Here is a 125143-nt window from a genome sequence, read left to right as displayed (position 1 = left end):
TGCCCTGGGAAGTTTCTCCAGGGGTCCATACACACCTGGGCATCTCAGAGAAGCCGGGACCATCCCCTTCCCTCCCTGAGTTTCTGGAAGGTGCCAGTGTGGGTCAGCACCCAAGCTTAGCATCCAGCACAAGCCCCAGCTTCCGGAGGCCAGAGCCCCAGCCCCGGCTGCCCCAGCTCTGGTTGACCCTGGTGCTGCCTTGGATGCTCCAAGCGCCCTGGGGTGGGGAAGCCTCCGCGCCACCCGCCCGCCCCGCCCAGGAGGCCCCAACTCCCCTGTCTCTGGCACAGGTTTGAGGGGGAGAAGGCGCACCATATTGGTTGATGGCTCTTTGGCACACGTGCATGTGCACTTTTACTTTTCTTTGTTGACATTCTGTGGAGAGCTGGGCACCAGTGGCGCATGCCTGTAGTCCAAGCTACTCAGGAGGTTGAGATCTAAGGCTCACAGTTCAAAGCCAGGCCCACACAGGAGAGTCCATGAGATTCTTATCTCCAATTAATCAGCAAAAAGCCAGAAGTGGAGCTGTGGCTCAAGTGGTAGAGTGCTAGCCTTGAGTGAAGAAAGCTCAGGGACAGCAGCCAGGCCCTGAGTTCAAGTCCCAGGACTGGCGCACACACACATGCACACACACACACACACACACACACACACAATTCTGTGGGCAGACAACTGGGTGAGTCCCCCGGGTGATGACGAAATGTCACTGACACTGCTGCCCATCCAGCGCCAGCAAGGACGGCTGAGGATGCAGGAGACACTTCAAAACCACACAGGCACAACCTGGCTAGTAGAAAGAGGAAGGGAAGGAACATTCCAGAAATGCAAATTCATGTACCAGGCCCAGGCTGCAGTCTGCAAGAAACTGCATCTGTCACACCCAGGCTGCACATCCCGGTTCCTGGCACGCGTTTTCATGCTGATGAAGGTGTTTTCGTACTGACACAAGGAACAGAGACCAATGTTCTGAGTCCTCCAATCTGGAACAAACTAAGCGACTGTCAGCCACCGCTACCCTCACGAGGGGCACCAAGGGAGAACAGCAGTTTTTAATTCTTGAACCCAACACGACATAGAAATCCACACCTCCACTAGACTCGAACTCGGATCCGTCACTGTGGCTTTAGTGCAGTGGGATTTGATCAGCACTTAGTCTAGTCTTCGGAACCCAGAAAGGAATCCTGCTACTGTTCCTAAAACCTGCAGACCCACGAACAACTTCCTCCTTCACGTCCTGCAATGGTAAAAGAACACACGCACACGCGCGCACACGCCCACACCCCCACACACCAAACTTTCTATGAGAGATTGATGAACTTTGTTTAAAATTTTAAAAAGAATACATTCTGTAAAGGAGTCACTAAATACAGAATTGTATAATAATCCTGGTGTCTGGCCCTTTGTCTTACCGTGCAACATCGTGGGCCCCTGCGACTCTTAGGGGACCCTAAGCTCTGCTTTTTGTTTCTGTTTGTTTGTTTTTGATTAGTACCAGGGTTTGAACTCAGAACCTTGTCCTTCAGCTCAGCTTGCTGATTTATGGCTGGAGCTCTACTACTTGAGCCATGAATCCAGCCCTGCTTTTTACTGGTTCACTGGGAATGTAGTGGCTTAGGTTCTTCTGTGCAGGCTGGCTTTGAACTGCCGTCTTCCAGATCTCAGCTTCCTGAGTAGCTAGGGTTATAGATGTGAGCAACCAATACCCAGCTATAAGACTGATTTTCTTTATTTGGATTTTTCCCTCTACTCTGGCTGCTAAGATCAGGAGGGTAGCCAGGGCAAAAAGCTCTGCAGACCTCATCTCAAGCAATGGCTGGATGCGGTGGTGCGCACCTGTGCTTGAAGCTACACAGGAGATGCAGATAGGAGTCACAGTCCAGGTCTGTCTGAGCACAAGTTTAAGACCTTACTGGAAAAATAACTAAAGCAAGGAGGGTTTTGGTTTTTTGCTAGTCCTGGGGCTTGAACTAAGGGCCTAGGCACTGTCCCTAAGCCTCTTTGTGCTCAAGACTAGAGCTCTGCCACTTGAGCCACAGCACCACTTCCGGCTTTTTCTGAGTACTTTATTGGAGATAAGAGTCTCAGACTTTCCTGCTCAGGCTGGCTTTGAACCGCAACTCTCAGAACTCAGACTCGTGAGTAGCTAGGATTCCAGGCAAGAGCCACCAGTGCCCTGCTCTTATCTCCAATTAACCACCAAAAAGCAGGAAGTGGCACTGTAGCTCAATTGGTAGAGCACTAGCTTTGAGTGGAAAAAAGCTAAGAGACTGGGGCTGGGGATATGGCCTAGTGGCAAGAGTGCTTGCCTCCCATACATGAAGCCCCAGGTTTGATTCCCCAGCACCACGTATACAGAAAACGCCAGAAGGGGTGCTGTGGCTCAAGTGGCAGAGTGCTAGCCTTGAGCAAAAAGAAAGCCAGGGACAGTGCTCAGGCCCTGAGTCCAAGCCCCAGGACTGGAGAAAAGAAAAAAAAAAAAAAAAAGCTAAGAGACTGCACCTGCCCTGAGTGCAAGCCCCGGGACCAATGCAAAGTCACCAATAACAACTGCTCGTGAAGAGACAAACGTCTGGCCATACTGGTGGCCTCCCAGGCCACGGCTGCCTCCACGGCAGGCTTCTGTGGCATGGCGCACCAGATGCCAAGAGCAGCTCGGAGCCCGCCTGCCTCTTATGGCAGCAGGGAAAGGGGGCTGGCTGGACTCTGTGCCCGCCCACCTCGGTGGCCCTGGGCCACGTGGCGCTCACCTCGGCGGTGTGAGTTGGCTTCCTCACACAAAGCGCTGCCACTCCCAATGTACCCTGAGGCCCTCGGTCCTCACCTATGAAGTGGGGGCTCACGGGAGCAGCCCCGAGACCGATTCTCAGAGGTGTGTGGCCCTGGGTTGTCGCCGGGAGCAGGAGGGTTCCCGTTGCTGACTGGGTCCCGCTGCGGCAGGCGCTCATCTCATGGTGACTGGTGTTGTCCCCTTACCCCTAGAGTGATCCTCAGCGTGACCCATGAGCCACAGCCCCGTGGTGCCCCAGACACACCACCACGGGCCTCACACCTTCCTACCACCCCGTGACTGCCCCACAGCACCCGTGATTCACTCTCTCCGCTGCAGCTGGGACTGTAGCTCTGCTTCCCCAGCAGCATGGCCTCTCTGGACACCCAGCCCTCGGTAGGAACTGGGGATACCTTGGATGAAAGCCAAGATCCCCACCTCCCAGGAGCATGTCACCCACAAAGGGTGACACTTCAGGAGAGGCCAGGCTTCCCTCTAACTCAGGGCATGAGAGTCTGGTTCTAGCCCCGGCTTCACTGGAGAGCTGTGTGGCGCTGGGCAAACCCTAAACTTCTCTGTGAGTCAGGTGGGCACCAGCTGCACCCTGTCATCCAGATACTCAGGAGGCTGAGGCCGGGGCTCGTGAGCCCTGGAGTCTGAGCCCAGCTCCAGAAACAGCTCCCAGAAGGGGCATGGTGCTGGCAAGCGTCCTGAAGCCACCCAGGTGACAGCCTGGAGGCGGTGGAGCCAAGTGTTCCATCTAGATGGACGCTGACCATAGCTGTGGGCCCCCCTCAAGCTGCCTCCTGCTGCCTCCCCATTCGGTGCCCTGTACCCAGTGCTGATGGTGGCCACGGATACCTGCTTGAGAGCCGCTTCCCCACCTTCAGTCACGGAGGGAAGCCCCCCCCTTTCTCTGACCACAGAAGTTTCCATGCCTTCAATACAAGGTCTTACACTTCCCTCATCCTAAAGCCACATCCTCCTGAATGTGCTGATTTTTCCAGGCCACCATGGAGACCTGAGGCCCACACCCCAGGCCCACAATAGGAAGGCTTCGGGCCTAGTCTACCATGGGTGACCCTCTTGTGGCCGGGCCCTTCCATTCTGTAGATCCCATTGACCCAGCAAGTCTGAGAACAGAGCACAGGCCCACGGTGCCCACTGCAGACATCACTAACCGATGCAGCAAGTCTGAGAACAGAGTGCAGGCCCACAGTGCCCAAAGCAGACATCACTAATTGATGCAGGCTCGTTCCTCTCAACTCACATGGGGCCACACGATCCAGAAGAGCCACTCATGCTCCAGGGTGGCTCCAGTCCAGGGTCTTGACTTTGGGATCCTCCTGCCTTAGCCTCACGGCACTGGGATTACAAGGTCACAGGAATGGCCACCATACCAGCTAAGACCCAGGCTCCACCTCTGCATTGGTACTCTGTCTTGTAGGTGAACACAAGTGTCCTCCTCAGCCTCTGGTGTCCCACCCCTGTGGACAAGTCCCCTTCTCCCCTCCAAGAGCACTGCCACCGGGCTCAGCTGTACACCCCTGCCCTGACAGGGCAGCTGTGATCCACTCTGCGCCTCCTTCTCCCCATAAGTGGTAAATACATGCCCCTGCCAGCCACCTCCCTGGACCTGCTCTGGACACTCCAAGCCGATCAATCTGGACTTTAAGTTTTAGCAAGGATTAATTTTAGTATAACGGGGCTAAAGAAGGGAGACGTAGAGGGAGAGAAGTGTTCACTGCTCCTCACTTAGGAAATGGGGGTGAAAGGCACAACGAGTTTTGCTGGAGGAAAGAACACAAACACCCATTCAGCAAAGAACATTTATTGTGGCCCTCGTCCCTCCCCCGCGGCATCTCTCCCATCCCCAACCTGTGCTTTGGAGGAGGGGAGCACCTCACCCCTACTCAGGGAACCAGGGCCACTGTACCTTTACAGCCAGAAATCCTGCCCCAGGCGGGGGTCTGCACCTCACCCCACATAGTGGGCTCAGCTAGAACCCCTAAACCTGAGCCTGCGTACAAGAGCAACTGCCACCCACTTGGCAGGACAGGGAGAGGGGAGGGGAGCGTACCATGCCCAGCGGAGAGCGGGGCTGGACAGGTGCAAAGCCCAGCAGCAGGTGACTTTATCCTGCTAGCTGTCCCCTTCCCACCTACCAACAGAGGCAAAAGTAGTGAAAACACCAGGCTTCACAGCCAGAAGAAAAACAAAATACGTACATATTTTAAAATAAAATGCCTCCAGCCCCCTGAACCAGCAGGGAGCCGGCCACTGTGGGGCCCCCAGCCCCTGAGTCTACCAGGCAGGAGAGCCTAGCATTCTGCCACCAGCAAGGACAGTCTGGGGAAGCAGAGGCTGGGAAAAAGGTGTCCTCTGTGCCCAGTGTGAGCACGGAGACTGTAAACACAACCAAGGGGGCAAGTCGGCACCTGACATTCTTCCTGGATGAAGGGCACTGTGGTGAGAGGTGGGGGGCCAGGCCCCCAGGGGCACTGGAGGCGGTGACAGGCACCAGGCAGGCCAGGGAGGCCACAGCTGCTCGTTTTTTTTGCCACCGTCCAGGACCTGGACCATCTCCCCTCCCTAGAGGCATCTGCTGGGTCGGCTGGGGCAGCCTGGGCTGGGGGCCAGGTGGCGGTTGGAAGGCTGCCCAGGGCAGAAGTGGGGAACTGTGCCTGCAGGACGCAGTCAGGAGCTGGGGAGACAGGGAGAGGGAGGCCCGCCTGGTGCGGGACAGGCCCTGGGCCAAGTTCTACCCCAGCTGGGGACCCCCCGGACTCCCACCTGTGTTGCCTCTCCTCTCCGCCCCTGAACTTGAACGTGGGGAGGCAGCTGGGGAACAGGTGTGGCTGTCAGGCCAGGTGTGGTCCCGGGGCGGTTCCCTACAACACCAAGACCCAGTACCAGCACCAGGGGCCCTGGGCATGCGGCCAACTGGAGTCCCGGGCTGGGCCTAGGCAGGGCTGGGCCCCTGCAGCCTAGGCCCCCAGTCACGCGGTCCAAAGGCCTCCGGGAGCCTCCCGTGCTAGTGGGGGCCCAGAGGGGCCCTGAGCCCCCAGGCCCGGCCGAGGGGCACTCAGGGCTGCGCGCGGCTGCGCCACTGCGTGCGCAGCGCCAACACCTCCTGCCCATACCACTCGTGCAGCCGCGCGAAGGGCGCCGAGGCGGGGGGCTCGGGGGTGGCCGAGGCCCGACGGCGGGGCGGCAGCGGCGGGCGATCGCGGCGATCCGGGACCACCGGGGCCTCGGTGCTCCAGGCTGCGCGGCCTTCCGCCTTGCCGACCGGGGCCGGGCGATCAAAGGGCCGCCGGGGCGGGGCTCGGGGCGGGGCCTGTTGAGGGGGCGGGACCGGAAGGGGCGCGGCCTGCAGGGCCTTGAACGGAGGGGCCGCGGGCGGGGCCTGCAGGGCCGGGGGCGGGTCCTGCAGGGCTGGGGGCGGGGCGGAGCCGGCGCGCGCGGCCGCCAGCTGCTGCTCCAGCTCCCGCACCACCAGGCGCAGGTAGGCGAAGCTAGCGCGCGACAGCGCCTTCACCCAGCCCTCGAGCGCCCCCTGGCTGTCGGCCGCGAGCACGTAGGAGCGCGCGCGCGCGCCCGCGAAGCGCACGGCGAAGGCGAAGGCGAAGTGCGCGGCCTCGGCCAGCTCCACCGTGCAGCCCTCCAGCACGATGACGCCCAGCGGCTCGGGGGCCACCGCCGCCGCCTCGGCCGCCGCCTCGAAGTAGAAGAGCATGTTCCCGCGCAGCACGAACCAGCGCCGCTGGAAGGCCGCGTGCCGCCCGCCGCGCTTGTGCAGGAAGCCCGCCTTGTCCACCGGCGCGTCGCAGGTCGCGTAGCGGGCCAGGCTGCGCTCGTTCAGCTTCATGCTGCGCCGGGCCGGGGCAGCGGGGGGCCTGCACCCCAGAACCGCCGAGAGCTCAGTGGGGGGCCCCGGCCCCCTCGCCCCGGACCTGCGTGAGGAAACGGAGGCTTAGAGAGGACGCGGCCACCCCCGAACCGGCCCCAGGCCTCCTCCCAGGTAGGGGGCTGGGGCTGCTGCACACCAGGCGGCCCCTCGGGACGCAGACCCCGGCCTCCCGTCTGACAGATGAGGAAACAGAGGCACAGAGAGGTCAGTCACGGACCCACGGTCACACAGCTCCCGGGGCAGAGCTGAAATGCCACCATCCCGGAAAAGACCCGCTGGGACTTGGTCCCCGCGCAGGACTCCGTCCTGGCTTGTTGGTCCATGAATGGGGATACACAGAACTACATCACAGGTGCTCCCCAAGTATTATCCACCGACTGTGCGGCAGGAACTGGGGACAGGCCCTGCCCTCTAGGTGCTGAGTGCTGCTGGGGTTGAAAAGAGGGAAGTAGAAAAATGACCCGCAGACATGTCCACCAGGGCTTATTTCCAAGGAGGGGGGTTGGGGCGTTGGGGACCAGAAGAGCATTTGGCTTTCATAGAGAGCCAGCCTGGGAAGGTAGAAGGTGAGGTGGGGCCCAGCATGGGGGTTGGAGGTCAGGACAGGCAGAAGAACATGTGCAGAGGCCCCATGGTGAGAACTAATGGAGAGCCTGGGACAGCCAAGTTCATCCACTTCTGTCAAGGGCTACCAGGCCGGGCTGAGGGTGGCCCACAGGCCCAGGGTGGCCAGGCCAATGGAGGACAGTCCCTGGACTCCCACTTCTCAGCCTCTCCCTGGGTAGGGAGGTAGCTACATTTTTAAAGAGCCTGGTATGCACTAGGCACCTAATTAATACTCATTTCCTTGCCTGGGTGGTGTCCTAAGGCCCAGAGGAATGAGGCCTGGCATGCTAGCCTTCCTTCCTTACCACCTCCAGCCACTCACTGAGGCAATCAGAGGGGCATCCTGCGGTGGGAGGGACGCTGAGACCACCTTGTTCTGAGTCCCCAGTGCTAGGTGTTTGGTTCCCACCTGGCTGCACTGAGCTGTGATGCTGCACACAAGCTGCCCCTCTCTGAGCCCCTGGTTCTCTCCTTACATAAGGAGGTTCACACATCCCCTCCCCACAAACCCAATCCCATGTGGACCCTGCCCCCAGCTTGCCCATTTCCCTCGGTCCCTCCTACCTCAGCCTCTGCCCACCTCCTGGTCCGGCTCACACGTCAGCTGTGTCCTGTGCAGGCTGTGAGGCCTGGGGCACACTGTCAGCCTCTCCAGGCCTCTGTTTGTCCATCTGTAAAATGGGACCACAAACTAAGCCAGAGTTGTGAGGGCACAGTACTGGCACTGTGGTGCCAGGCTGTATAGTTAAGCTCATAATGCATTTTTTGTTTATCTTTTGTACCTGTCCTAGGGCTTGAACTCAGGGCCTGGGCACTGTCCCTGAGCTTTTGCTCAAAGCTAGTACTCTACTGTTTGAACCAAAGCTCCATTTCTGGCTTTTCAGTGGTGAATTGGAGGTAGTCTCACAGAGGTTACTGCCTGAGCTGGCTTTGAACTGCAGTCCTGAAATCTGGGTCTCCTGAGTAGCTAGGATGATGGGGTGAGCCACCAACGCCCAGCTCTTGCTTTTACTTTGTGTGCAGGGCCAGGGATCCAGTGTGGGGCCTTGTGCATGTTAGGCAAGCACTGTATCACTGTACTACGTCCCAGCCCAATTTCCTGACCTTTGAAATAGGTCTCACTATGCAGCCCAGAATTGCCTGGGCCTTGAGATCCTCCTGCCCCCTCCCCTCCCCTCCCCTCTGCCCCCTCCCTATGCTGGGATTACAGGCAGTGCCCACCACACCCAGCACTGCTGGCATTCATGTGTCCTATCTCAGCAAGAGGCCTGTGATGTCCCTGTGGCCTCACCAAGGCCCAGCTGTCTCCAGTGGTCTCATCTGTTGGCAAGACCTCTCCCCCCAACCCCCAGTCCCCATCTACACTGCCTGGGATGCTTTCTGTGGCCTTCTGCACTCTGCATCAGCCCCAATGACCTCCTGGCTGTCTTAAGCCCACCCACTGCTCTCATCACAGGGCCTTTGCGCCTACCCTCCCTCTCCTCACTAGCTTTAAGTCTGTGCTCACCTGTCATGTGAGGCTGGCTTCCTCAACCACTCTGTGAAAACCACCTGCTGTTCTTGTTCTGTCTCCTGGCCTCACCCCTGCCTTTGCCCAGCCTCTGCCTGTCCCGCGCAGCTCAGAGTAAGATCTAAATCTCCCAAGGGCAGTGAAACCCTGCCCCACAGAGGGACCTGGTTAAAAACCAGAACTCCGCCTCTGCTTTCAACTCTTAGGGCTCCCCACTTATCTCAGAATAAAATTCCATCCTCCCCCTTGGCCTCCGGCTTGCCTTTCTCCTCCTCTGTCCCACTCACCCCCTGTTCATCAAGTGTATCAGCATTTGCCTGCCTCAGGGACTTTGCACAACTGTTCTCTGCCCCTCCTGCCTTTCTCATACTTCCCATGACCTCTCCTCATCCTTCAGCCTCAGCATGACCACCCCCTATCCTCAAGGGGGTGTTCCCTAAGCACAAACGACCCCCTAGCTACTATCTTGTACCCCCAGCCTGAAATTATCTGGGTAATTTCTGCCTGCTTGGAGCTTTCTGTCTAAATCACAGTGCCTGGCGAGCAAAAGTAGGGGGAATTCAGCAGTTACCTCTGATAACCTCAGCCCTGCAGTACAGACCCACCCCAATATATCCAGAGAAATGGAAACTGAGGCACAGAGGGATGAGTAGCCTGCCCAAAGATCAGGGCTGGGGACTGAACTTGGGGTCTCCCTGCCCCATGGAGCAAAGGAAGAGCAAAGTCCCTCCTGTACTACTGCCTGGTGGGGCCTACAGGCCCATCCCGCCCCTCCCCCCCCCCACCAGCCAACAACAGGAACAGCCCTATCCATGGCCCTGGAGGAAGGGGTGTGCTGGGAGCCCAGGGGGACAGGCAGCAGCTAGCCTGGAGGCAGCACCTTGTCCCAGCTGCTCCCAGCAGGTTCAGAGTCCACTAGGGGCAGCGGCCAGGCAGGAAGCCAGAGGCCCACTCAGCTGGCAGGACCAGGGCCCTGGCCCTGCCCCTGCCCCTGCCCATCCAGGTGGAGGACCTGGCCCAGCTCAGCTTCCTCAGCTTCCTTTTCCTCAAGTGGCAAATGGGCTGCCAAGAGAGTTCCATTAGCTCAAATACTCTAACAGGCAGGGTAGTGCACACCAGTAGGTTCAGCACTTAGGGAGGTGGAGGAAGGAGGATCTGGAGTTTGAGGCCAGGGTGGGCTCCACAGGGAGATCTTGCAAGAAAGGAACGGGAAGGGAAGGGAAAGGATGGGGGAGAAGGAAGGGAGAGAAAGAAGAGAGGGAGAGGAGGGGAGGAGAGAAGAACGACATTATCTGTTCCTGGGATGGCTGGTGTTGTAAGGGTCACGTCGTCAACCTTCCCTCTGGGAAAGGCCGAGCCGCAGCACTTTGTGTGGGTGGCGGGTAATTAGCCCGAGGACTCTAGGGACACAGCTGGCTTCATAACTGAGACCTGGGGAAACTGAGGGCACGCGTCGTTTACTTCACCATCCCCTGGTCCTGGGGCTGAGTCCAGTGGCCCTGAGTGTGCGAGCTCGGGGCAGTGGGTGTGGCGGACACGGGCTGGGAACACCCGGGAACCGGCAGGCTCTGCCCGCGCCGCCCGGCCCCGGCCCAAGCGCCCGAAGCCGGGCCCAGGGCCCGAACACCAGGAGCGCGATCGCGCGGAGTCGGAGCACCAGAGCCAAGCGGGGACCGCGAGCACCCGGTCCCGGCCCGGAGCCCGCTCCCCGGTTTGGGCCCTCGGCCCCTTTGTGCGCCGCAGGCAGCAGCTCCTTCAGGACATCGCGCCGGACGGAGGGCAGCGCGGGGCGGCCTCACCCAGCTCCCGGGCCCCAGGCATCGGGGGGCGCGGCCCCCCAGCAGCGCGCCCCGCGGGCAGCCGGGCCCTTCGGGGCCCGCTACTCCCGGATCCCCCGCCGAGGCAGCCTTACCTTGCGGCGCAGGCCCCACAGGGCCGGGCCCGCGGTGGCGGCGGCGCTGGCGCTTTGTCCCCGGCGGCCGCAGGCCAGCGCGGCCCGGCGGAAGGAGGCGGGGCGGCCGGACCAGGCGGCTGACGACCGCGCCCCTTTAACCCTGCCCGGGACGCCGCTGGGCCCGCCCCACACCCTCTGATTGGCCCTCCACACGCGGACACGCCTCCGTGGTAGCCACGCCCCCGTGGGCACGCGCTGGAAACCTCTCTTAAAGAGACCGCGCCGGGATCTGGAATCCCCATGGTCTCGTCCCAGAAAACCTGTGAATCCTTCGGAGCTCCGTGTAGTCTGAAAAGTAAGGCCACAGACTCGCCTGGAAAAAAAACAACGGGGGCCGTGGGCCCATGGGAAAATCCCTGAAGTCTCCCAGCTTGCCAGGCTTGCCAGATTCAGCAAATTGAACTGCCAGACCTGTTTCAAAAATAAGCCGGCCTGGGAATGTAGCCTAGAAGGTAGAATGCTCGACTCACATACACAAAGCCCTGAGTTCGATTCCTCAGCACCACACATATAGAAAAAGCCAGAAGTAGCGCTGTGGCACAAGTGGTAGCGTGCCAGCCTCGAGCAAAAAAGAAGCCCGGGACAGCACTCAGGCCCTGAGTTCAAGGCCCAGGACTGGCAAAAAAACAAACAAAAAATTCTAATTCTAGAAAATGTACGATTTATTGGAAAACAAGCAAAAACAAAGCTGAGTATAGGATATTCCAAGCAGAAGTCAGTGTGGGTGTCTTCTAAACCAAGCAGATCCCTCAGGAGCCAGCCCATAACTCCAGGTGAGGAGGGAAAGTTCAAGTGAACAGAGTTGGCGTCCCACTAAGCCACGGAATCTCTTGAGTGACCTCAAAGCAACTGCTTCACTTCTCTGGGCTTCCATGTCTTCTGTAAAACAGAGATAAGCATAGCAGAGGAAAGAGATAAGCACAGCTGCTCAGTACATGGAGTGCGTGAGTCAGAAGCAGGCGCCTTCTGTAAGCAGGAATTGCTCCTCTTCAGCTTTTGTGGTTTTGTTGTGTTTTTTTCCCCTTCTTTTTGCACTGCCCCAAAATAACTCAGTTTCCATCACTGAATCCCTTACTTCCTGTTCTCATGGGCCTCCTCCTCACTTCCCAAAACCCCTCCCTAGCCAGTCCTAGCCTGAGGACTGGAGAGAACCAGATTAGCCAGGATCCCGGGTTCATTCCACAAGGGAAAAGACTGTCCCAACTTCCCAAGGGACAGAGGAAGGTTCCTATTCCGGGCTGGGGTGGATTTCCACTGGGGAGCTTCCCACACCCCTCCTCTGTTCCCCCACCATGTGGTCACAGCCCTTTCCCAGCCTGCCCCTCATAGGTGGCTGTTGGCAGGGAGCCCTCCAGGAGCCTCCCACCCCCCGGCCTGAGGAATAGACTCAGCGTGTGATGCTGAGGAGACAAGGTCTTGTTGACTGTGGAAGAATAGATGCTTTGAGACCTGGGCACACCATGTGGGCAGGTTTCATAAAGGGCACCCAGACCATCTCACAGCTTGGTCGACTGGTCCATCCACCTGGCCATCGTGATTGGTTCAAGAATAGACATGTGATCGAGATTGAGCCAATAAGGTTCAGCCCTGAGACTGATAAGTGGACCTTGATGGAGGTAGAGCCAGCCTGAGGGTGAAACAGCCAGAGTAAATAAAGGTGGAGAGAGAGACACAGCCAGCCAGCCAGCCATCCAGTTACTACCCCAGGGAAGCCCTGGAAGAACTGAAGCTGACACTGGCATAAGTCCCTGGGCAGAGAGGGCACAGGGGAGGGGATTTTCCTAATCTAGACACTCACCAGGAGAGGGAAACACCAGATGTGCAAGCTGGAGCTCAGCTTGCATATGGGGTGATGGAGGCAAATCAGAGTGAAATCAGGGCACCTGACCTCCCCTGCCTTCCTGCCCAAAGGAGACTCATGACAAAAGGAATAATTTCAAGGAGGACATTCATCCATAGCAGTGCAATCAACTGTTATAAAGACCTCCAGCGTGGGCAGGTACTGGTGGCTCACGCTTGTCATCCTAGCTACTCAGGAAGCTGAGATCTGAGGATCACAGTTCAAAGCTAGCCTGGGCAGGAAAGTCTGTGAGACTCTTATCTCCAATTAGCCATCAGAAAACCAGAAGTGGAGCTGTGGCTCAAGTGGCAGTGCCTTAGCCTGAAGCAGAAAAGCTCAGGGACAGCACCCAGGCCCTAAGTTCAAACCCTACAACCAGGGGGAAAAAACAAACAAACAGAAAACCCTCCACCTCTGTCTGGTTGCCAATGATTTTGTTCATTTTTGAGAAATTATCTGACTGTGTTACGCAGACTGGCCTGGAAGCGAAGGGCATCCTGCCTCTGCCCCCCGAGTGCTGTGCCACCACTCCTGGCTCCAGACCATCTTGTCACTTCAGAAGGAGACCCGTCTCTCCACATTCCCCTTACCCGAGCCCCTGGTGACTGAGCATATGCCATCTGTCTCGGTTGTTGCCTATTCTGGACATTTCAGATGGTTCTGGGATCACACAAGAAGTGGCCCAACCCTCTACGCATGCACGGCGTGCGCCTGTTTACTTGCATATTCAGTGTCTCCAGCTTTGAGCTACTGTGACCAGCTAGGCAACTTGTGGCTGAGGTCCAAAGAGGAGCTGTGAGTCAGAAGGGCTGGAAAGGGAAATTCATTCAGGAACCAGAACTGGGCTGTGGTTACTGTCACCAAGTCCCCATGGATTTACCTCCAAACCTCGTCTCCAGCCTGCCACTTCTCCACCTCGGCTGCCACTTCCCCCTCCCAGTGCCACTGTCATCTCTGGCCAGGCCAGCAGCAATACCATCCCTTTTGGGTCCCTCTTCTACCACGTGCCCTGAGGCCCTGAATGCCCTCCACCCTGGCCTGGCCAGTCCTCTCAGAGCTGACACCTGATCAAATCCTGGCACTCTCCTGCTCAGAGCCTTTCCCTGGATCCCCGTGGCCTCGGGAGCCAGTTGGAAGGAGTCTCAGAGGCTCCCATCGCCTCTTTCCACTGCCCCAGCTCTGGTCACCTGTTTGCTCCCCATTCCCACAATGCACCATGCTCCAGGCCTCTGGGATGAAGTTGGAAGATGGCGGGGGTGGGGGGGGCGTTTGACTTAGGAGTCCCACGTGAAGGACAGGGGAGGAGAGAGGCCTCAGGGAGGCCTGTGAGGGTGGGGAGAGAGGAGAACCACAACATGCGGAGAGGAAAAGCCCAGTGTGGGCTCCCGCCACAACCAGCACACCGGGCAGGGGCGGGGCTACTCACTTGGGGCGCCTCAGCAAAGCGGCCGGCGGCCACGCCCTGTTGGGCCACGCCCACACGCGTGGAGCCACGCCCCTCCCGGGAGCCCTTGTGCCGCTGGCTTGCAGTGAGTCCTCCAGGTGTCCAGCTAGCTTTCGGTGGTTCAAGGTCAGGACCCGACTTGAAGGACGGCGGGGCGGGCGGCGGGGTCCCCGGGCCACACCCTGGAGGCCGCAGGCCGGGAGCGGGAGCCGGGTCGCCGCTGGTCTGCGCGGTTTGGGCTGGGCCAGCCATGTGCTCGGTCCTTGCGAAGCTGGTTCCCAGTCCGGAGACTGTGTGGCCTTCAGGTAGTCACTTCACCTCTCTGCACCCCGGCTTTCCTGGATCCGGGCCGACAAGACGAGCCTCCACTTGCTAAGCTCCGACAGCTGAAGCTGGCTGGGAATTTGCTGGGGTTTTCTACTCACAACCAGATTAGGAAAGATTGTCTTCCCATCCCAATTTACAGAGTAAGAAATTTAAGGGCTGGGCGCCAGCGGCTCACACCTGTCACCCTAGCTACTCAGGAGGCCGAGATCTGAGGATCGTGGTTCAAAGCCAGCCCTGGCGGGGAACTCCATGAGACTTATCTCCAATGAACCACCAGGAAACTGGAAGTGGAGCTGTGGCTCCAAAGTGGTAGAGCATTAAGGGAAAAAGCTCAAGGACAGTGTCCAGGCCTCGAGTTCAAATACGAAAAAGAAGAAAAAGAAACAGAAATGTTTCAGGGGGCTGGGGATATGGCCTAGTGGCAAGAGTGCTTGACTTGTATACATGAGGCCCTGGGTTCAATTCCCCAGCACCACATATACAGAAAATGGCCAGAAGTGGCGCTGTGGCCCAAGTGGCAGAGTGCTAGCCTTGAGCAAAAAGAAGCCAGGAACAGTGCTCAGGCCCTGAGTCCAAGCCCCAGGACTGGCAAAAAAAAACCAAAAAGAAGTGTTTCAGGGTTCGAGGGAGGAGATTCCACGTCCCTCCAAGAGTCCACCACTCAGAGACAGTCTCAAGCAAAAAGATGGATTTATTGGGGAAGCACAAAGCAAACTGACCGGCCAGGGACGCAGCACAGACTCAGGAGCTGAAATTGGGACAGTGAAAAGTGGCATGACTGGCCAGGGACACAGTGGAGACTCGGGAGCTGCTACTGTCACCCTAAGCATTCCTCAAATTAGGGTTTATAAAGGTAAAAGCATAGCACAGATGTAGGGGGTTGGTGCAGGGGGCAGAGCAAGCAACAAACAAGCAAGCCATTTACAGAAGCAGAATTCTGGGGTCAGGTTGACCTAATAATCAAGATATCAAGATGGAGTCAGCTGTACTCCCTACAACAAGAACAGCTGGGTATGGAAGTACACGCTTGTGATCCCAGCACTTGGGAGGCAGAGGCAAGAGGATGGAGAATTTGAGGTCAGCCTCAGCTGTAGAGTGAGACACTCTGAAAAAATAATAAAAACTTTAATTTTTTTTCTAAAAGCTGAGTTTTCATGTTGGGTCTAGGTTAAAATCTTGGCTCAGAATCTGAGTACCTGTGTGACCTGGGGCTTTGCAGAACCTGTTTCCTCATCTGGAAAATGGAGGTGACAAGAGTTGCTGGAAAATGTCAAAGGTGGATTCTTCATAACTCATGTTTCTGGAAGGATTTCCTTACCTACGCTAGTCTCCATACAGTCTCCCACCCAGTTCCTCACCAGGGCCTGCAACCAACAAGTCTCAGCCCGAGAGCAGCAGTCCTCCACCCCTCAGGACCTAGCTCCTCTGCACTTATCTCCTGGTGTCCCTCGAGCATCCAGCCAGTCCAGGATACTTACATGACACTTAGTCTCCAGTCACCAATATGAGAGGCCCACGGGAGACTACCTGAGAATTGTGGGAAAATTCATTGATGTTTTTCAGCATTGACCAAGGGGTTAAAAGCCCCACACAAAGCAGGGAGCTGGTGGATCACACCTGTCATCCTAGCTACTCAGGAGGCTGAGATCTGAGGATCGCGGTTCAAAGCCAGCCTAGGCAGTGAAGTCCATGAGACTCTTATCTCCAATAAACTACTCAGAAAAAGCTGAAAATGGCACTGTGGCTCAAGTGGTATAGTGTTAGCCTTGAGCACAGAGAGGCTCAGGGACAGAGCCCAGGCTTTGAGTTCAAGACCAAGGGCTGGCCAAAAAAAAAAAAAAAAAAAAAGCCCCACACAAGCAGGCTTCAGCCAGAGAGAGAAATACCAGAGAAGTCCCAGAGTATGAGGATGAGATGGATTTCAGGTATGTCTGGATCTGGGTGCACCACCACTGTCGTCAGGATTTGGTTTCTCTATCGCTAGGGTTCACGCTGCTCTGGGCTCATTGTCAAGCAAGCTGTCTTCCGGAAGTTCCAAGCTTCTTTTTTTTTAATTTTTAAATTTTTTATTTTTATTTTTTTGGCCAGTTCTGGGGCTTGGACTTAGGGCCTGAGCACTGCCCCTGGCTTCTTTGTGGTCAAGGTTAGCACTCTGCCACTTGAGCCACAGCGCCACTTCCTATATGTGTGGTGCTGAGGAATCGAACCCAGGGCTTCATGTATGCAAGGCAAGCACTCTTGCCACTAGGCCATATTCCCAGCCCCATGGGGGTTCCAAGCTTCTAAGCATTGGACTGAGATCCTATCATCACCTCATTGGGCCTCATTGGCTTTGTGGTCATCTGGAATCCATCACTAGGTGGGGTGGAAGGCTTAGCCCCAGAGGCCATCTTGAACTGTGACTAGGAAGAGGTATGGCCCCCAGAATGTGGGGACATAGCTGGGGGGGGGGGACTGCACACATACACACCTCACAGGAAGCCATTACCTGGGGAGCTGTCCTAGCTTGGAGAAAATGGAAGGAATGACCCAGCTGTGCTCCCACCCTATCCCTGCCTTCCACGTCCTCTTCTGAGAGCTCTGCCAAATACTCAGTACCTCCAGCGCTGATTTGGAGCCCTAAATTCTCAACTCAGGATTTTGTGCTCCTGCGGGACTCAGGCTAGGAGGGGAGAAATCAGATCAGCCAGGTACCTGCCTTGCCCAGCAGAAGCCCAGCTTTCGGGGCACAGACCGAGGAGGGATGTGCCAGCTCTCTGTCCCTAGCAGAGTTCCCCGGGAACTAGGGCGTTTTTAAGCAGAGGTCACATCGCTGGAAGTTTTGAAGGACGCATAGGAGTCTACCGAGTAGAGGAAAGAAAGGGGAATGCCAGACATGAGGAAACAGGGTGGGAGGGTTTGGCAGTTAAGGGGAGAGAGGCATCTGAGCCTGCCATGGCAGGAGGTGGAGTTAAAAAGGAATGGAGAACAGGAGAGGTTAGGAGTGGGAGAAGGCATGGCCTCTCAGCAGCCCTGGGCCTTGGGAAGGAGAGGTTTACCAAGCATTTACTGTGCAGCCCACTTCTGATGCTATGAGAAAATAGGCTCTGAGGGCCCAAGTCACCGACGGAAGAAGGTATCACCACCTCGGTGTCCACGCAAAGGTGTGTTGGCATCTAGCCAGGAACCTGGCAGGATCCGGGGTGGGGGGGGGTACGGAGCAGGGCCCCCCCCCCACCCCGGGGGTGCAGGATCCGAGCGGCAGGCGCGGGGTGCAGGAGCGGCGGTCCCAGGTCAGGCCACGAGGGGGCGCGCGAGTGCCGCGCCCGACCGGCGACAGGCCCCGCTCCCCTCCGCCCCAGACCCCGCCCCGGAAGTCCGCGGCGGAGCCCGGAGAGGGGAAAAAAAAAAAACAAACAAACCCGGGCGGGCTGGGAGTGGGGGGGCGGCTCCCTGATTCCCTGGCTCCGCGGCGGAACCTGGGGCCTTGGGCGCAAGTTCCTGCCGGTTTCCTGCTCTGTCCACTTTGTCTTCCCACGGGTGGGGATGAAGCAGATCGTCTTCCCGACCGCGCCGCGCCGGGGGCCGCCACCGTCCGTCTGTCCTGGCCGTCGGGACTCATTCCTGTGGCGTCCGGAGCCGGGAACCCACGCTGCGCCCAGAGCGGGAAGCGGTCCTGGGGACCAAACCTAGGGCCTGGGCCCTTTCCCGGAGCTTTTTGCCTCGGTTCTCTACCACTTGAGGAAAGCTCCATTTCTGGCATTTTGATGATTAGAGGTAGAGCTCGGACTCTCCTGCTGGGCTGGCTTTGAACCTTGATCCTCAGATCTCAGCCTCCTGAGGAGTTGCCATTCCAGGCAGGAGCATTGGGTGCCCGCCTCACTCTTAGCTTTTTTGTTTGTGCCTGTACTGGGGCTTGAACTCAGAGCTTTTTACTCAGGGCTAGTGCTCCAATTCTGCTTTTGGGTGATTAATAGGAGTCTGCTTTGTCTGCCCAGACTGGCTTCAGTCTCCCGTCTCAGTCTTCCTACAGGTACCGGCCATACAATCCGGCTAATGACTCCTATCTTTTTTTCTATTTTTACTGTTTTAGTTTTTGGTATTAACTCTGCTTTCTTTCCCTGATGGCACTTTACCACTGGAGCCACGCCTTTAGTCTGGCTTTTTGCTGCTTATTAGGGAGACAATCTGTGGGCTTTTTTACTCTGGCTGGCTTTGAACTTCCATCCTTCAAGCCCTCAGCCTTCTAGGTAGACAGGATTATAGGTACCAGCCAAAAACATGGCTTTTTTTCCCCCCTCCAGATAGTCTCACCAGACAGTCCAGGCCGGCCTGGGAACTTGTGGTCCTTTTTTCCTCAGCCTCCGCAGGGTCGGGATTACAGACAGGCATCACCACCACCACCTTCTTGGGCTAGGATTTGTTGAGAGTTTTGGGAAGGAAAAGGGAACCCCTGGCTGGGAGTGTGGCTTGGTTGTAGAGTGTTTGCCTAACATGCATGAAGTCCTAGGTTTGAGTCCTCAGCACTACAGAAACAGAAAAAGGAAGAAGTGGCACTGTGGTTCAAATGGTAGAGTGCTAGCCTTGAATAAAATCTCAGGGACAGTACCCTGAGTTCAACCCCAACACTGGCAAAATAAAAGGGGGGGGGGAATCCCTGCCCCAGGGGGAAGCAGGCTGTGTGGCTTTAGATCCTGGATTTAGCAGAGCTCAGCACATTACACTCCAAGCCCAAGAAAGTGGTCTAAGCATTAGACCACTGTGGCTAAAAGGGGAAGGATCCCCTTTTGAAATTCCCTTCTAGCCTGGGGCAGACCAAAGAAGCCTAGGCCATAATCTTAGGCTGAGATCTGAGCACTGAGGTAGCAAGCCAGTCCCAGGCAGAAAAAGTCCTTGAACCTCTTATCTCCACTTAATCTACAAAAGTCTGGAAGTGGAGCTGTGGTTCCTGTGGTGGAGCACTAGCCTTGAGCAAAAGAGCCCAGAGACAGTGAGTGCCCAGGCCCTGAGTTAAAGCCCTAGGCTAGAATAAACAAATATAATGATTATGATTAGATGATTAACAGTTGTGCTATTTGTCTTCACTATTAATCCTACAATGGCTAAGAGTAACTATTCATTAATTGTACCTATTGACTTTTTTTTGTCAGTCATGGGGTTTGAACTCAGGGCCTAGGCACTGTCTCTTAAGCTTTTTTGCCCAAGGCTGGCACTCTACCTGTTTGAACCATAGCTCTACTTCCAGCTTTCTGATGGTTAATTGGAAATATGAGTGTCAGGGACTTTCCTGTCCTGGGCTGGCTTCAAATCACAACTCTCAGATCTCAGCCTCCCAAGTAGCTAGGATTATAAGTTCGAGCCACCGGTCCCCCATGTATGTTAACATTTTTTTTTTTTTTTGGCCAGTCCTGGGGCTTGGACTCAGGGTCTGAGCACTGTCCCTGGCTTCTTTTTGCTCAAGGCTAGCACTCTGCCACTTGAGCCACAGTGCCACTTCTGGCCATTTTCTGCATATGTGGTGCTGGGGAATCGAACCCAGGGCCTCATGTATACGAGGCAAGCACTCTTGCCACTAGGCCATATCCCCAGCCCGTATGTTAACAATTTTAAGTTATTTGTGCTTGTATTAATTAATCCTGTGCCAGTTAACCTTAATTATTATTGTTAATATGAACATAAATAGCCAGGTGCTGGTGGCTCACACTGTATCATAGCAGCTCAAGAGGTTGAGATCTGAGAATCATGGTTCAAAGCCAGCCCAGGCAGGAAAGTCAATGAGACTATTACCTCCAGTTAACCATCAGAAAACTAGAAGTGGCCCTTTAGTTCTGAGTGGTAGAACTCAAGCCTTGAACAAAAATGCTCAAGGACAGTGCCCTGACCCTGAGTTCAAAACCCACAACAACAATAAAGCTCAAGAACAGAGCCCAGGCTGATTTCAAGCCCCAGGCCAGGCACACACACAAAATATTAACATAATGACAGATGACTTATTAATAACTCATTTTACTATTATTAACATAATTATCCATGGCATTGCTGCATTAATAGTGTTTGTTCTTCACAGCAACTGTCCACTTGAGTATCAGTGGTGGTCACAATGGGGCCCTGGGTACAATGAAGGGCTAGGCTGACTTGTTGATCTGTGTTGTTCAGTGCCCCTCAGTCAGTGGCATCGACCTTGGCTGACCTCTGGCTGCAGTTTGTGCCCTGGGCCTGCTGTGTTTCCCAGGCTTGGGCAGGAGAGCTGCCTGCCTTCTGCATTTTCTCTGCAGGAAGGAAGGGCGGTTGGGCCTGGCCCCCAGGACCGCCTCCTGCTTCCGGGAGCCCCAAGAGGCCCAGCCGTGGGAATCCATTCAACCTTCCTCTCTAGGCCTGGGGGCCTGGGACCTAGCCTAGTGGGGTGGGAGGAGACTCTGGGAAGTGGGGTGGGGGGGTCATCTGTCACCTCCCCCATCACCAGTGGGGGCTCTGCAGCCTGGGCCAGAATGAAGATGGCTTGGAAACTCTTTGCTAAGGAAACTCTTTTCTAAGGAAAAACCGAATGAAAGGGGGAGGGCACTCCAGGAACTGCACACCGGAGGTTTGGGGGGGGGGGGAGGGGGCTGGCACAAGCAGACCAGCAAGGAAGGAAACTGGTTTGAGCCTCTAGGAGAAATCTGGTGGCCCCAACCTTGCACTGTGATTAAAAAAAAAAAAAAAAGAACCACAAGTCCCCATTTAAGTCAGCAGAGATGCCGGAGGGAAAGTGCTTGTGGCTGGCAGATTTCAGAAGCCCCTTGGCAAAGACTTGGTACGTGCCTGTCGCCTGGCTTAGCCATTCGGCAGCTGGCAGCTGTGCCACTGTTGACAACTAGCTGCTCTTCCCTGGCCTCAGTCTCCCCAACTGTGATAAAGACTTGAGAGACGGGCACTGGAGGAGGCAGAGATCAGAGAACCAGAGTTCAAAGCTGCCCTTATCTCCAGTTAAGGACCAAAAGTTGAAAGTGGAGCTGTACCTCAAGCAGTAGAGACCAGCCTGAATGAACAAGACGAGACAAGGCTCAAACCGTGAGTTCAAGCCCCAGTACCCGCGCACACGCACACACAGGATGAGGACAAGGTTTATCCGCTTGGACTTCCTTTGTGCCCCCTTCCCCCCATTTCCTAACCGGGTGTGCCAAATTCCCGGCCAGGAACATTCTGCTCACAACCTTCCAGGGCCGGGAACGAAGGAGTCCATATTTCCCCACCACTGCCCCCAGGCTCGTCAGGACAGAAGCTTATCTCCTCCAATCAGTGTACTTAAGGACGACTCCCCTGGCTTTCTCGCTTTCCCCTCTGGCGGAGCATGGAGCCCCACCTCAGGACCTTTGCACTTGCGGTCTCGTTAGCCAAGAAGGCCCTCCACTCCAAGCTTATCAGGGCCGGATCCCCGAGTCAGAGGAGGGAGTGTCTCAGCTTAAATGTTCCTTCCTGCGGCCCCCAAAGCGCTCCTCCGCAGTTTGTCACCTTCAAAGCTAGAGCCTCTGCTGGGGTCTCCGTCCCCTCCCCGTGGCCGCCTCGGGGGGGCCCCCGGAACCCGGGGCCGGGCACGTCCTGTGGCAAGCGCGTTTCTGGCGGGTCCTGTGTGGCCTTGGGTCTCCAGCGCCCGCGAGGGAGCCCGGAACTCCGTGTGCCGGGGAGCCGGTGCCCGCGGAGCCCGCGGCGCGCAGGGCCGGCCCGGGTGCCCCCGGCGGCGAGGCGGGAGCCCGGGCGCCGGGCCGGGGCGTGGGCGGCGCTTCCTGTCGGAAGGGAGGGCTGGAGGGAGGGGAGCCCGCACTCCTCTCCTCCGCCCGGGGTCGGGCCGGCGGCCGAGGCCACCCTCGCCCCCACGGAGCCTTCGGGGAGAGGTAAGGAGCCGGGGCGCGCAGGGCCGGGCCGCCGGCACCGCCGAGGCCTTCGGGGCGCACGGCGCCCCAGCTGCAGAGAGGGGCCGGGCAGCCAGACGGCTCGACGCCGACGGAACTGGGGGGCAGAGCCCGCACGAGGTGGGGCGGGCCGGCTCCGGGCGTCGCGGAGCACGGGCAGTGGGGGGTCCGCCGGGTGGAGAGGAAAGCCGCGGTCGCGGCGGAACCGCCAGCGGGCGCAGATAGGGCCCCGCTACCGCGAGCCGCGGGGGCGCGCCCCCTCCGGGCCGGGCACGGAACCCTGCCACGCCCCCTCGAGGCCACGCCCTCGTCACGCCGAGCAGCCCCCCTGTGGGTGGGGCCAAGGATGCCGGGCTCCGTCCCTCCGCAATCTTAAACTGCGCGACCAGAGGAAAAGAGACACGCTTGTGGGCGTGGCTTGTGGGGCTCCGCCCTTCCACGCCGGGCTTGCGTCTGGAGTCTCGGAACCTAACCGGACGCCCGGCAGCGGGAGGCTGGGCGTGGCGCGAGCAGGCTCCGCCTCTCCACCCAGTCGCTCGCGGAGAGGGGGCGTGGCCACCAGAGGTCACGCCCCCGCGGGCGCTCCCTCCTCCCCCGCGCTCCGGACCCCGCGCTCTGGGCCGGTTCCTCTTTACATAACGGCGTGGGGCGGCATGGGCTCGGGCCACCGCCTCCGCCTGGCCGCCCGCCCGGACTGTCGCGGCCCGCCGTGGCCTCGGCGGGGCCCGGGGACGCATTCTCCCGCAGCTGTCAAGTGCTCGCGGCGGAAATGATGAGGCGCTGGCCATCTTCCGAGCCCGGGTTTCCTGCCTGAGCCCTGCTCCGGAGCCGCCAGCGCGGGAGACGACGCGCCCGGGCCGAGGGCCCGCCCGTCCCGCGGGGCTTCGTGGGGCCGGCGGCGCGTGACGCCATGGGCTGGTCGGGCCCGGAACCCCAGTGTGAGAGGTGAGCCGCCTCGGCGGCGGGAGGGCAGCGCGGGGCTCCGGCACCCCGAGGGCGCGGGGCGCGGGGCCGCACACGTGCCGCGGTGGCGCGCGCGGCCCGCACCCAGGCCCCTAGCGGGGCGGGGCGGGGAGGCGGCGGGAGGAAGGGCGCCCTCACTCCCCGGCCCGAGCCATGTGTCTGCGAAGGCAGCCGCGAGGGCTGGGGGTCGCCGGGGTAAGGCGTCCGGAGCCCGGGTCTTCCTGGTCGGGGGCTCCCGCGGAGGGTCGGCCCTGCGCCCTCAGCCCCGCAGACTTCCCCTCGGGCCCGGGAGCTTTGGGAGCTCCGCACTGGAGGGAGCGGGCAGGGGTCGCCCGCCCGCCCCGCTGCTTTTGCTTGCGTTTCCTCAATTCGTTTCCCTTCCCCATTCTTGGCCATGAGGTAGGTGAGGGGGTCAGGGCTGGCAGCTGGGGGCCGGCAGAGGGGCCTGGCTGGCGGGAGCGCAGGAAGTGAAATCCCGTCGTGGGTGGGGGCTGTGGACAAAGCACAGGCCTGGCTGTGACCTCTGCAGGCCCAGGCCAGCCTGGGGGACACGAGGGTCTGAGACCTGACCCGGACCCCCGACCCCCGTAGCCTGCTGGGGCCCACTGAGCCATCCAGCCTCCCTCGGCCAGGGTCTCCAGGAATTAGAGTGCAGACCTGGCCGAGGGATCCCCGGGACCGGGGGAAGGGGTGTGTGGGGGCACGACAGGCAGAGGTGGCCTGGGCGGGCTGGGCTGCAAGCACAGACCAGAGCCAACTGGGGAAGTCGGGAGGGGAGGGGTTTTCAGTGCAGGTTTTCTGAGCCTTTCCCACAGCTCCCTCTGGGAGGGAACCCCCTGTGAGCGTATGGGTGAGCATTTCTGGAACTCCTGCCAGCCCCAGCTGGGGAGGGGATGGCCTGAGGTGCCAGTAGCTGGGCCTGGGGCCTTCAAGGTTGCACTGTTGGCAAAGAAGGGGGCAAATTCTAGAAGCTGACCCTCTACCCTCTTGTGCATTTGGGCCCCTTGCCACCTCAGTGAGGCTTTAATAAAGGAGTGGGTGAAGACACCTGCCTGCCTACCTGCCGGGGTGGCTCTCCAGGCCCTTGGTTCAGGGGTGGTTGGGGAGTACCTGTGTTCTAGCAGTGGTATTGTCACTTGCTTCCTCAGCTCCCTGGATCTTCTTGGCTGGAAGGCCTAGCTCAGCCTCAGTTTCCTCTGCTGTCACGTAATGGGACAACCATACCCACGACAGGATTCCAGAAGTTTGAGGGTGGCTGTTGTAGTGGGATTGTTACTGCCTTGTTGAGGTTGATGGCTTGTTTTCCACCCTTGGCCTTGGTATTTCTGCAAGGGAACAGAACTTTCTTGGGCAGCCCCGCAGCAGTTCGTGGAGCCGCCCAGCTCCGGAGGCAGCCTGGGCCTGCAGCTGCCAATGGCCTGGCTTGCCAGAGGCACCCTTTGAGCCCAGGATGCCTAGTCCTGCTGGCCACCTTGACAGCCTTGCCTGAGTGTTACCCTTCCTCCGTGGTGCAGGGCTGGAGGCCCCAACAAGGACGCCTAGCTGTCCCCAGAGAGGAGACAAGAGTGTTCCCTCGGTGGGAGGGACCTAGTGGGGAAGAGTCCCCTTCCGGGCCCCTCCTCTTGTGGCTGTGAATCCTTGGGTAGGCTCCTTATTCTCTATATATGTGAAGGGGTTTTGACAGCCCTGAGGCCTTAGTGCCTCAGTGAATGCCAGTTTAGTGTGTACTAGCTAGCACTTGGTGAGTACCAGCTGGTGCTCAGTGGTCATTAGGCAACTAAGCAGGACTTCCATGTGTACTTCCACTTCTCCGAGATCCGAGCAGGCCCTGGAGTCAAGTTGAGTCAGGTCCAGGCTCTGCCAGCTTCAGCCAGGAGGCCTTGGGCATGATACATGGCCTTCCTTAGGATGTGGCCAAGAGTCACACCCCCTCTGTGTGATTGTGGGAAGCATGGAACTGGAACTGGAACTGGAACTGTGGGGACTTAATTGCCCAGGCTGTATGACTTCGGGCCTGTCCCTCCCTCTCTGAGCTTAAGTCTTCTCATCTGTAAAGTGGGGGTACTGGTGATTACCGCAAGGAAGCATGCAGTGAGTGCTCAACAAGTGCAGGCCAAGAGAGGCTGGCACTTCCTTCCTGGGATTCCTAGGGCCCCTGTGTGATGAGCATCCCTGATCCCTGGCTGGTTGGGATTAGAAGGTGTGTGTCTGTCTGTGTGTGTGTGTGTCTCTGTGTCTGTGTGTGTGTCTGTCTGTGTCTGTGTGTGTGTGTTCTGAGAGAGGGATGGTGGAAGCTGCTTGGTCCAGCCCAGCCTGCTTCCCAGACACCTGCTCTCCCCAAGGAGACAGGCTGCAAGTTGCCCAGGGAAGTGGCTTGGTAGGGGGTCACTTGCTGGGTCAGGCCTAATTGGACCCAGGAGCCCTGTATCCCACCCTTTGGGGGCTTGACGTCCTTCCAGGAGTGAGTAGGGCCAGGACTTGGCCACAGGTCTTGGGACTCAGTGGGACACAGCTCACTGGGCCTGCTGTCTGAGCAGCCAGCATTCCTTGGCCAGCCCTTGGGGGTCTCTCTGGCTAGCACTGGCTGTGCAGCCCTGAGTTCTCTCACCAATGGGGACACCCCAGGGGAGCAGGTCCTCCTGGCTGCCTGCCCTGCCCCAGCCCAGCCTGGCCGGAAACCCAGCAGCTGAGCAGATGGCTGGAAGATTTTTTCCTCCCACGCCACCCTGTCAGGGGTCGGCAGGGGGGCCAGGCTGTGGGCTTCCTCGTGAGCCAGGCCTGGAGCCCCTGGGGGCCTGCCCGGATGTGGCCCCCTCCCCCTGCGGCAGTGGAGGCCTGGGGGAGGAAGTCTGTGCCCTGCCTGCTAGCAGGGCTGACTCACAGTGCGCCTTGGGGAGTCCCAGACTTGGGGCTAGGGTTCAGAATGTGGCCCGTGGAGGTGGACACAGAAGGCCTTTGGCACCAAGTCTGCACTTGGGGACTGTGTTCAGGGGTCTTCTTGAGGCGGGCCCCGAGGGGGTGACATTGGGGGAGGGGTGCGCAGGATGTGCTGGGCACCAGCCCTGCCGCTGTCCCAAAGCTCGTGGTGCAGGAGGAGGCTGGCAGGCAGCAGGGTGTGTGTGCCCCCTGGTTCTGGGCAGAGAATTGTGCAGGGAAGAAGAAGCTTGGCGTTTTCCCTTCCAAATGTAGTTGGGTTGCTAGACTTGGGGACAGAGGAGGCCAGGGGACATTTCCAGTTGTGGCACACTGCGCTGGCCTGGTCACTGTCTCTAGGCACAAGTGATCCTGGGGGAGAGTTGGGCTCGCTGGCATTTCCCCGGGACCTGGTGGTTTAACCAGGATATGTGTGTCTGACCGCAAAGGCAAGCGAGTGCCTGTTGTCCCCTCACCTTCCTGAGCTCCTAGGGGCAACCTGAGCTGTGATGGGGAACGCAAATGTGCCTGGGGCTGGGAGCCATCCTGGAGGCCGCCTAGGAGGAGGCGCCCCTCACAGGGTATGAGCTCTTTTAACTTCAAACCATAAACCCACACAGAAGCCCAGGTCTGCGCCCCAGTCACAGTGCTATCCAGGTAGTGGCTGGAGAGGCTGTGCTTTGGGGCCTCTGGTCAGAGGCCTCCTGCAGCTGAGGCTTGAGGCACCTGGGCTGGGGAGGGAGGTATTGGGTGGGGAGCACCAGGCCCCTCCCCATGTTGCTGGCCTTGGCAGGCCCTAAACAGCACAGTTGGGGGTTGTGTCACAATTGGGTCCTAGTCTGCAGCCCACCCCCACCCACTGCAGGCCCAGAGCTGTGGAGGGGCACCCTATCCTGCAAGGCAGGCCAGAGGCCTCTGCATAGGGAGGATGGCTCTGGTGGCCTGGGACATGGGTGCCACCTCCCCAGATGCTCTTGTAGTCCACACCCAGGCTGCCAGGGCTCCAGTGATGGTGAATGATTGCTTCCTGCCCAGAGCTCAAGTCTAGGGACCCAGGCTTCATACAGGGCTCCCTTTGCCTGCAGTGGCAGGTCATTAGGCTGCCATAACCCCGTGCCTTCCTGCGGCCAGCTCCCCTCTGCCAGTCCATCTCTCAGGCTCCAGCCTCAGCTGGCATCTCCATATGCCATTCCCCACCTGCCAGGGCCACCCTGAGAAGACTTTTATGGGGCTTCCACGGCCCCCAGCCGGACTTCCCTGGCTGCCACTGCTCTCCAGCAGACAGGCCTGGCACTGCTCTGAGCAGACAGGGCTTACCATGCCTCTTGTCAGCCACAGCTGGGCTTCAAGACTAAGACGACTGACTCACGGCACAAACGGGGACAGGTGTGGCCTGTGCCTGGGAGGCAGCTGGCCCAGGGGCTGGGTCAGTGCTTGAGGCTGGCCGCTGTGCGCAGACATACATCCATGGAGCTCCTGCCTGTGGGAGGAAGGACAGACAGTGGTAGTGGGCCCCATTCTCAGGGGCTCCTTGTTTTGGTGTGGAGTTGGCCACTAAGGAACTCCAGGCTATGCTACCTACTTGGAAGGTGGAGATGAGGAAGATCATGATTGAGCCAAGCCCTATGAAAACCCCATCTCAGCTAGTAGCTGAGTGTGTGGTACCGATTATCGTAGGTAAATGCATATAGGAGGTATAAACGGGAGGATCATGGTCCAGGCTGGCCCCGGATAAAATGTGAGACTACCCCTCCCCTTACTCGAAGAACTAAGGTGAAGGGGATTAAAGACATGGTTCAAATGGTAGAGTGCCTGCCTAACAGCATTGAGCTCTGTGTTCAAACCCCAGCACTGCTCAAAAGAAAAGAAACCTCAGACTGTTGAACAGTGGCATGGGACCCTTGTGTGGAAGGACAGCCGAGGAATGGCTGCTTCTGTGACCTGCCAGAAGCAGATAGGCAGGGCCTCCCCCAGGGTGACTGGGGGTGGGTCACAAGGCCAGCACCTTGTAACATTTGCTTGGCCAGTAGGGAACTCTGTCACAGAGGCCTGGGCAGCCTCAGTCAGTGTGTGTCCCCGCTGATGAAGCCAGCAGAGCCTGCCTGTCATGCCCCAGGACCCACAAACTGCCGGCACAGTGGGGCCTCAGGAGCCTGCTAGGAGCCAGTGAGAATGGATGCCGGTGGCACTCGTGCCTGTGCTTTTCTTTCACACCAGAGCTGCCAGTCCAGCCGTGGGGGAGGAAGGCTCCGGCCCTCCACTCAGCACTGAGGACAGCAGAGGGGGAGGAAGCCCCCCCTGCCTAGAAGGGCTCCCAGATGGCCTGAGCCAGCAAGTGTCTGCCAGGCCTGGGCCTCCCCACCAGGGCAGGAGAGACATCTTTGCATACCTTGAAGAGTCTTATTTGTTTCTTCCTTTTTATATTTAGTGTATGGATGTGGACCCCCTCTTCATCATAACTTAAAAGGTGGACAGCAGCACCCCCAACCTTTTCCAACTCAGTCTTCCTAGCACTCCCCCTCAGATGGCCCACGGAGGCAGAGCACTATGAAGTAAGTCCCTTAACTAGAAACAGGTGGTTCTGGGATTGGACCCAGGCACCAGAATGGCTATTCTGGCGCCAGAAATTGCACTCAGGGCCTTGTGCTTGCTTCTGGCATTCTACCATTTTATTCATGCCTTCAGTCTTGTTTTGTTGGTCATGGCGCTTGAACTCAGAGCCTGGAAGTGCTCCAACACTTTTTTTTTTTTTCTGGTTGGTCCTGGGGCTTGAACTCTGGGCCTGGGCACTGTCCCTGAGTTCTGCTGGCGCTCTACCACTTGAGCCACAGCGCCACTTCCGGCTTTTTTGGTGGCTCATTGGCCTTAAGTCTCAGGAACTTCCCTGCCTGGGCTGGCCTTGAACTGTGATCCTCTGGGCCCAGCCTCCTGAGTGGTTGGGATCCTTGGGTCCCTCCGGTCTGCATCTTGTCCTCACTGCACCCTCTGCCCACTGCCGGCTGTTTAGGGACCCGGGGGCTGTGGGCCGCGGGGGGCGGGTGGTCTTGCTGCCCCCCACGCCCGTGTCCTCCGCCTGTGTCTTTCAGCCTGGCCGCCGCACCTCGCCCCCTGCCATGAGCGGGCCCACCCTGCAGCCCCCGGCCGCCTCCAGCTCAACCCCAGGCGCGCCGGCGGGGCCGTCGCGGGGCTGGGCGGAGTTCTGCGAGCTGCACGCGGCGGCGGCGGCCCGCGCGCTGGCCCGCCAGTACCGGCTTTGGGCGCTCGGGCACCCGCAGCAGGCGCCGCGCGCCGAGCTGGTGTCTCTGCACTTCGCCGACCTCTTCCAGCGCCACTTCCGCCGCGAGGTGCGCGGGGCCCCGCCGGGCCGCGACTACCGCGCCGCGCCCCGCGCGCCCGGCCTGCCCAAGGCGCGCAGCACCGAGGAGCTGGCCGCGCCCGCGCCGCCCGCCGCCGGCTCCCTGCGCCAGCTGCGCCGCGGCCTGCGCCACCTCTTCCGCCGCCGCTCGGCCGGGGAGCTGCCCGCCGGCCCCGACCCGGACACGGACGCCGGCCCCGCCGACACGGACGCCGGCCCCGTCCGGCCCGGCCCCGCGCGGAAGCGGCTGCCCTGGAGCCTGGGTCGCGAGCCGCCACCCGAGGCCCTCAAGGAGGCGGCGCTGCGCTACAGCCTGGCCGACGAGGCGGCCATGGATAGCGGCGCGCGCTGGCAGCGGGGCCGCCTGACACTGCGCCGCGCCCCGGAGCCCGGAGATCCCCGCGGCCGAGTGCTGGAGCTCTTCGACCCGCCCAAGGTAGGCACGGGACGCGCCCCTTCCCACCCCGTCCCTTCCCTCCCTTCTCCGCGGGAGCGCATCCTGGGTCTCCCTCGCTGTCTCTGGCCTCGGAGGGTCCCCTGGGCTCTGATGTCTGAACACTCAGCCCCGGGGTGGCTCCACACGGAGCCTGCGCCCTGCCGAATCCCCCCATCCGCTGGGACAGCCTGGCCGAGGAGCGCCGGGAGCAGGACGCCTCTGCTCTGCGCGCCCCTTCCCCGCAGGGCACAGGCTCGGGGACCCGTACTGCAGTGGATGCTGTGGGCTCCCAGCGCTAGCTGGGGAGCAGCCCTGAGGCGAAGCCTGTGGGTCTCCTGCTGAGCAACCCGTGCTCCCTTGATGCAGATTCTCTTTCATTTGAAACATGGTCTACCTGTGTAGCCCAGGCTGTCCCAGAACTGAGGATCCTCCTGTCTTCACCTTCCCATCTCTTGCTGCTGTTATCTCCTCTTCCTGCCAGAGCTTGAACTCAGGGTCTTTCACTTACTCTGGCTTCCTGCTCACAGCTTGTTACCTGGAGATGGAGCCTCGCCATGTTTTCTGCTTGGGCTGGCTCCAGATCTCAGCTTCCTGCTTAGCTAGGATTCCAGGTGTAAAAACCGCCAGCATCCATCTGGCTTGTAGTTTTCCTTATTGATGGAAGACTTAAAAAAATAGTTTGGACACCTCTACATATGTTTTATTAATTTGAACTTCTTTGTCAGTTATGGGGTATGAGCCAGCAGCACCTGGCTTCTCCTGTATTTCTCACTTCATTTTCCACAACAAAGGGTTTTTTTTTGAGAGAGGATTTTGTTATGTAGCTCGGGCTGGTCTGGAACTTGAGATCCTCCCGCCCCTGAACTTGAGTGTGTCCATTTCTGGCTTGGAGTTAGCATTTTACTGAAATCCAGTGTGTTAAATTGCTTTCCTGTGTGCCGTGTACTGTGTCCTAAGAATCTGGGCTTCCAGGGGCACCGGTGGTTCACACCTGAAATCCCAGCTACTCAAGAAGTTGAGAGCTGAGGATTACAGTTTGAAGGTACCCTGGGCAGAAAAGCCCTCAAGACTCATCTCCAGCAAAACAAAACAGGAGGCATGGTTAAGTACTGGCACAGACTAAAATCTTTGCCTTGGGAGGGGTGTGTGTGTGTGTGTGTGTGTTTTGCTTCTGGGGCTTGACCTTAGGGCTTGGGTGCTGTCTGATCTCTTTTGCTCAAGGCTAGCACTCTATTACTTTAAGCCACAGCACCACTTCTGTTTCTTGGCAATTAATTGGAGATAAATTGGCTTTGAACCATGATCTTCAGACCTCAGCCTTCAGCGTAGTTAGGATTACAGGTGTGAGCCACCAGTGCCTGGCTTTTACAGGAGTCTTGAGTTTTGTTTCTGGAGTGTTCTTGTAGGCCTGAGGGCTGTGTGGACTTGGTTTTGGGTGTGCACACACTGTCTTCCCCTGCTGGGGATCATGCTGTGAATTCCTCTGTCCCTGGGGCCCTGCTTGATGCCCACGTGGTCTGAAGGAAGATTAGCAAACCCAGTGTGGTAGGGGGCTGGAGGACACCGAGAGGCTTCCAAGCCTCCGTCTCCCTGTGCCCACCTAATGGGGCTGTGGCACTGCACAGACTGGGAATAGCCCTGGCTCCTCGGCAGCAGGGGGCCTGCACCTCTGCTCACAGGCTGGGCTCAGCTGGGGGGGGGGGCAGCTAGCCTGCCTGCTGCAGCCCCCAGACAGGCCCCAGGTGGCCATGGTGGGAGGCACCTGTCACTTCAAGTGGGGGGTAACTTTGTTGCAGCCTCAACAGGGGGTTGGGTGAGGCCATCTGAGGCAGCTGTGGTTGAGACAGGTGTAGAGGCCATGGCCTTTGGGTTTCAGTGACACTTGGCAGGCAGACCGGAGCTGGCATGGCCCTTATCCCCAAGCCTGGGCCTTTGGAAGAGTGGGGTGACCCTCCTGGGGTCAGGAAGTGCTAGTCTTAAGATTTAGGAGTGGAGGAATGGCAGGTGCAAAGGCCCTGCAGTGGGCAGGAGCCAAGCCTGTGTGAAGCAGCAGGATTGGGTTGGAGGGAGCAGAATGCAGGATTGGGAAGGTGGGGCCAGATCAGGTGGGGCCTCAGACAAGGTGTTTGCTGTAGGAGCCTCCTGAGTGCCTAGATTCAGAAGGCTCAAGGTCACCTCCCCTCTTACCAAGTTGTGAGTGGAAACAGTAGTAGACCAGAGGAAACTTCTGGAGCCACCTGTGGTCTCCTGCATGAGGCGGACAGTTGGCACGGCCTCCTAGAGAGTTTGTTTGGCTCTAGACACTGGCTGAGCAGGGCCTGAGGGGAGCTGTGCGCTCCAGCTCGCCTCTCCACTACCTGGGTCATGCACTCAGAGCCAGCAGGGGCTCCTGGTCCCCACCAACCAGCTCGCAGCAGTGGGGGAGGGCACAGCCATGCACAGGAGGTCATCATTGCGGGGAGCCAAGTTCCCGGCCTCCCATCTGCCCAGGCCTGCGGTCCCTCCATCGTGGCCTCCCACAGTGACTGGGTGGCAGGAATGCAGAACCCAGCCCGGCTCTCAGGGAGTGTGGATGTGGTTGCTGTGCAACCCAGGAAACCGAGGCAGAGAGGCCAGAGGAGCCACTGGGAAAGAGGAAGTGGGGCGCACTTCCTCCTGTGGCGGCAGGAAGCCAGGCAGAGGACCAGGGACCGCAGGACAGCAGCCCTGGCTCTCCGCAGCCTCCAGGCTGCCGTGATCCTCACTTTGACTTGTTAGTTTCCACATCCCACAAGGCCGGGCTTTGTGCCCATGGCCCCATACTCGGGGCTTGACAGGACCCCTGTGAGGTCAGTGGCTGGAAGAAAAGGGGGTGAGAGCAGGGCTCCTGTGGACCTGGACCTATTTTGGGGTTCTCTCTAAAACTGGTTTTGAAAAAGTGCATTGCTGCATAGAAAGCCCGGCCACAGTGAACGGCAGCCTGCATGGAGCTTGCTGAGCCAGCGCCAGCCCTGTGGGCCCTGGCGTCTTCGCCAGCTTAGGGCCCTGTGCCCACCGCCCCTCCTCGGGCCAGCTTCTCCAAGGCTGGTGGTACATTTAAAGTTGTTTCAGGGGAAGCTGGGTGCTGTTGGCTCACGCCTGTAACCTAACTACTCAGGAGGCTGAGACCTGAGTATCATGGTTCAAAGCCAGCTCAGGCAGGAAAGTCTGTGAGGCTATTTCTAAATGTACCACCAGAAAGCTGGAAGTGGAGCCGTGGCTCAAGTAGTAGAGTACCAGCCTTGAGCAAAAAGCTCAGGGACAGCACCCATGCCCTGAGTTCAAGTCCTAGGAGTGGCAAAAAATGTTTGGGGGGCTGCCGGCATGAGGCTTGATGAAGGTCAGGAAGGGGCACAGGCAGCTGGGCAGGCTGAGCCCCCATCTCAGCTCTCAGCCTCGAAGTGGAGCTGGAGTCAAGACGTTGGCTTCTGAGCCTGTTTCTCTGTGTGGCTGGCTAGCTGCCACGGCACCTGCCGGGCTCAGTGAGGTCCAGACCGTGGGGTCCCGCCCTGAAGGGGCTGGGTGCCCCCTCCCCAGCTAGTTGTCGGCAGGTTGTGGAAATCCCCTGTCCACTCTGAACAGAGAGGAAGAAGAGGAAACGGGGTGCACAGGAAGATCTCACGTGTCCCTGCCGGGTCTGAGGGGGGCTTCCTCTCTGGGGCCCTGCTCTCCACTCTCCTCCCCCCAGGCTGCGGAAGCAGTGTCACCTGCTTGGAGGGCCTGGGCCGGGTAATCTAGGAAATGGGTGGCCTGGCTTCCTGCCTTGTGGGTGTGTGGGGTTGTCTAAACCCTTCTGGGGGCTCCCACTTGCCAGGCTCGGGCCCTGGCTCACGGGCCCCCAGATGCCGTTCTGTGACTCTGGGCACTTAATGGGTTTTGAATCTTTTTCTGTGTTGTTAAATGTTCAAGGACTTATTCTTGGAAGGCGGAAACTGGAGGATCCAACTGGAAGTTGGGCAAAGGCAGAGGGAATTGTGAGACTCCCATCTCTACCAGTGGCCAAGTGTGCCATACCCAGTGGTCCAGCGGAGGTAACCCCAGCACGAAGCCAGACCCTACCTTGGGGATGACCAACCTAGAAAGGGGCTGGAGGCTCCGCTCAAGCAGTAGAGCCCTTGCCAAGCAAGCTTGAGGCTAAGTTCAAAGTTCAGTGCAGTACCACCATCACCGTAAAGGAGAGCCTTAAACACCCTGGCCAGGACCCCAGGGCCCAGAGGGGCTCTGAGTGTGGGGTATGGCTCAATGCCCAAACATGCCTTTGTCATGCAAAGCCCTGAGTTCAAACCCTAGTGCTGCCAAAAATAATGCAGTTGAGAGAGTAGCACAGCCCTCATGAGTTCTCAGGACACCTCCTGGGTACAAGGGCACCCTACTCCCCTCCCCCCACCACCTGCCTGCCCCTACAGTTCACATAATTATGGCATGTGTGGCTTTGGCTTAGCCCAGGCCGTTTGTTCTGTGTGTGCCCAGGGCCCGGGTGCTCAGCCTTATTTGTTTTAAATAGTAACGAACTTGAGATTAGAAACTCATATGCACTTTCCTCACTGAGCTTTGAACTGTGATCTTCAGATCTCAGCCTCTTGAGTAGCTAGGATTACAGGCATGCACCATGAGTGCCTGGCTAGGAATGCCATTTGAGTCTGGCCTGTCATGTGCTTTGTTTCTTCTGATGGTCAAATATTCCACGGCAAGAATTTGTTTTCTTTATTCTGCGTTAGACCGTGTGCTGTGGGGTGCAGTGTGTGGTGCTCACGGGGGTGCCTGTGCTCCTGTGGGGATGGCGCCACCGGAGCGAGACATGCCTTGGAGAAGCTGCCAGATTTTCTTTCCTGCTGGAGACTTGAACTCTGGGCCTGGGCACTGTCCCTGAGCCTCTCTGTGCTCAAGGCTAGCGCTCTACCCCTTGAGCTATTGGAGATGAGTTTCATGGACTTAAATGCTGACTTCATACACAATCCTCAGATCTCAGCCTCCTGAGTAGCTAGGGATCAAAGACGTGAGCCGCTGGTGCCCTGCTTGCCAGATGGTAGCAGTTTTACAGTGCCAGTCTTCCCAAGACGGGGTGGAATACACCCCTCAGATCTGCTCCCTGCCCTCTTCTGGGTGAATTGTAGCTGTGGGTGGGAGCCTCTTGCTGAGCATAGTTGGCTGTTTCTCTTTTTAAAAGCCAAGGATGTGAATGTGCATGCATGTATGTGCAAGTGGGAGCAGATTCCCAGGTTCCTGGCAGTGAGCAGGGGTAGCGGCCTGTGGAATTGGTGTGGTGAGCCCGCTTCTCTTGGCACCCCACTCCTAAAGCTGGCGATAGACCAGCAGTTCTAGCCAGCTGGGGGCACTTGGTTGAGGGCAGACTGTGCCACTTCTTGGTGCCAGGAGTGTCTCAGTGCAGGACAACTGACTGAGATTGGGCTTGGCTTGTGCCCATGTACCTGCCCCTCCAGGAAATGACAGTGAGGGCTCAGTCTAGGCACTTGGCCTCCCCACAACCACCAGCAGTGGTGGCTGTCTGACACTCAGCGCAGGAGCCAGGCAGGCTAGGGAGGGACCTGGGGAACCTGCTGGTCAAGAGGGGCTTTGTGTCCCTCGCTGTGATGTGTGAGGGGGGGCATGCCTAGGGCATGGGAACTCACTCCCACTCAGGTGACTGTATGTGAACTGGGGTGCTGCCTGCTGGAGGGCAAGGATGGCTGCACGTGGGGCACCCCCCATCTGTGGTGGGGGGGCAGTGGGTATTTCCATTCCTACCTGCTCCCCTGGAGAGAAGGTGGCGAGGGGTATTGGCAGCCCATGTCCAGGTCCTAGGTGGTATGCCAGGTTACTGACAGTCTAGGAGTGATGTGGTGCTCTTTAAAGTCCCCATCTCCCTGTAATCCCAGCTGTTCAGGAGGCTGAGATCTGTGGATTAATAAGGTTCAAAGCCAGCCAAGGCAGCAAAGTCTGTGGAGGTAGTTTTTTGTTGTTTTTGCTTTTTGCCAGTCCTGGGGCTTGAACTCAGGGCTTGAGCACTGTCCCTGACTTCTTTTTTGCTCAAGGCTAGCACTTTGCCACTTGAGCCACAGCGCCATTTCTGGCCTTTTCTATATATGTGGTGCTGAGGAATCGAACCCAGGGCTTCATGTATACGAGGCAAGCACTCTTGCCACTAGGCCATATTCCCAACTCAGTCTGTGGAGTTTTTGCCTCCAATTAGCCACCAGAAGCCATTAGTGGAGCTGTGATTAAGTGATGGAGCACCAGTCTAGAGCAGAGCAGCCTGGGGGACAGCCCCAGGACTGGAGCCCATACAAGGGTCTTCCTGGCATGGAGCTGCAGGAGTGGGGCGGCTGGGCACCATGGAGCTTTGACACGTCCCCTTACAAGAGGATAAACTTGGGACAAGGGTTGTTCAGCTGCCTATGCAGACCTGAGGACACAGACCTTCCAGCACAGGCCTGATGTCTGCTGAGCAGATGAGCATCCCCACCCGTCCCACTAGGGATGGGGGTAGTGAGGGGAGAGTGGAGCATAGCCTATTGATCCACCAGCTGCCAGACAGGATACAGAGGGGTCAGGGCACGGTGTAGGTAGCTGTGCGGGCAGTGAGGCCGTGACCTTTCACCATCAGTTTCCTAGCCTGAGCGTTGCTGGCTGCCTGCCTGCTGCAGTGGGCCACGTCCTGTCCACATGGGACTTGCACACTGGGTACTGGGCTCTTTTGGAACCGAGAAGGAGGCCATCTGTTCTGTTTCTCTGGGCCTGTCCTGTCCTGCAGATCTTGCTAAGGGCAGGGGCAGGGAAAGCAGTGCCTGCTGAGGTGCAGGGCATGGGAAGGAGCCCGAGGCCACTCCCCTGTGCTGGGCCATGGGTTTGGTTGCCCCAAGGAAGCATGTTGCGGGTGCCAGGAGGAGGGCACGTTCCAGTGGTCCCAGCCTGCGTGCTGCAGTCCCATGCACCCCGGGCTCCGTGGCCATGTGCCTTGGTGGTGGGGTGGCGAGTGCATAGGCAGCCCTGCTTCCTGGACAGCAGTAGAGGGAGAAGAGCAGGAGCCGAGCCTTGTGTGCCTTCGTCTCCAGAGCTCCAAGCCCAAGCTGCAGGCAGCCTGCTCCAGCATCCGTGAGGTCCGGCGCTGCACCCGCCTAGAGATGCCCGACAACCTGCACACCTTTGTGCTGAAGGTGAGCACTCTCCACCTGAGGGAACCCCCCTCCCAGACAACCTGCACACCTGTGCAAAGTCCCATCTGCATACCTTTCCTGCCGTGCCAGGTGAAAGACCGGACGGATATCATCTTTGAGGTGGCAGATGAACAGCAGCTAAATTCCTGGATGGCAGAACTCCGGGATTGCCCAGGGTGAGCTGCACCCCAGCTTTGGCAGCAACCCTGCCACCCCTTCCCAACTGCCTCGCTCCTCACAGCCAGCTTCTCCTCCACAGGCTGGACAGCGTGGATGCCGAGGCTGCTCCTCCCTCAGCGGGGGAACCCGGCTCCCCCAGATTCCCCCAGGGAAGTGCAGACTCCCTGGACCAAGGTGCGAGTGTGGCTCCATCTCTGGGTGTGCTGGGGCAGCCCAGCTCACCCCTGCTCATGGCTGTCTTCCTTGCCAGGCACATTTCCTGGGACACTGCCCGACCAGGCCTGCCAAAAGACTGACCACTTTCTGTCCTGCTACCCCTGGTTCCACGGCGCCATCTCCAGGGTGCGGGCAGCACAGCTGGTCCAGCTGCAGGGCCCCGATGCCCATGGTGTGTTCCTGGTGCGCCAGAGCGAGTCCCGGCGCGGAGAATATGTGCTCACCTTCAACTTTCAGGGCAGAGCCAAGGTAGGCCAGGGTGGTGGGTGGCCAGGCCCTGAGGCCCTCGGTGGTGGGGTGGTGGCTGGAGGGGGGACAGCAACCCATTGGCACCTGCTCCTCCCCTGCAGCACCTGCGCCTGTCCCTGACGGAGCGGGGCCAGTGCCGCGTGCAGCACCTGCACTTCCCCTCGGTGGTCGACATGCTCTACCACTTCCAGCACTCGCCCATCCCGCTTGAATGCGGGGCCAGCTGTGACGTCCGGCTCTCCAGCTATGTGGTGGTCGTCTCCCAGCCACCAGGTGGGACCCCAAAGCCTGCCCTGGCTGGTGGTGGGGAGCAGGGCTGGGAGCTCTGCGCAACATGGGGGACTCATGGTGTGCTCCTGTCACCTGTTCAGGCTCCTGTAGCACCGTCCTCTTCCCCTTCTCCCTTCCTCGCTGGGACTCGGAGCTGGACCTTCCCCACCTTGGCTCCATGGACTGTCCTCGAGGGCTCGGCACAGAGACCCTTGCTGGCCGAGTGTCCCCCCCAGAGCAGATCTTCCATCTGGTGCCTTCACCCGAGGAGCTGGCACAGAGCTTGCAGCACCTGGAGCCTGGGGCTGGGGACCATGCCCAGGACTTGGACTATGAGATGGACTCCTCCCGGAGCCACTTGCGGGCCGTGGACAACCAGTACACCCCGCTGTGACCAGGGCACAGGAGCTGCGCGGGTGTGAGTGTGTGAATGTAACCTTCCTTCTGGAGCACAGAGGCCGCCCGCGTCCACTGCTCTTGGCAGTTGGGGCTCGCTTTCTACTAGGCCTACACAGGGCCTCCTGAGGCCCATCCAGCACTCGCCTGGCTTTCTTCTGATTGTTTACAGATGTTCTTGTCTGCAGATGCTGCGGTTGGTTCCTCCCCTGGTCCTAGGGACCATCCTGGAGCTTCACAGGAGGAGGGGTGAGGGCGGGGCTGGTGTGAGAATCCTCTCCCTTTTCACTGACACCAGGAAGCCCAAAACACTAACAAGCCAGGGTTCTCCCATGGCTTCCCCTGCGTAGCTTCACTCCTGTGGCAGTTCCATGTGCCACATCTGACCGCCCCAACCCTGCTTCTTCTCTCAGCTTTAGGACAGAAGCGCTGTTCGAGGGCCAATGACTTTAAACATTTTACCTCAGGTTAGCTTTACAAAAGATTCAGGTTTCCAAACTCAACCATAGCTTAATCCACTGCACTGTTCCCACACGGATGGGGCCCTTGTGCAGTCAGAGACAGCCCAGCCCACCCTGTGCAACTCGATCCCGGGGGCAGCCACCATTGCGCATGTCTTCTGCTCATCCTCAGGACAGCTGCCTGCTGCTGCGTCACCTCTGTCCTCCCTGGTGTAGAGAAGTGAGCACATCACTCTTGCAGGGAGGCAGGAGGGTGGGCAAGGAGCAGGTCTACCTGGTGCCTTATGAATAAATAACTGTACTCTGGAGTATGGTGGCTTTCTGGAGGGAGAGGAGCACAAAGGAACTTCGGAGGCTCCTGGGCCTCCAGGTGGCTGCTGCCTTATAAACTTACTCCCGAAATGGGTTTTAGGTCCCTCTCTGAACCAAAGCAGAAGCCAGTACTCTGTAGAGGACTGCCTGCAGCTCCTACTCCGTCTGTTTCAACAGGGCAGTGGTAGCAACCTCCACAAGTGGCACCTTCAGCAGGGGCCGGGCACCAACAGAGACAACAGGCAGCCTATACTCCTAGATGTGGCTGCAGAGGCAGACAGGACCACCCCATCCCAACCAGCAGCACTGCTTGCCCGACCCACTATGCCTACTTCCTACTACTATCGAGTGAAAAAGCAGGTCATATTTTCTATTAGCAGGCTTCTCTACAAAGTCAGTATTACAGCTGGGCACCTGTAGCTCATTCCTGCAATCCTAGCTGCTCAGGAAGCTGACAACCTCAAGGTCTCGGCTCAGAGGCAGTCCAGGCAGGCAGGAAAGTCTTATCTCCAATTAACCAGCAAAGATCTGAAGTGGACCTGTGGCTCAAGTGGCAAAGCACTAACCTTGAGCAAAAAAGCTCAGGGATAGCACCCATGCCCTGAGATCAAGCCCCAGGACCAGTACCCACAAAACCCCTAGAAAGTGTGAACCAAAGATGTTAGCAATATTGTGGATCTTGCTTTTAAGCGAATGTTTAGCAGTCTGTTGAGTCCCTGGTCTGGGCCACCATCTGCTCTGTAAGCTTCACAGGTGGGGCAGTGTCTGCCACGAGGCAGGCCACCCCTTAGCTATGACTGGACTGATGTCAGTCATCCCTGCCCTGTAAAGGTGTCCAAGTCACCGGGACAACACAAATGTTCCCTGGAGGGGGCCTAGCGGATGAAGGGGGCAGTCAGGTCTCTGGCCACATACCTGGGTGGTGTGCACCAGTGGGGGCAGCCACCATGGACACGGCACATTCCAGACCTGCCTTCTTCCAGTCCTCAAGTATCCAATAGCTGCTGGGGCCAAGCCAGCAACTTCCACTAAGAGTGCTGTGCTGCAAGCCAGACGGGCAGTTAAGCGGGACTTGACAGCTGCCAGCACCACTCCACCTGACCACTGGACTTTACAAACTCACCAGCACCAAAGAATTAAGTCGACTAACCTGCCTTGAATTCTAGACCAGCAATCCACATGGCTTTATCTGGGGTACATCTTCTGCCTTGGATCATTTCTGGACCGTGTAGGAGAGAGGAATAACAACCATTACAATCTTGGGCCAGAGAACACTATTTGACATAATCTGTCTAGGCCTTGCTGACCTGAGGGTGGCCTGGGTCCCCTCATGCTCTTCACTCAGGCCTCAGTCCTTAACCAGATATCACATTAGCACTAACATTTTGACAGTATTTATCCACCACCTCTCCACAAGGCCTCATGTGCTGTCCAGTGTGTGGCTGGGCTCATTTATTATGATAGGGCAGAAGGCATTTGGTAAATTTTTATGTATTTTATGTACTGTACCAGTAACTTATTATTGAAAGATGCAAATTTTGCTCTATGTGCAAATTGTTCTATGTGAATTAAAAAGTTTTTAGAATCTTCATCTGTTATTAAGGTGGATCTCAATCCCTCCTTACCCTGTGCGTCCCCCTCCCCATCTCCTTTCCACAAATGAGGCAGCAGCAAATTCTTGGATGAGTTGTGCTCTGTGTCCAAAGTGCCTGTTAGCCCGTGTCTGGACATGAGCTCTGCAGCACATAGGTTCGGAGGGAGGCTAAGAAGGGAGCTTACAGCAGCGGCGCTTGCGGGGAGTGTGGACTCCCAGTGCTGCCCAGGCAGCCAGCCTTCCTCCTGCCAAAGCCAACTGCCTGTTCTCCAAGGAGACCACAGCCTCACCTTTTCCTAGACACCTGAGCCAGTGCTGAAGGTAGAGAAGAACAGTTGTTGGAATCTACCTCTCAGGAGCCTGCAGGGCCCTGCCCTCCTTCTGCACACAAACACACATTAATTGGGTAGCAGTTTTTAAAACTTTTTTTATTTTTTAATTTTTTTTTTAGTTTTTATTTTATATTATCTACAAAGTAAAAGATTTCCCTTAACTTAAAAGTTGAACCACTGTGGACAGTGATTGCCTCATCAAACTTGATTTATAAATAATAAGCCATCAGTTTGATGGTAAGAATTTACTGAGCCTCTGTCAAGTTTAGTAAAAGGGCGTTTTGAGTCTTGATTTGTTTTCTTTTAAAAGCAGTAATAGCAGCAAGAACCACTCTTGTTACTTGTTTTGCTAGCTGATGTGTTCATGACTTTCAAGGGCCATTAAAATAAATAACTTCCAGTTTCGGCAAGCAGAGCTGGGCACTTGTGGGACTTTGGAACAGCATGGAATTATAGAGCAGCCCACAAGTTCCTAAACTCGTCCACATACCTCCCACTGCAGTGAACTGTTAGCATTCCTATTGGATGTTACAAGAAATCAACGTATATTTTTTAAAAACCAAAATAAGTGAGATTCTAGTTTTCCGTGCTTCCGGTGGGAAGAAGCAGTAGAAGGGAGGAGGGGATTTGGCCTTTCGGGTCCTCCAGGGCAGCCTTACAGCTGCTGGTGGTGGGCTTGCACTGTAAGAAAAAAAAGTGCATATTTAAACACCACTGGCGCCTCTGCACACCAGCCTAGTGTCTCTGCAGCCAACTACCAACTATCCTGGAGCTAGCTGAACAAGACCGAGATTCAGTGCACCCCCTCCCATCTGTACCGCGGTGGGGAGAGGGGGTGGGGACGGGGAGAAACGAACCAGTCAGACATGAAACCACTGCAGATATATCTCCCAGAAGACTTGCTGCTCATGGGGCAGAAGAGGAGGCCTTAACGCCCCCTCCCTGAATGCTAGCCAAGCACCAGTGTTTCTGTGACGGCCGCGCAGCCCGACAGTATGAGACACGGCGGTGTCCTCCCACCGGGCGCGGGCTGGGGCCAACCCTGCACTCCACAGTCCACACACAGCACAGGCACACGTGCTCTCCGCCAAGCCACCTACTCATAACCCCCTGCGTGTCAGCCTGTCAGGACTTGGGGGACACACTGCCCTGTCCAGCCTGTCGTAACACGGAGGCCAACTGAGTCCTCGGCCTGCATCAGCTACCGCTGGTGCCTCTCCAGCCAAACCCTGTAGACCGTCAGAACACACACAGACTCGGCTCCCAGCCGGGACCCTGACGCTGACTGGCACCACGCTCCCGCTGCGCGCACTCAGACGGGTCTCGCTACTCTTGGGTGCGGGGCTTGAAGCACACCGGCCCTGCCTGTGATTGAGCTGTGCGAGCAGAATGCTGGGGTGCCCCGGCGGCCCCTGCACACACACGCCTCACCTGAAGGGTGCGTCATATAGGGGAAATGCGCTGTTGTCGAGACTGGAATGGGCTGTAGTGCACTTTGAGCGAGGGCGGCCTGGGGACCGCCAGGTGGCTGTGTCGTCATTAGCATCATTGGCGCATGGGCAGTTGGATGAGAAGGAACCATTCCTGACTGTACATGAGCCTGAAACAGAGAGCTCTTTTACGCATACAGGCAACATCTCCGGCTTCAACAACATGTCACTGTGTTCCTTTCGCTGGGCCAGGCCGGGCTGGCAGGGAAGGGCAGGAGCAGGCCTCAGGGCCCTTGTTTTCTTGGGGCAAGGCCCTGTTTCCCCTTTGGTTGGTCCTGGAGGGTTGAGGAGCAGGCACCGAGGGAGCCCAGGCAAATGGCACGCTGCAGCGTCCTAGTCGCCAGCAGCGAATCTGATCACGTCCTCTCTGCGTGAGACAAGGACATGGACATGACAAAGGGCAGGCCTGGTTCCTCACTATGCAAGAATAAGAGTTTCAGCATGGGCCTTCAAGCAGGCGGGAAGCGCTTTCCAAGAACACCCTACAAGTGGGGAAAGCAGAGGCTGGCCCTTGTGGTGGACAGACTTGGCCTCTCCTCAGCTCCCTCACTGGGGAGCAGGAGGAAGAAGCTGGGGGAATAACTCCAGGGAAATGGAAAGGGATCCTATCTAGGCCATCCCAGTGCCTCGGTACCATTGAGAGCCCATAAGGCTGGGAAGGTAGCTACGGGGTCCTGCCTGCCTCCCAGGCTGCGCCACGCTCTACACACAAGCCTCAAATCCACACATCCGAATGGGCCCTGGCCATGTGTGCACTGCCCAGTGTCAAGCTTCTCGCTCTTCAGGAAAACACAAGTTAGGTTTTCAGGGACCCCACCCTATGTGTAAGGGCCCATGCCGACATGACCACCAGCCTGTGTAGCCTCCACAGGACCCTAGCGCTCAGGAAGCTGATGCCAACCAAGTAAGCAGCTACGCTGACCATCCTGGACAGCCATACTCCCCAGGGGAGAGGCCAGGCCTCCACAGCATCCACTACGGAACCTGGGATCTGCAGGTGCACCGCACCTCTAGGCCACACGGGGCCAAAGTCTCCCTGGTGCACTATTTTCCAGGAGCTGGAATTGGGTAACTCCAAGAAGCCTTTGGGGGTGGGGGGAAGTGGGAGAGCAGCAGGGACCTCTGATAACGCCAGTTCACCTAACAGTGCCAGGGGCCTCCAGGATAGCACAACGCCAGTGCCTGCTCCTCATGCACAGGCCACCCTCACCCTGCACAGCTGACCAGACATCAACCACATCTCTCCACCTGCTAGCTGACCCCTGGGGGGTACTCAAGGCTGCTCTTTAAGAAGACCAACACCTGTGAGCCTCTGGCTAACACTGCACCAAAGTACAAAGCCAAGCCTTCTCGCGGTACCAGACATGGTCGGAGGAAGGAGGGGCACCAAGGCACACAACTGGACACACTTCTCTGAAACTGTGACAGACTCAAGCTGACAAGCCTAGTGTGACTACCTTAGAGCTGAGACTCCCTTTGCAAAAGCCTACCACTCTGCCTTGTGTTTGTGTGTACGTGTGTGCGCGTGCGCACGTGTGTGCACATACATACACAGTAGTGAAGCTTAGACGGAGCAAAGCAGACACAGGAAGGAAGGAAGGACTGGGTGCATTCTGAGCTGGGGAATGTCACAGGACTGGCCAATCACAACTCCACTGATCTCAGTACAAAGCCACGCCACGATCACTGAGGGCCAGGTCACTGCGCTGAGCGGGGAGGGAGACAGGCGGGTGGCACCACACACAGGACTCCTGGCTTGGAGATGACTGGTTCCATGCCACGCATCTGATCACCACTAGCTCCCACTCCGTGTGCACGGAGCGGTGGCTTGCGCTGGTTTACCTGAGGTACGTGGGCCATGTGTGGTGGATTGGTGTATGCCGGCTGGACGTGAGAGGGATGGATGGTGAACACCGTCTGTTGTGCTGTTGGGAAACTGTTCTGTGGCGACTGTGTGTTGGAGGCCGGTGTCATGGCAGGTGGGGTGGGCGCCAGCCCTGCATGGTAAATGGCTGGCTGTTGCTGTGGACTGGCCAGGTGGAGAGCCTGGGCGGCCTGGTGCTGATGATGCTAGAGAGTAAGAGAAAAGAACTAAGGAGAGAAGCGATGGGGCGGCAGGGCACCACCTCGCTCAGGTGAAGGCCGCAGGGAGATCAAGAAGGGAGAAGGTGCTCAGGGAGAGAGGGGGCTGCCCCCATAGACACACTCCTTTCTTGCTGGGTGATACTACATTTCTTTCATTAATAAACACCATGGGGGGACAGGGGAAGGAGGACAGGTACCCATGGCTCACATCTAGAAACCTAACTACTTAGTGGACATCTCAGCCTTCAAGCCAACTTGGGCAGAAAAGTCTGCAAAACTTTGTTTTTTGACCTATCCTGGGGCTTGAAATCAGGGCCTGGGCACTGTCCCTGAGCTTTTTTTTTGCTTACTCTACCACTTGAGCCACAGTTCCACTTTAAGTCTCAGCTAGTGAGCTGTCAGCTCACTAGCTAGTCAGCTAGTGTGAGCTAGTAGCTCACACTTGTAATCCTAGCTATTCAGGAGACTGAGATTTGAGGATCAAGGTTCAAAAAGACAGCCCACCAAGAAAGTTCATGAAACTCTTATCTCCAATAACTAGTCCCCGCCCCCCCAAAGAAAAAGCGGGAAGTGGAGCTGTGGGTCAATTGGAAGAGTGCTACTAGCCTTGAGCCAAAAAGCTCAGGGACAATGCCCAGATTCTTCAAGCCCCAAGACTAGTACAAGAATACAAAAAAAACTTAGCATATAAACTTTAAGAATGAAATAAAGTCCCAAGCAAATAAACAAGGAGCTTTGCATCAATAATTTCCAGTTTGTCCCATCCTGTTGATCTCCCTAGGTCCTTAGGCACTGCCTCTGAGCTCCTCCCTCCTCCCAGGGTTGTGCAGAGACCATGCAGGGTCACATGGGGCGTGCAGGTCCCAATGTGGGGCTGGATGCAGCTGCCCTGCCAGGTTCTCACGGCACTACTGTGTGGAGGAGTCCAGAAAGCCTGAGGCTCTGCTTACCTGAACAGGACTGGGTGCTGGGTGACTTCCGCCATGCTGGCTCTGCTGCTGTCCCGTAGGGGTGGCTGAGGGCTGAGGGTGTGGAGGATGGGGGTGCAGGGTAGCGCTGGGGTGCGCATACTGCTGAGCGAGGGAGCCTGTGGAAACTAGAGAGAGGAAAAAAGCATGCACAATGGCCTCATGGTGGCCAAATCCACCACACAATGCCCATCTCCTGAGCTGCCTGACAGCTGTGTTGCCCAACACATGCTGCTACCGATCTCCATAACCACTTAAACTGTCCGTGCTCCTAAAAATAGGGGTACAGTCTCTCCTGACCATCAGATTAGCATTTGACTCTGTACATTAAGAAATACAATTCAATGTCAATGGCAGCTTTCAAAGGCAACTTAAAGGTGTAGGCAAAACCAACTCCAACTATACTTGTAATCTGTCAGTCACAAGGCCATCATTGGGCAAGCCCCACCATGCTACTGCCTGGAGCTGACAGTGTCTTGTGCTGCACACATGTGCTCGTGTGCACACACATATACACTCACGGATACATGGGAGAGGGGCTGTTTGGCATTAGGGCCAAATGAGCACCATCTGAGCAAATCAGGGGAGCCATTCCAAACACCTCGATTTATTATTAAAATATATGAAACTGCCTAAGGTATATGTAAATCTGTACCCCTTCAAAATACCTCAAGCCCTTCAGAAATAATTTTCCTAGAGTAAGTTCAAAGGAAGTATGATTGCCCTTTAGTTGAAATGTGGTCGCTAAGATAAATTTTCATGCATGTCAGTCTGAGTCATAACTTGGTATAAGACAGGGATATCAGGAATAAAGTCATTTGTTCCTGGTTTCCCAAAACAGCAACTTGAGAACTAAAAGGCCAGGAAGAGGCCCCACAGCTGTCAAGGACTGAGGAGCCTGTGCCTCACCAATGAGCAGAGAGCAGTGGGCTCAAGCCACAGCTCAGGCAATGCCTGCTTGTCCAGGCTTCTCAGAAATGATCACTTTGAGCTGAGCCCACAGCAGAAGGAGAGCAGAACAGTTGTCATGTGCCAGCATATCTAGGGAGGTGCTGGCAGGGAGGGCAGGAGCCAGCACACTTTAGGGGTCAGGTGCAGACAGGCCTGCCCTACATGGATGGGTGCAGGTTAGGCTCAGAAAGCAGGACATTAGGGGCTGGGGATATAGCCTAGTGGCAAGAGTGCCTGCCTCAGATACACGAGGCCCTAGGTTCGATTCCCCAGCACCACATATACAGAAAACGGCCAGAAGCGGCGCTGTGGCTCAAGTGGCAGAGTGCTAGCCTTGAGCGGGAAGAAGCCAGGGACAGTGCTCAGGCCCTGAGTCCAAGGCCCAGGACTGGCCAAAAAAAAAAAAAAAAAAGAAAAGAAAGAAAGCAGGACATTGACCCACCAGGACTCGAACTCCGGCGGGGTCCTGTCCAACTGTGAATGTGCCTTGTTGGAGGGGGAGGAAGGGGAAGGGCAAGGCAAATGTCCACAGCCCATACCAGTGTTCCTTGATGCCTTGTTCAGAGGGCACAGTGTCCCAAACTCAAGGCATCTGAATGCACAGACACCTTACCATCATCGCCAGGACTGATAACTTCTGGGAGCCATGAAAAATGGCCTTCTTGGGAATCATAGCGCCAACCACTGGGATTTCTTGGAAAAATGTTTTTCTTCAAGACTGTTCTTTACCATGCCACCATACTAAACTTATGAGTTTTGTTGCTTTAAGACAAGCTATCACTTTATAGGTCAGGCTGGCTTTGAACCTGAAATCCTCCTGCATCTACTTCCCAATTGCTTGCATTGTAGACAAGTGCAATGTTTATTTTTAGCCTCCCTTCAAATTGTTCAGGCACTGGTCTCAATATCTGACACAGGCTGGGTACAGTTATGCATGACTATAGTCCCCATTTTAAGCAGGAGAAATGGTTTGAGATCAGCATGGACAACACAACAAGATCTCAAAACAAATCAAAGACATTGACATACAATTAAAATTTGACTCTTGGTGGTTCTTGTAAAGATCAGTTTTGGGGCTTGAACTCAAGGCCTGGACACTGTCCCTGAGCTTTGTTGCTCAAGGGTGATGCTCTATCATTTGAGCCACAGCTCTACTTATAGCTTTTGGGTGGTCAATTGGAGATAAGAGTGTCACAGACTTTCCTGCCAGGGCTGGCTCTGAGCATGCTCCTCAGATCTCAGCCTACTGAGTAGCTAGGATTATAGGCATGAGCCACCAGTGACCAGCTAAACTTTTTCAAATTTAATTATTATCATTTTTTGTGATAGTCCAAGGGCTTGAACTCAGGACCTGGGTGTTGTCTCTGAGCTTGTTTTGCTCAAGGCTAGTACTCTACCACTTGAACAACAGCTCCATTTCCAGCTTTTTGGTAGTTTATTGTAGAGATAAAAGTCTCATGGACTTTCTTGCCTGGGCTGACTTTGAACCTTGGTCCTCAGATTTCAACCTCCTGAGTGGCTAGGATTACAGGCACGAACCATCAGCACTGGGCTCAAATTCCATTTTTAATTACTTCTAAGCAAATTAAGAATTTAAAAATAGCAAATGAAAATATAAGGCTGAGTGTGAGGACCTGTGTTCTATCCCTAGCACTGCCAAGAAAGGAAACTAAAGTGAAAGCCCTCTAACCGGGTGCTAGATTGTTAATCAACTGGTTGACTTCTAACGCCAGTACCAAAGCTTGAACCAAAGCCTGGTGGTTCTTGCTTGGCGTTTTCATTCATGGCTGATGCCCTTACCACTTGAGTTACAACTCCTACGTGGCTTTTACTGGGGATCATATCATATTGTTCACTGTAGACAGTACCACTGAGATAGGTTTTCTTCATGAGCTAGCTTTGAACTGGGGTGCTCAGATCTCAGCCTCCTGAGTAGCTAGCATTAGAGGCAGGAGCCACGGTGCCTGGCTGCTAGAACATAGTGACTAGACAATCATTATATCTGTTAATATCATAATTACATTTTTATCAATTGGGACAATGTCAAAATCTTGAAATTACAATTAAAGGTGAAATTGTTTTTGGGTGGTGTTTTAAGACAGGGTCCCACTCTGCGGTCAACAGGTCTGGAACTTGCAAATAGTGTTGGGTTCTTAGTGTTCACCATGTTAAGCATATGCTGTCTGTCACTCACTGGGCTCAGTCATGTTTCTCATTATTATTCCTGCTTTTTAGAGATGAAGTCTCCATGATATGGTCTAGGCTACTCTTGGAATCCTGGAGAAGAGTGTCTGCTTTGCCTCAGCTTTTCAAGTGAGTGGAGTACACGCCAGGTCTGGCTTTCATGGTGCTTTTTTTTTTTTTTTAGGTCGTGGATCTTGAACTTGCAAGCCCGCATGCCTGTCCCTGAAATCTTTTGCTCAAGGATAGCAATCTACCACTTTGAGCCACTGTGCATTTTAAAATTTGGGTAGTGTAAATTTGCCAATATATTATTAGCATAAAATGGAGTACTAGAATCTAGAGCTGACTCCATGTACAGCACAAACACTGCAAGGGACAAGCTGCGTTGTCCACACAGACTCTATCACAAACTCACCAACAAACCCATCTCACTACCTAAAAGCAATACTATTTCTTTTTTTTTTTTTTTTGGCCAGTCCTGGGCCTTGGACTCAGGGCCTGAGCACTGTCCCTGGCTTCTTCCCACTCAAGGCTAGCACTCTGCCACCTGAGCCACAGCGCCCCTTCTGGCCGTTTTCTGTATATGTGATGCTGGGGAATCGAACCGAGAGCTTCATGTGTAGGAGGCAAGCACTCTTGCCACTAGGCCATATTTCCAGCCCAATACTATTTCTTTTTAAAGCAAGGAGATATAATATGTACATCATCAGCTGCCAATAAAATTTTAAGGAAGTGGAATTAAGCGGGGTTTTTTTTGTTCCACTTATAAGATTTAAATGGTAACTAATTGGGAAAACTGTGAAACTTACAGTTTAATTCAACAGTAATACAGTTTAGTTCTTAGAAAGCCCACTGAAAAGTGACCCAAAGGGAGAAGAGAAAAATTAATAAAATAAAAAAGAGCTTGAGTAGTAGAACACTTGGCCCATGAAGCAGGAGGCTGAGTTCAAGCCCCAGAACTGCTAAAGAGAGAAAAAAAAGTTCTGTGAGGAAGAGAAGGAAGGAGATGGGGGAGGGGCGGAGATTGAGAGAGAGAGAGACAGAGAGACAGATAGACACACACAGAGACACACACACACACACACTCACACACAGAGGGAGGGAGCAAGTACAAGTGAAGGAGAACAAGTAAGGGCAGGAAGGGGAATGAACAGGAAAATTAGCAGCATGAGGGGCGGTCCTCCCTGAGCTTATTCAACTGCTAGGTTCTTCCACCAGACCTGTTCATTTGTCCACTGAACTTAAGTGGCCTTCATGCAATCTGAATTTGATCAAGGTGGTTCAGAATCTCCTACCCCTGACATCAGTATTTGAAATTCTAATTACACCACTCATCAGAACATAAACCACATTCTGAGAACAGCTTCCTCAGTCTCTCAAGTCATGATCCTAAGTGAAGCAAACCCAGGCGGTAGGCAGACCTGCTCATGACTAGGTTTTTTCAACCTTGCTTTCACCTTGGAGACATAAGTCAAACTGTTGTCAACAGGCACACATAAAAAAATGAAACAAAACAGAATCTTTCAACTCTTAAATCCTATGTTAAATTCAAAAAAGGGGAAACAATCAAACGGGCAAATTGTAGTAAGGGAGTAAGGGGCAACCTGACCAAATCACAACAATCGATCAAAGATGGCTCAAGACTGGAGGAAAATAAAGCACAAGTTAGTTACAGACTGCCCAATGCAGAGTTCCTTTTACAGACCTTTTGGCAACTTACCCGGAAAATGACTAAGCCCTGAGACAGTCAGATAATAAGTCCATCCGAGCTTAAACTGCTATGTAATAAAGCTAACCATGGACACTATCTTTTTTACACACTGTAATCACAGACACAGTTTCCTTTTAATAGTATACATATATACAGCAAGACTCCTTTTTAAAGAGCATCTATTAAAGGATCAAATTCATGAACACTTCCTAGCACCAAATAAGTAAATAAATCCTAATTTTATGAATTGATTTTTGGATACCAAGTCATGGCACAATTAACAACTTAAGGTCAAAATGTTTTATACTGTTAATTCTGGCATGCAGTAGTGGGACACTGTTACTCGACAATCCCAGTAAGAAGAATCCCAGAGTGACCCAGTGAACAATATGATGCCCAATGGGCCTGCTAGTGCCCCCCCCCTCCAGCCAATAGGAAGCAGCCTGCCCCCACACCAGGCAGGGGAAAGACCATCCCCAAGGGAGAGGCCACCTGTGCAGCCACAGGCACAAAGCCTGAGCGTGTCTGTTCCAGGGGATTTAAATGCAGCTTACACAGATGTTTCTCCCCAGCCATCTATCTCATCAACTCTGGTCAGTGAAACATCCTGAAAGGAATACATTTCTTCCCTATCAGGATACTCAAAACACCGTTGTCTTCATCTTAAACTAAGCTTGGCATAAAATAATAGCTGTTCAGAAAGGTTTTCCTGAACAAGGAAAGGATCAGGCATTTCCCAAATAGTTTTGTGTTAGCTTGGTATGCAAAAATTAATGTCCGAAACAACATAATTTTTCATTAATTCCAGCTTTTTTAAGCTGGGTTATATTTCTTTTTTTCCAAAGTCTGAACTATTTATAGATATACACACTTTTAATGATTTTGTCTAAAACAAGAAAAATGCTTTTCAACAGGTCTGCTCCCTTTAACACGTATTCTTTAAAAAGTGTTTTACTGTGCAATTAATATTAGTATAAAAAACCCAACTCACTGGCAAAGTAGAAAGAAGGGCTTGTCTCCTTGTTGTACGGTAATTTGGGACATGCTAAATTTGGAAATAGAAAGGTAAATTAGCCTTTTGAGGTGTGCATTCTCCTAATTTTCTGGAAAGGTTGACATATTTAGTAATATCTTTGATTTCATGCATAATTCATTTTGACTTTACAAGAGAAGATGAGCATTTTAAATAAAATTTGCAAAGACAGAATGACCAGGAAGACATTTCTTCCTCTGTACTGAGGTATCAAGTTCAACATGCTGATGGCTTAAACAAAAGCAGTAAAATCATTGTCAGATTGAAAAAACCAACATTTCATTGAACAACGTTTATATAATGTACCCAGATTAAATAGTATTTTAGTGAGTTCAAGAGGCACACATAATAGCAATGTTATTACAGGAATCTGGTAGTAGATCCAAAAGCTTAGGAATGTAATAACAAAAGCAGGAGTATGTTATTGTTTCTTATTCAACTGTCTGTAGGAGGGGGGTTGAGGGGGTGGTGATGTTTGTATTGTTAAAAGGGGTCGTCAACAAGCTCATAAAAAGCAGATCAAGGAAAAGCCTGGCACTGATTCTTCTGGTGGCTCGCTCCTTAGTACAGAATAGCAAGAGGACCACCATAAACCAAGACTGGAGGTAGGAGACAAAATGACTTCTTAGGCAGGGATGGGCAATGATGAAAGCCAAACTCAGGTCAGAGATGAGGTTTATAGCTCAAGTCTTTCCTAAGACAGCTAGAAGACTACCAAGCCAATAGTTTTTAGAGAATACATATCCCAGACTGAAATGATCTAAGTGCTACTTGGTAGAAGTATTCTGACACATAGCTTTGTCTGCATCAAAATGTTTTGAATCTATACAGGATGAGGCTTAAAAACAAGCAGAAAGGTGGGGGGCAGGAGGGAAAAAACTGAGAGAAAATGAGGGAAGAGGGATGCTATTCAAAAAATAATACTCATTACACTTGACTTATGTAACTGTAACCCCTTGTTCATCATCTTTACAATTAAAAAAAGAACCAAGCAGAATTCAAAGGAGATTAGCATAACATTAGCATTTCTGTGCAAGTCTTAGTTTAAAAAGAATGTACTATGCTGGGTGGTGGCCCATGCCTGTAATCAGCAGTCAACCAGACAGAGGCAGGAGAATACTGAGTTCCAGGCCAGGAGTCTATCCTGTAAATTGAGATTATCTAAAAAAAACAAGAAACAAAAAGTGCTTGCCTACCAAGTTTCTGGCCGATGGTGCACTCTTCTGCACAAGTAATTTTTGCCTTGCTGAGACACACTAGCAAACAAACAAAACACTTAGTGAAGAATTCGCGTTAGAGGATGAAACTAGGGTTTGTGATGAGGAAGAGTAAAACGATTAATTTCCTAATGTTCTTTTTTTTTGAGTGTGCTGATCCTGCGGATTACCTGCACTTTCCCTGAGCTTTTGGGCTCAAGGCTGGCTCTCTACTTCTGGAGCCACAGCTCTGCTGCCAACTTTTTAATAGTTTGTTGAAAATTCTTATGGAATTTCCTTCACAGGTTGGCTCTGAACCACACAATCCTTAGATCTCAGACTCTTGAGTAGCTAGGATTATAAGCATGAGCCACTGGCACCCAGCCGAATGTTTTTTTCTTTTTCAGTTGTAGGGCTTGAATTTAGGGCCTGGACACTATCCCTGAGCTTTTTTGCTCAAGGCTAGCACTCTACCACTTTGAGCCAGAGTTTCAGGTTTTCTGGTAGTTAACTGAAGATAAGAGTCTCATAGACTTTCCTGCCTGGGCTGGTTTCTAACCGCAATCCTCAGATCTCAGCCTCCTGGGTAGCTACAATTATAGGCAAGAGCCATCAGCACCTGACTCTAGTACTCTTTTTATAATCTGAAGTACCAGCACACAGGAGATGAAGCAGTAAGCTCAGAAACCACTTCCCACCTGGAACTCATGTCCTATAGCAGGAACATGCACCTAGAAGAATAAGGAAGATGTCTGCTCTGCACCCAGAAAAGGCCCAATGGAAGTACAGGACAAAGAGCTACTCTCCAAAAGCAATGGAAACTTTGGCTTTCAAATTTCAGTTCTTATTCCAAGGGGAATATAGCAGAAGATGAGAGAAAATTCACGTTTTCCCACTTGTTTAAACATTAACATTCTGAATGAACTTTCCACCTGAGCCTTTATCACAAAGGAAAACTGAAAATTAGTGCAGTTTACATGGAAGCAAGTGTAAAAAACCCATAGCACAGCAGTGCGCTGGTGGCTCATGCCTGATATCCCAGGTACTGAGAAGGCTGAGATCTGCGGATGAAGGTTTAAAGCCAGCCCAGGCAGGAAAGTTTGAGACTCTTATCTCCAACAAACTACTCAGAAAAAGCCAGAAGTGGCGCTGTGGCTCAAAGTGGCAAAGTGCTAGCCTTGAACATAAAGAGGCTCAGGGACAGAGGCCAGGCTGAGTTCAAGTCCAACAACCAGAAAAAAAACAAAACAACAACAAAAAACAAGAATCCATAGCACCTTCCCACATTCCTACCCTGGTTACAACAAGCAAGAGACTGACCAAAAACAAGCCAAATCACCCAGTCACTAATTTTCAGTTACACTGTTATTTATTTCTTCTGAATTGTTTTACTTTCTTTTTGGAGGCAGTACTGGGATTTTAACTCGAGAGCTCATGCTTGCCAGGCAGGTGCTCTATAGCTTGAACTCATGCCTCCAGCCCTCTTGATTTTCTCAGACAAGGTCTTACTGTATAGTCTTAGCTAGTCTCAAACTGATCCTCCTGCCTCAGTCTCCCATGTACTGAGATCCAGGCATGTACCACCACGCCAAAACAACAAAATGAGCTTCTTGAAATAAATGTATTCCAAAACGTTCCAAAGGCATTCTTTTAAATTAGTTGGTTTATTATTATTATCTTTTTCTTGGATGGTCATAGGGCTTGAACTCAGGGCCTGGGCATTGTCCCTAAGCTTTTTCAGCTCATGGTTAGTATCTACTGCTTTGAGCCACAGATCTACTTCCAGTTTTCTGGTGGAATGAAGATAAAGAGTCACATGGACTTTTTGCCCAGGCTGGCTTCGAACTGTGACCCTCACATCTTAGCCTGTTGAGTAGCTAGGATTACAGATGTGAACGACCAGTGCACAGAAAGTTGTCTAATTATTAACAAAAAGCTTTAATTGATTATGTGTGATCGATTTGTTTGTGGCCTGGTCCTGGGGCTTGAACTCAGGGCCTGGGCGTCTCTGTGCTCAAGGCAAGCACGCTACCACTGGAGCCACAGTGCTACTTCCAGTATTTTCCAGCATTTTCTGCATAGTTTATTGGAGATAAGAGTCTCACAGACTTTCCTGCCTGGGCGGGCTATGAACTGTGATCCTCATATCTCAGCCTCCTGAGTAGCTGTGATCACAGGCGTGAGCCACCAGTCCCAGGTGAGATTTATGATTTATTATTTTTTTTTGCCAGTCCTGGGGCCTGGACTCAGGGTCTGAGCACTAAGCCTGGCTTCTTTTTGCTCAAGACTAGCACTCTACCACTTGAGCCATAGCACCACATCTGGCCTTTTCTATATATAATGGTGCTGGGGAATTGAACCCAGGGCTTCATGTATATGAGGCAAGCACTTTATCACTAGGCCGTATTCCCAGCCCCTGGATTATTTTATAAAAGTAAACATCTTTTTTTGTTGTTGTTGTTTTGTTTTCTTGGCCAGTCCTGGGGCTTGGACTCAGGGCCTGAGCACTGTCCCTGCTTCTTTTTGCTCAAGGCTAGCACTCTGCCACTTGAGCCACAGTGCCACTTCTGGCCATTTTCTATATATGTGGTGCTGGGAAATCGAACCCAGGGCTTCATGTACATGAGGCAAGCACTCTTGCCACTAGGCCATATTCCCAGCCCCAAAAGTAAACATCTTTAATGGACTATAACAGTGAACCCTTGCTTGTGACAGGAGTAACCTGGAAGAGGGCCTTGGTCTATAAATTGGCCTACCTAAATTATACTTATTTCGTGTGTGTGTGTGTGTGTCTGTGTCTGTGTGCGTGTGTGTAGGTGCTTGAATTCAGGGCTTTATTGCTGTCCCTGGGCTTCTTTTGCTCAATAGCACTCTCCCACTTGAGTCATAGCTCCACTTCTGGCTTTTTTGGTAGTTTACTGGTAATAAGACTCATTGCCCAGCTGGCTTCAAACTGTGATACTCAGATCTCAGCCTCCTGAATAACTGGGATTACAGGGGTGAGCCACCACCATCCGGCTACACTTATTTTTTGTTTTGTTTTTTGGCAGTCCTGGGGCTTGAACTCAGGGCCTGAGCTTCTTTTTGGTCAAGGCTAGCACTCTACCACTGAGCCACAGTGCCACTTGCAGCCTTTTCTATATATGTGGTGCTGAGGCAAGCACCCTACCAGTAGGTCATATTCCCAGCTACACTTATTTTTTAAAGGAGGACAGAGAAGGAATGAAGAGAAGTATGTGTCAAGAGCACATTTGAAAACAAATTCGCTTATTCGCATTCATTCAAGATGGCAAAGTTGAAAGTTAAAAAAAACCCTACATTTTCAAACATTTAAAACATTTTAAAGGGCTGGGGATATAGCCTAGTGGCAAGAGTGCCTGCCTCGGATACACGAGGCCCTAGGTTCGATTCCCCAGCACCACATATACAGAAAACGGCCAGAAGCGGCGCTGTGGCTCAAGTGGCAGAGTGCTAGCCTTGAGCGGGAAGAAGCCAGGGACAGTGCTCAGGCCCTGAGTCCAAGGCCCAGGACTGGCCAAAAAAAAAAAAAAAAAAAAAAAAAATTTTTAAAGAGGGTTGAAAAATGAAGTGTCCATGTTGCATGGAATTGTCATTTCATTCTCCTAAGTGGTATACTATTTAACACATTATTTCAGCTGTCTGAAGAAGTTATATAAATCCATATTTTAACTTTGAAACTTAAAATGCCAACAGAAAACTTAAATGACAACACAGGATTTCTCAGAAATATTTAAAATAAAACTGACACCTTAAACAGGAGCTAATTAAAGACGTATTTTGAAAAACTTAAAATGAGGTAATTCATTAATTCCATAAAATATACATAAGTAGAAATTTTACTTGAAATTTTTAACACTGAAAAAGCCATTACTTTAGTGCCTTAGACAGCTGAGTTGACCTACCTAAAAAAGTTCTCTGGCCATAAAACTAAGATAGATGATACAAATTATACCCACATGCTTCCTCCTGATCAATGCCTCCTGAGCAGTTGTAATTCCAGCCACAATAGTGGATACAATTTTTTTTTTTGGGTGGGGGGGGGTGGCGCTAGGCCTGAGCTCTCTGTTCCTGAGCTTTTTTTGCTCAAGGCTAGCATTCTACCACTTGTGCTACAGCTCCACTTCCACCTTTTGGCCATTAACTAGAGATAAGACTCATGGACTTTCTTGCCCAGGCTAGCTTTGAACTGTGATCCTCAGCCTTGATTATATATTTAAAGTGTGAGTAATGAAAGAGGCTAGTACTATAGCTAAGTAGTAGAGTGCTTGCTTAGCATGCCTGAGAAACAGTTCAATTCCCAGCATCACCAAAAATAAAAATGTATGTAATATTGCCCAATTTCATCCACTTACAATAAACCATGGTACAGAAACAATATCATTAGAATACTGATTTTTGAAAAAAATCAATGGAATACCAGCACCACAGAAAGTTGTGAAGGAGTAGGTTTTCTGCTCAAAGGGGCCTTTGGGCTCTTCCTATGATGAGCATGTCCTTGATTAGCACCCCCGGGAGGAAGAAGACACCCCATACACACATGCCCTGCTCTCTCTATTCCTCATCATACTGTAGTTGGGGTAGAAGAAACATGTTAGGATGGAGCAACTGCGGGCACTGAGGTAGAAACTGATATTATTTTTCCTCTATATTTTTGCCCCTAAAGGTCAAGCAAGTCACTGACACTGAGTGACTGATTGTTGGCTGGTTTTTGAGGCAAGCTTTCTATGTGGCCAGCTGGTCTTCAGCTCCTGGACTCAAGGGATCGTATGGTCCCAGCTTCCTGATCAGCTAGGATTCCAACAAAAGCTCAAGCAACCACATTTGAATTCAGATTATTTTTAAACAGGGCAAATTTACAGTTTGAAACCAGTTAAGCAAAATCACACACAGCGAGAAATACAAAGTTCTTCCTACCATACATGGCATGCGTCTGCTCATGAGCCCCGTACTGAGTTGCTGAAGACGACACTAAACCAGGCTGTGCATGTGTTGGTGGTGCCATCATCCTAGCATTACCCTGTAGTACAGGACTATAGACATGAGGGTGCTGCGGTCAAACAGAAAAATAAAGAAAACCATTAAAAGATCAAGAAGAGCAAAGCAGATTTTACATTCTCAACTGCACTTTCCAGAAAAAAAAATGAAAATATGAAAGCCTTTCTTTATAACTTCCTCTGAAATTCTGACACTTTCTCCTATTAAAAAGGCCCAAGTCCTTAGCTCTCTACCTCACTGTAGCATAAAGCAAAAAGTATAAAGAAGATCCCTTGACCACACTAAGTTATCTTACCTGAGACTGGTAATGTGGCACGTGCTGAACAAGGGGCTGATTTGGAAACTGCTGAGGGCTGTAGGCCACATACTGAGTGGAGTAGGCTGGCGGGGTGGCCACGATGGGCGGGCCTGCCGCCGAGGCCGGATGCATCATGGTGCTCTGATGATGCTGGTCCTGTCGTTGTTGGGGCATGTTTGGTACTACAGGGAGGAACGAAAGGGGAAAGACTTCATGGCACATGGAGCAGTTAATCAACACATTGAACCTGCTTCTCAGATAACTGTTGTCTACTTTTTATCCCTACCAGAGTTGGGTTGGGGGAATAATTAAACTTGCCACTTGCTAGGGTAAGGGGACTCAGCTCCACAAAATGAAAACAAAACAAAACAAAAAAAGCATGATAGAAGATCCTCACAAGCATCAACACCCACCAGACTTTCCCTTTGGTTTGAATGCAGTATCTCACAGCACACTGTGCAGCAGAGCTCCAATTCCCAGGCATGATCCCTAGCCTCAGCTTCCTTTGAAAACTTCTTGCACATCCTGCATCATTCCACATGAATTGGCTTTCCCTACAAAAGCCCTGGCTCAACTCAGAACTGGCCTCTCCTCCGTAAAGTCTTACCATCTCCTAAGATCATGTGTGCCTTTTCACTCATCTGCCTAGCATCTGTGGTTATCTGAGTTTTGCTTTGTGTGAGAAGAGGAATTCTGTGACTATGCCTTTCAAGTTTTAGCGCACAAAGAACAATTTGGTATGCTCATTATATCATCAATGATATACTAACGTGTGTGTGTGTGTGTGTGTGTGTAAGCAAACCCTGGAATATAATGGGCACAAAGAACAATTTGGTATGCTCATTATATCATCAATGATATACTAACGTGTGTGTGTGTGTGTGTGTGTGTGTGTAAGCAAAACCTGGAATATAATGGGTATAGGCAAAGGCTGCTGCTATGCACTGACAATCCATGTGCTATTTCTTGCCCCAGGAAAATGAATATAAGTCCCAAATGTCAATGCTACTGTGGCTAAAGAAGTCTGCTGTGTGTTAATTACATTCTTGACTTTGCCATGTTACAGCCTGTCTCACAAGCTACATAGATGTAGCGAAGAAGATAGGAGTGACAGTGCTTGTACGGTGCAACACAATTTCAGAACCAAGCCATTGGGTTCATCCACTGCTGGAAACATTAAAAATAATTTCATCCAACACCTCAAAGCTTTAGAATTTAGTCAAGTATTAGCATAAGGACATAAAATCAATACATGGCAACAGCCTTTATATACAGTTCTTCATAAGTAACTACTTAGAAGACACAGTGGAAGAGGAGAAGGTTTACATTAACAAAAAAAAAAAATTAAATCTTAGGCATACACTGGAAGACATACAAAACTTCAAAAAAGAACCTTTAAATGGCTCCTGAAGATTAACCAACTCTTCTTGGATTTTTAGCGTAAGGATACTATTTTCCTTCTAAGTTAACTTAGAATACCAGTAAACCAAAGCCATTCAATTCAAGTCCAGACCCAGGACCCTGAAAAGTACCCACACGTGCTATTACAGATGCCCCAGGAAAACAAACCAAGTTAAAGAAGCAGGTCACAACTATCAAGAGGATAGCCATTACTGTGAAATAAAACGAAATGGGCAAATCTTTGGAGAAAGCAAGGTAAATTAGTATGCCTGGGCGCATGTAGTAAGGAAGAAGTGCTGAAGAGTATGAGACTTCTTTTCTGAGTGCTAAATAGGCCTCTAAATTAATTTTGGTGATGAAGGCACAAATACAACCACAGAGTTCTGTACTGAGTCTTACTAAAGTTATTTGTAAATAAACTCAGGTTTATTTGCAAGATTCAACTCGGCTGCAGAGAAAAGGTAATTGTAAATGGTCACCTATTGATGATGAAAGGGATGGCCCAACTAGGAGATGTAGGGGAGCTGTGAGGAAAAAAGAGCCAGAAAAGTTCAGGGAGAAGACAGGCTTCACTAAGGGGCATCTTTCCTTTGTTGTCACTTTGAAAGCATATAAATATTTTGCAGATAAAAGGGGATAAGTAAGAAAAACAGGGCTGAGAATGTGGCTTAGTGGTAGAGTGCTTGCCTAACATGCATGAAGCCCTGGGTTCAATTCCTCAGTATCATATACACAGAAAAAGCCAGAAGTGGTGCTGTGGTTCAAGTGGTAGAGCACTAGCCTTAAGCAAAAGAAGCTGAGGACTAGCACCCAGGCCCTGAGCTCAAGCCCCATGACCAAAATAAACACCTAAAAATTTTGGCAAAAGGATTAAGGGGTAGCACACCTCCTTAGCAAGTATGAGGCCCTGAGTTCAAATCCCAGTAGGACCAGAGGGAAAAAAAATTCAACCAGGTTAACTCACACACTGATCAAGCATTAGAAGATAGTATTTTGGAAGCAACAAAGGTAACAATTTCCCACTTTGAAAAACCACACTTCAGAAATATAGCAATAAAGTAAAAAATACTAAACAGAAAAAACTGATTTTTATTATTCTGTATTCTAACAATTAGACAACAAAAACAGAGTAGAGAGGATAATATGCTATGGGAACCTGATGCCAGCAGCAATGAGTGTGGGTCTAACCCTCTAACTCCAGCCTTCCCTGCAGACATAGCAGCCAGCTAACATCCCACCTGCAATGAGGCCCAGAGGCAGAAGCAGACAGCTTCCAAAACTGTGAAATAGGGAGCCAAGCAATGTGATGATTTGTTCTGCAACAGGTAAGTCACTATTTTTAGTAGATAAAATTTTAGGTAAGAAAATAAAAGATGTAAACAAAAGATCACAGTGAAAATCCTACAATGTTAAACCAAATGTCTATTATCAATATGAAGTACTGGATTTTGTCTTCAGTGAAGGTTTTCTAGCTTTGTCCATTGAAAAGATCTAGAAGAAGTAACTTTGAAGAAATATACCCAATGACCTAAATACTATTTTTCAGCAAAATAAATCAGAATTTCTAGGAGAAATATCTGATCAAGATCTAGTCTTAGAAATAGATTTGCTAGGGCTGGGAATATGGCCTAGTGGCAAGAGTGCTTGCCTCGTATACATGAAGCCTCGTATACATCGAGCCCTGAGCTCGATTCCTTAGCATGACATATATAGAAAAGGACAGAAGTGGTGGTGTGGCTCAAGAGGTAGAGTGTTAGCCTTGAGCAAAAAGATGCCAGGGACAGTGCTCAGGCTCTGAGTTCAAGCCCCAGGACTGGAAAAAAAAAAAAAAGATTTGTTAGAGCCATCTACTGTGTTACACAGTAAGGACATTTGAAGGGGTCCCCATTACCAAGGAAGAAACAATGGGGACAAATAAGTACAATGAATGTATTCCATACGCACATACACATAAGATACACATATGTACACAAAATGAATTTGTACACATGTGTATAAACATATCCATGTAGCTGTAGAAACTTTTAACACAAGAAAAACATGCCTACACTACTTAAGCTACATCCTGTTAAGAAAACAAAAACAAAACTTGACTTTCACTGTTAGAAGCAGTAACAGGGTACTGATGTTTCTAAGAAACAATAAGGACTATTTTCATTCTGTCTCTGCTGTACAAAGAGGTCAAGATGATCAAAGAGCCTTCTCTAGTTGCAGAATTGTTTACAGAATGATTGTACCTACTAATAAAGGCAAATGAAATGACAGCATTTCTTTTTTCCCTTTTGGTCGGTTGTGGGGCTTGAAATCTGTGAAAATATTCTACTGACACAGCTGAGGCCATGTGAGTATGTATAGTTACTTACTGTATAAATCAGCCTTGAAGTCAGAGCTTAGTGGAGGAGAGGCAGTTTGAGAAAACTCAAGGCCCTAGGTTCATTACCCAACAACCCTCTCCCAGCACAGAGGAGAGAGAGAAACACAACAGTAGCCTGGCCATCTTGAGAAAAAAAAATTAAGTAGAAAATAAATGGCATGGTATTTGGGATTTGTTTGAAATCTTCATTATGGCTGGGCATAGTAGCTCATGGTTTAAGCCATTCTGGGCAAGAAGTTAGCTGAGATCAAATCTCAACCAATAAGCCAAATGTGATGGCACATACCTGTCATCCCAGCTATGCAGAAGGCAGAGGAAGGAGGATCACACCAGGCAAAAGGAAGAAACCCTATCAGAAAAATAACTGAAAGTAAAAATGGCTAGGGAATGTGGCTCAAGTGGTAGAGTGCCTAGCTAACAAGCACAAGACCATACTCTAAAACCCAGTACCAAAAAAAAAAAAAAAACTTCATCAAAGAAGTTACATATGAAAAACAAAAAGTCAAAAATCTTTCTCAACTACAGAATTCAAATAACAGGTAACAGGAAATACCTACTAATTTCCTATCTCTGAGCATAGCTACTATACCCAGCTTGACATACTTATGGACATGATTTATTAGGAATGCCTCTGTAACATGGTTGAACTAGCTTAAAACACTATATTGATTTCTGCTTATAGAAATGGAAACATGGGAGTCGGGAATATGGCCTAGTGATAGAGTGCTTGCCTCATATACATGAAGCCCTGGGTTCGATTCCTCAGCACCACATATGTAGAGAAGGCCAGAAGTGGTGCTGTGGCTCAAGTTAGCAGAATAAAAGAAGCCAGGGACAGTGCTCAGGCCTGAGTTCAAGCTCCAGGATTGGCCAAAAAAAAAAAAGAAATGGAAATATGTAAACATTTTAGTCAGAATATATGATATGCTTTGTCTATGGCAATCATGTTTTTTGTTTTATTTTTTTGTCTGTGGTGGGGCTTGAACTCAGGGCCTGGGCACTGTCCCTAAACTGTTGTACCCAAGGCTAGTTCTCTACCACTTTGAGCCATAGCTCCACTTCTGGTTTGGATTGGCTAATTGGAAATAAGAATCTCATGGATTTTTCTCAGCCTCCTGACTAGCTAGGATTACAGGTATGAGCCACAAGCACCCGGCTCATCTTTTGTATTTTAACACAGATCCTTCTGTGTCAGTAAAACAGTAACACCAGAAAGAAATAAAGAACAACTTAATAGTGTATTACAATGCCACTATAAAACCCTTTCTTTTCTGGCTTTCACAGTAAGAGCATCATAATTCTTTTTGAAGAAGAAAGTGAACAATCCCAACTGGTGAGCAAATTCCCCATTCTAGTCCATAAAAACTGATTGAAACACCTTAATGTTGGCCCAGGGCAAGCCCCAAGCCACTGTACACAGTCTCTTCACTCAAGCAGCATGCAAGAATACAGGCAAACACAGGCAGGAATATTCTCACCTTTACCTGCTCTATAGGTCTTGGCTTGATTCACTGGCATGGGCGTCATGGGTATTGGGTATAAAGGCTTGAGGGAATTAAAAGAAAATAACATTAAGATCTTTTGATAAGAAAGTATTCTTTCCCTCTCTCTTAGCTTTATCTTGCAATGCAGAGAGGTAGCTCTAAGATACTCTGTGAATCACTCAAAGGACAGTAGATACAGCTTACTGGTAGAATACTTGCCTAGAACACACAGCCCTAGCTCCACACAAAAACAGAAACAAACAACTACAGGGCTGGGAAGGTGGCCTAGCGGTAGAGAGCTCGTCTCGCATACAAGAAGCCCTGGGTTCGATTCCTCAGTACCTCATATACAGAAAACGGCCAGAAGTGGCGCTGGCTCAAGTGGCAGAGTGCTAGCCTTGAGCAAAAAGAAGCCAGGAACAGTGCTCAGGCCCTGAGTCCAAGCCCCAGGACCGGCAAAAAAACAAGCCAACTACAAGCTCTAACTCTGACAAGTCATTAACATCATATCCATTGCTAAGAGGAAAAACTCCAAACATTAAATCTTAAACTTTTTTACCAGCAAATATTACCAGGTTCAAGTACATATACTAACATAACAAATCACTGTATTTAGAAAATATCTCTATTGGTCTAGGAATATGGCCTAGTGGCAAGAGTGCTTGCCTCGTATAGATGAAGCCCTGGGTTCGATTCCCCAGCACCACATATATAGAAAACAGCCAGAAGTGGCGCTGTGGCTCAAGTGGCAGAGTGCTAGCCTTGAGCAAAAAGAAGCCAGGGACAGTGCTCAGGCCCTGAGTTCAAGCCCCAGGACTGGCCAAAAAAGAAAATATCTCTATTTAGAAAATATTTTTATATGCCATCATGCCTCAAGTTATGTCAAATCTTTTAAAGAATACTTGTGCCAAATACAAACAAGGGGGAGGCTTATGTGAACACAAACTCCATTGACTTACTTGCACACCCGGACTCACAGGGACTGGATACATCATGTTTGGTGCAAAACAAACAGGCTGGGTATAAACTGGAGTTGGCTGTTGATGGCCCACCATAGAGGGGCTAGGTTGTGCTTGAGGTCGAGGTGAAGTTGGGGTGGTAGAAGGCTTTGGCTATAAAAAAATGAAAAGTTTTAACTGCTAATGCTATTTGTACACTGATTCTTCCAATGTAGTTTTTACTTGCTTTTAACTAATATCTTTTATTCCAGAGAATAAAACAAAAACAAAACCCAGAGCCTAACACACATGAGCCTTAGGTTTGATCCCTAGTACTAAAAAACAAAAACTAGACTGTGTTGAAGTTCAGTAGCAGCATGTACAAAGCCGTGGGTTCGATTCCCACTACTGCTGTAACAAAACAAAATAAATAAATAAAAACCACAGAAAATAAATGTTTCAAAGAAAAGTAAGAAAGTGCTCAAACAGAAAGCTATGAATAGTGCAAGATAAATTTTTCAGTACCAGTATTGGGACTTGAAGTGAGTGTCGGGATGCTATATTTAGTTTTTTCACTCAAGGCTAGTGAACTAATGTCTGAGCCAGAACACCACTTCTGGCTTTTTGTTGAATAAGAGTCTCATACATTTCTTTGCCACATTTGGCTTTATACTGCGATCCTCAGACCGCTTACAGATATAAGCCACCAGCACCTGGTTTATAAAGCAAGAGTTTGACAATGAAAAAATATTATTAGACTTAAGTGGTAGAATACCTACCTAGAGAAGAATAAGATCCTAAGTTCAAGTCCCAGTACCATAAAAAAAGAATTATCACTATAAATAGTGGCTGACAGTTCTTTTTTTTTGCCAGTCCTGGGCCTTGGACTCAGGGCCTGAGCACTGTCCCTGGCTTCTTTTTGCTCAAGGCTAGCACTCTGCCACTTGAGTCACAGCGCCACTTCTGGCCATTTTCTGTATATGTGGTGCTGGGGAATCAAACCCAGGGCCCTCATGTATATGAAGCAGGCACTCTTGCCACTAGGCCATATCCCCAGCCCCTGACAGTTCATTTTTAAGAACCCAAAGAAGGGCTGGGAATATGGCCTAGTGGCAAGAGTGCTCACCTCATATACATAAAGCCCTGGGTTTGATTCCCCAGCACCACATATATAGGAAACGGACAGAAGTGGTGCTGTGGCTCAAGTGGCAGAGTGCTAGCCTTGAGAAAAAAGAAGTCAGGGATACCAGCACTATGTTGAACAGAACTGGGGAGAGTGGGCATCCTTGTCTTGTTCCTGAGTTTAGGGGGAATGATTTAAGTTTCTCTCCATTTAATATGATATTAGCAGTTGGTCTATTGTATATGGCTTTTATTGTTTTGAGGAATGTTCCATCTATTCCTGTTCTCTCCAAAGCTTTTAATAGGTATGGATGTTGTATTTTGTCAAAGGCTTTTTGGGCATCGACTGAGATAACAATGTAATTCTTAATTTTAGATCTGTTTATGTGGTGAATTACGTTGATTGATTTACGGATGTTGAACCATCCTTGTGACTGAGGGATGAAGCCTACTTGGTCATGATGTATGATTTTCTTGATCAGTTTCTGGATTCTGTTAGCTAATATTTTATTGAGGAGATTTGCGTCTGTGTTCATTAGTGATATTGGTCTGTAGTGCTCTTTTTTTGTTGGATCTTTGCCTGGTTTGGGAATGAGTATGATATTAGCTTTGTAGAATGAGTTTGGGATTTCTCCCTCTGTTTCTATTTCGCGGAAGAGTATGAGGAGTATTGGTATTAGCTCCTCACTAAAGGTTTTGTAGAATTCGTTGGTGAATCCATCTGGGCCTGGGCTTTTCTTAGTAGGGAGGTTTTTGATTACCTCCTGTATCTCACCGTGAGAATGGATCCAAAAAATATGGTACTTATACACAATGGAATACTACATAGCGATTAGGAATGGTGAAATATTGTTATTCGCAGGGAAATGGCCAGAACTCGAACAAATAATGTTGAGTGAGACAAGCCTAGAACACAGAAAACAAAGGGGCATGATCTCCCTGATATATGACTGTTAACAAAGGGAGACGGAGAGACAGCAGAGACCAAGTCTGTGAATACTGTATATGTTCTTGATACATTGTATATTGCATATATGTCTACCTGACCGACAAGAGATAGAAAAACAGGACATAAGATATCACAAGAAATGTACACACTGCCCTACTATGTAACTGCACCCTTTTTGCACAACACCTTGTAAAAAAATTTATGTTCAATAAAAAAAAAAAGAAAAGCAACTATGGCCTCAATAAAAATAGATTTTGTTTATTTTCACTTTAATTAGGTTGAATAAAAGAAAAAAAAGTTAGATGACCAAGTTGCACCATTAGAACCAATTCAATGAGGATCCAAACTAAATATTTATACACTAACCTTATGTGCCAGCTCCTCACTTGCCTGAACCACAGTCAGTCACATTTTCTTTCTGCTCATGGTAGACATATGAGCACAAAGTAATTTCAGGGAATTCATCATTTAAAAATATTGGAATAGCCAAAATTTGTCTTGAATATGTATTGACAAAACAAGCTTTGTTATCTAATTCCTTAAATAGAAAAGTCTAAATTAAAAGGCTTCTCTTCAGAAATTATATGTTATTGTTTATAAAATAAACTATCCATAGCCTACAAAGAAAAAAAAAAAAGAAGTCAGGGATAGTGCTCAGGCCCTGAGTTCAAGCCCCAGGACTGGCAAAAAAAAAAGAACCCAAAGAAGGTAGTCTAAAATATTTTTAAATATCATTTTTAATGAATTTAGGAGAATAACAACAGTGTATCTATGAGCTTGACAGCCTAGTCAATCAGCTTCAAATTCTGAATGAGAAAAAAGTTCAGTTTTGTCCATAATAATATATTCTGAGAAAAGAACCTTTTTATGACTATAAAATATTAATGATCTCTCTCTCACATACACACACTACAACCACCATGAACAAAACAGAGCTGTCTTAACATATGACAACTGAATTTAGAAGGCAGGTATGGAGGAAAAAAACCTAATCTATCATGAATTGTTTTCAGAGATTAGAATCAATTCAAAACAGGTAACAAACTTACCTGAGAAAAGGATCGAGGGTTGAACTCCTTTGCATTGGGATTCAATGTAGATTTCCTAACTTGCCTAAATCAGGGGGAAAACAATTAGAGGCCAGTAAATTCTGCATGGGATTTATGTTTTTCTAAACTATTCTACGTCTGATAAATCTTCCAACGTTTATCATATTTAAACAATTCTCATTAAATCATTGGTCTTCTTCATTAAAGGGCACACGTACCTCATTACCCACTATTTAACCCAATAAAGAAATTGGCCACAGAAACCAAAAACTGCTTCTTCACACTTGAGCAGAAAAGACTGTAGTCGCAAATGAAACAAGCAACACTTAACGAATTTCAATTTAATACTAATACCAATTCAAAGCTTGCAGTACTTCTTCCCCAGGGGTCTCCCTATGTAGCCCACACTAGCTTTGAACTCATGGCCATAATAAATAAATCAGTGGTTAAATTCTGAGGTAGCTCATAGCAATCCATTTAATGGACAAGCACATGCAGATATTTACTGAAACACTGATTCTGATAGAAAATGCTGCTCCTCACCCAGGCCAGGGCATACTCCTTGGAGAATACTGGGATGAAAGTTGACAAGAGTTTAGAGGAAGCACATCCCCCAAATCTAACTTTTCCACTCTTGAACATTTGTAGAAAAAGCTTATTCCTGGTACTTTGTCCTGTGGTACAAAGTTGCAGCCAAGGGAGAAGTAGTGAGGGCTAATAGCCTAACCGGTGACCAATTCACTAGTTCACACCAACTGTTGAAAGGAATGATTTAAAAGCTGTCTAATCCATGGTTTAAAAAGAAATGTACAGGCAGGCGCCAGTGGCTCACACCTGTAATCCTAGTTACTCAGAAGGCTGAGATCTGAGGATTGACAAAGCCAGCCCCAAAGCCAACCAGGGCAGGCAGGAAAGTCCATGAGACTTTTACCTCCAACTAACCACCAGAAAACCAGAAAGGGCACTGTGGCCTAAAAGAAAAGAAGAGAAAAGAAAAGAAAAGAGAAGAAAGAATGAATGGGCTGGGAATGTAGCTTAGTGGTACAGTGCTTGCCTAGCATGCATAAAGCCCTGAGTCGATTCCTTAGTACCACAGAAACAGAAAAGGCCAGAAGTGGCACTGTGGCTCAAGTGGTAGAGTGCTAGCCTTGAGCAAAAGAAGCCAGAGACAGTGCCTAGGCCCTGAGTACAAGGCCTAGGACTGGCAAAGGAAAGAAGGAAGGAAGGAAGGAAAGAAGGAAGGGAAGTGGCACTGTGGCTCAAGTGGTAGAATGCTAGCCTTGAGCAAAAGAAGCTCAGGGACAGTGCCCAGGCCCTGAGTTCAAGCCCTAGGACTGGGGCGGGGGGGGGGGGGGGGGGAAGGAGGGAAGGGAGGGAAGGTGGGATAAATACTCATTACCTGACTCATGTAACTGTGACCCCTCTGTATATCATCTTTACAATAATTTTTCTTTAAAAAGCTCTGTTTAATGGAAGTCTACCAAATGCCAGCTGGAAGGATTTACTCACTCGGCTGCATCTTTCTTCTCGTCCTTATCATCTTTTTCTTGTTTACATGCTGGACTGGAAGTCTGCACCCCTTGGGAGGTAACCTCTGGCCCCCTCCTGTGCTCTGCACTGCTGAGGATAGAAGGGGAGGCGCTGGGGCTGCTAGGCTTGCTGCTGCCGCTGGTACAGTTGCTGCTGCTATTTTCAATGAAAGAGTCCTTACAAATGGGTTCAATTTTGTCTTTGAGCAAATCCCTTGGTTTTTCTCCCTCTCTATTTTTGTTTAGTAGTTGATCCATTGACTCCGATGTGGAACTTGGCTGTAACTAAATAAAGCAAACAGTCAATTTTCCCCATGAGCACAAGTACAGTAATAATTTTCTATGGCATGAAATGTTTTACATAAGCGTGTGTGTGCATATGTGTGTGTGCGTGCACACGCGCGTGCTGGTCCTAGGGCTTAAACACATGGCCAGGGTACTGTCCTTGAATTTTTGGCTCAAGGCTAGCACTCTACCACTTGTGCCACAGCTTCACTTGTAGCTTTTTGGTGGAGTCTCATGGACTTTCCTGCCCCCACTAGCTTTGAACCACAATCCTGAGATCTCAGCCTCCTGAATAGCTAACACTCTATCTTGAGCCACAGCACCACTTTCGGTTTTTTCTGTTTATGTGGTGCTGAGGAATCGAACCCAGGGCTTCATGCATGCAAGGCAAGCACTCTACCGCCAAGCCATTTTCCCAACCCCCAGAAGGCCTTCTTTTTGTGCCCTAAATGTAATGCTTTTAAAATAAGACAGCAATAACAAAATGTCTACACAACACAATGATAGTCATCAAACCATGCAAACATCCTGCCCTCAAAAGTTAATAGTCTATCCCCCAGTGCTAGCAATTGTGCTGCCAAGTGTAGAAAATATGAAGTAGTTCCGATCTTCCTCAATTGGTATCAGAGGAAGATAAGATACTGAAGGGCAAAAAGAAGGAAAAAGGCCACAGGCACCTCCAGAAAGGGAAAGCTTCTCAAGGAACTGTCATCAAGTCGTCATGTGGGAATGATTACTAGAAGTTGTTTGGGATTACTAGTTTTTTGGGAAAGGGGAGCAGCTTATGGAAAATGGGAAGAGGATGACACAATCTACCAGGAAAACACTAGTTTAGAGCACAGCACCAATGAGGCATGGCAGAATTGACAGTGTGTCTAAGCCAGTTAGACCACAAAGGAGCTTAAAGGCTGAAGTCCATGGTTTCTCATTCTCAAGGCCATAGGAAGTAGCTGAGGAATTTTAAGCCAGGTACAGAGTACATTTACAGTTCAAAAAAGAAGAGGATTAAGGCTTTACAGGAAATGATCTGGAGGGAAGGAAGGCAGGCTGCAAAAAAGACCCTTAACAGAGGCTGGAGGTTAGAGCAGATGAATTGAGAGGTTAGTCCAACTAGAATGTCAGTGAATCTTTTAAGCTTGTAAGCAGCTGGATGCTGGAAAGTCACAGACTTTTCTGCCCCAGCTGGCTTTCAATTGTGATTCACAGGATCTTAGCTTTCTGAGTAGCTAGGATTACAACTGTGAGCTACCAGAACCTGGCTGATGTACATACTATTGCTAACCATCTTTAAAACAATCCATGGAAAAAAATCCATGGAAAAATTCTTTTTTCTGGTACTAGGTTTTGAACTCCATGGATCTAGCTTGCCAGGTAGATGCTATATTGCTGAGCCACAGCTCTACCCCACCTTTGTATTCACCACTGTTCTGTTAGGTCTACCTCATTATATACTACTCTACCTAGAAGCAGACCTAAAGCCACCATCTTGTCTATTCCAGGTTTCCCATAGTTGCTGAGACAACAGGCATCCATCCCTCTAATGAGGTAGACATTCATAGACTTCTCTGCCCAGGCTGCCTCGAACTGTTTGTCTGCCTCCCATTCTTAATGTTTCTGAATGTGTATGCCATGCACATGTGTTATTTATCTTTTAAATCCTAATGCATGACTCAATATGACACTTACCCTAAAATCATTCTTAAACTTCTTTAAATCATCAATCTGTTTCCTGTGTTCAGAAACAACTGGTGATATACCTATAACATCAAAAATTATCAATGTCAGTTTATTTCTAACTTAAAATTGTTTTAGTACTGAACATTAGAAATGACAATAAAATCTATCATCAAAAGAATAACAATTTTACATGTTAATTTTCGATTTTGGCATTTAATAAACTGTCCATTTATACATAGACAATATAAGAGAAATTATTAGAACTACAAAAACATACTGATTGATTGAAAGATGAAATGACACACAGTCCTTTCCCTGTTTTAACATTTATGCCTAAAAACTTAAAAAACCTCTAACCTTTATTTTCAGCTTTTGAGAAGCTAGGCGCTGTCTCTACAGCCTTCATGTTTTCTTTATTCCTTGCTGGAGAGTTCTGTCTCTGATCTTGAAGCCTGGAATCTTTAGCTAGGAAGCAATTTAGAAAAAAAAAGTTCAGTGTCAGTCATAAAATGAAGTGAAAAAGAACTCAACTTTTGATTTCCTGTTTTTGGAAAACTAACTTGTATAGAAGCTTTCATTGTTTGCTGATATGAATACCAGAAAGCATATTTATACAGGGCCTTAGTACCCAGGGAAAGCTAATTTTCCTAACACCAGACATTAAAGAATAACATATATATATAAGACTAGTGGGTATTGTGTAAAAAATAGAATTTACATAAAAATTTAAATGTGGGGCTGGGAATGTGGCCTAGTGGTAGAGTGCTCGCCTTGTATACATGAAGCCCTGGGTTCGATTCCCCAGCACCACATATATAGAAAACGGCCAGAAGTGGCGCCATGGCTCAAGTGGTAGAGTGCTAGCTTTGAGCAAAAAGAAGCCAGGGACAGTGCTCAGACCCTGAGTTCAAGGCCCAGGACTGACAAAAATAAAAAAATAAAAAATAAAAATTTAAATGTGTATTCAAAATTGAACTGCTACAGCTAAAAGAACACAACTTGTCAGTTAGCATTAAGGACTAGAAGGCCTGTGTCTCATACCCTCAGCAGATGGGGTCCCAGCTCTATTGGCGGCGGGGCTGGCAGGTGTAGGAGACGCAGCAGGAATGGGCATGGCAACTGCTTCGGCTGGGGTGGTGCCAGCTTGGGGAGAAGTGAGCACAGGCCCACTGGGAGGATTTCCAACACTGTTCTGTCGGGGAGACCTGGGTCTGTGAGTTTTTGGAGATAATCTTGGAACTAGATAGAAGTAAGGGAAAAGTTATTTATAACATTCTTGGCTCATATACTACTTCCTCAAAGAGGCTTTTCTGAAGATCTAGGCAAAGCTGTTCTTGCCAATCTTCACACTTTATCCCAGTATCCCGTTTTATAAAGTCTTAGGAATGATAGTGGTAATTAAGAAAAGTATCTGAACAAATACAGTAACCACTAATACTCAATTGTAACTCACTAATACTCAAAACCACTAATACTCAGCTGTGGGTTCCCTAATTAAGTGGATTAATTTTTGGTGTGAAGTACTGAGTGACTCTGAGCATCAGATTCCTATAACGAGACCAGTACTGCAGGTATTTTGTATCTGTTTATTTTGGGTGGCACTGCTATGATTAGCTCAGGACCTTGCACTTGTTAGAGAGGCACTCCATCAACACCCCAGACCTTGTCACTACTGTTATTTTCCAAGTAGGGTCTTGCTTTTGGCCAGGGAGGGCTGAACTGCAATCTTCTAATTTAAGCTCCTCATACAATTGGGAGGACAGATGTACATCACCACACCCAGCTTTTTTAAATGGGTTGAGATAGGGTCTCAAGGATTTGTTGCCTGAGCTAGCCTCAAACTATGATCCTCTCAATCTTAGCCATAAAACTTATTTCCAGATCATCAATAGTATCGAATAATTAATAAAGCAGCTGACGAATATTTTTATATTGTGAATCTTACGTTCATGAACGTAATGTGAACAATGTTGAATATGAACAAAGAAATAAAAAGTACCAAAGAATATATATAGCCTAAATATATGACTATTACATGGAGCTGAGCAGATAGCTATTATGAATTTAATATTTTTCTCCTGTTATTTCAAAGAATAAATGAGAAAAGCACTCACTGTAGGCTCTAGTTCCCTATTATCATAAGAGTAAAGCAGCAGTAGGATTGGCAAAGTTGTCAGAGCAATATAAGCCTAATTCTAAAATCTTATCAAAATATTATCTTTACTTTGTTGTAGTTGTTATCAGCATATTCTTGAACTACATATAGATATACAGATGCTATAGTTACTCACTGTATTGTCAGCTCAAAGTGCTGGGTGGAATGAATGATTGAACAAAGTTGCTAAAAGGTGAGAAATAGGGTAGGTAGAGTCCTTTTATATAGTACTATGAACTATTTTTGTCTTATATGGTAATAATCTGTAAGTATAAACTATAAATTTACAAACCTCATAGGAATTGAATCAATGCCCATCAAGCATATTAGACAATAATGGATCCACTCATTGAGAAAACTGAAGGTCAGCTGCTGGCATAACTTGTTCTATCTAAGAAAGCAAGCAGATCTACTTACTTCCTGGGTACTTCCTGGGATTTCCTAGATGTCTTATACTTCTTCAGAGCTTTAGCTTTTCCTCACCCAGCAAAATTACAAAGTACTCAGTCACCAGGTGCCAAACCAAAGGATACCTACCCCCACTGACCACTGACGACCACGTTCCCCCAGCTGGACTGGTCCTGGCCACGGGAGGAGCTGCTGCTTCACTGGGTGGGTTGTGGGATACAAATTCTAGGCCGCTGGCTATGGAGGCCCTCCCAGCAGAAACTCTGTGGTTTCGGGGGTGTCGCTGGGCCTTCGGAGACATCCTGGGAGGCCCTAAGAGAGGGATTGAAAACATCATAAGTGCCGCAATGCCCACTGGTACTCTTCTGCTAAAAACTTACACACACTGTCATATTCAAGTTTCTCCTTGGTTAAAAAATGAAAAAAATATACCACACTATACAAACTTTTGGCCATATTAGTTCAAAATTATTTTATGGAATGCAACAAGTTTACAAATACTATTTTCCCTTTCTTTTTAAAGAAAGGGAAGACGAAGTTGGTGCTAAAAAAAAGTAAACAATGTCATAATTCATGTCAAATAATTGAACTGAATATCCATAAAATGGAATAATTCTTACTTTGCCATATACTTTTACTTTTTTACCTCAAATTTAACAAAATTAGGGGGAAATTTTATGTATTTGTTTTTGCAATGCTGGGATCAAACCCTGGCATATATATTAGGCATGTGCCCTACTACTGAGCTATGTATGTCTCCAGAGGGAGGAAAAAAAAAATTTTGTGCCAGTACCAGGGGCTTGAACTCAGGTCCTCCCTTTTGCTAGACTTACTTGCTAGCAGTCAAAGATGCCTCCAGTTTAGTTTTTTTGGTTGTTAGCTGGAGATGAGAATTTCAAAACATTTTTCAGCTGGGGCTGCCTTTGAATCTCAATCTCAGACCCAGAATTCATCTAAGTAGCCAAGATCACAGCTGTGAGCCATGGCTCACATCTTTTGTTTTTGTAAGACAAAAGATTATCAATCCTGAAAGATATGTGCATATCCTTTAAGTTTCTCTAAAGTGCCTATGTCTTCTATATAACCATCAATATAATAAATCATGGCTTAATACAATGTTCCCCTGTAAGTAGTATCTCAGACTTTTAGCTGAAATCCTACAGTTAAAGCGTGACTTCTAAGACCAAGCCACATGGCATTTAGGGTAGAAATCTGTACTAAAGAATTGTCAAATTTCTATAGCATTCATTCTTCCATGCACTATTTCTGTTTCTAAAGCAGTATTCACCAGGTCAAACCTGGACAGTTTTCCTCACTAGAGATACCTGGATGGTGCTAACATTCACAAAAAACATTTCACTGTGAAAGCCAAGGTCCCTATGCATATCCTGGTACCAAGCTCTTTAGAACAGCAGGGATTTAGGGTCTGGGAATGTGGCTTAGTGGTAGAGTACTTGCCTAGAATGTATGAAGCCCTGGGTTCGATTCCTTAGCACTATATAAACAGAAAAGGCCGGAAATGGTGCTGTGGCTCAAGTGGTAGCCTTGAGCTAGCCTTGAGCAAAAGGAAGCCAGGGACAGTGCTCAAGCCCCAAGTGCAAGCCCCAGGACAGGCCCCCCCACCCCAAAAAAAAAAAAAAAAAGGACAGCAGGGATTTAATCACAGACATGATCAATAAAGGCACACTATGGTTATAGATGCCCACACATCCCTAACTTCAGCAGAAGATTTCCTCCGGAATTGCCCATGCAGTCTTTCGGGCTTCGAGTAAAAAAAAAAATGCTGAGTTTTATCTCACACTTCTGAAATAAACAGCTACTTAAAACAATGGACTGCAAGCACTTCAACAAAATAATCTTGCATTTAAATGCCATTAAGAGAAGAAAAAAGTCATCTTAAAAATTGGTGATGGGGCTGGGAATATGGCCTAGTGGTAAAGTGCTCGCCTCGTATACATGAAAGCCCTGGGTTCGATTCCTCAGCACCACATATATAGAAAAAGCCGGAAGTGGCACCAAGGCTTAAGTGGTAGAGTACTAGCCTTGAGCAAAAAGAAGCCAGGGACAGTGCTCAGGCCCTGAGTTCAAGTCCCAGGACTGGCAACAAAAACCAAAAGAAACAAAAATTAGTGAAACTGAGCTGGGAATATGGCCTAGTGGCAAGAGTGCTTGCCTCCCATACATGAAGCCCTGGGTTTGATTCCCCAGCACCACATATATAAAAAACGGCCAGAAGTGGTACTGTGGCTCAAGTGGCAGAGTGCTAGCCTTGAGCAACAAGAAGCCAGGGGAAGTGCTCAGGCCCTGAGTTCAAGGCCCAGGACTGGAAAAAAATAAATAAATTGGTGAAACTAGGGGCTGGGAATATGGACTAGTGGTAGAGCGCTTGCCTCCTATACATGAAAAATCCTGGGTTCGATTCCTCAGCATCACATATGTACAAAAAGCCAGAAATGGCACTGTGGATCAAGTGGTAGAGTGCTAGCCTTGAGCAAAAAGAAGCCAGGGACAGTACTCAGGCCCTGAGTCCAACCCCCAGGACTGGCCAAAAAAAAAAAAGAAAAAGAAAAATTGGTGAAACTGTATTCAATATTAGAATCTTTAGTCAAGGTCACATGGCCTATCTGCTTAGATTAGATGGCAATAATTTTAAGAGCAGCTTTCTCCAAAGTAGCAATTCATGTAGAAAATTTTACTAAATCATTTGCGATTATGAGTAAATCTGATTTAAAATATTCATAATATCAAAAAGATATTCACATTTAGAACATTCCTTTTCTACAACACATTCAAGTATTCAATATGCTGCAATGGTGACTAAGAATGGTAAGATTTTATTCTTGTTTCTGACAAGGGCAAAAAAAATCCTTGAAAATTTAAACTCGTACCTGACATTTATTAATTTTATTTTTAAGATCTTCTCTTAAATGGAATTAAAATAGCCTTTACTAATACATTTTCACTATTTGAAAACACTACAAAATTAATTTTTAACAAATTATTCAGTTAAATTCATAATTCCTTCAGTACTCTAAAAACAAACTCTAAACTGTTATTGGAGGGTAAGCGTACAAGGGCAGTAACACTCCTGTTAGAATCCCAAAGACACTACTCATGCCTGTGGCCAACAGATCAACCAACAGTTCATTAACACTGCATCCAGTGTCAATGAGGAGGGAAAGGCCCAGGGCAGGCCTTTCCAGGGCTGCATAGAAGCATGACCAGGCAAAGATTAGACCCTCTCTCCTAAAATTCAAGACAGTTCACAGCTTCACACATTTATCAAATTTCTTTCTAACAAACAAAACGTTAATAGCTATAATACAATAAACTTAAAACTTGGAAATTATAGGCTACTAAATAATGAAGAGGAAACTATTTTGTAATTATAAACTCACACAGGAGTTAAACAAAGACAAACAAAAACATGAACAAATTGTGGAATTGTACCTTCTGAAGACATGCGTTTAGGCATAGTAGAGACAGGAGCTGGAGAACCATGAGCAGAGGGGTGAGACGGGGGTCTGGATGGCCGCGAGGGGGGCCTGGAGGGCGGCCGTGTAGGGGTGGCTGCCCGAGGTGGAAGAGAGGTGGGACCTGACTGGTAGCGAGAAGGTGGGCGAGAGGAAGGAGATGGGCAAGGCGATGGCCAGGGAACACCTGACAGAACAAATGATATGAAGGAAAGTATAAAAACTAAAGAAAAAAATGAGGGAAAAAGTAAACAGAAAAAAAAGTAAAATGACAAAAATGATTTCTTGTACATTTTAACCCTTTGAGGACAGTCATTTTGATTTGTGCTAAGTTTTATTAGCATAACTTAACTGACATAAATTCTCATTTTACTTTAACCTCCTTAAAATAAAGTCTGTTTAAATGAATACACGTTCCCAAAGGGTTAATTAGGATCTACACACACTACTGAAGAAGACAGTTAGGACTCTGCCTAATAATCCTGCATCTACAGTTATCAATTACTTAAAGGGATATGTAACATACATAGATAATTTCACACAGTAAAAGAAAGCAATTCCTACTTAGGAATAAGATTTATCTGCTACCTTAGATTTATTGCTGAAACTATGAAAATAATAGTTACCAAATTCAGTTTTAAAGGCTCTTTATTATTTTATTGCCTGAACGTGATTTTATCATCAGTAGGAAAACTCATTAATTCCCATTTAAGTAAAAGAAAATTCTTATATTTTTCTAGAGACACAGGAGTAACAAAGTTAATAGTCAATACTTTTAAAACAAATACCTTAATTTCACTAAAATGGGAAGAAAGCCTTCTAAATAACTTATGCAGTTAAGTAAATACTTATCTAAGAGACTGCTTCCACACACCATGCAACTACAAACAAAGCAGTAAGTGCATCAAGCACACCAATGAGTACACAGCACGAAGCATGGCTGACAGTACTGCTAAGATCACTCACCTCAGCCTCAGCTAACAGTCCAGGTCTCCTCTCCAGAGGGCTCCACACACTTGAGTATCATTCATTTCCCAACCCCCTTCAGGTTTTTTACTTTGAAAATTCTGCTTATTAAGCAACTAAAAATCTTTACTCTTTGAGTAAAGACATTTCACTCCCATTACTAGGTAAGAAAATACTCAAGAGTGTTCATTTGGAGAGGAATTCTGGAGAAAACATTCAATGAAAACAAATGAAATTGGAAACATAGGTGTTCTCCATTCTTATCTAACTTTGCAAATATACATGCCTAAAATTGAAAAACAGCTCTTTTCCTTGAGTTAGTAACACTTTATTGCTGTTATTAATTGCCCTATTTCCATGCCATTCAGTATCCCAGATTTTTATTTATCATCTATCTATAACCTGTGAGCTATAGTCACCCTGACTTTCTACTACAGATTCTTTCTTTACTCTAAGCTGCTGAACTGTACCCCCACCCTCAGAGGCCAAGTTGGTTGATTTTTTGTGGGTTTTTTGTTGTTGTTGTTGTTTTTGCATTTTTAGCACTGTTATTACTTTCTTCATGTGACTCTTGGTCATGTCTTGTATTATAAATTACCTAAATGCTTTTCCTGAAGTAAGCAAGACTATAAGCACAGTCAATGAAAGTTAATCTATTACTATCTCTAAATATTTTGAGTTTCCAGTGTTTTTTTTTTTGAGAACTTGCCCAAAGTTTCCAATTTCTTTACATGAAGACTGTGTTTTGCTAAGTGAATGTCTACAATTAATTTAACATGTCATCTTAGTATATAAGTATTTTATCATGTGACTTACACAATAGCTCACTAACTTGATATCCACAAAAGTAAACTAACATTTAAGTGAAAGTTCACAAAAATAATTAATAGTGTGCACAATGCTATCAATTATGTAATCTCTTTGAAATACCTGAAATATCTATATTTGATCAGTCACACTGACAAATTTGGTAAAGATACTTGCCTCCATTAACTACTCTTTGGTCTGCGCCAGAACTTGGGTTGAACTCTGAGGTGTGAGAAGCAGATCTGGACGGCATGGAGCCTGAACCAGGCTGGCCCATGCGTGGCGAATTCTGTCTCCCACTTCCCCACGACAAGACTTCTCTATTTCTTTGTCCAGGAGGAATATATTTATTTTCCCTGAAAATGAGAGATTTCCCCAGAGATCAGTTTATCCTAAAATATACTAGGCCAATGAAACGTCTTAAAGTATTTCAGGCAGAAGGATGTTTGTCATAAACCACACTGCTTACTTCCTTGCTCTCCCACATTACCAAAGTTCCTGGCTGTTGCCTGACTCCCTCCTCTCCATGGCTGGTTCTATCTGCAATGGCTTATCTTCTTTAAAAGTTTATTTATTTATTTATTTTTATTATTTTATTTTGCCAGTCCTGGGGCTTGGACTCAGGGCCTGGGCTCTGTCCCTGAGCCTCTCTGTGCTCAAGGCTAACACTCTACCATTTGAACCACAGTGCCATTTCTGGCTTTTTCTGTTTATGTGGTACTAAAGAATTGAACCCAGGGCTTCATGCATGCTAGGTAAGCATTTTACCACTAAGCCACATTCCCAACCTTAAAAAGGTTTTGTTTCCTAAATGGGGGAGTGGGTGAGAAGAGAGGAGACCCCATTCCTCTTAACTATATTTTCCATGGGATTTCCTCTCTGGTTGTTATTTGGATCAAGGATGATATGTCCCCAATCTCCTCAAGTCCTACTGGATTTGCCAATTCTGGAAGACTATCAAGTAGAAAGTAGGTGTTGCCACACATTTATTTATGAACAAACCCCTAAGTCACGTAAATGCAACAAACTGCACAAACCAAGCCACCGTCTTCTCCCCTGAAACTCACTCCATGTTTCCTATCTCTACTATCAGCACACACCTATCAATTCACTCCAAATCACCTCCAGTCATTCAGTAACTAACCTTATTCTAACCTTTGCACCACTAGCCACCATCAAATTGCTTACCAAATTCTATAGGTTGAGAACTCATTCCCCACCCCTTCTACAGGGCACTTTTCTCCATGTCCAACAAGTCCTTCCACTGTTTCACATCCTCTCATTACCTGCCACCACCAAACCCATCAAACAGCCCTGAATCTAGATCCAGGACACACAACATCACACTCAGAGCCCAAGTTTTCACCAGGTAAGAAATGAACTCTCTCACTCCTCTCTTCTTACCCTACCACAAAGTTTCTGACAGGTCACCCCACTTGCTCTTCACAGTAGATGTTCCTTCCACTCTCACCTCATTTGGCCGGAGCACAGTGTATAGCTGTTCCAGTAATGCACCTGCTCCTTCTGACTGATACTCTGGAATAAGCGCTTCCAGACCTAGCTTGTCCTTATATATGTGGCACCTGGTGCCTTTCTTCTAGCACAACCTTAAATCAATTCTATTCTCTATCTCTAAGTTTCATTAAGGAAGAAGGAAGGTGAGGTCTTGAGTTATGTATCTGAAATACTGCATCATGCTTTCTTTTACATACCTGGTATTCATGCTGTGCCCCTCTCGGTCACTGGAGTTTCTCTGAACTGCTGTATATTTTTCTTCCTCACTCCTGTCATCATTTTCCAGAGCCACACGAGCTTTATACTGAGCACTAGACTCAATTTCTTCTGCTAACTGGTTTGCCCTTGCTTCCCTTTTTAAAAATTCTTCTGAATTATCCCTTTCTAGAGGCACCCTAAAACACGAGAAGAAAAGCAATTAAAGTCATAGTTTACATCTGCCACCAACAATGATTAAGAAATTTTAGTTTGAGATAATAGAAAAATTATAGTTACACTACTGTTTTTATAATCAGAAGGTTGAATTTTAATGTTATCTTTTACATAATACTTCAAAAACTAGTTAGACTATACAAGATAATCTCAATCTCAATCTCAATACTTGCAAATTCAAAAAAAAATTTAACAACAAAATTTATTCTGATCATAAAAATAAAGCACAAGGCTGGGAATGCGGCTTAGTGGTAGAGTGCTCGCCTAGCATGCATGAAGTCCTGGGCTCAATTCCTCAGTACCACATAAACAGAAAAGGCCAAAAGTGGCACTGTGGCTCAATTGCTAGAGCACTAGCCTTGAGCTGAAGAGCTCAGGGACAGGGCTCAGGCCCTGAGTTCAAGCCCCACGACTGGCAAAAAAAAAAAAAAAAAGGCACAAGGAAGGAAGCCATATTTATTCCATATTAATGAAAATTTATCAAGCTAAATTGTAATAAAATAACCTTTGATTACTTAGCTTAATCTAACATCAGGCTAGGAATGTGGCTTAGTAGTAGAGTGCTTGCTTAACATGCTTCTTCCCTCAGTACCACATAAAACAAGCCAGGAGTGGCGCTCTGGAGCAAGTAGTAGAGTGCTAGCCTTGAGCAAAATAACAAAACAAAACAAAATGCTCAGGGACAGTGCCCAGACCCTGAGTTGAAGCTCCAGCACTGGCCAAAAAAATCTAACAACATTTATTCAACATCATAATTCAAGCTGATGATTTTATTTTTTGGCCAGTGCAGGGGCTTAAACTCTGGGTATAGGCGCTGTTCCTGAGCTTCTTCTCCTCAAAGCTAATGATCTACCACTGGAGCCACAGTGCTACTTCTGGTGTTTGTTTGTTTTTCCTGAGTAGTTTGGAGTCTCTCAGGCTTTCCTGCTCAGACTGGCTTCAAACCATGATCCTCAGATCTCAGCCTCATGAGTAGCTAGGATTAGGCCTTGAGCTGCCAGTGCCTGGCTTGATGAAACAATTTAAAATGTGCCAAAGAGAACTCACGTGTATGAAGATAAACTGCTGTCATACGTAGACACCACACCATAATTTTCTTCATTGTATCGAAACATATCATTGGGGTCCCACCCATTAGACTAGAAGAAAATGAAGCTTATTTTTACAAAACAACCAAGTACTTATTTTCTTTAATTCAGCTACAATTTCAGAATGATATCTAGCAAGCTATACTGGTTATATTTACCAAATGAAAAACAAGCAAAACAGTCCTTTAAAAATGTTTTGAGAAACTTTTCTTATATTTACAGCACTTCAAATTGGTAACCATACAGGACATTAGTTAACAGGATGTTCTCTTGTCTACAGTCACTTTCTTATTTATCAGGCAGAAACCAGTTTCCTGAAACTCTTCGGACACTCATCAAGAAGTAACTTCTATTTGTTTTTCTCGGATAGTGTCTTCTGGCTAGCCTTGAACTTTTCCAAATGCTGGGATTCTAGGTATGCACCTCCATGTCCACATCCAGCTTAAGAATTTCCATCGAGGGCTGGGGATATGGCCTAGTGGCAAGAGTGCTTGCCTCGTATACATGAGGCCCTAGGTTCGATTCCCCAGCACAACATATACAGAAAATGGCCAGAAGTGGCACTGTGGCTCAAGTGGCAGAGTGCTAACCTTGAGCAAGAAGAAGCCAGGGACAGTGCTCAGGCCCTGAGTCCAAGCCCCAGGACTGGCCAAAAAAAAAAAAAAAAAGAATTTCCATCGAAGGCAGTGCCAGTGGCTCACACCTATAATCCTAGCTACTCAGGAGGCTGAGATCTCAGGATTGCAGGTCAAAGCCAGCCTAGGCAGGAAAGTCCGTGAAACTCTTTATCTCCAATTAACCACCAGAAAACTGAAAGTGGTGATGTGGCTCAAAGTGGTAGAGTGCTAGCCTTAAGCTGAATAGCTCAGGGACAGTGCCCAGCCCCAGAGTTCAAGCCCCATAACCAACCAAAAATGAAAGAATTCCCTTTGAAGCCAGGCACTGGTGGCTCACTCTTGTCATCATAGCTACTCAACAGGCTGAGATCTGAGGATCACAGTTTGAAACCAGCCCAGGCAGGAAAGTCTAATTATCTTCAATTAACTACCAAAAAGCTGGAAGTGAACTGTGGTTCAAGTGGTAGTGTTATGCTTGAAAAAACAACTCAGAGAGGGGGTGGGAATATGGCCAAGTGGTAGAGTGCCTCGTATACATGAAGCCCTGTGTTCGATTCCTCAGCACCACATATACAGAAAAAGCCAGAAGTGGCACAGTGGCTCAAGTGGTAGAGTGCAAGCCTTGAGGAAAAAGAAGCCAGGGACAGTGCTCAGGCCCTAAGTTCAAGCCCCAGGACTGGCCAAAAAAAAAAAGGACAACTCAGAGATAGTAGCACCCAGGAACAGAAGCCCCAGGACCAGCACAAACAAAGGTGCTTCGAGAGCCAAAAATATTTTCAGTGCTTTAAAGGAAAGAAAAGCCAATGTCTAACCCCAGTGTATGTTTCTCATAGGTGCCACAGTGTTCACCCCTCAGTCCATGTCCCTCCTCTCCCTCATGAAAATAGTTGGAGGAATGGCAGCATGAGGCAGCAAGCAGACAAATAAAAACCATGTCACAAGAGCTGGATACTAATTAGTATAGCAGTTGAAAGATCTCAGCAATGACAATTTTGGGTCTCCATACCCTAATTTATAATGTCTGTGTGAATAAGTCTTATTGCATAAAGGAACTAGAAGAAACAACCACTCTCAAAAGTGTATGCAAATTGATTTTCTTTTAAAGCCAAAGTGGCCAAAGAGGGTGAAATCTAGATACAGCTAATATTCATCCTACAAGGGCAGAACGAGCACTATCTAATTAAGGCAGTATCAGCCTTTGAGCTTCCCTTAAAATCCACCTGCAAGTCCTACACTCACTTGTGTGGCTCTTTGGATCCTAGCCCCTGAGTAGCTAGGATTACAAGCATGAGTCACCAGGCAGCCAGGTGTGGTGGCTCAAGTCTGTAATCCTTCTTGTAAAGAAGAGCTCAGGGAATCAAAGGAGCTGGGGGCATGGCTCAAATAGTAAAGCATCTGCTCAGCAAACTTGAGGGCCAAAAAAGAAGAAGTTTTTATTTAAGTAGAGACTATCCCTTTTTTTTTTTGGCCAGTCCTGGGCCTTGGACTCAGGGCCTAAGCACTGTCCCTGGCTTCCTTTTGCTCAAGGCTAGCACTCTGCCACTTGAGCCACAGTGCCACTTCTGGCCGTTTTCTATATATGTGGTGCTGGGGAATTGAACCCAGGGCTTTATGTATACGAGGCAAGCACTCTTGCCACTAGGCCATATCCCAAGCCCAGATTATCCCATTTTTAAGACCAAGAGGATTGATTATGAAATATGCTCATTCTATCTAAATGGGTACCTTCTCTTTTTCAAAGAAGAAACACCATTGTTCCTGGAATGTCTTATTCTATAGGTATCCAAAGTACAACATTCAGACTGCCCAGTTTAAATTTTTTTTTTTTTTTTTGGCCAGTCCTGGGCCTTGGACTCAGGGCCTGAGCACTGTCCCTGGCTTCTTCCCACTCAAGGCTAGCACTCTGCCACTTGAGCCACAGCGCCGCTTCTGGCCATTTTCTGTATATGTGGTGCTGGGGAATCGAACCTAGGGCCTCGTGTATCCGAGGCAGGCACTCTTGCCACTAGGCTATATCCCCAGCCCTAAATTTTTAAGCTGCTTAATATGTATCATTTAATTACAAAGAAATTACAGGCATAAGAATTACAGGCATAAGAGCAGATGGCACAGGACGTGGAGCTGTGACTCAAGTGATAAGAGTGCTAGTAGCTTCAGCACCCTGGCCCCGAGTTCAAGCCCCAGGACCAGCATACACACAAAAATACAAGACCTAGGGCTGGGAATGTGGCCTAGTGGTAGAGTGTTTGCCTTGCATGCATGAAGCCCTGGGTTCGATTGCTCAGCACCACATAAACAGTAAAAGCCAGAAGTGTCACCATGGCTCAGGTGGTAGAGTGCTAGCCTTGAAAAAGAAGCCAGGGACAGTGCTCAGGCCCTGAGTTCAGGCCCCAGGACTGGCAAAGCAAAAGAAAACAAGACCTCTGTATATATCCCAAGCTAGCCATGAGCTCGTGATCCTTTTTTGGGACTCCGGGCTAGAAGTTGGCTTTGAGAGTGGTGAGGCCTTCCTCCCCCGCTCCGCCCACCCCCACCCCCACCCCCACCCCCACCCCCACCCCCACCCTCCATGCCTAGGATGCGCGGAGCCTTGCGGCTTATATACTAGCTTCAGTGCTCCAGCTCGCTCCTTCCCAGGTGTGTGACCTTGGTTTATAATTAAAATTTAAATTAAAAAACAAAAGAACAGATGGCACTCCCTGCTTAGCTCTCAATTGCCTAAGACAAAGTCTCTATTTACACCACAACTGCTATGTAAATATGTTTCTACAACAGAAACCCACTTAAATTAAACCCAGTGATAGGATGCCATATGCCTACCAACTCGACCACCTTGTCTAGTAACCAGTCTAAAAGACCCTACTTACAACATCATTTTCCAAAGCCTCCAGGTCCTCACTGGCTGTGAGCTCCCCACCATCCCAGGGTTCCAGGTCCTTTTCCTTGTGTTCACCATTCACTTTAGCACTGATAGCAGAGTCAGTGAAAGCATCTGCAAAGAATGGGTTAGGTGGAAAGATCATACAATCAGAAAGCAGGCTACACTCATCTATACATCAGTTACCAATAATGAGGAAGAATTATTTTCTGATTTAGAAACTTCATTAACAACATACTTTCAAACATTTTCAATAAACCATATCAAATGTGATTAGTGTATTTTTGTCTTAATTTTGAGTCATTATATACTGTAATGTACTCAGGCAAATTTGTTAATTATATTAAAGAATATAAAGATGTTTCAATAGTGATCCAGAAATTTTCTCTAGTCTATCTAAAAGCAAATTGTATGGTTTTTCAACTTTAAATCCAGTGCTCAATGCAGGGGTCAGTATTCAAACACACTTAAAAACAGTAAGTGAAAGCATTCCAAGTGGCCCTATTTCATAGCCCTACTTGGCACAACACCATACCCAACAATGCAACTACCTGCCTCCAAAGGGTGCAGGTGGCAGGCCTACTTGGACTCCTATGCAGGAGTTTTGATTTGTGTGCTCTCCTCTGGCTTATAAGAACAGAGGTCAGGGCTGGGAATGTGGCTTAGTGGTGGAGTGCTACCCTAGCATACATGAAGCTCTGGGTTCCTCCATTCCTCAGTTCCACATAAGCAGAAAAAGCTGGAAGTAGCGCTGTGGCTCAAGTGGTAGAGTGCTAGCCTTAAGCAAAAGAAACTCAGGGACAGTGCCCAGGCTCTGAGTTCAAGCCCCAGGACTGGCAAAAAACAAAAACCAAAACAGCAATGCACCTCTACGTTGTCTAACAAAGCCAATGCTCTCTGTTGGCAGTTAGGGCTCTGTCAGACAGCCAATATCTAGAAAATGGCTAGACACAGACTTGCTTTCCTATATGCAGGCTCAAGAGGCCACCTGCCACCAGCTAGGGGACAAGGCTTCTCACCTATAGGCTCTCGGCCACTGTGCCCTAACCTATACTTCAGATTACATAAATAACCTAAGCCATCAACTCTCCTTCCATGAGGTGATCTAGAGGGATTTTAATATGGTATTCCTTCTCTAACTGTCACTCTACCACCTCACCATATTCAATGTGGAGAACACTAAAACCTGAGCAAACTGTAACCCGCAAACTGTAGCCCAAACTGGGGTGAAGTTAGAGTATGAGCATGTATGTTATTAGAATAGATTATTGCTGCACCAAAGGACAAGGTTGTCAGCTCTACCAGCTGCCTGCCTGGCCCCCCTGCAAGCAACTGGAAGTCAAGATAGCTCAAGAAGACCCAGAGCAAGAACACAGTGCAGGGCAACAAGACAGCCTGGAGCAAGAACACACAATGGGATACAGCATTCACTGGAACAAGGCTGAGGAAGTTCTTGCTTTGTTGTTTCTCTTAGCATCTATTAGCTACACAAGGGGAGAAATTCAATGCGACATTCCAGGGCTGCACTTTGGAAAACTCTCTAAGTGCTTCTATATGAGAAACTGTCATCACCAACACCCCATTAAAAGCCATAGAATAACCAAACTGGCTAAATCAATCCCTATTCTATGGCATCCTAAACGTCAGTGAATTCTTGGAAAATACTAAATATTCATGTGTATTTTCAAGGGTAAGAAATGTTTCCAAGAAACAATAATTTATATTAGAATCCCAAAACTCCTTACATTAAAAGAAAAAATAGAGCAGGGTACTCGCGGCTCATGCTCATAAACCTGCTATGCAATGGGCTGAGATCTGAGGATCCAGGTTCCAAGCCAGGCTGTGCAGGAAAGTCCCTCTGAGACTCTTATCTCCAATTAGTCACTCAAAATGTATGAGTGGAGCTGTGGCTCAAAGTGATGGAGTGCTAGCCTTGAGCAAAAGAGCCCAGGAATATCACCTAGGCCCTGAGGTCAAGCCCCACAACCAACCAAAAAATGGAAAACAATAACAAAAATGGGGCTGGGAATATGGCCTAGTGGTAGAGTGCTTGCCTCCCATACATGAAGCCCTGGGTTTGATTCCACATATATAGAAAATGCCAGAAGTGGTGCTGTGGCTCAAGTGTTATGCTAGCCTTGAGCAAGAAGAAACCAGGGATAGTGCTCAGGCCCTGAGTTCAAGGGCCAGGAATGGCACACACACACACACACACACAAAAAAAAAAAAAAAAAAACTAGAGAAAATGTGAAAAGTTGTGTAAATTTCTGTAATTTCTGTAAAAAGTGATAGAATTTTAATAATTTTAATAAGATCCTGTTAAATGTTTAATCACACTAGTTTCTGTGTGTGTGCGCACGCGCGCGAACTTGTGGGTCTGGGGCTAAACTTGGCCTGGGCATCATGTCTGAGATTTTTTTGCTCAAGGTTAGAGCTCTACCACTAAAGCCACAGCTCCACATCCAGCTTTTTGATAGTTAAACTGGAGATAAAGAGTCTTATGGACTTTCCTGCCCAGGCTGGCTTTGAACTTTGATCCTCAGAATCTCAGCATCCTGAGTAGCCAGGATTATAGGTGTGAGCCCATCTTACATTATGATTTTTATTTATTTTTATCTTTAGGCCAGTCCTGGGGCTTGGACTCAGGGCATGGGCACTGTTCCTGAGCTTCTTTTGCTCAAGGCTAGCACTCTGCCACTTGAGCCACAGTATCATTTCTGGCTTATTCTGTGTATGTGGTACTGAGGAATCAAACCCAGGGCTTCATCTAAGCTACATTCCTATCCCACTGTATGATTCTTTTTTTTTTTTTTGCCAGTCCTAAGGACTGGACTCAGGGCCTGAGCACTATCCCTGACTTCTTTTTGCTCAAGGCTAGCACTATGCCAATTGAGCCACAGTGCTACTTCTGGTCGTTTTCTATATATGCGGTGCTGATGAATTGAACCCAGGGTTTCATGTATTCGAGGCAAGCACTCTTGCTGCTAGGCCATATTCCCAGCCCCACAATATGATTCTTAACAGCTTCAAAAAAAGATCCCCAAATGGGAGCCAATGTGGACCAGCAGGTAAGCACTACAACAGCTTTTCTTTGCTGACCAAATTAGGTTAAAAGTACTACTTAATACCTTAAATCTCCTATTTACAATACATTCCATAAAGTGATTAACTATTATTACAACCAACAGTATGATTTTCTTCAAGGCAAAAATGGGGGAAAGGAAAATAAGTGCAATTTCTGTGATTCTGATCTTTCTCCCAAACTCATTTCTTTTAAAGACAAGTGAAAGTTACAGGACAAGATATACAGAATGAGATGAAAAAGTCAGAATGAAAGAGAAACCTGGCTGCAAGTACCTGATTTCAGGACAACAGAGTATCATGAGCTACAAGAGCCAAGGAACGGGTATTCTGTTACCAATAGCTATTATGCCACATTCCAATATTACAACTGTAAAACAAATTGCTCAATGTGTTATTAATAATAGGCATGTTTGGGCTGGGAATATGGCCTAGTGGTAGAATGTTTGCCTCGCATACATGAAGTCCTGGGTTCGATTCTCAAGCACCACATTTATAGAAAAAGCCAGAAGTGGGGCTGGGGATATAGCCTAGTGGCAAGAGCGCTTGCCTCGTTTACATGAAGCCCTGGGTTCGATTCCCCAGCACCACATATACAGAAAATGGCCAGAAGTGGCGCTGTGACTCAAGTGGCAGAGTGCTAGCCTTGAGCAAAAAGAAGCCAGGGACAGTGCTCAGTCCAACGCCCAGGACTGGCAAAAAAAAAAAAAAAGAAAAAGAAAAAGCCAGAAGTGATACTTTGGCTTAAGAGCTAGTGTGCTATCCCTGAGTAAAACAAAACCAGGGACAGTGCTCAGGCCCTAAGTCCCAAGCCCCAGGACTGGCAAAAAAAACAAAAAACAAAAAAAAATAACAGGCATGTTTGGGTATCCTTGTAATCTTCAGAAAAACTAATAACTACATCCTAATTGCAACTGTAAGAATTTGTATACAAACTGTATGCTACAACTCAAAAGAATATTATTTTTCTGTGATTGGCTATCACAAGAAACAAAAACAGGGGCTGGGGATATGGCCTAGTGTCAAGAGTGCATGCCTCATATACATGAGGCCCTGGGTTCGATTCCCCAGCACCACATATACAGAAAATGGCCAGAAGTGGCGCGCTAGCCTTGAGCAAAAAGAAGCCAGGGACAGTGCTCAGGCCCAGAGTCCAAGCCCCAGGACTGGCAAAAAAAAAAACATTTTCAGAGCAAGATCCAAGGAAACTGTGTCAGGAAAGATTACCTGTTTTCCCTAAGGAACTAGGGAAATCCAGAAAAAAGAAGAAACAATTATGAGACAGAAATATTTGGCTTTTTCTGGCATCACTCCCTGACTTATAAGTGTCCAATTCACAAGTGCTTCTAGAGAAGATGGAAAAAAAGGCTAAAGATTATTCCCCTGCCCGCTGCTTGACACCTCCCTGCTTCCAATACATTGTCCAGGGCCAGCGATGCCATCTGGTGGCAGTCACAATGAAAAGCCTAAACAGAAAGGTTCCTCTTGTGAGGGACCTCCCCATTACACAGGAAACAGGGTAGGTATTCTGTTTCTCAATACTTCCCCTTACTTCTCAATTATGCTTCAAGAAACTCATTTGAACTTGTCTGAGAATTTATTTGAAAGATTACAGTCCATTAAGTAAAATGCTAGAGTTGAGGTATAAATACACTTAAGTTCAATTTATGAAAATTATAAAATGAGCTGGTGCTCACAGCTCATGCCAGCAATCCTAGCTAGTAGCTACTCAGAAAGTTGAGATCTGAGGATCACATTTCAAAACCACTCCAGGCAAGGAGGTCCCTGAGAGACTCTTATCTCCAATTAAGCATCAAAAAAGCTGGAAGTGGAATTGTGGCTTAATAGCCTTGAGCACAAAAGCTCAGGGACATGAGTTCAAGAACCAGTACCTGCACCAAAAAAAAAAAAAAAAAAAAAAAATAGAAACAAGAGGGAGAGAGAGAGAGAGAGAGAGAAGCAATGTTACAAAGTGTTACATTACAGGCATGTACCATTATTCCCAGCCTTTACTGTCTTGATGGTGTCCTTTCAATCATCAAACTCTTCAATAGATTAGTCCCATTTCTCCATTTATTTTGTTGTTTTTGCCTTTGGCATCTTTCTATAAAAGTATTACCTAGGAGCTGGGAATGTCTTAGCACCAGAGTGCTTGCCCAGCATGCATGAAGCTCTGGGTTTCATTCCTCAAAACTACAGACAAAGCCAGAAGTGGCACTGTGGCTCAAGTGGTAGAGTGCTAGCCTTGAGCAAAAAGCAGCTCAGAGACAGTGCTAAGGTCCTGAGCCCAAGCCCCAGGATTGGCAAAAATAAAAATAAATAAATATAAATAAAAATTACCTGATTTGAGTAATATAAAGATTTATTCCTGTGCTTCCTTCTGAGACATATGAACATTTAACTGATCAGGAAAATGTGGTACATATACACAATGGAATTTTATGCCTCTATCAGAAAGAATGACATTGCCCCATTTATAAGGAAATGGAAGGACTTGGAAAAAGTTATACTAAGTGAAGTGAGCCAGACCAAAAGAAACATGGACTCTATGGTCTCCCTTATAGGGAATAATTAGCACAGGTTTAGGCAAGTCACAGCAGAGGATCACAAGAGCCCAATAGCTATACCCTTATGAACACCTAAGATGATGCTAAGTGAAATGAACTCCATGTTATGGAAACGATTGTTATATCACAGTTGTAACTACTTTCAACGTGCCATGTGTAACTGTAGCTTCTATTATTGATGATCTTCTTGTATCACCTTCCTGTGGTTGTACCTACACTATCTCTGTATCATATCTGAGAATATTGGAAACCGTGTATACTGGTATTAAAACTAGGAAATTAAAAGGGAATACCAAAATCGAGAGACACAGGGTAAAAAAGACAAACAACTACAAAAGCAATACTTGCAAAACTGTTTGGTGGGAAAAGGTGAGGGGGGAGGGGGAATAAGGGATGAGGTAACAGTACAAGAAATTTTTCCAATGCCTAATGTATGAAACTGTAAGCTCTCTGCAATTTAGTTTGATAATAAAAACATAAAATAAAAAAGTAAATAAAAAATTACCTAATTGAGTAATATAAAGATTTATTCCTGTGCTTCCTTCTGAGACATATGAACTTCTAACTGTCCCAACACCATCTCCTTTTTTTTTTTTTTTTAAACCAGTCCTGGCCCTCATGAACTTTTCTGCCTGGGGGGAGCTTTGAATTGGAATCCTCCATATCTCAGCCTCTTTAGTGAACAGGACTGAGCCACTTGTGCTGGGCTAAGTTTGCTGGATTGAGCTGCTATCTCTTGCATTTCCATGTGGCTTTAATGAGTCATTTTCTTAATTTTTGCAAAATCACGGTAAAAAAGGGATGAGAGATGGGCTCTGAGTCTGTAGACCAATTTCAGGGAGTACTGATATCTTGTTTTCTAAGAACATTACATATCATTTATACTTATTTAGGTCATCTTCAATTTTGTTTCATTTTGTTTTGTTTTTATTGGTCACAGAGTTTGAACTCTGGGCCTGGGGCTGTCTGAGCATTTCTGTTCAAGGCTAGTGCTCTACCACTTTGAGCCACATTCACTTCCAATTTTCTGGTGGTAACTGGAGATAACAGTCTCACAGACTTTCCTGCTCCAGCTGCCCCCGAACCCTGATTCTCAGATCTCAGCCTTCTAAGTACCTAAGATTACAGGCATGAGCCACTGCACCTGGAATTCATCTTCAGTTTGTTTCATAAATATTTTGCAGTGCTTGTGGTATGTGCTTTACATTTTTTTTTCATTCTGTTTTTAGTCTTTTGAGATAGGGGCTTGCTCTGTACATACTACAGTCTCAAACTTCAAATTTTCTAGTACTAGTACCAATATGCTTCTTTTACAATGCTGTAATCCTATTTTCTTTCTTTTTTTTTGCCAGTCCTGAAGCCTTGAACTCAGGGCCTGAGCACTGTCCCTGGCTTCTTTTTGTTCAAGGCTAGCACTCTGCCACTTGAGTCACAGCACCACTTCGGGTCTTTTCTCTATATATGGTGCTGAGGAATTGAACCCAGGGCTTCATGTATACAAGGCAATCACTCTTGCCACTAGGCCAAATTCCCAGACCCTATTTATTCTTTGAATGCTGTTACAAGTAGACTTTTGTTTCCTTAATTCTATTTTGTTGTTATTTCCTTTTTCAAAGAGCCTCTCTATGCAGCTCAGGCAGACTTCACATCCCAAGTGCTGTGTCTGCTACAAGTAAATCTGAGCTGAAATTTAGCTCAAGTTAGCTTTTTTCATAATCATGTTTGACCAAAGTGTGGAATGAATCAACTGTACAGTGTTCTTTATAAATCTAACTTGGGGGCTGGGAATATGGCCTAGTGGCAAGAGAGCTTGCCTCGTATACATGAAGCCCTGGGTTCAATTCCCCAGTACCACATATATTGAAAACGGCCAGAAGTGGCACTGTGGCTCAAGTGGCAGAGTGCTAGCCTTGAGCAAAAGGAAGCCAGGGACAGTGCTCAGGCCCTGAGTCCAAGGCCCAGGACTGGCAAAAAAAAAAAAAAAAAAAAAAGAAATCTAACTTGGTACTTAGCGCTCCTGTACTGTGTAGAGTGCATTCCCAAAGTAAAGGCTGCTCCCAACCCTGCAGATGCCACAACCACAATCTGAGAAAACACATGTGTGGAGGGACAGGGGAGATGTGTACTGGTCTGCAACCAGTACATAGTGACTCTGGGTTGTATCAACAGCACTAAGAAAAAACCTATGAGCCAATAGCTCTGTGGGCAGTGCCAACTTGTGCCAGAATGTGTTAATATTAAACCTAATTTTCTTCCAATATAAAGTGAGAAATTAAATTCTGTAACAATAAATAGCAAAGTGGTGGTTCAAAGCCAACCCAGACAGGAAAGTCCGTGAGACTTGTATCTCCAATAACTACTAAAAAAAAGCTGGGGGTGGATTTATGACTCAGCCTTGAGAAAAAGAAGCTTGAATTGGGAAGTTGGCTTAGTGGTAGAGAGTGCTTAACTAGCATGCATGAAGCCCTGGGTTTGATTCCTCAGTACCACATACATAGAAAAAGCCAGAAATGGCACTGTGGCTCAAGTGGTAGAGTGCTACCTTGAGTAAAAGAAGCTCGGAGACAGCACACATGCTCTGAGTCCAAGCCCCAAGACTAGCCAAAAGAGAGAGAGAGAGAGAGAGAGAAGCAGCAGCTCAAGGTCAGTACCCAGGCCCTGAGTTCAAAACCCTTAGACTAGCACATGGAAAAAGGTAAGAGTAGAGAGGGGTGAGGAGATGAGGCAGTAGGGTTTGTACCTAAAGCTTTCTACTTGCCAAGCATGTGGCTGTACAACTTGAGCCATGTCCTAAGCCCTTTTCGGTTTGGGGTTTTGGGGAGCTTTTTTTTGCCAGCCCTGGGGCTTGAACTCAGGGCCTGAGCACTGTCCCTGGCTTCTTTTTTGTCAAGGCTAGCACTTTGCCAACTTGAGCCACAGCGCCACTTCGGGCTTTTTCTATGTATGTGGTGCTGAAGAATCGAACCTAGGGCTTCATGTATACGAGGCAAGCACTTTGCCACTAGGCCATATTCCCAGCCCTACCTTTTTTTTTTTTTTTTTTTTTTTGGCAGTCCTGGGACTTGGACTCAGGGCCTGAGCACTGTCCTTGGCTTCTTTATGCTCAAGGCTAGCACTCTGCCACTTGAGCCACAGCGCCACTTCTGGCCGTTTTTTATATGTGGTGCTGAGGAATATTCCCAGCCCTTAGTTCTTTTTTTGAATAGGGTCTCACTTATATGCCCAATTCAACTCAGTTAATGATCTACCTGTTTATGCTTCTGATATAGCTAGGATGATAGGTATTGCCATATCACTCTCAACTTCTTATTGGCTAAGGTAGGTCACCACCAACTTTTTTTGGGGGGTGTAGGGGGGGTTGTGGGGCTTAAACTCTGGGCCTGGGTGCTGTATGAGTTCTTCAGCTCAAGGCTTTTGCTCTACCACTTGAGCCACAGTGCCACTTCTAGTTTTCTGGTGGTTAATTGGAGAAAAGAGTCTTACTGACTTTCCTGCCCAGGCTGGTTTTGAACCACGATCCTCAGTTCTCAGCCTCCTGAGGAGCTTGGATTATAGGGGTGAGCCACTGGTGCCCGGCTCATCACCAAGTTTTTGCCCAAGCTGCCCCCAAACTGTGATCCTCCCAATCTCCATCCTCGAGTAGGCAGGATTACAGTTATGAATCACTGGACTTAACAAAAGATACGCATATCATCTTATTTTTATTAAGTCCACTACGAAACATAACAGTACTTTTAACTAGTAATTTTACTTTTTTGGTTTATGTCACTGTGTTGGAACCACTGCTTTCCTTAACAGTGAGATAGGTCCCAGTTTTGTAATGTTCATGTACCAACTATAGAAGTTTTTTGGTGTGTGTATGTGTGTGTCAGTCCTGGGACTTCAACTCAGGGCCTAGGCGTTGTTCCTAAGCTTTTTCTGCTAAAGGCTAATGCTCTACCACTTGAGCTATAGCTCCACTTCTGGCTTTTTTGGTGATTAATTGGAGATAAAAGTTTCCGGGACTTTCCTGGATGGGTTGGCTTAGAACCTCAATTCTCAAAATGGTATGGCAATATCCCTGAACAAAAATGCTCAGGGACAGAGCCCAGACCCTGAGTTAAAGTCCCACAACCAACTAAATAACAAATAAAATCTCTCTTACCCCAAGTTTAAAATGTTTCTTTTATTCTGTATTAACTTTCTTATATGCTACACCTTTATTCTATTCTAACAAACATTATGTGAGTTTTGTTTTATTTTATTTATTTATTTGCCAGTCCTGAAGTATGAACTCAGGTCTTGAACACTGTCCCTGTCTTCTTTTTGCTTAAGGCTAGCACTCTACCTCTTGAGCCACAGTGCCCACTTCTGGCTTTTTCTACTTATGTGGTGTTGAGGAATAGAACCTAGGACTTCATGCCTGTTAGGCAAGCACTCTACCACTAAGCCACATTCCCAACCCCTTTAGTTTGTTTTAGATTTTCTTTTCTTTGTTGTCAACAAAAATGCATTGGAAAAAAATTTTTTTTTCTGGTATAGGGCTTGAACTCAGGGCCCTTACCGTTTTTTATACAAGGCTGGTGCTCTACCACTTGAGGCACAGTTCTACTGGATTTTGGGTGGTTAGAGATAAGAATCTCAGGGCTGGGGATATGGCCTAGTGGCAAGAGTGCCTGCCTCATATACATGAGGCCCTGGGTTCGATTCCCCAGCACCACATATACAGAAAATGGCCAGAAGTGGCGCTGTGGCTCAAGTGGCAGAGTGCTAGCCTTGAGCAAAAAGAAGCCAGGGATAGTGCTCAGGCCCAGAGTCCAAGCCCCAGGACTGGCCAAAAAAGAAAAAAGAGATAAGAATCTCATACTACCCTGCCTGCTTGGGCTGGCTTGTAACTCTGATCTTATCTCTGCCTCCTGAATAAGTGGGATTTATAGGCATGAGCTACCAGCACTGGCATTTTTTTCTTTTCTTTTAATTATGTTTTTGTCTTTTAATCTTAGCCTTCTAGAAAGCATATTACTTCTTGTTACAAAAGGTCTGTATGACCAATGTGAAGAATCCCTGGTTGATTAAATCAGCTAACCCCAGGGCAGCTTTAGAAAATGGAAGCTCACCTCTTCTTGCATAACTGGAGTCCATATCTTTAAACTGTACCACAACAAAATCTGAACATTTGAACAAAATACTCTCCATTATTTCTTCACGTTTTGGCCCCGAACTGGATTCTGTACTTTTCTCATGTGCAGCATCAAGTACCAAATCACACTAAAATGAGAAATGAGTAAATGTTATAAAACCCACAAAATAAACTTACATAACAAACTTGGTAGAATAACCACATGGGATGGTGAGGAAAAGATAAAAGGGCAACTCTGACACAGGAGCAATGGACACTTAGGTGGACATGTTAAGTTGTAACCCCTTTGCTACAAGGTTCTTGAAGTTCAGAAAATTATCTCAAATGTATTTGGCAAAAATCACTACCTCAAAAGACTTATCAAGAGAACTTGAAAATCGCACTCCTTTTTTCAGAGGTTTGATCCATAATCCATCTCACCATTCCAAAGTCCCTAAATCAAGCTGGATACACTAATATCTATATAATCCTAGCTACTTAGGAGGCTGAGATCTGAGAAGCAAGGTTCAAAGCCAGCCTGGGTAGGAAAGTCCATGTCCATGAGACTCTTGTTTCTAAGCAAGAAAAAGGTAGAAGTGGAGCTGTGGCTCAAGTCTAAGAGACAGCACTAGCCTTGAGCTTTAAAAAAACAAAAACAGGGCTGGGGATATGGCCTAGTGGCAAGAGTGCTTGCCTGCCTCATATACATGAGGCCCTGGGTTCAATTCCCCAGCACCACACATACAGAAAACGGCCAAAAGTGGCGCTGTGGCTCAAGTGGCAGAGTGCTAGCCTTGAGCAAAAAGAAGCCAGGGACAGTGCTCAGGCCCTGAGTCTAAGCCCCAGGACTGGCAAAAAATAAAATAAATAAATAAATAAATAAATAAACAAAAACAAACAAAAAGCTCAGGAACAGCACCCAAAAAACATTCAAGCCCCAAGAACAATAAAAATAAAAACCCAAATCTAAAAGGTCATTTTTCTTGCTACAGTCTTTCGTAATCACACTAAAAGTGATTTAAAAACAACAACAAGGGCTGGGAATATGGCCTAATGGCAAGAGTGCTTGCTTCATATACATGAAGCCCTGGGTTCGATTCCTCAGCACCACATATATAGAAAAGGCCAGAAGTGGTGCTCTGACTCAAGTGGTAGAGTGCTGCTAGCCTTAAGCAAAAAAGAAGCCAGGGACAGTGCTCAGGCCCTGAGTCCAAGCCCCAGGACTGGCAAAAAACCAAACCAAACCAAACCAACAACAAAGGAGGAAGCAAGCACCGGTGGTGCCTCATGCCTGTCTGTAATCCTACTGCTCAGGAGACTGAGATCTAAAGATTCAAGATTCAAATCTAGCCCTGGGCAGAAAAGTCCCTGTGAGACTCTTACCTGCAATTAACTACTCAAAAATTAAGGCCAAAAGTGGCTCTGTGGCTCAAGTAGTAGAGCACTAGCCTTGGGCACAGTGAGGCTCAGGGACAGTGCCTAGCCCCTGAATTCAAGCCCCACAACTGACAAACAAACAAAACCAATGAGACAGCACCCAGTCCCTGAGAACAAGCCCTAGGACTGGCACATAGAAAAGAGGGAAAGTATTATTTTATTGTTATAGAGTGAGCACATCACTACAAATACCTAAGCCAGAAGCTAACAAATATTTAGAAACTGGCACATGCATACAGCAGTTGATTTACATTAATAAAAAGTTAAAGACTTAAATATTACCTTGGGACTGTATGTTTTAAAAACTCCTTCATATATACCTCCGTTCTTCACTTGTACTTCACATTTGGATCCCTGAAAACATACAATTAAATTTTCATACACATAGTATACTATCCCTTCACCAGGGATAAGTGTTTCCATTTCTTATTTTGTCATTCATTATTAGCTATTCACTGATAGAATGTTTACAAACAACTTTCAAAGTATTAACAATATGTTGAACTGTCAAGATTCCTGAGGGAGGGCTGGGAAGGTGGCTTAGTGATAGAGTGCTTGTTTAGCATGCATGAAGCCCTGGGTCCATTCCTCAGTACCACATAAACAAAAAAGGCCAGAAGTGGCACTGTGGCTCAAGTGGTAGAATGCTAGCCTTGAGCAAAAACAAGCCAGGGAGAGTTTCTGAGCATTTTATCACTCGAGCCTAGCTCCCACGCCGTGCTCAGGCCCTGAGTGCAAGCCCCAGGACTGGCAAAAAAATAAGATTCCTGAGGGAGGCCTTACTCAAAGAGCTTATAGTGTGAATTTAAATACTAATGCTCAACATGTCTGACCACGCTGACAGCTAAAGACAACCAACCATAAGCAGTATTTTGTACATAACAAGGTAACACCAATGTTTACAATGAGCTAATTAGATAAAGAACTCTAATGACCTAACAAATATTACTGGAGAATCATTCACATTTAAACTTCAGACAGTCATTTGATAACTTACAACAACTGATGTAAGTATATGAACCATCCGCATATTTGCATAGATTCCGTCAAAAGAGATCTGTAATATTAAAAAAGCACTGTTAGGGATGAGTATTTATATAGCTGTATAGATATTAAAGTTAAGGTCTATCTTGTTGTAAGAAAGATTTAGTATATTTTGACCTTTGCAAAGCAGGGTTTCTAATAATGAGGTCAGTCATACAACCATGTGACTATATATGTGATAGAAAAGGAGCAAAGCTAGCCCAGGTAGAGTAGCATGAAGGTGAGGTGGCTGGAGGAACAGCTCCCCTCTCCACAGTGGCAGCAGTTATAGGGATCTAAGTACTTATTAAAATTTGCAGCCATGAGACTAGAGGCACAATTCACATGCTAGATAATGCTTGCCTAGTATGTGTTAAACAATGGGCTCTAAGCTCAATACCAAAGAAGAAAAGAGGCAACCAAAACACATACAGCCAGAATATCCTAAGGCTACATCCTTGGTGAAGGGCGCTAACTAGCTTCTCTCAAGCTTGTGAACAAGCCCCTGTCCCTGTCCACACTTAGGTGAGGCCAATCCCGCACCATACTATAGTGGTAAAGTGCTCGCCTAGTATATGTAAAGCCCTGGGTTCAATTCCTCAGCACCACATATGTAGAAAAAAGCCGGAAGTGGTGCTGTGGCTCAAGAGGTAGAGTGCTAGCCTTGAGCAAAAAGAAGCCAGGGACAGTGCTCAGGCCCTGAGTCCATGCCCCAGGACTGGCAACAAAAACAAAACAAATTTAAAAGAACTTACGGCTGGCCACCTTATGCTCTCTATGTCCACCTTAATTTCACTGATATTCAAGTTTCAAAATCTAAAACCGGAGGCCCTTTCTAAGGAAAGATTCAGAAGGATAAAATAGCCCACTAATTGAAAATTAAAGCCTAGGAGCTGGGAATATAGCCTAGTGGCAAGAGTGCTTGCCTCCTACACATAAGGCTCTAGGTTTGATTCCCCAGCACCACATATATGGAAAACGCCAGAAGGGGCGCTGTGGCTCAGGTGGCAGAGTGCTGGCCTTGAGCGGGAAGAAGCCAGGGACAGTGCTCAGGCCCTGAGTCCAAGGCCCAGGACTGGCCAAAAAAAAAAAAAAAAAAAAAATTAAAGAAAATTAAAGCCTAAAGAACTTCACTAACTCCAGTTCTAGAACAAAAGAACTGACTTCTTACTAGGACTGCATGTGACAAAAATACTTACAGTTCACATTTCACAAACAGCAATAAATAAATAAATAATTTTATATTAAGCTGTATCAATATATGAAATGTATATTAAATAAAGCTCAAATAAATTTTGCTTTGCCTTGACAATTAGTCTATGAAGGTTTCAACTACCAATTTTTCTGGAGAAATTTATGCTACTCACCGATGACTGAGGCAGTCCTTTGTTACTATTTCGACCTCTGGAAAAAAAATTAAATATCTTAATTAAATTTCATAGGATAAACTAAAAAGTAACTTCCAATTTAAAATATTGTATAAATCCATTCAAATAAAAAACAGGCTACTGGAGCTCGGAATATGGCCTAATGGCAAGAGTGCTTGCCTCCTACACATGAAGCTCTCACTTCGATTCCCCAGCACCACATATATGGAAAACGGCCAGAAGTGGCGCTGTGGCTCAGGTGGCAGAGTGCTAGCCTTGAGCGGGAAGCCAGGGACAGTGCTCAGGCCCTGAGTCCAAGGCCCAGGACTGGCAAAAAAAAAAAACAGGCTACTTGTGGAAAGGGCATATTTAACAGTGAGCCTACCTAAGTGTGTTTTTATCCATGCCTTACTGTCCTAGACCCAAAACAGGGAGCGATCACAGAATGGGAAAGACTCTAAACTGTATCAAAATCAAATAAGTAAAATCAAAAGCCTAGCCAGGCATGGTGGTGGTACATGCCTCTAATTCTCACACATACAGGGCTGAGGTAGAAGGACCAGAGTTTACTGCTAGCCTGGGTTTACATAGCAAGACAGTAAGAGCCAAAAATGTTGGGTGTTGGTGCCTCACACCTGTAATCCTAGCTATTCAGGAGGCTGAGATCTGAGGATTGAGGTTTAAAGCCAACCCAGGCAGGAAAGTCCATGAGACTTATCACCAGTTAACCACCAGAAAACTGGAAGTGGCACTGTGGCTCAAAGTGGTAGAGCACTCACTAGCCTTGAGCAAAAGAGCTCAGGGACAGTGCCCAGGCTCCAACTCCAACAACAACAACAACGAGCCCAAAAGGAATACATAGGCTACTGAGGAAAAAGGCTTATTTACATTGAACACTAATTAATAATCTTTAAGGTAAAATGGTCTCTGACATCCTATATAGAGCTAGAGATGCACTTGGGACATAGGAGCAATTACACTGACACATAGCTGCTGCACCAGTTAAAATGAGGCTTTGTAAGCGATCACCTACACAGCATTGGCTCAGTTGATGGGCATGCATCTTCAGTCAAAATGCATATACAGATATATGCACATACTCCTTAAGTGCATACAACTTAAACCTAAAAATCTTTATGATTAAACACCAAAAATAGGAAGAATGTAATACCACAGAGGAACAGTTTTGTTGGTCCCAGCTAATACATCAAAATGTATTCTTTGGATATGGTTATAATGTGTATGGCTTGGAAGTGAACTAAAGATAACCAAGGCTGGGTAGAGGAGCCTTATTTTTATTATGGCAGCTTGCTATTTTTATAACATGGCAAATGGGCTGAACACAATCAAAGTACAGTAGTAACTGATATCCCCTTCTTGGATGAGAAGGTTTAAACATTAATGTCAGCAGCCTTGAACATATCCAAATGTGCCATGACTAGCTACTTTGGCATCTCCTTCTATGGAGCTCACACCATTCAAGCAGAACAGATATGGTAAAATATTGTTAGGCTGAGTCTTGCTTGCCTTCATTCAGTCATCTTTATATGAATCCAATGGTTGTGGGGTATAACTTTTATTTTGTTGTTTTGGGTATTTTTCTCCCTGCTCCCCCTCCTCCATTTTCATGTTTGTAACTGATGTTCATTAAGAGACCGAATCCTTAGAACTGCACCACTGATGGAAGGAAATCCTACTAAGAAAGTGCGTTTCTTCGGCTGGGAATATGGCCTAGTGGTAAAGTGCTCGCCTCGTATACATGAAGCCCTGGGTTTGATTCCTCAGCACCACATATATAGAAAAAGCCAGAAGTGGCACCGTGGCTCAAGTGGCAGAGTGCTAGCCTTGAGCAAAAAGAAGCCAGAGAGGGGCTGGGAATATGGCCTAGTGGCAAGAGTGCTTGCCTTCTACACATGAAGCTCTTGGTTCAATTCCCCAGCACCACATATATGGAAAACGACCAGAAGGGGCGCTGTGGCTCAGGTGGCAGAGTGTTAGCCTTGAGCGGGAAGAAGCCAGGGAAGGTGCTCAGGCCCTGAGTCCAAGGCCCAGGACTGGCCAAAAAAAAAAAAAAAAAAAAGAAGAAGAAGCCAGAGACAGTGCTAAGGCCCTGAGTTCAAGCCCCAGGAATGGCAAAAAAAAAAAACAAAACAAGAAAGTGTGTTTCTTCACAGAGCTGTGTCACACCATCCTTTGGGCCCTCTGCTGGAAAAGTAGAATGAAGTCTAATGCTTTTTTAATTGTATCTCCTTGTATTATATAGTATTATAGACAGAATTCTATCATACCTCTGTGAATATAAAATACCTTGTACCTGCTTTATGATACTTAGTAGTGACTATGCTTTATCAGAGCTATTTTTTTTTGTTGTTGTTGTTTGCCAATCCTGGGGCTTGGACTCAGGGAGCCTCTGTCAGCATCTGTATGCAACATGTTGGGAGGCAGAGGCAGCTAGATGAAGTTCTAAGTCAGTCTGGCCTCAAAGAGGAGTTCAGGGTCTGTACAAGCAGTGCCTTTCCTTGCCAACTCTCCCTTGCAAAAGATGTGGCACATAAAAATCTGCTGCTGAACTGGGCCCAGAAACTTATGCCTACAGCTACTCAGGAAGCTGAGATCTGAACATGAAGGTTCAAAGCTGGCCTAGAAGGCAAATCCAAGACCTCTTATCTCTGAGTAAGGAGCAAAAAGTTGGAATTTGAGGTATGGGTCAAGTGACAGAGCACCAACCAGCCTTGAGCAAAAAAGCCAAGTAAAACCAAGAGGCCCAGAGGTCAAGCTCTGATATTAGCACAAGAAAAAAAATCAGCCATCAAGTGATTCCTAGTAAGGCAAACTGTTTTCAAGTGACCTTAATCATAAAACAATAATATCATTGTCCCTTAGTACCCCTGGGAGGTTAGTTCCAGGACTCCTGAGGATTCCAAAATTTGAGGTTGTTCAAAGTAAGCATGGCATTTATATTTAACCCAAGTACCTTCTGATGGCTTAAATACGTGGTACAATGAAAATAATTGTTATATTATTCAGAGAATGAATAATTTTAAAATTCTGTACATGTTCCAATACAGGAATAAATGTTCTCAAAGTTGGTGTTGGTTGGTTGTTTTTTTTTTTTTTTTCCCCTCTGTAGGCCACAGGGCTTGAACTGGAGGTCTGGGCGCCATCTCTGAGCTCTTACTAAAAAGGCTAGCACTCTACCAATTTGAACTACAGCACCTTCTGGTTTTGGAGGGTGGGGAAATTGGAAGGTGTGTTAATTGGAGGTAAGAGTCTCATTCCTGCCTGGGCTAGCTTTGAACTGCGGTCCTCAGATCTCAGCCTCCTGAGTAGCTAGGATTACAGGCTTGAGCCACTGGTGCCCAGCCCCCAAAATTTCTGAATTATGAATATCTAACTGAATCTATAATGTCAAATTGAAGCCATAAATGGCTTTCTGTTTAACCTAAGACTTTCTTATTAAGATGAAACATCTCAAAATAATCATGAAATGTAATAAGATTATGTGTTTTTAGTCAATTTGGAACAGTAAGATTGGAATACCATTTTAATAAACTAATTACATTGCCAAATTAAGCCAATTTTAAAACATTCAGGGAAAAGCACAAGAAAGAGTACAACAGACTCAACGCTGAGGCCTGGCCTGTCTTAGCCTCACCTGTAATCGACAAGAGTTTAGAACTTAGGGCTTCTCTCTTACACTCTTTGAACTCTCTCCTTCACATATACTTCACATATACCTACAGAATCTCATCAAACCCACTATGAACTAGCATTTTGCACCTCATCTACCACATCTGCTTCAGTTACAGAAAGAGAAGCTCAGCAGTTCTATTCAGCTGGGTGCCAGTGGCTCACCCCTTTAAACCTAGCTACTCAGGAAGCTGAGAATCGTGGTTCAAAGGTAGCCAATGCAGGAAAGTCCCTGAGACTCTTATCTCCAATTGATCACCAAAAAAGCCAGAAGAGCAGCTATGGTTCAAAGGGGTAGCACACTAGCTTTGAGTAAAAAGAATGAGCAAAATGAAGTCCAGTGACAGTGTCTAGGCCCTGAGTTCAAGTCCCAGGACTGGAAAGAAAAAAGTTCATACACAGTAGGTATGGCATGAGCACAAGTGTAGCACATTTCATTCTAAACTTCATTTCTGAATATCATTGCCTCTCAGAGAATAACCACAAACCTCATAATTAGATTCGACTTAATTCCTCTACATTGTTCATTCAATTACTTTTGTATTATAGAAGTGATATAAGTTGGGCACCTGTGGCTCATGCCTGTAATCCTAGCTACTCAGGAGGCTGAGATCTGGGGATCGTGGTTCAAAGCCAGCCTGGGCAGGAAAATTCATGAGACTCATCTCCAATTAACCACCAGAAAACTGGAAGTGGCAATGTGGCTCAAGTGGTAAAGCACTAGCCTTGAGCTGAAGAGCTCAGGGACAGTGACCGGGCCCAGAGTTCAAGCCCCACAACTGACCAAAAAAAAAAAAAGAGGTGATATATATAAGAGTTAGTTTCACAAGTCAGGTAATGAGTACATTTCAATTTCTATACTTTTCAAAACATCATTTGAGGGCTGGGGATATAGCCTAGTGGCAAGAGTGCCTGCCTCGGATACATGAGGCCCTAGGTTCGATTCCCCAGCACCACATATACAGAAAACGGCCAGAAGCGGCGCTGTGGCTCAAGTGGCAGAGTGCTAGCCTTGAGCGGGAAGAAGCCAGGGACAGTGCTCAGGCCCTGAGTCCAAGGCCAAAAAAAAAAAAAAAAAAAAACCATCATTTGATGTACCCACATTTAATACCATTCGTGTGTGTGTGTGTACACGTATGTATATAATTTTGCTGTAAAAGGTACTTGTTTTTTTTTTAAGTTTGCAACTGAAATTACCTTAATCTGCAGAAATGAGAAAAAAGATCACCTGAGGGCTAGGAATGTGGCTTAGCATGCCTAGCATGCATGAATCCCTGGGTTCAATTCCTCAGTACCACATAAACAGGAAAAGTTGGAAGTGATGCTGTGGCTCAAGTGGCAGAGTGCTCGCCTTGAGTAAAAGAAGCTCAAGGACAGTACCCAGGCCCTAATCTCAAGCCCCAGGGCTGGCCTAAATGCATTCATACATACATACATACACAACATTTCACTTTACCTCCTTTTAAAAAAATTTACTTGTAGGGCCAGGAGTTCGGCCTAGTGGTAGAGTGCTTGCCTAGCATGCATGAAGCCTTGGGCTCAATTCCTCAGTACCACATACACAGAAAAGGTCAGAAGTGGGGCACTGTGGCTCAAGTGCTAGACCATTAGCCTTGGGCAAAAAGAGCTCAAGGATAGTGCCAGGTCCTGAGTTGAGTTGCAGGACTGGCCAAAAAAAAAAAAAAAAAAAAAGTACTTGTAGCCTGTCCCCAAAGGCTACAAGGATTGCCTAGAAGAACTGATTACCTTGCCCTGGTGGTTGTTGTGACACTAGGTATCCTTAAACTACTGTGGACTCTGACAAAATTATTTCAAAGAGTAAAACTAAGCTGGGTGCCTGTGACTTATAATCCTAGCTACTCAGGAAGCTGGGATCTGAGGATCATAGCTCCAAAGCCAGCCTGCACAGGAAAATCAGTAAGGCTCTTACCTCTCTAACCACCAAAAAGCCAGAAGTGAAACTGTGACTCAAGGAACAGAGTGCTAGTGCTAGCCTGAGCAAAAAGCACTCCAGGACAGTACCTAGACCCCAGGATTAGCACACACAATGTAGCTCAGTGGCAAAGTGCTTGCCTAACCATCCCCAGTACCAAAAAAAAAAAAAAAGTAAAATTAAAAAATTTAAAAAGTAAAAGTAAAATGTGACTTAAGTCACATTGTGTATTTAAACAAATTATACAGCTTTGACTAATAAAGAACAATTGTTTGACAATCCAGTTTACTCAGTTGAACAAACAGTTCAGCCAGGAAAACAACTGTGATATTAAAGTAGCATAGGGCTTAGAAACCACTCATCTTCTCTCATCTACCAGAGGGCTGGATGCCCAAAAGGAATGCTAACATAACAAAGCAACATTATGTGGAACAAAGGCTCGATTTGAACTCATGGCCTCCAGCAAGCCTCTATTGTCTTCAGCTACTCTTCCAGCCTTGCTTTTTAGAGATAGTCTCATGGGCTTCTTTGCCCAGGATAGCTTTGAACCTCAATCTACAAGGTCTCAGGCTTCTGAGTAGCTAGGATTACAGGTGACAGTCTACTGACAAGGAGCTTTTCTTTTTCTTCCTTCATGGACCCATTCAGATCATACTTAACTTTTCCACTAACAGCTGGTACCACTTGAGCCACACTTCTTATGCTTTATTATTTTCTTCATTTACATATCTATTTCATACAATACAAGTTAAATTTCCTTATCTGAAATGCTTGAGTCTCACACTCTTTATAGAGTTTCAGATTTTCCCTAATTCCTGACACTCAAGTTTACCATTCATTTGTGTTTCACATATAGTTTACATACCTACGCAGAAGGTAATCTTCTCTGGGCCTACATCTGGAATTGATGCAGCCAGGCGCTAGTAGCTCAAACCTGTAATCCTAGCTACTCAGGAGGCTGAGATCTGAGGATCACCGTTCAAATCCAGTCAGGGCAGAAAAACTACCATGAGGCTCTTATCTCCAATAAACTACTCCAAAAAGCCAGAAGTGGTGCTGTGGCTCAAGTGGTAGAACACCAGCCTTGAACAAAAAGAGGCTCAGGGACAGTGCCTAGGCCCTGAGTTCAAGCCCCTGGCCCAGCAAAAAAGAAAGAACTCTGCACCTGTCCCATCATGCTGGCACTCAAAGAGTTTCAAACTTTGCTGTTAGACCAGGTTTTCCACTTAGGGCAGCTCAATCACCAACAACAAATAATAATCTCAGAATAAGAGGTCAAGATCATATTTCAGTATAAATGTGATCAGGTGGACAAATATATAGGATTATCTACAATTCCATGCCTTTAATAGTTATAGAATATTAACAGTATATAGTATAATAGTATATACTATGAGGTTAAAGTCATTCAAGCCAGGTATCAGTGGCTTACTCCTATAATCCTAGTTACTCAGGAGTGTGAGATCTGAGGATCAGGGTTCAAAGACAGCCTGGGCAGGAAAGTCATGAGATTCTTATCTCCAATTAACCACTAAAAAGTGAGAAATGAAGCGGTGGCTCAAAGTGGTATAGAGTCCCAGCCTTGAGCAAAAAAGCCCAGAGATAGTGCTAGGCCCCAAGTTCAAGCCCCATGAGCACCACACGCACACACAAACACAGGTGCACATGCATGCACGCGCACACACACACACACAATTCAAAATGCCAATCCAATTAATAGAAAATTTACACAAATAAAGCTAGGCACTGTGGCTTACACCTGTAACACTGCTTCTCAAGAGGCTGAAGTCAGGATTGAAGTCTAAAAAATTCATGATAACTCTATCTCCACTTAACCAGCAAAACGCTGGACTAGAGGTACGGCTCCAAGTGGTAAGAGTACAGTATTGAGCAAGAAGCTGATCAAGAGCTTGAGAACCGGGCTGGGAATATGGCCTAGTGGCAAGAGTGCTTGCCTCCTACACATGAAGCTCTAGGTTCGATTCCCCAGCACCACATATATGGAAAACAGCCAGAAGGGGCGCTGTGGCTCAGGTGACAGAGTGCTAGCCTTGAGCAGGAAGAAGCCAGGGACAGTGCTCAGGCCCTGAGTCCAAGGCCCAGGACTGGCCAAAAAAAAAAAAGAGCTTGAGAACCTGAGTTCATGTTCCCACTACTGGTGCATATATATATATGTGTTTTTTTTTTAAACACAATATAAGAGCTTAAGCAGGGTGTTGGTGGCTCATGTTTATATTCCTAGCTACTCAGGAGGCTGTGATCTGAGAATTGTGGTTCAAAGCCAGCCCGGGCAGTAAAGTCCTTAAGGATCTTACCTCTAGGGGCTGAGAATATGGCTGAGTAGCAGAGTGCTTCCCTCGCGTACATGAAGCCTTGGTTTTGATTCCTCAGCACCACATATATAGAAAAAGGCAGAAGTGGCACTGTGGCTCAAGTGGTAGAGTGCTAGCCTTGAGCAAAGAAGGCAGGGACAGTGCTCAGGCCCTGAGTTCAAGCCCCAGGACTGGCAAAAAAAAAAAAAAAAAAAATCTTACCTCCAATTAACTATCACAAAACTGGAAGTGGCGCTGTGGCTCCAAGTGGTAGAGGACTAGCCTTGAGCAAAAAAACACTCAAGGATAGTACCCAGATCCCGAGTTCAAGTCCTAGGACTGACAATAATAATAACAAAAAAACATAAGTTTATATTACTTAAAAACACAGGCAGAAACAGATGGGATATAAATGACCAAGAGAAGCATGACGCGCTGTGCATTGGTAGCTCACACCTGTAATTCTAACAACTCGGGAAGCTGAGATCTGAGGATCAAGGTTCAAAGGCAGCCCAGGCAGGAAAGTCCAATGAACCACTAGAAAACCAGAAGTGGCGCTATGGCTCAAAGTGGCTGAGTACTAACCTTGAGCAAAAAAAGCTTGGGAACGGTGCCCAGACCCTGAGTTCAAGTCCCACAACCAATTAAAAAAAATAAAACAGCTGGGAAAGTAGCTTAATAGTAGAGTGCTAGCCTTGAGCAAAAGAAGCTCAGGGGCAGTGCCCAGGCCCCGAGTTCAAGCCCAAGGACTGGCAAAAATAAAAATAAAAAAACAAATAAAAGGAAAGTAAAAAAAAAAATTTAAAGAATTTTAAAAAGCATAACTTGTGTTTAATCTAAGTAACATGTGTTGAATCTAAGTAACTGGTACACAAGTGTTCATCATACCAGCCTATAGTCTATCCACTTTTGTATAACACCCCCCCCAAAAAAAAACCAGAAAAGAGAAAAGGCTCCTCTAGATATGATACAAGATACAATCCAAAACCAGATCCAAGCAAGCTCACTGACCTAGCTATGTATGTGCAGGAAACATGAGGACAATAAAATACCATAAGTTCACACATATTAGTTAAATCTAAAATATGGCAAATTTCAACAAAATTTCCAAAATATGGTGAGTTTTCACAAAATTTCCACAAACACATGGCAGGCTAAAAAGTCTGTGTGTGGAGGAGGAAAAGATACAGGGTTGGGGTGCAGTTCAGTCACAGAGCATTTGTTAGCATGTATGAAGCCCTGGGTACATAAAAAGTCAGGAATAGTGGTATACGTATGCAATCCCAGAACTCAGGAGGTTGAGGTGTGGACTGAAGAGTCTGAAGCCATCAAGTCATACACTGAAACTCTGAGTCAAAATACATACATAAATACATACATACACACACACACACACACACACACACACACACACACACACACACAGACTGGGAATGTGGCTTAGTGGTAGAGTGCTTGCCTACCATGCATGAAGGCCTGGGTTCCATTCCTCAGTACCACATAAACAGAAAAAGCTCGAACTAGCACTGTGGCTCAAGTGATAGAGTGCTAGCCTTGAGCAAAAAGAAGCCTTAGGGGACAGTGCTCAGACCCTGAGTCTCAAGCCCCTGGACTGGCAAAACAAAAACATACATACATACATACAGACAGACAGACACACATACACCACAAAAGCAATCTGCAAATCAAAAGTAATCAAATCGGGGCTGGGGATATAGCCTAGTGGCAAGAGTGCCTGCCTCGGATACACAAGGCCCTAGGTTCGATTCCCCAGCACCACATATACAGAAAACGGACAGAAGCGGCGCTGTGGCTCAAGTGGCGGAGTGCTAGCCTTGAGCGGGAAGAAGCCAGGGACAGTGCTCATGCCCTGAGTCCAAGGCCCAGGACTGGCCAAAAAAAAAAAAAAAAAAAAGTAATCAAATCAAGCCTGGCACTGATAGCACTGGTGGCTCACGCCTGCAATCACTGGAGGCTGAGATCTGAGGATCTTGATTCCAAGCTAGCCAGAGCAAGAAATTCTGTGACTCTTATCTCCAATAAGCTTCTCAGAAAAGGACAGAAGTCACACTGTGGCTCAAGTGTTAAGAGTGCTAGCTAACCTTGAGCACAAAGAGGCTCAGGGACAGACATCCAGGCCCTAATTTCAGGCCCCAGGACTGGTAAAAAAAAAAAAAAAAAAAATTTAAAGTAAGCCGGGTGCCAGTGACTCACGCCTGTCATCCTAGCTATTCAGAATGCTGAGATCTGAGGATCATTCTTTGAAGCCAGCCTGGGCAAAGTCCCTGTGCAACTCTTATCTCCAATTAAGCACTCAAAAAACATTAAGTGGTGCTGTGGCTCAAATGAGTACTTGCCTTGAGCTCAGGGAATGCACCAGGCCCTAAGTTCAAGCTCCACAGCTGACAAAAAAAAAAAAAAAAAGTAATTAAATTAGAAATCAGGTTGGAGCTCAAGCTTGCAATACTTCGACTCCTATTTCTAATTAAGTACCAAACAGAAGTAGAGCTATGGCTCAACTGGAAAAGCACTAACTGGAAGAGCACTAGCTTTGAGTGAACTCAAATAGCTTTGAGTGAAAAAAGTTGGAGACCCTAAGCTCAAGCCCCAGTCCCAGCACACAATAAAAAGAAAAAGAAAGAAAAGAAAAAGTATTAGGAACAAACAGAGGCTGGGGTACAGTCACAGGGTAGAGCCCAATGGTGGCACTCAGTATAAATGACCCTTGATTTGATGATACCCAGCACAGAAGGGAACAAACAAAGGAAGAAGAGAAGAAAGGATAAAAACAAACACAAGTAGATCTCCATCTGGTGCCCACCCTGCAGCAATGGTGAAGTAAGGCTGATCAGCAGAGCCATGATTCTCAACAGAGAGACCACTATAGGCCAAAAATGCAAAGTAAAGAGAACACTAGCAGGAACTGAGCCAAGAAGAACTTGCCCACTCACTCAAACATCCAAACACCTACTCTGTGCAAGCACAGATCCAGGAACAAGAGTACAGTAGAGTCAAAGCTCCTGCCTTGATAGTTCCCAGATAAAATATATAAGGCACAGTAAAGTTTCTTCCCTTTTTTTTTTTTGGTTGGTCATAGGGCATTAACTCTGGGCTGGGACACTGTCCCTGAGCTTTTTTGTTGTTTTGCCAGTCCTGGGCTTTGAACTCAGGGCCTGAGCACTGTCCCTGACTTCTTTATGCTCAAGGTTAGCACTCACCCATTTGAGCCACAGGGCCACTTCTGGCCATTTTCTATATATGTGGTGCTGAGGAATTGAACCCAGGGCTTCATGTATACGAGGCAAGCACTCTTGCCACTAGGCCATATTCCCAGCCCCTGGCTCTGGCTTCTTTTTGCTCAAGGCACTCTACCACTTGAGCCACAGCACCACTTCTGGCTTTTTCTGTTTATGTGTTGCTGGAGAATGGAACCCAGGGCTTCAGGCATGTTAGGCAAATACTCTATCACTAAGCCACATTCCCAGCCCCTCTGGGCTTTTTTGATCAAAGCTAGAGGCACAGTGCCACTTTGGGTTTTCTGGTGGTTAATTAAAGAATCTCACAGAATTTCCTGCCTAGGCTGGCTTCGAACTGTGATCCTCATGTCTCAGCCTCCTGAGTATCTAGGATTACAAATTGAGCCACTGGCACCTGGTTAGAATTTCAACTTCTGATAATTAGCGATCTTGCCCCCTACAATGGAGACACATTTATACAATAATTATCACTTTTTCTTAAGTGCTGGAAATGAATCCGAGGCCTCACACATGCTAGGCAAGCAATCCACCACTCAGATACAACATTGGCCCCTAGGAATTCAAATTTAACTGAACTCCCAACAGCCTAACTTAGAAAAATGTTTCCTCACTCTTTTTGTCTCTACAGCAGTAACTACTCTCCACATCATCAACCATGTTATATTCTACATTGCAATGCCTTACATACACATTAACTCAGAAGTTTCTTAAAGCAATCCTTGCCTTCAATAATGGAATACATTCTAGTATTTTCTATTCATTTTCCTTTTTCTAAAAATGCTTTGTCATGAACCACTACAGTGATTTCACAATACAGTAAGGGGTCATGACCTGCAATTTGAAAAATACTTAGATATGAAAAGTAATTTAACCATGTCTTTCCCACTAATGAAGCACACTGTACTGTAAACAGCAAGGCCCTTGGGCTCAAATTTTTAAGCTCTTGCCTTTTCTGAAGCTCTCCTCATAACTTCCCAGCACACTCAGTTTCTCACTGCCTCTAAAAGTTCCATCTTACCCACTTACTAACAATCAAAAGGCACTTAAACCTGACATCTTCAATTCCTGATTTCCAAGTGTGTTCAATAATAAAGACCATGAGCCCCAGAAGAAAAATGTACTACTTGGCTCAAAAAATAGCTACTTAAAAAAATTAAACTACAACCATGATTAATCTTAACTACTTCTAGTTCTTTTCAATGATTTACAAAAGCATTATGAGAAGTTGCAACAAAAACTTACGTTTGGCAGGGCACTAGTGGCTCGTGCCTATAAACCTAGCTACTCAGGAGGATGAGATCTGAGGATCGCAGTTCAAAGCCAGCCCAGGTAGTAGAGTCCTCATGAGAATCTAATCTCCGATTAACCTCTCAAAAAAAAAAAAAAAAGTGGCACTGTGGCTCAATTGGTACAGCAAAAACCTTGAACACAAAAAGCCTCAGGGGCAATATCCAGGCCTTGAGTTCAAGACCAAAACAGGCACCAAAAAAAAAAAAAAAAAGCCAGAAGTGGATCTGAGGCTCAAGTGGTAGAGCACTAGCCTTGAGCAAGAAAGCTCAGGGACTGCATCCAGGCTCTGACATCAAGCACCAGGACAAGCACAAAAAAATAAAACAATACGCTCATTAGCAACATGGCTAGTCTCTTCACAACATCTTCAGGAGGATATCAGCTGAGGGTGCTACACTTCATAGAGACACCACAAGACTGGGAATGTGGCGTGGTAGAGTCCTTGCCTAGCATGCATGAAGCCCTAGGTTCAATTCCTCAGTACCACGTAAACAGAAAAACCTGGAAGTGATAGTGTGGCTCAAGGGGTAGAAGACTAACCTTGAGAGCAAAAGAAACTCAGGGGCAGTGTCCAGGCTCTAAGTTCAAGCCCAGGTCTAGCAAAAAAAAGATACCATAGTATTTATAATTATATTACAAACGAAAAGACTCCATTGTAATATGACATCTTATTCAGTTAGCATACAAAAAAAGGCAAGACAAAGTCAAGGTTCTAAAAGATAACCTGAGGGCTGGGAATATGGCCTAGCAGCAAGAGTGCTTGCCTCGTATACATGAAGCCCTGGGTTGGATTCCTCTCAGCACCACATATATAGAAAACGGCCAGAAGTGGCGCTGTGGCTCAAGTGGCAGGGTTGCTAGCCTTGAGCAAAAAGCCAGGGACAGTGCTCAGGCCCCAGGACTGGCAAAAAAAAAAGATAACCTGAAGGGCAAGGACTGTATGTGCCTATAACTTAGTCTCCATGGGTACATTTTCTAGGAAAATAGTCCCCACTTTAGAAGTCTAACATGTAGGAGGCAAAGCATCATTGGAAGAAATAATACTGCGCTTTCTTTTATCATAACGCTTTTGCACAACAGACAGCTGGAGTGAGCGCTTAAACCCTAGGTGAGAGCCACAGGTGACCTAGACAAGCTTCCCAAATCCCCAGGCACCAGTAGGTAGGCTTGCTGAAAAATTGTCCTCAACCCCATTGAGGCTGTCATCCCAAAGAGCTATACAAATTTGTTTAGAACTGTCTATACAATATCAAAATACTATTATCACCTCCCCAAAACAAAGTTACAATCCTAAGAAAAAAATTCTTCTAAAACCTTTCAAGGTGGGGCTGGGAATATGGCCTAGTGGGTAGAGTGCTTGCCTTGCATACATGAAGCCAGATGTGGCGCTATGGCTCAAGTGGTAGAGTGCTAACCTTGAGCAAAAAGAAGCCAGTGAGTTCAAGCCCCAGGACTGGTCAGGAAAAAAAAAAATTATTTCAAGGTAAACACACTCTAATATGTTGAGATTATGATGAAAAATAAATTGTTCTAGCCAGGTAATAGTGGCTCAGAAGTCTGTAATCCTAGCTACTCGGGAGGCTGAGATCTGAGGATTGTGGTTCAAAGCCAACCCAAGCAGAAAAGGCCATGAGATTCTTATATCCAATAAACCACTCAGGAAACTGGAAGTGGTGCTGTGGCTCAAAGTTGCCTTGAGCTGAAGAGCTCAGGGACAGCACCCAGGCCCAGCAGCATTCAAGCCCCAGGACTGACCAAAGACAAAATAAAACTCAGATCCTCCTATAAGTGAAAACATATGGCTATTAAATAGCTATATGAGTTTATATCCTCCATGTAAACTTGTAACTTCCTAATAAAGAAACAAAAAATATAAGTTTAGCCAAAGTATAAACACCACAACCAATGTTTACACTGCTTCAGAATGCAAACTCTCTAACCATAGAATTCCTTTTTTTCTTTGACAAGCATAGATAAGCAATTTTGGGGTTTTGCCACATCTTCAAAAGCGTATTTTGCAAGCTTATAATCACCAAAAAATCTAAAGTGGAGTTGTGGCTCAAGTGGTAGAGCCCTAACCTTGAGCACAAAAACTCAGGGACAGTGTCCAAGCCCCAGAACCAAAACCAGAACTAAGTGTATTTTCCTCAGGAACTTTTGTTTTGTTGGGTTTTGCTGTCTGTCCCGTCCCACCCCCACCCCCACCCCCACCCCCACCCCCACCTTCCTGGGGCTCTGTCCCTGAACTTCTTTTGCTTAAGGCTAGCACTCTACCACTTGAGCCACAGCCCATTTCTGGCTTTTTCTGTTTGTGTTGCTGGAGAATGGAACCCGGGGCTTCATACATGCTAGGCAAGGACTCTACCACTAAGCCACATTTCCAGCCCTTCTTCAGGAACTCAAATTAACACTACCCACCCCCCAAAAGCCAAAGCCTCTTATTAATAGGCATCTACAATTTATCTCTAATGATGTAAGTATCAATTAACCTTTTGATCTAACTAGAATGGTATAAACAGTGTATCACTCCCCATATAAGAGAATGAGTTGACAAAGGATGAGACAACTTAAATTAAAAAATCAGGCCATGATTGACTACAGATAAAAAGTAAGTATCGGGGCTGGGGATATGGCCTAGTGGCAAGAGTGCTTGCTCCATATACATGAGGCCCTGGGTTCAATTCCCCAGCACCACATATATAGAAAATGGCCAGAAGTGGCGCTGTGACTCAAGTGGCAGAGTGCTAGCCTTGAGCAAAAAGAAGCCAGGGACAGTATTCAGGCCCTTATTCCAAGTCCCAGGACTGGCCAAAAAAAAAAAAAAAAAGTAAGTATCTAGAGCCAGGAGCCAGTGGCACCTGTAATCCTAGCTACTCAGGAGGCTAGCTACTCCAGCCACGGCAGGAAAGTCCATGAGACTTTTATCTCCAATTAACCACCAGAAAGCCAAAAGCGGTGCTGTGGCTCAGGTGGTAGAGTGCTAGCCTTGAGCTGAAGAGCTCAGAAACAGCATCCAGGCCCAGAGTTCAAGCCCCTTGACACACACACACACAAACACACAAAAAAATGCCCAAATCTTTGCTTAACTATTACCTTTTCATTAATGGTTCCTCTATTCCACTTAAAAGTGAAACCCATTCCCTCCCCATACATTCATTGCTAATTTAAATTTTTGATTGCTGTTTGCCTCTCTACATTAGAACATAAACTTTAGAGCAGAGTGTGGGGGCTGGAGCAAGAGGATCATGAATTCAAGGCCAGCCTGGGCTATAGGGAGACTGTGAAGATGGATGGATGGAGGTAAATAGGAAGGTAGGTAGGTAGGTAGGACAGACACTCCAGGAGAGCATGTCTTATTTATGAATATAACCCAAGAACCTACCCCTGCCTTCTGCACAGATTTTCAATACATTTATGCCAAGTGTAGATATTTAAGTCTCTTTCACAAGATATTTAGAGATGAATGCTTCAATGACATTTACATGGAAGCATGATGAACTACAACAGTTTCTAAGTTGGACCGCCTCAAGAGGAAGAAACAATAGAAGTACCAAGCTGAAGATCAAAGTTTTCAAGAGGTAGGGGAGGCCTGAGGCCCTGGATTTCATCTGTAGTGTCACAAAAACTAAAAAAATTAAAAACCAAGTATTTGTTCACACAATATTCTGTACCCAAAGAATTTTTTTTTTTGGGGGGGTGGGGTCAGTCATAGGGCTTAAACTTCGGGGCCCAGGCGCTGGACCTGACCTCTTTAGCTCAAAACTTGTGCTCTACCAGTTGAGCCACAGCAACACTTCTGGTTTTCTGAGTGATTTATTGGAGCCAAGAGTCTCACAGCCTTTACAGCCTGGGTTTGCTCTGCTGCAATCCTCAGATCTCACCCTCCTGAGTAGGTAGAATTACAGGCGTGAACCACCAGCATGGGCCCTTTTACTGAAATTTTTAATGTTTAGTTTTGAAACAAGGGCAATAAAAAGTCAGGCATGATAGTGCACTTTCAAACCCTGCACCCAGGAGGCTGAGACAGAAAGGTCTTGGGTTTAAGGAAAGACTAAACCACAGAGCAAGAAAGTGTCTTGAAAAAAATACACATATATATTAAGAAAGAACAGAGGAGGGACTGTGGAAAGGAAATAGATGGAATAACCAAGGATTAATACTAACAGTGCCATAAAATTACACACAAGTTAGTATCTTGGCTATAGGTTAGCAACTTTCAGGTGGAGGAGAGAGCATGGAGGGAGAGGTTTAGAAAAAAATTTAAAAAAAACCCTGGGGCTGGGAATGTGGCATAGTAGGAGAGTGCTTGCCTAGCATGCATGAAGCCTTGGGTTCGATTTCTCAGTACCATATACACAGAAAAGGGTGGAAGTGGAGCTATGGCTCAAGAGGCAGAGTTCAAGCACCAGGACTCACAAAAAAGAAAAGGTAAAAATCAAATGTAAGCTCTGGTGGCTCCTGCTGTAATCTTAGCTACTCAGGAGGCTGAAGCCAACCGAGGCAGAAAAAAGTCCTCAAGACTCCCAGTTAGAAAACCAGCAAAAGGCTGGCAGGTAAAGACACTGATCAAGTGGTAGAGCTCCAACCCAAGCGAGCAAGCATAAGGCACTGAATTCAAACCACAATAGCAAAAGAGGGGAAAAGAGGGAGAGAATTGAGGGATTTAGTCAGGCATGAGGATGCGTGACTGTAATCCCAGCACTGGAAAGGCAGAGCAGAAGGGTTACAAGCCAGCCCCTGCTCCACAGCAAATTTGAAAATTGAGATTACACTTTTTTCCTAGAGTAAAATAGTCAGGTGTACACAATATTACTTCTGAAAGTACTTTTAGAAAACTGACATAAGGGCTGGGAATATGGCCTAGTGCACAAGTGCTTGACTCGTATACATGAAGCACTGGGTTCGATTCCCCAGCACCACATATATTGAAAACAGCCAGAAGGGGCACTGTGACTCAAGTGGCAGAGAGCTAGCTTTGAGCAAAAAGAAGCCAGGGACAGTGCTCAGGCCCCGAGTCCAAGGCCCAGGACTGGAAAGGAAAAAAAAATAACCGGACATAAGTCAGATGTTACTTGAATGAAATATGACAGACTTTAAAGCACATTTTCTTTCTTTACCTCGCTCCCAGAATCTTATTTTAATTGCTGGGACAAGACAAATGAGGACATCCTAAAAACTATAACTAATTTACAAAGAATCTAGTAAGGTGACTAAGGTCTGAAAACAATTCTGCAAAAAATATTAACTAAAGATCTGCATAGAAATTTTAATGAATCCAAAGCATAAGTTTCACTCACAGTATCAAGAAAAGAGTACAAGTTATGCTCCAACTAAAAGGACTCAAAGCACGGAAATCTCTAGTTTTCATTTTTGTGAAGCCTCAAGAAACAGAAAGACCCCATGGGAATAAAACATCCCAACTTTATGGTCCAGAAAACTGTGCTGGAACAAAATTTATCTCATTTGTATGCCTAAGGACAACCAATGCAACTTTAATAGATCTTAGCTTCAGTTTTTAATATTTGAATAAGTGCGTCTGCAAGATAGTTCTTTGATGCCTAAGAGAAAATAGAATGCATCTTTTGTTATGAAAGTTACATTTTATTTTTTTCAGTTTTCACTAAACACCACAAAGAAAAGGGAGTTGGATGATTCAGAGTGAAAGACCCATCTATTTTAACGAGGTGGCCTGAGTGGTCTTGCCAGTGGTTTCAGAGGAAGAACCAAGAACCCAGCAGAATTCCTTAAAATATGGATTCCTCTCGATAGTTAACTTTTCCTTGGGCCACCGCTGGGGCTTGGACTCCACTGTCCCTGACTTCTTGGCTCAAGGCTAGCACTCTACCTCTAGAGCCACAGCGCCACATCTGGCTTTTGTATATGTGGTACTGAGGAGTCGAACCCAGGGCTTCATGCATGGTAGACAAGCACTTTACCACTAAGCCACATTCCCAGCCCTCCATAGTTAACTTATAAACGAAAATCCCTCGGAAAATGACTGCTGAGGATGGATTTCTTTAAACTCCGTGGACTAAAATCCCCACGTCTCGCCTTAGGAAACCCTGGAGGTCAGAGTGCCGAGGGAGGACCCTGGCCGGTCACCGGCCATTGCCCACCTAGAGCCTAGGCCCAAGGCAGGCTGGCTGGTGGCGCGCGGTGGCCTGGGGGCGCAGGGGACGGACTCGCGTGCCCTTGGAACGCGCCCGCGCTTCCCCAGGTTAAGGGCACAGGCCACAATGGAACAGAGTCCCTCTATTGGCATTTGCTTCTCCATTTGAACACTAAGCGTTTTCTTAGTCCGTGAAACACGAACTGACAACCACCCCACCCCCCCGCAGGCCTCCCGCACTCACACTCCGGAGTCAGCCCGGTCAGCGGGACAACACCCCGGCCTCCAACTCCCACCGCCGCGGGCCGGGAGGACGCGAGCGGAGCGGGCCCGAGGCCGCACCTGCACCTCCACCTCCGGAGACCCCCGCCGTGCGTCCCGCCGCAACACCTCGCCGCCAGAAAGCTCAGAAACTAGGGCGGGGGTTGGGAGAAAATGCGCAGCGAGCCGACTCCCCGCCGCCCTCGCCCACCACAATGCACCGGCGCCCTGACCACTGCACGGCAATGCGGCTCGGCCACCGCCGCGCCCCGGAGGCCCGGCGGGGTGGGAGGGAGGCCGCGAGGTGACCCGGCGCTCCCGCCCCTGCCCTCGGCGGGGGAGGGCGGCACGCTGCGGAGACGGCACCCGGCGCCACCCGGCGCGAGTTCGGGAGCCCCCGCCACCTCCGCGGGGGAGGGGAGCCGGGGCCGCTGCCCACCCACCTCGTCCGTGCTACCGCCGGCCCCGGACACGGAGGGGGATGGTGGAGGACACAGGGTAACGACCCGGGCGGGCCGGGCACGGGGGACACTCTCCTAACTTCCCCTCCCTCCCTCGACCGAGTCCCAACATAGGGCGAGGCCGGAACGCTCATGTTCCAGACCGGAGTGGGGGTGTTGCGGACACTGCGTCCCCCACGCCAGCGGGGACTGGAGGAGCTTAAAGGAGGTGGAAATGGGGCTGGAGACTACGGAGCCTCGCGCTGCCGGCTGCAACCAGGGTCCCTCCATCTTGACCGTTTGGGGGAGGGGACCCCGCCTGACACCCACGGAGAGGCCCCGCCGCCCCCACCCCGGGCGCCGCTCCAGCTGCCGCAGGCCCCCGGCCCGCGCTCCGGCCGGCGGGTCACGGGGCGGGCCGGCGGTGCGGGCCGCAGGGTAAGGGCCGCGAGGCCCCGACTCGGCCAGGCCAGGAGCCGGGGAGGGGGCTGGGGCGCCGACACCCACCTGCCCAAGCCGGGCCGCCCTCCGCCTGCGCCGACCGCCGCGGAGGAGGAGGACGTGGAGGCCGCGGCCGAGGACGAGGAGACCGAGGACGGGGCCGGCGCGGCGGCGGGCGACGTGAGGAGGCCGGGACCGCCGCCGGGCTTGCGGGCACTGGCGGCCGCGGGCGGCGGTGGCGGCGGCGGCTGCTGCGGCGGCTGCTGCTGCTGGGGCTTCAGCGACATGGCGAGCGGCCCATGCACCGGCTCGCACGCCGGGCGGGGAAAGCCGGGGGCCGGGCGCGCCGAGACGACGCCGGAGCGCGGCGAGGACGCGCGGGCGCCGAGCGGGGCGGCGCGGGGCGGCGCAGCCGGGGGGGCGAGGGGCAGGAGGAGGACGACCAAGGGGCGGGGAGGCCCGCCGAAGCCGAGGAGCCGCGGGGAGCCGGGCAGAGACGCGCCGCTGCCGTGGCCGTTGCTACCAAAACAGTCTGAGGCGGAGGGGGGCGAGCGCGGCCCGCGGGGAGGGGGGCCGGGGCCGCGCGGGGGAGGGGCGGCGGAGGGATACGCGGCCGTGCCGTCCCGCTCGCCGCGCCGCGCTGTCCGCGGGAGCGAGCGCCGCCCGGGACAGCCGCAGGCGGCGGCGGTGACGGCACGGCGACGAGGTCCAGGGGCCGCCTCGGGACCCCTAGGAGCTGCGGCCCCCGAGTGCATCGAAGCCGGCCACGTCAAGGCGCTGAACTCGGAGATGCGGGATTGGGGACTCTTTACCGGAAGTCGGAAGGCTCCGGCGGAAGTAGAACGTGAGGCGGTCCAGGGCCCGGGAGGGACACGTGAGAAGCGGGCGCCGCGCCGGGCCGCGTTCGCGCGGGTCGGGTTTGGGCTGAGCAGTCAGGCCTGCAGGGATCCGCCCTCCGTGAGGCGGGCCTGCCCTTCGGGGAGGGCGTGGCGGGCTTTCCCCGGTCTCCCGTGCCCCCGGGGCCGGCCTGGCGAGTACGGAGCGGTCGTTGTGAGCGGCCCGCTGCCCCACGTTCTCCTTCAGCGTCCTCCGCTTGCTCGGAGGACCTCGTTTGCCCCCCCGACCTGATGCAACCCCGAGCGGGGCCTGCGGGCGCCATCGGAACGGGGACTAAGGCCCGCGACGTGCGGAGCACCACGAACCGGACCTGCCAGGAAGGACGCGGCATGGTCCCTACACCGCCCCCGTTGCCTTTGTGTCCCCAACGCCTGGCACACAGTAGGTCCCCCAGTGTCACCGCGAGTGTCCTGGCCGAGATTGGAACTGAGCCACTCACTCCCCCTCCCCGGGGCCACTTCCAGCTGAGTAACTTTCCTCCACTTTTTCCACCCCAGCAACAATACCCTAAAAAGTCTTTGGGGCACCTGACCTTCATTTGAACCCACTTTCCCTCACTTGAACTTCTTTTTCCTCATTCATGAGACTGAAAAGGAAATGACGTGATTGGTAGAGCTGTGGGTAAATGGGGGTCTCACTTTGCATAAATGGGGTCTCTTTCAGTTGCAGCCAAACAGAACTCACAAAAATGTGAACTTTAGACCCTGATCCCTTTAGAAGTTTTACTTTAACTTATGAGAGCCAGCCGCTCAGTAGTGTTTTCAACTTTAGTCTTTTAAAAAGTGAAATTACTTCAGGAAATAAGGGGAGGGGACACCAAAATTCCCCCACAGTGTGTGAGATTTGTCCAGATAAAAGACCTAGAAAGACTTTTAAGTGATTAAACCAGAAGTCTGCAAGAGATTTGTCCAGATAAAAGACCTAGAAAGACTTTTAAGTGATTAAACCAGAAGTCTGCAATTAAAATGAAAAATTGGAATTAAGTTAACCTGCAAGGCAAGTTAAAAACGAAAGAAAAGATTGATTCTTGCATTCAACAAGCATTGGAAAAGCAGGAACTCAGAAACCATCTTTATTTCCCAGCTACAGGAAAAGGTAGACTGAGAGGAGAAAGATGGTATTCCTTTTAAGTTACCAAACATAAAAAAATAAATTAGCCTAGAGGAAATTGGAACTAAAAATCCAGATAAGGAAAACAAACAAAAAATAGATTTGTGTTTGTACAATCACTCTCAGATTTAATGATTTGATTGTTATTGCTGAGTCCAAGTTCCAAACACAGGAGATGAAAAAAAGACCTGCCAAAAGTCCAAAATGATACAGCTGAACGTAATTTCATTTAGGCTGAAAAAACTCAAGTTTTAATCGACTATTATTGGGAAACAAAGTTAACAATCTTACTAAGGCATAAATTATATACTATGAATGAAATTCACACATGAACACACACACCAAGTACTAAGAATTGAACTCTGGGCCTTGCACTTGCTAGACAGGCACTCTTAACAGCTGAGCCACTGTACCAAACCTCTGCATGTGTTTACTGGTCCTGGGACTTGATCTCAGTGCCTAGGCACTATCCCTGAGTGTCTCTGTGCTCAAGACTAGTGCTTTACCCCTTGAGCCACAGCTCAAGGCTTTTTCTGTTTGTGGTACTGTGGAATCAAACCCAGGGCTTCATGCATCTTAGGCAAGCACTCTACTACTAAGCCACATTCCCAGCCCTGTGTTTATTTTTTTGAGATAAGGTCTCACTTTATGCCCAAGTGGGCTTGGACAACCATCTTCCTATTTGTGATCTCAGCTGGGATGATAGAATTGTCCTTCACCACCCAGCCCTTGGTTAAAATGGAGGGTTAAACTTTTTTTTTTTTTTTAACCCAAACTGACCTCAAACAATGATAGCTCAGATTGCAGGCTGGGGCCACTGCTCCTATCTGAAAGTCACCCATTTTATGTGCCATATAATGAGTCTCAGTACATTCCCAGACATCCAGTATGCCCATTTACAATTACATCTGGTTATCATTCTCAGACCCAGTCAATCACTAACCTGTTTTCTGTATGAACATAGGCTTGTCTGTTCTTCATATTTCATATAAATGGAATCTTACTACAGGTGGCCTCTTGTGTCTGCCTTCTTTCACTGAACATATTGGTTTTGTTGTTTATGTGTTGTGTTCTGTATCAGTGTTTCATTCCTTATCATTGCTGAATAGTACTTCACTGTGTAGACGTGTTTGTGTCCCTACTTGCCACTTGATTAGACTTTGATGGTGTCACTTTCTCTCTTTGCTATTATGAACAATGTTGGTGTGGAACATTTGTGAATGTATGTCACATAACCATGTGAATGTATGTTCTAGGTCCATTTGTAGTGTCTCAAGTAGGCTCCAACAAAAGGAATTATTGGGTGCTAAACTTACTTATTTTTACTTTTTCCAAGGATACTGTGTAATTTTCTTTCTTTTTTTTTTTAAGTTGGTCATGGGGCTTGAACACAGAGCCTGGGCACTGTCCCTGAGCTCTTATGTTCAAGGCTAGCACTCATCACTTTGAGCTACAGCACCACTTTCAGCTTTTGAGTGATTAATTGGAGATAAGAGTTTCACAGTGACTTTTCTGCCCCCCAGCTGGCTTTGTCCTTAGCTCTCAGCCTCCTGAGTAGGATTACAGGTGTGAGCCACCAATGCCCAGCTACTGTGTCACACCAAATATTTTCATGGTAGAACTTGATATAGGAGGATCTCAGTCCAAGGCCAAAAGCACCAGAGCAAAGCATGAGACTGTATCTCAGATAAAAAATAAACTAGACTGGGAATATGGCCTAGTGGCAAGAGAGCTTGCCTCCCATACATGAAGCCCTAGGTTCAATTCCCCAGCACCACATATACAAAAAACAGCCAGAAGTGGCGCTGTGGCTCAAGTGGCAGAGTGCTAACCTTGAGCAAAAAGAAGCCAGGGACAGTGCTCAGGCCCTGAGTTCAAGCCCCAGGACTGGCAAAAAAAAAAAAAAGCAAAAAGGGCAGTGACTTGGCTCAAGTGGTAGAGCTCTTCCCTAGCAAGTACAATACCCTAAGTTCAAATCCCAATACTAGGGGGGAAAAAATGAAAATCAAGATATCTTCTACCAACAATGGAATCCCAGCACTTGTACAGGCTGAGGCAGGACAATTGTGAGTTCAGGGCCAGCTTGGCTACATAGACAATGTTATAGAATTTAGAAGAAAAAAAAAAAAGCAGGGAGAAACACTCTCAGACCTAGGAATTTAATCCTAAGGATCCTTTACTTGCTATCTGATTGTCAGTGGTACACAACAAAGCACATGACCATGTTATTCGCCTGTGAAGTTTCAGGACTTCAGTGATTAGTCAGAGCTCAGCATCTAGAGATGACAAACTACAAGGCAGATATACCAAGAATGATTTCAACTGCATAGGCTCCTGTCACATGACTCAATCCCTAGCAATGCATTCTTTTGCAATCATTTCTTTTCAGCTTGCTCTGTTTTGTGTTTAATGTAGTATAATACATTATTCACTCAATGGTCTTGATTTCACTTTCAGAAGCAAGAAAATTAATTTAAATCAAAACTAACTTGCACCCTCCAAAAAAAAAATCCATCCTCTTCAAGTTTTATATGGACCAATCATCTTAGGGAAAAAAAAAGAGCAGATGTAATTTCAAAAATAGAACCATAGCTAATTACACCAATGTTTTCTTTTCCAACGATGGTTATACAGAATTCTTAGAGACTAATCTATCTGTAGACACTCCAGGAATCCCAAAAGACCGAAAACAAGAAAAGGAAAGAAGGAAACTATGTAGGGTAGGGCTTCCAGGAAGGTATTTATTATATCTATATACCTTCTCATAACTTTGAGGGGGTGTGGAAAATTAGTCAAGAACACAGCAACATTATTTGAAAAGCTTTGAGGTGATCTGGTACCCCACCTGAGCAAACTTCTGGTCATTAAAGTTGCTTGTGGGACTGAATAAAGATGCAGTAACATCATTCTCACGGCAAAGCTGGATGCCAGCAGAAACAGGCATAGAAGAAAGAACCATTTATTCTTCATTGGAATTGCTTGGGCTGTGCAAAGGCAAAAATGTAAAGAAATATGAGTCTTTTGCATTTCCTCCTTGCCTTTTCTCAAGAATCCATGAAAAGTGGATGGTTGGATGGTTTGGGGGGGTACACAGTTGGGGCATAGAATACAGGAGGGGAGTCTAATTGGACTTGTTTATGTAGATTCAGACCATTCTCTTGCTTCAGCTCTCCTATTTGCTCAAATACCTGTTTTGCAAAATAGGGCAGAGTTAGAGAACCAGGTAAAAGTGCAGAGCTGTGTATAGATAGCATTTATCTGCACCAACTCCATCTTTCAGTCAGCCTCACCACCTGCTGCTGACTCTTCCCCTTTGTTCCTCTGAGAGGGGCTGCTGCTGGATATCTTGTGCACAGTGGCCAAGGGCGCAGCTTTTGACATTTCTACATAAGTTTTCAGCCAGAACTGGCAATGTGGCTGAGTGGTAGAGTGCTTGCCTAGCATTCATGAAGCCCTGGGTTTGATTCCTCAGTACCACATAAACATAAAAAGCTGAAGTGGCTCTGTGGCTCAAAGGGTAAAGTAGTAGCTTTGAGCAAAAGAAGCTCAGGGGGCTGGGGATATAGCCTAGTGGGGATATAGCCGAGTGCCTGCCTCGGATACACGAGGCCCTAGGTTCGATTCCCCAGCACCACATATGCAGAAAACGGCCAGAAGCGGCGCTGTGGCTCAA

The 125143-nt window shown here is 48.2% G+C and overlaps 3 protein-coding genes and 1 long non-coding RNA gene across 21 annotated transcripts; 2 read left to right on the top strand and 2 right to left on the bottom strand.

Annotated features, from left to right (window-relative positions):
* Positions 1-1785: 1785 nt before the first annotated feature.
* On the bottom strand, positions 1786-10811 carry Pheta1 (PH domain containing endocytic trafficking adaptor 1). 4 transcript variants are annotated; one of them, XR_007210461.1, is made up of 3 exons: positions 7851-8116; positions 5310-6723; positions 1786-1796 (listed from the first exon to the last, which is right to left on the bottom strand). XR_007210461.1 is itself a non-coding variant. In XM_048342950.1 (3 exons), exon 3 carries the CDS (start codon positions 6636-6638, stop codon positions 5853-5855), a length of 786 nt encoding a protein of 261 aa, XP_048198907.1. In that variant the 5' UTR covers positions 6639-6723; positions 7851-7957; positions 10709-10811; the 3' UTR covers positions 4586-5852. The 4 variants fall into 4 exon arrangements, 3 of the variants coding, with proteins under 3 accessions (XP_048198907.1, XP_048198909.1, XP_048198908.1); XM_048342950.1 differs by lacking the exon at positions 1786-1796 and adding an exon at positions 10709-10811 and having other exon boundaries at positions 4586-6723; positions 7851-7957; XM_048342952.1 differs by lacking the exons at positions 1786-1796; positions 7851-8116 and adding an exon at positions 10709-10787 and having other exon boundaries at positions 4586-6723.
* A 10745-nt stretch (positions 10812-21556) lies between these two features.
* Sh2b3 (SH2B adaptor protein 3) lies at positions 21557-49740 on the top strand. 5 transcript variants are annotated; one of them, XM_048342949.1, is made up of 10 exons: positions 22888-23174; positions 28534-28657; positions 29192-29896; positions 36967-37068; positions 37159-37244; positions 37328-37422; positions 37499-37713; positions 37815-37986; positions 38085-38236; positions 49589-49740. In XM_048342949.1, the coding sequence occupies exons 3-10, from the start codon at positions 29219-29221 to the stop codon at positions 49598-49600; spliced, it is 1512 nt and encodes a 503-aa protein (XP_048198906.1). In that variant the 5' UTR covers positions 22888-23174; positions 28534-28657; positions 29192-29218; the 3' UTR covers positions 49601-49740. The 5 variants fall into 5 exon arrangements, with proteins under 5 accessions (XP_048198903.1, XP_048198905.1, XP_048198906.1 ...); XM_048342948.1 differs by having other exon boundaries at positions 22880-23174; positions 37815-38236; XM_048342947.1 differs by lacking the exon at positions 49589-49740 and having other exon boundaries at positions 38085-39321.
* On the bottom strand, positions 41600-120034 carry Atxn2 (ataxin 2). Of its 11 annotated transcripts, none has more exons than XM_048342933.1 (26): positions 119530-120031; positions 99731-99767; positions 98338-98397; positions 97623-97694; positions 95902-96052; positions 85147-85271; positions 81622-81713; positions 80340-80537; positions 78805-78983; positions 76832-77041; positions 73511-73693; positions 71860-72057; positions 71176-71283; positions 70828-70898; positions 68837-69141; positions 67328-67391; positions 64229-64381; positions 63264-63330; positions 58008-58192; positions 57632-57764; positions 52697-52756; positions 51459-51512; positions 45604-45749; positions 44411-44638; positions 42510-42678; positions 41600-41759 (listed from the first exon to the last, which is right to left on the bottom strand). In XM_048342933.1, the coding sequence occupies exons 1-26, from the start codon at positions 119748-119750 to the stop codon at positions 41734-41736; spliced, it is 3495 nt and encodes a 1164-aa protein (XP_048198890.1). In that variant the 5' UTR covers positions 119751-120031; the 3' UTR covers positions 41600-41733. The 11 variants fall into 11 exon arrangements, with proteins under 11 accessions (XP_048198890.1, XP_048198891.1, XP_048198901.1 ...); XM_048342934.1 differs by having other exon boundaries at positions 63270-63330; XM_048342944.1 differs by lacking the exon at positions 119530-120031 and adding an exon at positions 119026-119407.
* Positions 51519-52764, top strand: LOC125349124. Its single transcript, XR_007210460.1, has 2 exons — positions 51519-52049; positions 52080-52764. It is a non-coding gene; the product is annotated as an uncharacterized LOC125349124 (long non-coding RNA).
* Positions 120035-125143: the final 5109 nt, after the last annotated feature.

The sequence above is a fragment of the Perognathus longimembris genome, chromosome 3 (genome assembly GCF_023159225.1).
Source record: "Perognathus longimembris pacificus isolate PPM17 chromosome 3, ASM2315922v1, whole genome shotgun sequence".
NCBI classification, from domain to species: domain Eukaryota; kingdom Metazoa; phylum Chordata; class Mammalia; order Rodentia; family Heteromyidae; genus Perognathus; species Perognathus longimembris.
The sequence above is the reverse complement of the archived record's forward strand: the minus strand, read 5'-3'. Positions and strand labels throughout refer to the sequence as shown.

What these genes read in the sequence shown, in the direction of transcription:
- Pheta1 (XM_048342950.1), bottom strand. Translation starts at nt 6,638, where the DNA reads ATGAAGCTGAACGAGCGCAGCCTGGCCCGCTACGCGACCTGCGACGCG.
- Sh2b3 (XM_048342946.1), top strand. Translation starts at nt 29,219, where the DNA reads ATGAGCGGGCCCACCCTGCAGCCCCCGGCCGCCTCCAGCTCAACCCCA. An exon ending in TGCACACCTTTGTGCTGAAG is followed by an intron (nt 37,069 to 37,158) that starts GTGAGCACTCTC and finishes CTGCCGTGCCAG; the next exon opens with GTGAAAGACCGGACGGATAT. An exon ending in GAACTCCGGGATTGCCCAGG is followed by an intron (nt 37,245 to 37,327) that starts GTGAGCTGCACC and finishes TCTCCTCCACAG; the next exon opens with GCTGGACAGCGTGGATGCCG.
- Atxn2 (XM_048342933.1), bottom strand. Translation starts at nt 119,750, where the DNA reads ATGTCGCTGAAGCCCCAGCAGCAGCAGCCGCCGCAGCAGCCGCCGCCG. An exon ending in CTCCAGTTATGCAAGAAGAG is followed by an intron (nt 85,272 to 95,901) that starts GTGAGCTTCCAT and finishes CATTCTTTGCAG; the next exon opens with ATGCTTTCACTGACTCTGCT. An exon ending in CTGTGAGTCCGGGTGTGCAA is followed by an intron (nt 63,331 to 64,228) that starts GTAAGTCAATGG and finishes AATTCCCTCAAG; the next exon opens with CCTTTATACCCAATACCCAT.